The sequence below is a fragment of the Phragmites australis genome, chromosome 23, assembly GCF_958298935.1.
Source record: "Phragmites australis chromosome 23, lpPhrAust1.1, whole genome shotgun sequence".
In the NCBI taxonomy this organism is placed as follows: domain Eukaryota; kingdom Viridiplantae; phylum Streptophyta; class Magnoliopsida; order Poales; family Poaceae; genus Phragmites; species Phragmites australis.
In genome coordinates this window covers 3,530,795-3,674,973 of record NC_084943.1, presented here as the reverse complement: position 1 = coordinate 3,674,973, position 144,179 = coordinate 3,530,795, and the positions used below count along the sequence as shown (strand labels likewise).

Below are 144,179 nucleotides of genomic sequence, written 5' to 3'. Positions count from 1 at the left end.
AAGGAAGAAAACATCACCTCTAAGGCAATTCAGCGGGCAAGATGTCTATGATAAGGTTAAGAATATAATGTTGTCCTCAGCAAGTGAAAACGATCCTCCACAAGTGATGAAAATAGAATGTGGAACAAGAAATCAATTCTCTAAGAGTTTGATTATTAGAAATACTTAGAAGTTCACCACTCTATTAACCTCATGCATGTAGAGAAGAATATATGTGATAGTTTCATTGGTACAATGCCCAACATGAAGGAAAAAAAAGGATCATGAAAATGCACGTGCTAACCATGAAGAAATTGGCTTAAGGCTAGAGCTTCATGCCAAGGATATGGATAAAGGAAAATTCCTACCCGTATCTTGCATCACCCTATCAAATAAGGAGAAAAGAATTTTGCGAGTTCTTGCACGGTGTGAAAGTTCCCTCCGGTTACTCGTCTAACATTAGAAGACTTGTTTCGGTGAAAGAGCTGAAAATGGTTGGCGGCATGAAGACTAATGATTGCCATGTGATGTTAACGCAGATGATTATGGTTGGAATTAGAAACATGTTGCCAATAGGTGTTCGAGAGGTTATCATCAGCCTATGTTTTTTCTTCAATGCAATTGGTTAGAAGGTACTCGATTCAGAAGCGCTAGCCAAGCTAGAAAAAAGACACTTCAAGACTCTATGTCTTTCCGAGATGTATTTCCTACCATCCTTTTTTGATATCATGATCCCTCTCATAGCTCACCTTGTGAAGGAGATTTATTTCCTTGGCCCTGTGTTCTAGCATTAGATGTATCCATATGAGAAATTCATGGGTGTTCTCAAGTCGTACATAAGAAATCAAGCCTTGACTTTTTCAACACGCCGTCTTCATCCTTCATTTCATGCTTTGCTTGACTTCATGTGTACAGCTAGGATTACCCTTGACTCCACCTAGCTCTCCTTGATCGTCCAGCACCAAGCATGCTTTTTTTGACTTCGTTTAGATCGCTTAGTGTGACATTAATTCGTGTGTCTTGCACATCTAACATGTTTTTATGCATATTGTGGCATGTATTTTTGTTGCACTTTAATCATACTCATCATTGCATGCGTTCTTGTCTAGTGAGCGGAGAACCGGCACGTGACCCGGTGTTGATTGAAGACGACGCCCATCTCCCCGAATTTTGTGAGTGTTGTGCGGGTAGCATAAGGCAAACTCAAGAGCAGCAAGGCAAGCATCTAAGCATACTTATCCCAATACTTTGGATCTCATATCGTATAAATTGATAAATATGCCTTATGTAAGTATGCATGAGTTTGAGTCGATGTGGGAATACGGTGGGTAGAACCTATGTAGATGCATGATCTTTTCCTTCAATTGTTGTTGATCCATATCCTTGTAGCCCGAGCATAATCATGTTAATGTCTAACTTCAAATGTGATATGAGTTGCTTACTATTGCATAGGTTTACGATAGAAGTCGAGCGGTGAAATGTTTCATCGTTCTCGAGCATAGGCTTAAACCTACAAAATGATATTGATGATGAGTTGATGAGTGGTGAGCATGAGACGAGATGTGAGCAGTGTTAGGGGTATCATCTACCCTGGAGGAGGTTCCTGGGGTAGTTCGGGGAAGGTGCCCGGATACCGTAGACCGCTTTGCATTGATTAAGCATCGATCGTTGGCTGTTGTTGGCTTAAGCACTTACCGTACTCACCACATGCCAATCTAATGGTAAGGCGAGCTTAATACCTTTGTAGCTGTGACAATTTGGGCCTGAACATCGATGGTGTGAGCGGATGGGCTTGGAAGATGTATCTAGTTTACTCCGGGAGTAGTTCTAGATACCTCCGCGCTGAGTGATGCATGTATCAAATGGTTGGTGCTTATTAGGAAAGGTTGTCACGAGTACCCCCTTATGTGCACTTTAGCGGGTGGCACAAGCTGAATGGTCCTCGTGTCTGGTGGGTAGAGGAGTATCCCCTATAGGGTGTAAATACGTTTCGAAATGCCACGCTCTCGATCATGAGCATGCCTTCTATCCATATGCTGATGAGCCCATGGCTCCTTCAGATACGATCTATACTACTAATATTTCTCAAATCATACAAGGTCTAATTACAAGAGCACGCGCGCGACAATTAAACCACCAGGTGAACTCGTTCCTTATTGTTCATGCTTCCTTGGATGAATTACTATTAAATTCTTGTGATGTTTTATTGTTTAGGAACATAGGAGAAGCACCAAAACCTTACCCGGACGTCACCACTCGAAGGCCAAGTCTACTCGGACTCGAGGCTGAGCTCTAGTCGTGATCGTGGTCGTGGTCGAGTCTCAGGACAGAACGTCAGTAAAACAATCATAACTCTCTCATACGAAGTCCGTTTGAGGCAATCTTGGACATTCTGGAAAGATTACGATGAGTCCTTTCCAATGGATAAGAGATTGACCAAATATTCATTATAGTTTAGTCAGAGTCAAAGAAATAAGGTGCCACACCACCGTTTTGGACCCTGTTGGGTTTTATAATTATGTCGGGATCGGAGTCCAGGTTGTACATGCCTCTTTCTACGGCTGCACAACTATAGGTCGACCTCCTCACTTGCCCCCTATATATACACAGTAGCCGTCATAGTTTAGGATTAGGTTTAGCTTAGATTATTCTGTTTTAGATAGTTTCACCGTTTATCGGTTTGTTGAACCCCAACTCGAGTACTTCATTAGTAATTAGCAATATTCAGATTGCATCTACGTGTTCTTACTTGTGTTCTCGATTTGCTTGCAGGAAAAGCCTTCCTGGCGAGGTCAACCGTATTTTGGCACGGTTGATAACCATGGAGTAGTGGTGTAGTGGTTGCGAGGATTCTTGATCTGTTCTATTTGGAGCCTTTGGATCCTCAACGTCGAAGTTCCACCAATCAACTTATCATATTACATTTTGGAAGATCGGGCAAACACGCATCATGCGCACCATCGTAGAGTTCCGTTGTAGATTGTGGTCGGTTATGTTGGTTATAGTGGAGATGGTTTGTGTTACATTTATGTTCGTTATGGTTCCAGTTACAATTATGTACAGTTGGTCTTTGCAGGGTATAGTGGTATTGTTGTTAGTTAAGTTTAGGTGGTCACCCATGTATGTGTCAAGTTGTTTTTGCATGTAAATTTTACTTAACCATGTGGTCATTTTCTTGCTAACATAATACATGATCCTTGGAGTCTGGCTAATTATAAGTTGCCCATTATGGATTAAGTCTTGCGAGTACCTTCATACTCAGCTGCTCTACAGGTTTGCATGTGAGGAGGAGTTGGTCTTTGGCTACTTCACGCCTGCCGAGGGTGGTGGCGGGCATGAGTAGTGCATCCTACTTTGTTGGCGCGCTTTTGTGATGGAGCCTAAGAGTATGTGGTTCCATCCTGCTTTTGTTGTATAGTTTTAGTCTTCCGTTGCGTAGTTTCTTTTGCAGGTTAGGAGTTGAGCAGGTTTTAGTCTCCTCCTAACTCTCTTTTGCTGTAAATTATAATAACATGGTAAATCCTTAAGAATTTGTAATGTAATTTAATTACTTGCTTTTTCTTAAGCTGTGTTGTGATGCTATATGTTGTAAAGGCATGTGTTCCGATCCTAGAAGTAAACACGTGCCGGGACTATCGGAATGACATTCTGGTTAATCATCGAGGTTGTGACTGTGAATAATGATCCCTTTCTGGTGATTAATGAGAATACTGTTTGGACGGTTCCCCCACAGCTGGTATCAGAGCCTGGCTTAAGGAAGTAACCTAAAGATGCTTAGAACGTAGGTTAGAAAGTGTGTTTAACCCATTAAAGTAACCCACTAAATTTTCTTTTATGCCTCCTCATGATTAATATGAATGAACTTGTTGTACTATGCCCCTAAGTATAACGAATGTTTGAGTGATGCACATTTGCTTGTTTTCTCATGCATTGTGTCTTTTCCTTTTATGCATTGGATAATTATGTTGCAGTGACGCATCCCGATAGCGGTCAGTATCGAGGGCTCAACCGGTACGAGGTAGGGGCCCGGTGTGTCCCGTACGACGATGGTGTAGGAAGTGAATACATGGGCAACCACATATAGGAATGTCGCTTGTGCAGTGAGTGGCACAAGCACTGTTCACGCGAATGCATTTTCTTTTCGCGCGAAGGGTGGTTATTGATGATTTTTATGTATCCATGCTTGTGATGATTATGGGGAGAGATGCATCTGGGAAAGAAATGTGAAGATAAGGGTCGAGCATACTTTCATGTTCCATTGTTGTCTTGCACCATACCCTTGAGCATGCATTTTTCCTTGTCAAGGTCAAAGTCTAAGTTTTTGCCCAAATTCTTGCGGACTCTCCGCACTTGACAGGGCCTAGAGTTAATGCATCACTTGCTATTGTTATCCGACTAATACTACTTCGATATGTCAGAATTTGACTTTTAACTTTGTGTCTTATCGTCACCATAGGATGAGAACCCGCGGCACTTTGGAGAACTTCCCGAGGCCTCGAATGAGAGCAACCCTCCGCTGCCTCCACCGTCGAGTATGGCGGATGTGCTCATGCAAATTGAGCAGAACCGCCAGTCCCAAACAACGCTCCTCGAGACCCTTGTGCGCAACATAGCCCCTCATGGAGGAGGTGGGGTCGGGCACCACGACGACTTCACGGATTTCCTTCGAACTCAGTCACCCACCTTCTCGCGAGCTGAGGATCCCCTCGATGTCGATCACTGACTGAGGACGATCGAGCAAAAGCTCGCCCTTCTTCGATGCGAGGACCATGAGAAGGCGCTCTTCACCGCCCATCAACTCCAAGGCGCGGCGGGCGCATGGTGGTCCAACCTCTTGGCCATGAACCCCGCCAATCACAAGGTGTCTTGGGCGGAGTTCCGCCAAGCATTCCACGACTTCCATATCCCTAAGGGCCTCATGGAGATCAATAGGCGTGAGTTCATGGACCTCAGGCAAGGAGGTAGATCGGTGATGGAGTATGTGCAGGTGTTCAACTACCTTGCACAGTATGCTCAAGATGAGGTCAACACCAACGAGCAAAAGCAATACCACTTTATGGACGGCCTCAACTCCAAGATGCAAGACCTGCTGTCGGTGCACGAGTTCGCCGACTTCAATAAGCTAGTGAGAACCTTCCTCACGGTGGAGTTCAAGTTGAAGAATCACCAAGAGGAGAAGAAGAGCAAGAGGGTTCCATCGCCTTCCGTGGGTGGGAGTTCTCAACACGCTCACACGGAGAGTCAATCTCCACCATCTCACATGTCGGCCTCAACAGCTCCATAGTTGATGTGGCTGGTGTGGCACCCGTCTTTCTCCACCCATCAAGGGCAGCCTACAAGGCCCACAGTCTCGTAGGACAGTGTGACAGGTGGCACTGGTGGCACGTGCTACAACTATGGTCGTGTCGGCTACTATGCACGTGATTGCCCGTACCTGAAGCCCGAAGCCACGGTGACTGCTCCAAGGCCTCCACTGTCCACTCAACCCGCTCCACAAGCCTCCGAGGCTTTGCATGTCCCCAAGTTCACGACGGTGACAATGTGCTGATGGGTACGTTGAGTATGAGTTTCAATTCTGTCATCATTCCCACAGTTGTTCTTTTTTATTCTAGGACTTCGCACTCTTTCATAGAGACAAGTTATACTCGCCGACACGGGTTGAAAGTTAGTGCCACCCCTACACCTTATCTCATTGATGCCCCCAGAGCTAAGGTTCTTGTTAACCACTGTGTGTCCAAAGCATCAGTTATTATCAACGAGATGCCCTTTGGTGCAAATTTATTGGTAATGGACTCCAAAGGGATAGACATCATTTTGGGAATGAATTGGCTCATCAATAATGACGCGGTCCTGGATTGTGCTTAGCGAACCATCACCCTTAATGGTCTGTGAGGCGCCCAAGTCCGATTGGAGCTTAAGGGCATTGATCCTTGTGTTTATGCCCTGAAGATCATCACCACCACAGATCTCATGAATATCCCAGTGGTGTGCGAATTTCCTAATATCTTCCCAAAAGAATTGCCAGGAATGCCGCCTGACCGAGTAGTGGAATTCTCAATTGATCTTTTGCCCAGAACGGCCCCGATTTCGAAGAGGTCCTACAAGATTCCACATAATGAATTGGCAGAATTGAAGAAGCAGTTGAAGGAGTTGCTAGAGAAGGGGTTTATACATCCGAGCTCCTCACCTTGGGGATGCTCGGCACTCTTTGTGAAGAAGAAGTATGGTACCTTGCAGATTTGTGTGGATTACCGCCCGCTGAATGAGGTCACTGTCAAGAATAAGTATCTGCTTTCTAGGATCAATATTTTGTTTGTTCAGTTGATCGATGCCCGAGTTTTCTCAAAAATTGACTTGAGGCTGGGTTACTATCAAATCAAGGTCCGACCGGAGGATATTCCAAAGATGGTTTTCTCGACCCGTTATGGGTTGTATGAGTTCACCGTCATGTCATTTGGCCTGACTAATGCTCTGGCTTTCTTCATGTACTTAATGAACATTGTGTTCATGGAGGAACTTGACATTTGTTGTGGTCTTTATCGACGACATTCTTATAAACTCCAAGACTGAGGAAGAACATGCAAAGCACCTCCGTGTTGTTTTTTGCCACCTTCAAGATCACCAACTCTATGTCAAGTTTAACAAATGTGAGTACTGGCTTAAGGAAGTTGCTTTTCTAGGACATGTATTGTCTAAAGATGGTGTCACAGTTGACCCAAGAAAGGTGCTAGATGTGCTCAATTGGGTTCAACCCAAGAATGTCACCGACATCCAGAGTTTTCTCAGACTTACGGGCTATTACCGCAGGTTCATCGAGAATTTTTCCAAGATTGCTAAGCCAATGACTGAGCTGTTGAAGCAAGGAAGCGTGTTTGAGTGGTCAAGTGACAGTGAGTCAGCTTTCCAGACATTGAAGAAACTACTCCCGTTCTTGCTCTGCCTAATGTGGGCAAGAGCTTCAACGTCTATTATGATGCTTCCCGCATAGGTCTCGGATGTGTCCTTATGCAAGAGGGCAGAGTTGTGGCTTACACCTCACGTCAGTTGAAGTGTCATGAAGAGAACTATCTAACTCATGGCTTAGAGCTTGCGGCAGTTGTGCACGCTCTGAAGATCTGGCGCCATTATTTGTTGGGCAATTTGTGCCGTATTTATACGGATCACAAAATTCTTACATACATTTTCACTCAAGCCGATCTGAACATGAGACAGAGGAGATGGCTTGAGTTGATCAAAGACTATGAACTGAAAGTGCATTATCATCTCGGCAAGGCGAATGTGGTTGCTGATGCACTGAGTCAAAGGGCTCGATGCAATTGTCTCAAGGTCGAGCCCGGGAATACCACACTTTGTGATGATTTCCAATGGCTTGGACTCGAGATGGTTCTGAAGGAATTTATTGCAAATTTGGAGATCAAATCCACCCTCCTGAATGAAATCAAGGCAGCTCAGAAGAATGACAAGGGCATGACCCAAATCCGAGACAAGATGAAAGGAGGCAAGACCACGTGTTTTTCTAAAGATTACCAAAGTATTTTATGGTTTGGTAATCGGCTAGTGGTTCGAAAGGTTGAGGCATTGAAAAAGAAAATTCTGGATGAGGCTCATGATTCATTGTTATCCATCCATCCCGAGAGCACGAAGATGTACCAAGACCTCAAGCCTAGATTTTGGTGAACTCGCATGAAGCGAGAAATCGCTCGATATGTTGCTGAGTGTGATGTCTGCCGAAGGGTCAAGGCCGAGCATCTCAAGCCAGCCAGTATACTCCAGCCTTTGCCCGTCCCCTCCTGGAAGTGGGAGGAAATCGGCATGGATTTCATTACCGGGTTGCCGAGGACTTCGCAAGGCTATGACTCAACTTGTGTCATTGTGGACCAATTGACAAAGTCCGCTCATTTTCTTCCTGTCAAGATCGTGTATTCGGTCAAGTAATATGCAAAGCTTTACCTCACTAGAATTGTTTGCCTTCATGAAATTCCGAAGAAGATCATTTTTTATCAAGGCACTCGGTTCACCTCTCATTTCTGGAGGAGCATTCACGAGGCTATGGGAATCGAGCTCTTCCATAGCACCACATATCATCCTCAGACCGATGGCCAAACTGAGAGGGTGAATCAGATCCTAGAAGATATGCTCCGAGCTTGTGTGCTCACATATGGAAATAAGTGGGAGATTTGCTTACCGTTTGCAGAATTCTCATACAATAATAGTTATCAGTCAAGCATTGAGATGTCACTATTTGAAGCTCTCTATGGCCGTAGATGCCGAATGCCGTTGAATTGGTCCAAATCCAGCGAACGGACTTTTCAAGGCCTGGATTTGGTCAAAGAGGCAGAAGACCATGTTCTGACTATTTGGAAGTGTCTCCTCATGCCACAATCATGACAGAAGAGCTATGTGGATCGCTTCCGGTGAGAGCTTGAGTTCGAGATTGGAAATTTTGTGTATCTCAAGGTGCCTCCTCTTAAAGGGGTCCGACACTTTCAAGTTAGAGGGAAGCTAGCACCTCGTTATGTGGGACCATTCCAAATTGTTGCTCAACATGGGAACGTTGCATATCAATTGAACTTGCCTCCGTCCTTTTCTGCCGTTCCCAACGTCTTCCACGTCTCACAATTGAAGAAATGTCTTCGAGTCCGGACCGAAGACATTTAGGTGGCCAATCAAGAATTGCAACTGGATCTTTCTTATCATTAGTATCCAATCCGCATCCTTGATGAAACTGAACGCAAGACTAGACGTCGCTCAACTAAGTTTCTCCAGGTTCAACGGAGTAATCACTCTGAAGATGAGACGACGTGGAAACGAGAAGATCGGCTTCATGCCGATTATCCTGAGTTCTTCTCCAACCTATGAGTATTGCATTAGTTTTCATTCCCACAGTTGGTATCATGTCCACAGCTAGTATTTTCCCACAGCATGGTTCCTAGATTCGCCATACTCTTCCTCGACTCGTACCAAATCTTGGGACAAGATTCTTCTAAGGGGAGGAAGTTTGTCACGTCCCAAATCCTTAATTATACAATTAAGCATAATCTTTAATTTTTTGTAATTTTATTTCAGAACATTAATGCAATTCGTCTAAAGTCAATTGGATGAGATAAATAAATTCTGGAAAGAAAATAATGAAATTCGCAGTTAAAACTGACCCTTTCTTTAACATGTGGACCAACCACCCTAACCACCTAGAGGGGCAGTATCCACCTGGTCCCTCTCTCTCTCCCTCACTCCCCCACGCCTCCCTCTCCCTCTCCCTCTCCTGCTAGCCAAAGCAAGGAAGGAGCTCCCCCTCTCACTCTCTCAAGCATTCTCTCCCTCTCCCCAAAATCCGACCTCAAGAGAAGGATTTGAGGTATGCATGTGGTATCCACATGCTCGCAAGCTCATGAGCTACTCATCTATCCAATTCATTTTCGTTTTCATGGACGAATCGAGTTGTTCTTGAGTTCTTTAGATGTTCTTGAGTTTTTGGAGCAAATGTAGTTTTGGGCGAATTTGAGCTATGAAGTCGTGTTGCTAGGTTGATGAGTGAGTTTCAGACTCCTTGAACTATCCCTAGCATGTTTCCCTTTAGCTTGGAGAGGCTCACAAATCAAATAGACCCCAAAATCCCCTCAAAAACGACTGTTCTAGACAGCCCAGATACTCTGGGTAAAACCGGATACTCCGGGTTCAACAAGAGAAAGCCCATTGAATTGTATTAAAAAATCGTTAGGGTTTAGGGTGCAAGTTGGGTCTAGAATCATTTGAATAGGACATATACATGTTTATATAGCATAGATCTGTCATGTGAGTCGAATCGCCCAAGAGAAATTTTTGAGAATGTCTAAGTCTGCCCCACCCAGATAATCCGAGTAAGCCCGGATGTTCCACATTAAATCAAAAATGGCTAACAGAGAACCCTCTCCCGGAAGTTGGCCCAATGGCTCCGGAACCCGAATACTCCAAGTCAACCCAAATACTCCAACCTCCTGATATTTTTTTGACTTCGTTTAGATTACTTAGTGTGACATTAATTCGTGTGTCTTGCACATCTAACATATTTTTATGCATATTATGGCATGCATTGTTGCACTTCAATCATACTCATCATTGCATATGTTCTTCTCTAGTGAGCGGAGAACCGACGCGTGACCCGGTGGTGATTGAAGACGACGCCCATCTCCCCGAATTTTGCGAGAGTTGCGCGGGTAGCATAAGGTAAACTCCAGAGCAGCAAGTCAAGCATCTAAGCATACTTATCCCAATACTTTGGATATCGTATGGTATAAATTGATAAATATACCTTATGTATGTATGCATGAGTCTGAGTCAATGTCGGAATACGGTGGGTAGAACCTATGTAGATGCATGATCTTTTCCTTCAATTGTTGTTGATCCATATCCTTGTAGCCTGGGCATACTCATGTTAATGTCTAACTTAAAATGCGATACGAGTTGCTTAGTATTGCATAGGTCTACGGTTGAAGTCGAGCGGTGAAATGTTTCTTTGTTCGCGAGCATGGTCTTAATAATTACTTACACAATGATATTGATGATGAGTTGATGAGTGGTGAGCATGAGATGAGATGTGAGCGATCTTAGGGGTATCATCTGCCCTGGAGGAGGTTCTCGGGGTAGTTCAGGGAAGGAGCTCGGATACCGTAGACCGCTTTGCATCGGTTAAGCACCGATCGTTGGCCGCCGTTGGCTTAAGCACTTACCATACTCACAACATGCCGATCTAATGGTAAGGCGAGCCGAATACCTTTGTAGCTGAGATCATTGTACCTAAACATCGATAGTGTGAGCGGGTGGGCTTGGAAGAGGTATCTAGTTTGCTCCGGGAGTAATGCATGTATCAAATGGTTGGGGCTTATTGGAAAAGATTGTCACAAGTACCCCTTGTGTGTACTTTAGTGGGTGGCACAAGCCGAATAGTCCTCGTGTCGTATGGGTAAAAGAGTATCCCCTGCAGGGTGTAAAAATATTTCAAAATGCCGCACTCTCAGTTATGAGCATGCCTTCTGTCCATGCGCACCATCGTAGAGTTCTGTTGTAGATTGTGATTGGTTATGGTGGAGATGGTTCGAGTTACATTTATGTTTGTTATGGTTCCAGTTACAATTATATACCGTTGGTCTTTGCAGGGTATAGTGGTATTGTTGTTAGTTAAGTTTAGGTGCTCACACATGTACGTGTCAAGTTGCTTTTGCATATAAATTTTACTTAACCATGTGGCCGTTTTTATGCTAACATCCAAATGCATGATACTTGGAGTCGAGCTAATTATAAGTTGCTCATTATGGATTAAGTCTTGCGAGTACCTCCATACTCAGCTGCTCTACAGGTTTTGCAGGTGAGGAGTTAGTTTTTGGCTACTTCACACCTGCTAAGGTTGGTGGTGAGCATGAGTAGTGCATCCTAATCTGTTGGTGTGCTTTTGTGATGGAGCCTAAGGGCATCTGGCTCCATCCTGCTTTTGTTGTATAGTTTTAGTCTTCCGCTGCGTAGTTTCTTTTACAGGTTAGGAGTTGAGCATGTTTTAGTCTTCTCCTAACTCTCTTTTGCTGTAAATTGTAATAACTTGGTAAATCCTTAAGAATTTGTAATGTAATTTAATTACTTGTTTTTCCTTAAGCTGTGTTGTGATGCTATATGTTGTAAAGGCATGTGTTCCGATCCTGGAAGTAAACACGCGCCGGGACTACCAGAATGGTATTCTGGTTAATCATTAAGGTTGTGATTGTGAATAATGATTCTCCTAGTGATTAACTAGAATATTGTTTCGACGGTTTCCCCACACTCTGCAACAAAAGGTCTGACGCATTCTCCGGTGTTCACAAACTCAGCACCGGACTATCCGGAGTACATTATCAAACTTGGCGTCAAAAATCTTCTCTCTACAGAAAATACTCCGACACTCTCTAAGTCTATCATCGAACCATCCGGTGTGGTCAAAAACTCACACACCGGATATTCTGATGAGGTATAAATTCCTGGACTTAAAACAGTCTGCTCCAATTTCCTGGATCTGTCTGTTATAAACAAGAACACACACAAACAAGCTCATACCAACCAAAAACATTTCAAATCTAATGTTTTTATCAATGACTCATCACATACAAACCAAAGCACATTTCAACTTAATTTCTCACTTTTACATCTGCTCATGTGATCTCAAATTTAATCAACCAAATAAAAACTCAGCTCAGCATGTCCAAACAGATACAACCAACCAAACACTTTTATTTTCAACAAATATGACTTCACTCAATCTGTTTACGCTCAATCTTCGTATATAATCCACACATACAACACCTAGTACGGCCAACCAATCACAGCTGAGAGATTTCACGAGTCGACATTAGTAACTTCGGTGCCAACTTTTCAGCAGTGTGCGTGTCACCGTTCCATGCATCGGGGAATATATAGAAACTTCATTTCTCTTGCATGCACGACAACAGGACCTCGAGATTTTCAAATGAATATCTTCTGTCTTGATCACGTAATCCAGGAGAGTACGTAGAACAATCGGAAACTTTGACTGATCGATTGATTGTCTCTGAAATTTCTGGACAGTGGCGTGCGTTGCATTTCATCAATCGGAAGGCTTGCAATTTGTCAAACCGAAGGTTTGGAGTTGGAAAACATGGCAAACGAATCATTTGGCAATCACGACAACGACACATGCCGTATTACATGGAGCATAGAACCATAAGAAAAATAACTGAAGACTGGAATGCGTAGTTCTGAGGATACACAAAGTTCACATCGAATTCTAACAGAAAATTCAACTATCAAAGTGCCTTTGTCTATTAATTTTCCCATTTATTTTGCTTCATTATTGTCTTTTCGTATCTTAAAAAACTATTTTAGTATCAAGACACGCCGATCTTCTCTATTGCGATAGGAACACACAAAAATAGCAGGAAAAGTGCGTATTTCATTTGGAAAATCACTACGTGAAAAAAAACTCAAAAGTGACGAGCCATAATTATCATGGGTGAGGATGCCACATCCGTCACTCTGAACACGTCACTGATGATTAGTTATAAGTGATGGGTACAATAAAGTCATTAGTGAAGGGTCAAAACTTAATATGTCACTTATTAAGGTCATAAGTAACAGATCGTATAAGTCATAAGTGACGGGTCACAGTTATAATTTATGTTTTGGGTGTTTTTTTTTTATAGAAAAAAGTATATATTTTTTCACCCGAACCATCCCAACACATGCCTATCACCACTGGTCATGGGTCATTTCTATATTTCCATCACTTTTTCAGTCTTTGCGTCAAGCGGGAATCGAACCCGTCACCTCCCCTCGTGCGCGCGTTACCACCTCAGATATCGTGTGTTTGTGATGGATATTGGATATTTTATTTTTTTACCTTATTTGCCGAAAATCATAAGTGACGGGTCATAACCGTGACCCGTCACTTATGAAGGTTATAGGTGACGGGTCGTAATCTTGACCCGTCACTAATGATTAATTTTTTATTTTATATATATAATTTTTATTAATATTTACATATAAAATATGTATTTATATTTACATATAAAATTTGATAGGTGACTAGTTATAATTTAGCTATAAAATTGTATTCATATTTTATGAATTTCTGATTATCTCATGCAAACGATTGCAATTTGATAGGTGCTCCGGAGTGCCCCGATAAAACGGGCATAACTTTTGCATACGAACAACGTTTCAAATTTTTTTGACTCTACGGACTCCTCATCCGTTTCTCCCTCACTTCTTCGAGTTTGGTGAATTTTTCGAGGCCAAAAACGGTTTGGAAGATTGAGTTCTCGCTTTCGGAAGTTTCTGCACTATTTTTCACAATGCGGGTTTGTGTCTATAGCCACCACCCCTGATATCAAACTTGAGCAAAAATTATATATATTTCCTATTCTAATGCTGCTGAGGTGATAAAAATAAGAAAAAAATAAAAGAAAAATAAAAATATTAGTGAACTAAGTATCTATGACTATTATCATTAGTGACAGGTCACAACATGACCTGTCACTGATATCATATCATAAATAACGGGTCACAATTTAACCTGTCACTTACGAGTGCCCAAGGTGATCCGTCACTGATGACAAGTAATAACTTGCACCACTCATAAGTGATGGGTCAAGTTATGACCTATCACTTATGACCTGATATAAGTGACGGGTCATGTTACGACCCGTCACTAATTTCGTGTCTCTTTTCTCTTTTTTCACGTAGCGAATACGGTTACTTTACAAGTTAGAGAGAGAAGGGATGAGGAGTGAAAGTAGAAAGAAACCATTTGGGAACTGAGTTTTGACTCCGCAGGCCGATAGACGGTAAGCCTAGCTATGGCAATGGCGATCCTTGCCCATAGTTTGCATGCTCCATGCACTATCTTTTGCATCAGTGCGAGTAGCGATATGTTAAAATAATAACAACATTCTCTCACAAGAAAAACATAAATGATTTGAGGTTTTTTTAACCTCAGTACGTAGTATTTTATATGTCACCAAAGTTTATTTGTTGATATGCGAGTTCCTTCTCTAACCTCCATGCCTTGTACCGCGACATAGCCAGAGCAAAATGTTTCGTGTAATACCCTAGGGTCACAAGACCTGAAATGACATTTAACTACACAACATATAGCTGAAATTATAGAAAATTCAGTAACATCTCCTCTATATTTTGAGTAATACGGAAACAATAACATAGATAAACAGATTTAAGCATAGCACAATAGCATTTGAAATCATTCTAACAAGGAGTAAGAGTACTATTAAGTTCAACATCACAACAACACTATAAACTTCGAACACACAACTCTAATGACTAAAGATAATTTAATATTACAGCTCAGTGATATTAAATGACTAAAGATAATTTAATATTACAGCTCAGTGATATTAAGTGAAGACATAAAGTGCAAAACATGCTTCTAATCCCTTCCCTCCATACTAGCTTCAAAAAGACAACTTAGGGAGGAAAAATGCAAGGACAAGATTGGATAATCTCAGCAATCGAACTACTTTAACAAGCTATTTAAACCACAATGTTTAAAGCATCAATTTAAAACCTTAACAGGTATAAAAGACATTATATTATTCATCATATTTATTTTTAAGCAAGTTAAATAGTTACTTCTAAAAGATCAATAAATACATATCCATAACAAACATAACTACAACATAAGCAGAGTAAAAAAAAACTATATATCCCATATGATTATTATTGATGTATGTTTATGTTCATATCATTCCATATGTTTATGTTCATGTCATCCCATGCATAACTATATATCCCATATGTTTATGTTTTATCATTTGAAGTATATCGCGCATGACATACGCACATGATATACTTCAAATGCCAAAATATAAACCGCATAGTTCACAACCGTGAACATACATCAACATAAAAATATTTTCTAGATAATTAATATAAGCCACTTTTATCCATATATATCCATCATTCCTCCTTCATGTAAAAGTGCAGATGACATAAACATAACATACATCAATAATAAACTTACTTTGAAAGAGCAAGGCCTACCCTATTTTGTAGCCATATATTACAAGTTTAATTCTATGTAAGGCAAAAAAGATAACAACTATGCTTCTACTAACTTATCATTTAACATGCATAAGATTTCAAAAGATTATATTCCAACTAGTTATAGACATATGAAACAATCCTCCAAAAAGAATTGAATGCCCACCTACAAGACAAAGCATGTCCTCTTCCTTAAGCTTCTACATAACCGATATTATTATTCTCAAGTAAACTAACATTAGACATAAGATGAGGTTGTGCTAGAAATGACTAAATCGACCAGGCATCATCACTATTGCATATGACTCCATCAACTATTACAAAAAAATTAAGCCAAATTCACATATCCAGAGCAAGTAGGTATAATCTTCCAAATTAATAAGTTTAATCATGTGTGTTGTATTATTATAAATGAAAGTAGCAAAAATAACAAGTTAAAATTATGGCAATAAACGCCACGCTCACTTGCCTTTACTGACGATGAAGACAACACATACACGCATCGGCGTAACACCACCTGCTCAAGTGGCCATATCGGCACTACAACGTATCACATGAAATACAAATAGCAAGGAACATGGTCCTATACCCCGCAACCCGTCCAACGAACAAACCAACACTCATCACATTTGTTTGATCAGAACAATACTGCTTCTCTTTTTCATATCTATTTTTCTACTAAAGATATACTAGCGAATAAATACATTTAACAAAACTACAGAACAATACCTATAATTTCTGTAAATGTACTATATTTTAATTCTGCCATTAAGATGGCCTAATCTGCAACTGAACATAGGCTACAGAAACTGTTTGCAGATTCAGGCAGTCCAATTCACATTTTCGAATTTGCTTATCCAACCATCCAGAAATTCTAAAACTTCACCAGTACCTAGAATTTTTTATTCTCTACAACTTTGGCATAATAAATTTTCTCATAAAAGATCATTAAAATGGCCTAAAGCATGTCTGAACCTTGACTGAGTTTTCTGACAACTAAAACGGACAACCGAATTCAAAAATTCATATATGTAGTTCTCAACCAAACAAAATTATGCTCTTTATGAATCTGAAAAGAATGAGAAATCCTCTACAACTTTCTAATTATTTCAATGAGCTGTTTCAGCTTCTAAGATGTCTTAAAATAGGATAGATATATTACTGTTTAGAATTTCGATAGGCTTCTAAGATATCTTAAAATAGGATAGATCTATTATTGTCTAGAATTTTGACAGGCAATGACAACCCACATATAAAATCGTTTTCTCCATAAACACTGGTGCTCAAATCGTGATTCTTGTGCGAAAAGATAGATACAGAAGTCCTCTACAACTTCCTAATAATTTTTGAGAATTAATTAGGCCAAAAACATGACCTGATTCGACATTGAACAGACATTACCCAATCCGAGATTTCTAGAGACAAGATCAGTATAGAAAACGACGATTCCTGCAACTAAAACCCTTCTTAAACCATGATCTAAACCACAAATTGCAGTCAAACGAAAAGAGAAACAAGTTGATTCATACCTTAGGGCACCACATCAAACAAACCACCAAAAATCCCTAGCCATAATCCCCTCTTCCTCCTTTTCTTTCCTTCTTTTCCTTGCTGCCCTTCCCCTCCTCCTCCTCCTCGTCTTGGATGGATTCTAGCAGCAGCTGCAACCCTAGGGCAGGGCAGGGAGGCACCACATCACAGGGGAAAGAGGGGAGGGCAGCACAGTAGAGGAAAATGGGGTTGTGGCTAGGGTTTTGGCCGGATGGAGGGGGGAAAAGAATGGGAGGGGGCGCCTGGACCTTTGGGGAGCGGTTGGGCTAAGTGGCTCAAGCCCAGGTTAATGTTTTTTAAAAAAAAATTTACTGCTGCAATTTTGCTGCAATTACGTCTCTCTTTTTTCCGGTGAAAGCAATTCAACACTGGAAATGATAATTTCCAATTCTTTTCAAAATTTTAAAGCATTACATTTCATTACGCTAAGAATATGACAACAATCTTACGGGTGTATGTACATACACCCGTAATAGTGACCTGTGCTATTCCACATCAGCATTCAAAGTTTGGTTTTGAGCTGAAGAATGTGGCATCTCTATTTTAACATTGTGCTTTCAAAGATAAGGTTTTGCGATTAAAGGTGTTAGAATAATTAACCAGGGATACAAATTTTTACTGTTGGCTGGAAATGTTACTACAAGAATCACGAATGAACTGCCTATAGACTGGAGAAAGAGAAGTTATCCTTTTTGGCTCATCTCATTTGTTGCTATTGAACGGCCGGCCGAGTCTCAAAGACATAAAGTACCGTGCATAAGAGAAAGAAGGGTGTAGGTAGTAGGAACCAAAAGAGAATAAGAGATCCACATAGGGTACCGTGCATAAGAGAATAGACTGCAGAAGACTTTTGTAGAGATGATGACATGCATAAGTATTATGCTCAGCTTCACCTACCCTATCTGAATATCTCGAATATCTGATCACCAGCCTTCTTCTTTTTCTTTTTGTTTGAGAGGACAATCTCACTGCTACAAAATTTATTTAGCGATACATCTATATACAGATGGATCTATAAAGTTGTGTGTATAAATAGTATCACAGATGACTCTAAACTAGAACCGTCTAAAAAAATAGCAACGAGCAGTTACAACAAAGCGGGACACTACAGTATAGCTGGTTACAAACTACAGTCGTTTGTACTAATAGTACAAATGGTTCCTAATTAGAACCGTCTGAAAAAAAAATAGTATAGATGGGTCTAAACTAGAACAGTACAGATGGTTCTAAACTAGAACTATCTATAAAAAAGGAACAGTACAAATAATTCTAAACTAAAATTATATGTACTATTGACACTAATAATATAGATGGTTCTAAATTAGAGCTATCTGTATAAAAAGAACGGTACAGACAGTTCTAAACTTATAACCTTCTGTACTAATTAGTACATATGGTTCTAAGTTTAGAACCGTTTATGTTAATAGTGTCACTCATTTTAAGCATATATCTTATATAGATTATTTTTATACAATGGTCAGCAATGAACAACATATGAGACAATAAGAAATGTTCGCGCGAAGTTAGAGATTGCGGGTTCAACTCCTAGAAAATATACTCGTACGTGGTATATTTCACGTGAAAAATTGTGTGACTTACGACCGCACCTATATAATAATATAAGGTGCTGATGTGGATAGGAAAATAATGAGTTGCCTGTATATCTGATTTGTACAAATAATTCAAAAAATCGTTCTACAAATTTAATTTGTACACATTATTTTTTTACTAGTGTCAAACGAAACCTTATAGGAGAGTTGCATGCTCAAGTGACTTTGTAGGTACATGAAAAGATGAAACCTTCGTACGTAGAAGAGCATGCAAAATATACTGCGCCTTGGAGGGGTTCGGTCTTCTAGAAGAGTTGCATGCTCAAGCTTAAGGACCCGTTGTTTCAGTTGGGATTTAAAAAACAGGTTATAGACTGTAGGTTATAAAAAATTGGATCGTAAAAAATTGAATTGTGAAAAGTTTTTAGATTGTAGGTTTAAAAAATTTTATAGACAGTTTAGTAAAATAGACTTTCATAATCTATGAAAAACTGAGATAAACTAGTTTCTCAGATTCCCACAATCCAACTAACGAATTATAAAAAAACTATAAGTTTCAGCTTTAAATTGTAATAACTGAAAGTCATAATTCGAAGCTAAAATAAACACGTCTAACTGACTTGCATTCGCTTTCCAACGTTTTTCACCCCTGCTCCAATGCAAACTCTTTTACAACGAAGTAGGAAACTTTTTTCGATGATATGCACTGATCAGGACAAAGCTTAACTGCTGCGAACTCGGGAACGCATGCAAGGATCAAGGAAGTTGATTTCAAGGGTAAATAGATGACAATCTCAACTTAATAATCAATTGGCAACGTACTACTCCGAATGGGGGCAGAAAATTGATACATCACCTAACGCAAAAAGCTTACGGTTACCTAATACTAGTTGAATATGTATGCTTTTGTTTAGGGAATAATGTTGGCACCCGCACAGATGCAACCCTAGCTATGTACTTAGTGCATGTGGCTATATACTAGTGCATGCGGTCCTATCATCGATGATTTGTTGGGTGTTCTAGAAGGCCTACCTACCTCCGTGCATATAATATAGTTTTGGGTATGAGTGGACAACGTCCATTTCGCAAACATAGCCTTGGACCATTGGAGGACTTCTCTTATCAAATGTTCCAGAGATGATCTCTAGATTTGCACTAGTGGGGAACCAAGGGTCAGCGGCCTCGTGTGCAGGAGAGACGGTTGGGCACGGTGACAGCAACACCGGCGAGGAGCGGTGACGCTGAAGGGGGTAAGGGCAGGATGGGGAGGCAGAGCAATAGGAGTTCCTGCACCGCGCGCTCGCGATGTTTCCACATGGTAGAAGGTGGCAGGAGTCGAGCCCTTTTCGTGCGGTAGAGGAAGGATGGCATAGTAGAGGAAGTGGTGGAGGAGTGGGGCATGCGGACAGAGAGGCAGAGAGACGAAGCGTCTAGAGAGGCTTCGAATTAGTGTTGGCGCATCCCAACTGTTTGTAACACATCCAACGGCATGAGTAAAATAAGTTGATATGGACGCGCTACCTGGTAGCAAACGCGATGCTGTTTAGGTTGTAAGGGATGTGACACAAAAACATGTTTTAATTTTGCCCTGGGGGCCAAGTTCCTATAACATGTGGCTTTAATATTCTTTTTTCCCAGCAATAATTTGGGCTCGATCTTAACTCCTTGATCATACAAAGTGATATGGATTTAACATTGACAACATGCGTTTTATATGTTACTAATATATACCCGCTCTAGTCACCCAAAAACTGTCATTTTGGACGTAGATCGAAACCGTTCCAAAAATACAACTTTTGACAGTCACTACTATTGAATGTATCAATTAAACATAGCAAAACTATATCATGAAACTATTTTTTTTGACAAATCAATTCATACTATTTTCAAATGTTCGGCCTTGATGATATTAAAAAAAGATATGAATGGCTAAATTTTGTAAAGATTGACTACACAGAACTGAAACATAGCTTTTTTTATGGGAGGGACACTACCACAAAAACACCGAAAGTAGATTGCGTGTTACAGACGGTTTTTTAGAACTTATCACTAACAAAGTACCTAGAGACAGTTGCTAAAACAGATATATCTGTAAAATGACCAGCTATCTCAGTATGCCAAATGTCACTTATGGTTTTTGATAGAACTCGTCTGTAATAAAACACCGACAAACATTAAGAAAAATCGTCTATGATGTGTCATAAAACACAGACAGACATTAAAAAATCATATGTGATGTATCATAAAACACAGACTAAATATTTTATAAATTTCCAAATAGCATCAAATAAAGAGAATTGTTATATAAAAATTGTAGTTCTCAACGAGATCTACAACTTTGCAGTTTATAATATTTTCATTTAAAGTCATTTAGATGTCCAAATAATTGTGCAAAGCTTCAAAAAAAAGGTAAAAAAAGATAAAATATCCTCTTGTTACCAGCAATAATATATACGTGAGATAGTAAGAAAGCTAAGTACGAGACCGGAGGTTGTAAGTTCGATAGCCACAAACTACAATCACGTGTATTTCGTGCGAAAAAATCACATGAAATGTGTGATAGCATGGCATGTGTCATGTTACTAATGACGACTTGGCCTGGGTACGAAAATATGTTTTTATTTCTCCTACGTCCAAAATCCTATTTTTCTAAAAATAGTATCACATACGAACATTAGAAAAATAGTATGTGATGGATCATAAGACACAAACATACATTAACAAAAACCATCTATGCATAGCTATATCTATAAACAGAGTGTTACCCATATGTAACATGCTCGGTATCACATACATTTTTGCACAGACGGAAACCAAATCCGTTTGTGATAGGGTATAACAACAGTCTGTGATAGCCCGTTCTGAGGTATTGGGAGAAGAAACTAATTAAAAGTGATCACCTGGGAAGAAATTATGACCATATTCCTTTTGGATTTATCCATTTATATGTCTAAGTACCATTTTTTGCCTTCGCACATTAGCATATATACATACATACATGTATATGTATATATGTATATATATGTATACACACACACACATATATATATATATATATATATATTGCAACCCCTGCTATTTGATTTTTAGACTATTAATTCACTCATTGGAAAATGAATATGCATCTCTTCTGAATCGAAAACTAGATAAACTTTAAAAGGGTGTAGATTGCACGAACTATATATAGTCGGTCCAAAATTCAAGGCAGTGCGGCAATAAAAATATGCTCATAAACTAGAAGTGTTTACAAATAACACTTTTTTTAATAGCTCTGTGTCTGTGAGAATATATAATTCTTGTTCGCATTGTTCCCCAAACAATAAAAATTAAATAAATTTCAGTTGAAAAGAATTGACATTGACAATTGCTTGCATGCATGTCAGTTGCTTGCAACCATCGGCATGGATGCATGCATTTACGCTACCTTGTTTTGGGGATGAGCTAAGAAGAACTCACTCTTACAAAAATGATTTTTTCAGGGTTAGATTCCAGTCGGATTTTTGGAACCAGCTGAAATAAAACTATTACAGTTAATTCCGTAGCTCAGACAAATTGAAAATGGCCAACAAGCCAAAAATCGATTGTAATACAGTCTATTATAGTCGATTCATGTTGCAAACCGACTGAAGTTATACAAAACTGCAGTCGGTTTGTTAGTGAAACTGACTGTAATACTTCGGTTAATTCCGTCGGTTTGAGAGAAAAACCAACTAAAGTAAAAGAAAAATTCCAGATGGTTTTTTAACCAACTGTAACAGCTGTTGATTTTTTACCGTCTCTTACGTGCAGTCTATTCTGAAACCGAATGTAGAAAAAAAATTGAACTGACTGTGATGAATCATATTTTTCCTTACCAGAATCTCCACGTTTACATTGCATTGTACATTACATTGCACAGATCAGTGTGATCCCACGCATTTATATAACAAAAGAATGCTGCACCTCTAAGAGAGATATTTGTGCATGTATCATAGGGTGGTTAAAACTGGTCTAGAAATAGTATTTTTCCCTGAGGATGCTCATCACTACTTACATAAATATTTGTACATATGGCTCAAAAACATGCTAGACGTTTTTTCAAACTATAAGTACCAAAGAGTATATACAAATTAGATTTACATTGTAAAGATAGTTTTTAAATCGTTCGTACAAATCATTAGTACAGACGATTTCAGACTAGAACTATTTGTACGAATCAAATAGCACAAATGGCTTTAGTTAAGAGCCATCTGTAATAAATTAATAGCACATATGAGTCCAATTTAGAGCCATCTGTGCTATTGATTCGTACATACGACTCCAGTTTAGAGTCATCTTTATGTTCATTTGTATAGATGATTCTATGGGTAGAACCATCCATACTAATCATTTATTAGTATTGAATACATTATTGAATTTATCCAAACATCATTCAAACATCCAGCACAGACTCACTATCAAGCACATACATACACAACATATCAAAATCTTCATTCAAACATCATAAGCAATCCAACACAAACTCATTCATACATACACTAAGTCATTGAACAGATCAAAGTCGTTGAAAACAAGATCAAAGTCACTAAGTCTTCAACAAAACTAAGTCATACAAACTTCACGAATTCAATTCTGTTGGATCCTTGACTGCTCCCACCATCCACGCTTCTACCACCTTATATGGAGGCTTCACAACGCACTTAACCTCTAGATTTGTCATTTTCTCCAACAAAAAAATTAGCATATGAGAATATGTCACAATGTCATAAACACATGCAGAGAAGAATTAGAGCGTGGACTTTGTAAGTGACTTATGTATATAATTCACATTATATGATCTTGTATGTTGAAATTATATGGCTAATTTCTCTCTTTCGTAGAATGGAGATCCACACATGCAGATAAGAATTAGATAATAAAGTAGGATTTATCGATCCTGAGCTTGTCAATAAGGAACTTGTAAAGATGAATCCATACTTCACCAAGGACTACTTATTGAAGTATCCACTTCACCGCTAACACAAGACCTTCGTACTCTTATCCTACAGCTTTGATTACGTGTTGGTGTGCTAGCGTTATGCTTTTATGGGCAACTTGATTCTAGTACTAATTTACTATGGTGTGACATATTTCTGCAAATTTCATTAGATCCTCCTTGTTATCCACCTAGACTTGAGCAAGATTATTGTCTTGGACTCACAAAAGAGAAATAAGGAGACTTACCAAGACCTCATCAACATGCTAAACGGGTAAACTCGATCATTTAATCTTCACATTGATTGCATCTAAGTTTAATTGGTATTTCTATTCACATACATGGCGTACACAAGATATTACAAGAAGAGTGTTGTCTAATTTCCATACCGGAAGTAGTATGATGTAAAACTATCTTTCTAGCACCCAGGAAATATTCATATATTGCATTTTCTACTAAATAAAAAGGTTCAATTTATTCCACTGATGAATCCTTTACTCTTAAAGTGTATGAGGCAGTCGGCCAGCAACAATCTCTACGGGTTCTATGTTCTCACTTTCATGCACACATTCAGCAGAGACGGAGACGCTGTCATGTTTAATGATGCATCTCCGTCATGTTTAATGATGTTGAGGTATGAAATTACATATCGATGCCTTCTTTTAAATTTCTAGACGTGTTCAAGGACTAATTCTTTCGATTATTCAAACGTAACACTTCAAACAATGCATAAGTGCAATACTCCATGTGGAAATACATGCCATTCAAGAACAGATTGCCGGTTCTTTATCAAACATGTTATCAACCCAAACGATGAATTTTCATGAACCGATTGTGCCGTCAACGCGTGAGAGACTTTCAAATGACACCATACCTTCTAGTAGAGAGTATGCGATAAGGAAGAAGTCTACCAGGAGATTTGACAACGTATATATGTTCAAATGACACCATATTTTTCAATTCAACGTGCTACCCCATTTCGGAGAGGACGTCGACCTAGGTTTCATGGAAGACACAGACGAACCTCCCTATGTACGCCATGATCATAATGAAGGGTAAATTAAGCCAGATTATGTACCTTTATTTGAATAGTAATGAAGGACATGAATTATTATGTATTAATGAAGGACATGAATTACTATATACTAATAAATGTATTTTTATTATTGATTTACATTAATATGTGTCTCATTGTATGCATGTATTGAGAGAGGAGAGAGAGATGGAGGAGAGAGAGGAGAGAGAGGAGAGGCAAAACACTGCCGGCTCAACCACTAGCTAGCAGTGATGCCCTGAACATCACTACCGGCTAAAGCCTTAAGCCAGCAGTGATACCACGGGTATCACTGCCAGCAGTAATACCCAAGGTATCACTACCGGCTAAAGCTTTGAGCCGGCAGTAATAACCTTCTTCACTATCGGTTCCTTGGGCTCGTAGTGATAGTCGAGAACTACCACTGTTTGTTGTTCACTGCTGACTCTAAAACTGGTAGTAAAGGGTATTTTGAAGCCGATGGTGATAGCACTTTCTGTAGTAATGAGACATGCCCTAGACCAGATGCACGCCGGCCAGCAAATGTGTCGACGGACCGTGACCCAAAAAAAAATGAAGGGACGATTTGGCCAAGCCTGTATAGAATTATACATAGCACTAAATTCAATAAAGAAGCCACTATGATGGAATATATAATTATGAAGAGATTTGTATTATTCACATTTGGGTTAAGAAAAGGATTATATTAGACTAATTGTGTGATAAAGTACCTAAATAAAAATACCTAAACATAATAGTAGACCATGGAGACTAATGCTAATTAAAGCCCTATGCTTAGCCTTGAACTGTAAACCCCTGACGTCCAATATAGACAGAAGGTTGCTAACAAGTGAACGTTCACACGCACTATTTTCTTTTCTTTGAACTAGGTTCCAAATTCTTTTTTAGTCTTGCTAGGGTTTTTTAAATTGTTGAATTAGATTTAAAAAAATTTGAACTAGGTTTCCGAAAATTGTTGCCATATTTTACTCTTTAAAAAAATTTGAACTTGGTTTAAAAGTTATTGGCCGATTTTCGAAAATGTTGATGAAGAACTAGAGCCTCCTATAGATATATAGAGCTTGCAGTGCAATATGAAAGTGGGGCCGCGGACCATTTTGCCCTCGACTACCCTTCGCTCCTGCCGGCAGGCACCGTTCCGTTGTAACAAATAGAAGTGTAAATTTATTAACCTAAGGATACCTACCGTTTTTCTTAGTTCAACTAATAACACTTTTTAAAAAATTGCTTAATTTAAAAAAATAATATTATTAGTTGAACTAAAGAGAGGCGATAAGTACGTCAATTAATTTGCACCTTTATTGACAAGCACAGTAAAAAAACTAGCCCCGAACCTAATTAACGTCATTAATTAACTTTGGATTATGCGTCTGATCCACGAATTGACTTAGAACCTGTCAGTGCTGTCTGACAAAGTTTTCTAAAATATATTCTATTATTAATATTACAATAACTAAATACCCGGTTGGAAAATTTATAGAACCTTTATTTATGGTTTTGATTTTTTGAGAAAAAGTTCCCAGGTGATTTTTTTGGAGAAGTTTTTTTCCCAGGTGATTTTTCTAAAATTTTCCAGGTTCTTTGAGACTTGAGAGGTATCCTAACCTTCTGGGCTTAATTGATAGCATTTTTCGAAAGATCGTGGGCTCCCAGATAGTTACTATTGTATAATGGGCCGGCCATCAAATAAGCCTCGCAATTTTTTTGCAATTTTGCTAACAACCCCTCCGATAGTTGCTCATTTATACATACCCCCGTCCACCTCGCCACGCCACGCCACGCCACCACGGGCCTCCGACGAACCCTTCCACGGCCTGCGCCTCCATCGCATCGCCCCTCTCCCAAGCACGGGGAACGTGGTGACCTCCGGCGCCGCCAGCGGCGTCGCCGGACACATAGGTAAGGTGAGGGCCGCCGCCAGCCTCTCCCGCCGGTCGCCGCCGCCGCCCCAAGAGATGTCGGGTTCCTCCTCCAGGGCGCCCACGCCTGGGGACGCCTTCGACCCGTTCGACGTCGACGCCGACCCGCCGCCGCGGCCTGAGCTCACCCCCGAGCAGATCAGGCTATGCAGGGACGCCCTCGCGCACTTCGAGGGGATGAGCAAGCGGGCGCGTGACTTGTCCCAAGAGTTCAGAAGCCTCTCGGTATGAATGACTATTCGTGCGATTCTGTTTGGTTCTGCTTGCGTGATTGTTCTGAAATTTGTGCCGGACATGGAGACTCCGCGCCGTCTGGGCAATAATTTAGCGGACTAATCGGCGATTACCCATTGAATTATTTGCGCTAATCCCGCAATTTCGTCTGTTCTCGCTCCGTTTTCTTTAGTCGTTGCGTGTTTTCTCGGTAGAATATGTCAGGTTTATGCTGTGTGTTCAATGATTCGGTGTGGTCCTTTGTGCTAATGCATGTAACTGTGCAGTTCCGTTACATTGTTAATATCATTCTCCAGTGACAGCGGCTTTGACAAAACTACTGCAATGTAATAGGAATAGCATACGTGCAGTTCAAATATACGTTTGGATGTGCTTTTTCCTTGCATTACATGATTTATGTATCGGTTTCCATAGCGATGCATTGCTTTGAAGCCAAGCATTGGTGCTGGATTGCTTTCGAGTGAAGCATTGGGGGTCTGGTGTGATGATATCATATATATGGGAGATGAGGGGAAATAAAATTGCGCACTGGCACTGTTTGAGAGAAAGATATATCATCTTGTTTTCTTGAAACCAAATAAGTACAATGTCTACACTCTACATTACAAGGTTCAAATTATGGAATACTTTAAAATAAGATTAGGTTTTAGGGAAAGATTGACTTGAGAATGTTTGGCTGTTAACTATAGAATATTACGAACTGTCAGGCTTTAGCTTCATGATTTTTAAAATTTATTATTGCTACCATACTGTGATGTAAGGGTTTGAATATTGTTGTACGGGTCATCTACTACAAACAGATTTAATCATATCATGTAGGCAAGTAATTTGATATAGATAATCACTAATCAGTAACCTTGTAGTTGGGAAAATACCTGAAACGAACATTTGTGACCATGGCAATGTGGCCAGTTCACCATATCATCACCTACATGATTTTCTGTACCGGCTGTTATTTACTCTGTCCACTTAAGAGAGCTTGGGTTTTTGGTGTTCTGTACAAGTGCATTAAAATCTATATTGGCTGCTAATAATTGGTACTAACTGGACTGCCTGTTAATGATGCAACTCAATGTAATAGGAACTCATTCAATTGATATATTTTGCCAACTCAATTAGGACATGTGCTGATGGACAATGTAAATCCCTCCTTTTAAGAAATTATCTTACATGAGATTGCAGTCTATCCATATAAAATTATATTACTAGTTGGGGTAGGATGTCTGTATGAGTGGCTGGGTGTTTTTGTTGGCTCGCTAAGCCTATCACAACCCTCCTCCTTTATCCGGGCTTGGGACTGCCTGTAGTGAAACAACAGAGGCAGAATTATGGCGGTTTATGTATACTTGATGATAATTTGACTCTTCGAAGTAGACATCTAGTAAAAATATCTTATAATAAATGCATCTATAAGGTGCTATCAAATGTTTTTTAGCTATCATCATAGTAACGCTTTTCAGAGCTTTTTATTCCTCATATCATTTTTTCAGGTCATGGGAACAATGCACCAGGAGCTGAGGTCTAGTGTCACTGTGGCTCACTATGGTGCTAATAGGGGCAAAAACCGCTATATTGATATCTTACCATGTGAGGAATTCCATTTTTTTTTAATTGTGGTGATTATTATGGGTGTGCATCTAGCAAGATCCCCTCGAACTCGAAGCATTGTGAATTTGATTGACTCCTTTCTTGTCCTTAGTTGATGATACCAGGGTACGGTTGAGAACCAGTCTGACTTCAAACAATGATTACATCAATGCAAGCTTTATAAAGGTAGAATTGTATATCCTTTTTTTTACATATTTCTGTTCGTATTGCCTTTCTGAATCATGTTTTGGATAATTCAAGAATAGCTTAAGATGGTATTTTAAACTTGCAGGCTACCGATGACAATAGAGTTGCAACATTTATTTCCACTCAAGGTCCATTAGTCAATACATTTGAGGATTTTTGGCAAATGGTCTGTGAAAATCAGTGCCCTGCGATTGTCATGGTCACTCAGTTCGACTGTGTTAAGGTGCTTTCTTACATTAGAAGATCTCCAAAACTTCCATTTAATTGGGCGGATGAACAAATAAAATCTGTCATGCTGGCATCTTGCATGTATGATCTTGCATACTTATATGAACCAGGGAGGCAGTACAATATGAATAGCCATTTTATTTTTGATAAAATGCTTGTTGCGGATTTCACGTCATAATCCCCCTTTTATCAATTTTAAAATTTTCGTGTGAAAGAATATGCCATAAGTTCTTGGAAGGAGAAATGGGAAGTCGATCCGTGACACGATCATGCAAGTAATCAAAGAACATGATCCCACTTACTAAGGATATTTCTAGAGATGCAAAAATGACCAAAAAATCTCAATGGCATTTTTTTTAATCTTCTCTAATACTCCCTTTGTGGTTTTTCATTTTAAGAAAAAAGCAAACTTATCTAAATTGAATGTTCTTGTGTCACACATCGTGGCAGTGTCTCTGTGAATGTATTCGGAGAACAATAGGTACTGATGTTTCACTTCCAACTGTATGAAGTTGCATATGTTTTCTCTTTGCTATATATACACTTTGAAGCACAAGCATTTCATCTGATAGATGCCTGCTAAAGAAATTATGTTTAAAATAATGGCAGTGTGATGAGTATCTTCCTTTGCGCAATGGGCGAGGAGCGTATGGAAAATATAATGTTAAGATTAGGAAAACCAGAAGGGACAACCATCAATTATGGTTGCGTGATGTGGAAGTGCAATGCAGTGAGGTAAAGAAGTTTGAAAGACATTCATGGATGCATTGTTTCATTGTTCCTCTTAAATTTTTCCCACTAAAGATTTTTTTAGTTAAAAAATGCATGCATGGATGTCACTTTCGTACTTCCGTATATACATAGGTTTGTACTGTCTATTTTCGTCCACTCAACAACATGCAACACTTATTTAAAAACTTAATGTGCCTTTTGAGACTATGATCATGTTAGGTTATGTTGTATTAGATATCCTAAGTCATATGTGGCATCATTTCTTATTATTTTCTAATTTTCTTTCCTATTGAACCATGATAATTTAGAATATTAGTCTCAGGTGCTGGTAAAGGTCCCAGTTATTTATGAATTTCCCTTTCCATTGTTTAGTGAGGATTTAAATGTTTAAATTTTGGTGGTAATGAAGATCTCAAGTGTGTCACATTGACAAAATGGACGAAGTCATCATCTATCTCATTTACTCAATGGTCAAATTAACAAAATCTCAATTGCTTATTATCCCTGTACATCTATAAGTATTTTATAATTAAAGCTATTCTGAACGCTACATTTGGTACTGTAGTCAGGCAAGGTTCATTCGGTACTCCATATAGAATATCCTGATTGGCCCGATCATGGAGTGCCAACCAATACTGATGCTGTAAGACAAATCTGGAAACGAGTGCATCACATTCCAAGAGAACATCCTATAGTTGCACATTGCAGGTTTGTTTCAACTTGATGCCATGTCACCCTGTGCATGCTTTTTGCTCTCTTAACACTGTTTTGGTATCTTTCTGCAGTGCAGGTATTGGAAGAACTGGTACTTACATCACCATCCATACTACAATTGAGAGAATTCTTCTTGGCGACAAAAGCTGTTATAGTCTTGTAGAGACTGTCAAAAAATTTAGATCCCAACGAATTGGAATGGTCCAAACTGAGGTGGGATCTACTTTACCTTTTTCTAACTCCTACTACCTGCTCCAGCCACAAGATACCCCCAAGGCCCAAGTCCAGCAAAATTTGAGCACATCAGACTTGGCCTTCCTAGCAAATGTTTCTCAGATTACAAAATAATTATTAGTATTTAGAAGGAGCTTTTTTTGTTACAGTTCAAGTGATGCTCTATAATTTCAAGGTAAATGTATACATTGGGGTAGTTTTAATACTACCTCTGTTTCACAATATTTGTCCGGCACAAATACCTAGGAGGCACAAAAGTTTAGTAACTTTTTATGGAATTGTATCATTCTTGCCCTCATAACATAGGCATACTATCAGTCTACCTAATGGGTACAAATTTGATGCAAGTTTATTAAATATTACTGAAAAATATGCCGCCTAGGTGTGAGGATCGGACAAGTATTGTGAAACAGAGCGAGTATGCAATCATCGTCATCTTACACATGGAGTCTTTGGATTCGAAGATTGTGATATGGAGTAATTGGCAATATGAAATTATAGGAAAAGACATTACAGGATAAATTTGTATATCGGTGTCATCCCTTTTGATTATATGAGTAGGTGATAACTGCTGCAATCGGGAGTGTAACATAATGTTTTGCTTAGCTTGTTACAGAATTAAGTTTTGCTTTGTAATTCCAATACACAGCTCCAATCGGTCATTGTGTCCGATACTAGTAGTAGTCTTATCCTCATTGCATGAATGATGTAGTGTTTTGTTTATGTCTACAAACTATTTAGATATTCTAATGGCATATCTTCTACTTTTCAGCAACAATACAAGTTCTGCTATCGGGTGATTGCTGATGAGCTGAAACATCTGCTAAAATCGAGCCATTGAGGTAGGTTGCATGATGTATTTGGCAATATCATTGCACAAGCATATAATGTGTATATGATTTTGAGGCTTATACATGCATATTTATTCATAAATCTCATTTTTGTTCTTTCCCTGTAGGAACAACCCAAGTGCTGTCTGTTTGTCATCCTTTGGTCTCGAATGTCGGATTTTTGCATTTGCCATTTCTGCATTGGACCAAATTATGTGAAGCTTGTCACCTTTGTTGGGTGCCCACTTCTTGCAAATGGATTGATTGCAACAAGATCATAATGGCACCTCCATTTTGCTATGATCTCCAATATTTTTGTTATTACCGCTCGTTGTATAAAAAGAATTAGAGAAAGTGTGGAAGTTTTGGCAGCTCAGTGCATTTAATGACACTGCACGAATTATTTTTCCACCTGCCGTAACAGAACTGCGTACCTGATTCGTATGTTGGACGATCCAGATGCATTGTTGATCCTACCGACTTAACTAAGTTACCCTAGCTATCTCAAGTTCCATTGAATTAAAAAAAGAATAAAATACATCGGTGGTTCTCAAACTTGTTCGAGGGTCACTTAGGTGCATGAATTATCAAAATGCAATGTCAAGCCCTTAAGTGGTTTATCGGAGGTCTAAACATGTAAAGGGGTTGAAACTTGAAAATCATACCTATCTAATATAGTGTTTTTAAAGTGTTTTGATGATATTTGGTATGTTGTTCTTAGTGTTTGTTTTGTGCTGTTTGTCGGTAGTTCTGCGGTTAGTTGATAGCGTTCCGGAATTATTAAGGGATTTTAAGACTAAGGTTTCATCAATATTGAGCAACGTTAGGTAAAAGATAAGTGCTTTTGATCATCTTGAATTTATGTTTTAAATGTTTTATTTTACAAAATTGTATGCAATATCTATCAACTTGATGGGTAGTCATCTATGTTAGAGTTCACTTAGTTCTTCCTTTACATTCCTTGAAGCTTAAGTGGTAGTTGATATGAGTCTCTTGAGTAAAATTGTTTAGTCATGTTTTTGGGATATTGGGAAGTGTCATATACATATTTAATGGATATATGCAATGATGATGATGAACTTGTTTTAGTAACATGAAACCCTAGGATTTGGGTAAGGAGTTGGTTTGATAATGGTGATTCATGTGGTGGACTTGTGGATATGTTCCCAAAAAAGGTGTTAGGTTTTGTTGGTTATTTTCCTGTTAGATTGTCTTTGCCCAAGTGACATATATAAGGATCGGTTCGTGGAGCGACAATCCAAGAATTATCGTACCAACCACGATATTGATATAGGTAAGGCTTAGCATATTGTTTAGACATCTGACTAGTATTCGTTGGAGTACTAGGACCTAATCAATGGACAATGCTTCGTAGTGATTTTCTAGCGGAACACCACCAGCGTGTGTTAAGTATGTCATGAACACGGCAACATGAAAATCAAGATTCACGGGTAAAGTTGGACAACCTATGCAGAGTGTAAAACTGTTATAACAGACGTGCTCATGGTTATGGGAGATTTGGATCCTCATATGATTAGTTGGTCATGGTAATGGTTTGGCTATAGGTTGGTGATATGAGTGATGGTTGGATGGTTACGGTTTGTAATGTGGTTAGCCTTAGGTAATGTCTGGTTGTTGGGTTATACTCCCTCTAGTTGTAAATATAAGTCGTTTTAGCCTCTTCAACTATTCTCTAAATATAAGTCATTCTCGAATTTTTATGCATTTTTTTCTCTTTTGTTCCCGTCTTGCCCTTATTTAATAAATACTACCACTCTCACAAATGAATGAGTTATCTTTTCCAATGCAGAATAAATGAAGAACAATAAGGTCATTTGATCTACTTTCTTAATCCTCGTGCACAAGTCTAAAATAACCTACATTTGCAATCGGATGGAGTATTCACTTAATAACTGCTTAATATTTTTGAATTATATTACTGTTTTCTTTACTCGCACTTACGCAAATATACCATGTGTTAGTCTATTCTTATTATAAGCCTATATATCATGATCTTTTTCACACTTGCTGAGCATATCATGTGCTCACACTCTCACACTTGCTATTTTTTCTATGTCATGTAACATGCATTGTGCTACTCAGTAAGTGAAGATGTTGAAGACTATCAAGACGAGATTATGACGTTCTAGGCACGTGACCCCCGGTCGGTTGCCTGCGGTGTTGTTGGGCACCAGTGCTTCTGTTCTGCTGCAAATATCTACATAGAAGATAATATATATCAATTGTTGTAAGAGTTTAATATTTATTCTATAAAAGTATTACTTTTATTACTTCACATATGACGTCCTTATGTGTGTTGAACATCCTGGGCATACATAAGCCGCATCTGATTTTGTCCGTTAAAACCGGATGTGACATCGGTGGCGCTAAAGGGGGAGAACTTTGAGGAGAAGGCAGAGGACCTTATGGTGATGAAACCCTAATCCTAACTTTTTGAAAGCTAGATGAGGATGAAGACTCACCATAAACCAAAGCGTCAACCAACCATAAGGTCGCGTCTCTTCAGCAGACTCATGCAGACAAAGAGGCGACATCTCATTGCATTCAATACCCGAAGTATTTTCTTGATGTATGCGGGACAGTTGGAATAGTACCCTAGAGAGGATAGAGCATTACTTCACCGTACTCATGCCATCCCAAAGCGACATAATGATCCCTTGAAGATAGACTACTAATAAGAGCAGCCCTCAATTTAGGAACACTCTTATTACGTGAGTCTATATAAGAATTAGGGTTTTTGACTCTTGATCTCTGAAACCCTCGCTCTTGAGATCTTACATCAGGAGAGGGCAGATAAGGTTTTTGGGAAGTGCTTCGCATGACTACTCAAGTTCTTCACTACGACTCATCTTCCTAATCACTTGTGCGCCGCCTACTATCATCATCAGCAAATCCAGCGTGTCATCAGCAAGATCGATCGTGCCGTCAACATGGTGCAACCTATATCCTCAATAGTCTTCACAATGTAGGATCAGTACGTAAAAACTATGTCACTCGTACTTTATTTCTTGCGATATCTAATTTTGAGTATAGTAAATCTAAGCATATGTAATGCTATCATACATATATCTATATTATGCTCTGATGATATGGACATGTTAGTTTATCAGTTTACGCTCATAAATTATTCATGGATTAAATTAAACCTAAAAGTGTCTTATTTTTTGACATTCCAAAAACCTTATTGTAGACATTTTGGTTTATCAATGGCTAGATTTGTCGATGCACTGAGGCCAAACAAGTTTTCTGATGTATACTTTAAGAGATGGTAAGTCAATATCACTATGTGGCTAATGGATATGAATGTCTACTGGGTGGCTAATGGCAAGCCGGAAGGAACTCTTACTGCTGAGCAGGAAAAGGCATTCACGGATACCAATACACTATTTGCAGGATGCATTCTTAGCGTTCTTGGTGACCGTCTTTGTGATGTGTACATACATATACAAAGCGCGAAAGAGCTGTGAGATACACTGAATGCTAAATTTGGTGCATCAAATATAGGAAGTGAACTGTATATTATGGAGCAGTATCATGATTACAAGATGGTTGAAAACCGCTCTATAGTCGAGCAGAGTCATGAGGTTTAGTGCATCACGAAGGACCTCAAACTCCTCAAGATTAATGTACACGACAAGTTTGTGGCTGGAGGTATTATTGCCAAGTTATCTCCTTCGTAGAGAAACTTTGTCACTGCTCTAAAGCACAAGAGACAAGTTTGTTGAGAGTTTGATCGTAAGGGAAGAAAGGTTTCACAAAAGCATAACTCAAAGACTGCCAATATGGTGACCATTGGCGAAGCTGGAAACGGAGTTGCAGAGTATGGTAATTTACCTTTAGTGTTTTCAGTGTTTCATACTACTAATTGATGGATTGATACAAGGACCGATGTTCATGTGTGTGCTGATATTTCAATGTTCTCTTCTTATCATGTCACTCAAGGTTCTTCCATCCTAATGGAGAAGGAGTCACATGCTTCTGTTCATGGTGTTGGCACAGTAGACCTGAAGTTTACTTCAGAAAAGATCGTGCAACTGAAGAACATGCAGCATGTCCCTACAATAAACAAGAATCTATGTTAGCGGCTCCCTTCTCTATAGAGATTGGTTTAAGGTAATGTTTGAGTCAAATAAAGTAGTAGTGTCAAAGAATGGATAATTTATTGGTAAAGGCTATAAGTGCGGAGGCTTGTTCTGTTTTTCTCTTTCTGATTTCAGCAATAAGTCTGTGAACCATATTTGTGACAATGTTAATGATGATGTTAGTGTTTCACATTCGCGGTTATGTCATTTAAATTTTGGTTCTATGTCTCGACTTTCTAGCATGAGTATAATTCCAAATTTTTCTATGGTCAAAGGTTCTAAGTGTCATAATTGTGTGCAATCAAAATAACTTTGTAAGCCTCACAAGGCAACCGAGAAGAGAAATTTGACACCTTTAAAATTCATACATTGAGATCTGTGTGAAATGAATGGTGCATTAATAAAGGGTGGAAAAAAGTACTTCATGAAGTTAATTGATGATGTGACTAGATTTTGCTATGTATACTTGTTGAAAATGAAAGATGAGGCTCTAGATCACTTTAAAATCTATAAAACAGAAGTTGAGAATCAACTAGAGAGAAAGATCAAAAGAATTAGGTTGGATTGGTAGAGAGTATTTCTCTAGTGACTTCGATTTATTCTGCGAGAAACCTGAGATTATTCATGAGATGATATCTCCATATTCACTCCAATCAAACGGGGTTGCCGAAAAGAAGAACCGCACACTAACTGACTTGCATAATGTCATGTTAGATACTACAGGATTATCTAAGGCATGGTGAGATAGGCCCTGTTGACTTCATGTCATGTCCTGAATAGAGTTCCTCTCAAGGATAAGGAGAAAACCCTATATAAAGAATGGGAAAGGAGAAGACCATTACTTTTTTATTTACGCACTTGAGGATGCTTGAGGAAAGTCAATGTACCAATTATTAAAAAGTGCAAGCTCGGACCTAAAATAGTGGATTGTATCTTTCTGGGATATGCTCATCAAAGCATTGCTTTTTTATTTTTAGTGGTTAAATATGAGGTATCTGACATGCATGTTGATACAATGATGAAGTCTCATGATGCAACATTTTTCGAGTATATATTTCCTATGAAAGATTTACATAGCATGTCTATACTATCTTATGAGATAATTCTTGAACCCACTCCACTTCATAAGACTATTGAACAAACACATGAGCAAGATCTTGAGGAGGATGGCAGTGATGCTCCTAGGAGGAGTAAGAAACAAAGGACTGCAAAGTTGTTTGGTGATGATTTCACTGTGTATCTTGTGGATGATACTCCTAAGTCTATTTCAGAAGCGTTTTGCATCTCCTGATGTAGACTACTGGAAGGAGGCAGTCCGTAGTGAAATGGATTTGATCCTTGCAAACGGGACTTGGGAGGTCACAGAATGACCATATGGTTGCAAGCTTGTGGGTTGCAAGTGGGTGTTCAAGAAGAAGCTTAGGCTTGATGGTACTATTAAAAAGTATAAGGCTCGGCTTGTGGCCAAGGGTTATACCCAAAAGGAAGGCGAAGACTTCTTTGACACTTATTCACTTGTTGCGAGATTGACTACTATCTGAATGCTACTTTCCTTGGCTTCCTCACATGGTCTTATCGTTTATCAGGTGGACGTTAAGATAACTTTTCTTAATAGAGAGTTGGACGAGGAAATTTATATGGATCAACCTGATGGGTTTGAAGTAAAATATCAAGAAGGCATGGTGTGTAAGATGTTATAGTCCTTGTATGGTCTTAAATAATCTCCTAAGGAATGGCATGAAAAGTTCGACAGAAATTTAATATCTGTAGGCTTTTCGATCAATGAGGCAGATAAATATGTGTACTATCGCCATGGTGGGGGTGAGAGAGTTATATTGTGTCTGTATATTGATGATATACTAATATTTGAGACCAATCCTCACATGGTTAATGAGGTCAAGTATTTCTTGTCTCAAAGATTTGATTTGAAAGATCTGGGTGAAGCTGATATAATTTTAAACATCAAGCTAATCAAAAAAGAGAATGAGATTACTCGTACACAATCTTATTATGTTGAGAAGTTCTTGAGCCACTTTGGCTACCATGACAACAAGCCTTCTTTAACACCTTATGACCTCAGTGTGATACTTCGAAGGAATAAGAAAAGTGGAATGGACCAACTAAGATACTCTCAGATTATTGGATCATTCATGTACTTAGCTGGTGCTAAAAGGCCTGACATCTCATTTGCTATGAGCAAATTGTGTCGGTTTACTATGGAAGCAGAACTCGCTGCGTTAGATACAGCTACTGTTGAGGTGGAATGGTTGCATGAGTTGTTGATAGACTTGTCTATAGTTGAGAAAATAGTACCAGCTATCTTTATGAACTGTGATAAACAGACAGTTATTAACAAAGTAAACAGTTCTAAGAATAATGACAAGTCCACAAGGCACATAAAGAGACGATTGAAGTATGTTAGAAAATTGAGAAACTCCAAGTGATAACTTTAGATTATATCCAAACAACTAAGAAACTGGTAGATCCCTTCACAAAGATATTATCACAGAATTTGATAGAGAATACATCGAGGGAGATGGGTATGAGATCCATGTGAGTTATACCATAGTGGTAACCCAGCCTATGTGATCAGAAATCCCGTGAATTAGGACCTGAGAAGAACAAACTATTGGTCTAACTGAAGGAGAGTACTTTACAACCTACTCCAGTGAAGATGCAATACTTTAAGAGGTTTGGAAGGCAGGTTGGTTATTATCTTAATGTGTTCTGATGGCTTTAATAAGCAAATATGTTGTCCTGTAGAGCATTCTTGAAAGAACACACCTATATGAGCTCGATTGTTGGTCGTGGTCTGTGAGACTTGAGTAATCTCTATTAAGCTCAAGAAGAGACCAAGGAGTATAACTTATATGCTCTATCCGCGGGGTAGCCTACAGGTAGTCAAGTATCAGTTATGACCACTGGTAAAACTTGTTTGCACAAAACTTGCAATTCAAGGTGTAGTCCATTGTTTAAGTTGTGGATGAGTGTAGTTTGATGTTCTAGGTGCATATTCAACTTAATAGTCTCCACTGAAACACTGGTATACAAAACAACAATGGGAAACAGACAAATCTATATGGGACTTTGAGATCTGGTGGAAGATTGTTAGAATTATAGGGGCTCATATAATTTTAATAATTCTCAATAAATCTCATAGACCCATATTATGGAGAGGCAGCCTATGATGAGATCCATTTTCTATTAATACTATATTGCTAATAGAGGTGGAGGTTGGGGGCTTTTCTCCCTATATATTTCTAAGAATCCCACCTCATTGAAGGGAGAAGATAAACTACTAATGAGAGCAACCCTCAATTTAGGAATACTCATATTACATGAGTCTATATAAGAATTAGAGTTTTAGCCTCTTCCTCTCGATGATGCCCTGCCACTGTAGTCTACTTTATCCCGGCATCGGCGTGCACCGGCAACCAGGAGATCAGGTCTCTGAAACTCTCACTCTTGAGATCTTGCATCGGGAGAGGGTGAATAAGGTTTTTGGGAAGCGCTCCGTGCGACTGCTTAAGTTCTTCACCACGGCTCGTCTTTCTGATCACTTGGGTGCTACCCGCTGTCATCGTCAACAAATCTAGCGCATCATTAGTAGGATCGATCGTGCCGTCAACACGATGCAACCTACATCCTCAGCAATCTTCACAGCGCATGATCAGTACGTAAAAACTATGTCACTCGTACTTTATTTCCTTAGATCCCTAATTTCAAGTATAGTACATATGTAATGCTATCATATATATATCTAAATTATGCTATGATGATATGAACATATTAGTTTATCATTTTACACTAATGATAATCTATAAATTAATATAAATCTAAAAGTGACTTATTTTCCAACAAGACCTGCCTCAGTACTGTACTGACCTCTTGACTACCGCTTACCGCTAAAGCTGTCCAAGTGGACTGTGCCTACTGGACCGGCCCGAGGCGCGGTATTATAGGCATGGTCTAAGCACCGTATGCCATGAGCTTAGCCGGGCCGAACCGACATAGCACGATGCGACAGGCCGTGCCTGGGCCGAGCACCTGGCACGCCGAGTTGGCACGGCATGGCCCGACTAGCACGGGCACGGCCCACCTCGCCCCTCCCTGGTCGCCTCCTGACCACCCCGCCCCGGCCTCTCCACCACCGCCCACCCTACCCTGGCCACCCTTCCAGCCGCTCCCCGCCATGCCTGGTCGCGTCGACTCCCGGCCGCTCCGCCCCGACCACTCTGCCCGCCCCAGCCCCGCCGCCACCCGGCCCTGCCGCCCCACCTTCGCCCCGCCCCGGATACCCCCGCCACCACCCATCACCATCACTCCCGCATCCGCCCCGCCCTGGACGCCTTCGCCGCCCTTCCCCACCCAGCCGGCCCGTCGTGCCACAACCGTGCCCGAGTCGACCCGACACAACACGATCGGCCACGGACCGTGCCTTTGCTTAGTTGGGCCATGCCTAGTCAAACCTGTGCTGGGCCAACCCGACAGACCCATTTGAACAGGTCTACTTACCGCCAATCTAACACCATTTACACGGTGTGCATGCATGTGTTAAATACCACGTCATCAAGGAGCTAACGATTACGTGTCATGCATCATCATTCCCTTCAAAGCGACAGGAGAACTCGATCTCATCATGTCTGCGCGTGTATGGGACAGAAATTAAAGCGTGCAAGAGGAACATAATGATCATTATTCTTCTTTTTTAAGCAAATTCTGCTCCGCATATTTAAAAATGGGACATTGTTTTAGTATATTTTTTCCATGTAGGCAAATAATAATTATTATTATAAAAGGAAGAAGAGGAGGAGCTAGCATCCTGCTTTCATGCATTCTAACGACGTCAAGGCGAAAGGAAACTAAAAGGGATCGGACTATCGGAGCGATCGACATTATGCTCATCGTGCACGAAAAGGCAGAGTCAACAACCACTAGTGTGTGTACGTTAGACACTGTATTTTCCCGCGCGTGCTGCACTTGCTGCCTCCGGTCAAAATAGTCGCTTTGGCACGTTCAAGTATAATGTCTTACTCGCTTGACTTATTACGGCATCAGTCATCACCATGTCATCACCGTGTAACCATTATCACTGGAGCTAGTTTTCATAGTAAGATTTTGTTTGCCAGACCTTCAACTCTATAATTCATGTTAGATCTAAAATTTATAAGTTAAAATAAATAAATTTATGCTTTTATTTTTAGTATAAAACACAAACAATATTACTTACTCAAACATAGTTTATCACTAGCTTCGGCTCAAGAATTTCTAGAGCTACTTGCTAAACAGGTCCTAACATGAAGGGTAAAGCAGAATAATCCAAAGATATATCTGTTGTATGTCAGGGCCCATATTGTCCGCTAATTATGGGCCAGCTACTTAGGACATCAGTGTTATTATTCATAGGTCCTGTTCTTGGAGCCTCTCGCAGCTCTAGCTACCACACCCACTAGCCGCAAAAGTTAAAAGCTTAGAGGACCTATTACTCCCACAATCTGCTAATTTCACAAGCCCATTTTATACAAGAAAATAAGCTAGAAGTTGTAGCTAGAAGATGTTCCTTTTTTCCAAATAGTGAGGGGTGAGGTTTGTGGATTGCCACAGCTGTTTCTCGTACCAGCCAGCTAAATTTTCTAACAAGAACCTTCTGGTGATTAACCTCAGGCTCCTCCAAATCCTTCCAGCAAGGCCATAGGAGACCTAGCTAGAACCCCTCACATGACCTGGCTTTATATATCCTAGTGACACATTTTTACTCGAAAACGCCAAAGAGCTGTGCATTCATTAAAGGATAGAGATTTAGTTTTACAACGGCATGACGGGTCACAAATTATAATTTGCCGGGAAAATTAAACGATCAACCTAGGCACTTGGCCTACAGATTAGATATAAGTTTTGAACAGGCAGATAAGATATCAAGTTGAGGATCGACGACGATGCATAGATGGGTAATGGTGATTAGCTAATGGCAAAAGGCACCGGGCCATCTAGTTTTCACTTAAAATGTTGGCCGGGCCATCATTTTTCTTTCTGCTAACAATAATTTTTGTGACGGAAAAAAGGTACAAACAATCACAGGGATTGTCTGTTTGTTGAGATCTGTAATAATTAACCTCAGATTTGTTGGCCTCGCGTTCCTTGATCAACATATACCTTGTAATCCAGCAGGCCGATGCAAGATCAATGGGAGAAAACAGTGTGCATGAACTTGATGGGCCGGATTCAAACACCAACTTAATCTCCATTAAAAGTCTCTAGTTGTAAGTTTTTTAATCTGGATTGAAGGTTCCAAAAGCTGAAAGCTTTTGAGTCTCTATTCAAACTAGAAGATTATTGTTGGCACAACCCCGCCTCTGATCCCGATTGGTTTATGGTCGATTCCTCCATCGTCAATTGGATTTACACCGCTATCTCGAAAGAAATTCGCAACTTGGTGATGAAGCCCAACAGCACTTCCTTCTACGTTTGACGCTTCATTGAAACCTTGTTTCGTGACAACAAGCTCACCTGTGTGGTGTACATTGAAGCAGAGTTTTGGAGCTTGTACCAGGGTGACATGATGATCATGCAGTACTGCTCCAAGCTCAAGACTCTTGCCGATGCAATGAGGGACATCTGCCAACCTGTACACGAGGAGAATCAGGTGCTAAATCTCCTCCGCACATAAATCCGAAGTTTCACCATGTTATCCCAATTATCACGGTGAAAGATCCACTTCCTCCGGTGCTGTGTTCGTTCCACTCTCCTTCTTGAAGAACTTCAAAAGGCTCAATTTGAAAAGCAAGTTGCCGCACAAGCTCTTTTTACCCGTTGCTCGCCCTCCCTATCTAATGTTCAAGATCTGACAAATGCTTCCAACGGACAGCGTCCTCGCCAAAAGAAGAAGTCTGGGTGGTTCACCAATGGTGGTTCTTCCTCCACCATTGGCACCACTCGGACTCCTTCCACTCCACCCGTGCCATGGACATACAACTTCAACCCCGGGACCGGAATGGTGCAGGCATGGTCCATGCCATGGCGCCCTGCCCCCCAAGTGCCAGCGTCCTTGGCCCAGGCCTGGTGTTCCCTCTAGTCAACAGACTTTAACTGCAACCACTATGTCGCCTGCCCCGACGCCTATGGCTCCACCCTCCTGGGATCACACGGGTCTCCTTCACGTTCTACAGAATGCTGGTGTCACAACCACCAACCCTGTCGATGGCTCCATTGATTTGTTCCTCGACATTGGTGCATCGTTGCATTTTGCATCCAACTCTGGTATCCTTCACAACTTTCATCCCTCTCCTACTTCCATCATCTTCGTCAATGGCACTATTCTTCCTGTGTCCTTTTCTGGTGATTCTCCCATTCCCATATTGCACTCTCCTCTTCATCTTCACATTGTTCATTTTTTTCCCAATCTGGTTAAAAAAATTGTATGTTCATGCTTTAACTCGAGATAATCCCATTACCGTTGAATTTGACTGAGCTAGTTTATCTATCAAGGATGTGTCAACTCAGAAGGTGATCCTCTGATGTAACAACTCTCATGATATTTACCCACAATGCCTAGATCAGCACTCCTACTTGGCCTCCTCCACGGCTTCCAATGATCTTTGGCATCATCGCCTAGGACACACTGGGCATGGATCCTCACTACAGGACCATGATCAGTTTCCCTTTTCCTGTAATTAGTCATCCTCTCATGTATGTCGTGCTTTTTCAAATTGGTAAACATGCAAGAATGCCCTTTTCATATTCCACTTTAGTTAGTTATTTTCCATTTCAGCTCATTCATGCCGATGTTTGGACCTCTCCAATTGTAAGCTACTCTGGTTGTCAGTACTATCTGGTTCTCTTGGATGATTACACCCATTACACTTGGACATTCGCCTTTGTGGTGCAAGTCTGATGCCCTGCACATTTTTCTCGCCTTTCATGCTTATGCTCTTAAGCAATTTTAGCAACCAATTCTTTCTCTGCATACTAACAATGGCAAAGAATTTAATAATGCTACCCTCCATGCCTTTCTCTCTCAACATAGCATCACCCTTTGTCTATCTTGCCCGTACACTTCTCAGCAGAACGGATCTTGTGTACCCTCAATGATTGTGTTCACTCACTGTTGTTCCATGCATGCATGTTGTTGCAATTTTGGGCTGAGGCTCTTGCCACTGCGGCATATCTTATCAATCGTCAACCTTGTACAACAACTCAATCCAAAACTCCTCATGCATTGCTTTTTGACCACCCTCCCTCTTATGATCATCTCAAAGTGTTCGGTTGCCTCTGCTACCCCAATATGGCTGCTCAATCACCTCATAAGTTGTATCCCTGCTCAATCCCTTGTGTTTTCTTGGGATACCCTGTGGAACACAAAGGATATCATTGCTATAATCCCCTCACCCGTCGAGTAATTACCTCACGCCATGTTCGCTTTGTCGAAGGTTGTTTTCTCTATCACGATCCTAACAACGTAACAGGAACACAACTGCATCTTCAGACCAATCTGCATCCCTTGATGAGCCTCCACCACTGCTCCAGCCACCACCCTCAATCGATGCCTCCCTCAGCGCACCACGTCGATGTCGCCCTACTCCTGCTCCATCAGCAACTTGCCCAGCTTCCCCACCTGCTACAGATGCTCCAAGCATTCCACCTCCATTGTCATCCGTCTAACAACAACAGCTAGTGGGTGAAGCCAACATTAGTCGCTCCCCTTCCCCCCATCTGGTGCATCATCTGAGCCCTCCACCTCCACAAATGTCTGCTCGCAGTCGCCATCCACTATATCACCCAACGATTGCATCACACAACCATATATGTCTGTGTCAGCTACAGTTCACCAATGGTCAGGCGTGGACATGTTGGCATCTATAAACCCAATCCCAAGTTCGCCAATTCCGCAACTACAATCTCCGTCACTACACAGCAACCATCTTCGATTCCTTCTTCTATTCACGTCGCTTTCTGTGATCCTTACTGGCATGTCGCTATGTAAGAGGAGTTCAATGCCTTACAGGCCAATGGCACATGGTGTCTCATCCCTCGTCCTCGCAACGCCAATGTGGTTTTGGGCAAATGGGTCTTCTGGCACAAAACTAAGCCCGAAGGAACCCTTGATCGCTACAAGGCTAGATGGGTCATTCATGGGTTCTCTCAGCGCCCTGGTGTGGACTTTGGTGACACATTTAGTTCGATCATTAAGCCGGCCACAATTCAGACGATCCTGGCGATCATTGCTTCCCGTCGGTGCCCGGCAATCCAACTTGACATCTCTAATGCCTTTCTTCACAGCCACTTGGATAAGCAAATCCTTTGAAGAAGTCAACCAGATTTGCTAATCCACATCGACCTAACAACGTCTATCTGTTCTCCCATTCTCTGCATGGCTTGAAGGAGACACCTAGGGTCTATTACAACATACTCGCCACGTTTCTCTTGTCAATTGGCTTCAAATCCTCCCGATCGGATGCATCTTTGTTTATCCTCCAGTGTGGCGAGCACACGACATATCTGCTACTCTACGTTGGTGACATGATTGTCTCTGTGTCCTCTGATGCGTTTCTCCAAGGCCTCGTCACCACTCTACAGTTTGAGTTTACTGTCAAGCACATGGGTGATATGCATTATTTCCTTGGCATTCAGGTCACTCGATCCAACAAGGGCTTCTTTCTGTCGCAGTCGTGCTATGCTGATGACCTTCTTGATCGTGCCGGGATGAGCAATTGCAAGCCAATCACCACTCCGCTCTACACAAAGTCGAAAGTCTCGAGCACTGATGGCACCATACTTTCTGATCTGTCCCACTACCGAAGCCTCCCCGGTGCACTGCAGTACTTGACCATGACTCATCCAAATTTGAGTCATGTTGTGTAGCAAGCTTGCCTTCATATGCATGATCCTCGCGACTGCCATCTCGCCCTCGTCAAATGGATTCTTCGCTACATCTACAGCACCACATCTCTCGGGCTTCACATCTTTGGCAACACAAGCTTGGACATCACCGTATACTCCGATGCGGATTGGGCCGGTTGCCCAGACACTCATCGCTCAACCTCGGGGTTCTGTATCTTCCTCGGCAGATCTTTGGTCTCCTGGTCATCCAAATGACTGCCAACGATCTCCCGTTCAAATGCCGAGGCCGAGTACCGAGCCATAGCTAATGCAGTGGCTGAGTGTGTTTGGCTCCGGCAGTTGCTCGGTGAACTCAACTGCAAGCTCAACATGGCAATGATTGTCTACTACGACAATATCTCCGTGGTCTACATGAGTGCTAATCCGGTTCATTACAAGCGCACTAAACACATCGAGCTAGATATACATTATTTCCACGAGAAGGTAGCTCTCGGTGATGTTCGAGTCTTGCACGTTCCCACAACAACTTGCCGATGTCATGACCAAGCGTCTACTGTCAAAGACGTTCACTGAGCTCAAGTCCAACCTCTGCATCGCCTCAGGAGATGCTGCGTCTGCGGGTGGTGTTGGCACGACTCGTTCTCCGCCTAGACATAAGGGCCTCCTCCTCAACGTTCACCGTCAGCCTGGGTGCCCGATTCTTCTGGGCACATCCATGCGTGGTAGGACTATGCTAGAGAGTCTTCAGGCGTCAGTTCAGGTTCTGTTAGCTTGTGTATAGCCACGCTGGTTAGCTCATGTACAGCTTGTGTAAATCTCTATATAAACCAAACACCTGCACATGATTCAGCAGGGTTTGCAATTCCATCGTCTCGCAATTATGTCACTTGAAATTCGAAGGATCTGGGTCCCAATCTCCCTATCCAAACTGCAGGATAGACTCACGGTTGGTTTTCTATCCCAGAAACTGATATCGCCGCAGTAAATTCCATTCCTGCTCATATCACTAACATCACTCTTAACCAGTCAGCAAGTAGGGAAGCATGGTTCTTGGACACTTCTACACTTTCAATAGTATTTCAACATGGGCACTGGTCGACCGTGCATGTGCATGTGGGAAGGAGAAGACGGGCACATGGACACACGAACCCTTTGTGCAGGACGGACCCAATCGGTCGACCTGTCGTCCCTTGACCACTTGCGATAGATCGTGCTCGTAAAGCTTTCAACGAAGATAGATATATAGATATATACCTTGAGGAGCTGTCACGAGCATGCACCCGTACAAGGCCGGGGAACATGGCAGCACCGGTCATCATCATGCTGTCCAGTTCAGTAGCAAATTAACAACGTACACTCACGCATGATTATGTTGTGCAGTACATGAGAGAGTGAGAGCAACATCATGGTACAGTACACATCAATTTGCTGAGTAATGTGTGACATGTATGTAGCACCGATTATAAGTGGCCGGTAGGGACAGCATTATTACATTCTTTTCTACAATGCCAGCTCGTGTTAACTTGTGCATGCATGTTGGCCTTGGTCATGAGGTTCGGTGCTAGTTTAAGGAGCAGCCAGCCCACCCTCACCAATGGAAGGCATACAATGTGGTAGATAGCACACCAACTTCATAAACATGTCGATCGATCTCCCCACGAATTACTAACAAACTAGACTGTGCAAATAAATCTCAAGATGAGCTAGCAAACATTACTCGCAGTAGTAGTATCGCTCTCAGTGATCCTTGCAAAATACATGTAGCTAGGTCGATCACTCATCAAGCACACAACTCAAATTAGAGAAACACACTCAAAGAAAGGAAACTTAGATCGATAACGACACCAGTCATAGTTTCTTGGCTTCATCGTTGCCTCCGTCGAAGCAACGGCAGATGTTGTTCGTCGTAGCACCTCGCTCGTCTGATCAGTAAGAGAACACTGCTCGATCAGACGATCGAGGTGATCCAAACAACTATGAACTTGGCGCCAACTTAACGCCTCCAATGGCGGCAGAGGAATAAACGATCCATTTTAGTTCTTCTATATGTACACAACTTAATAAGATTTCCTCAAATTAACACAACTGTTACTTATCTTCGGGCAGCCCGGCCCAGCCTGGGATGTGCGCCGACGGGCCGGCGACCGGCAAGGAAGGCACCGCCCGCAACGTCCATGGCGCTCTTGCACCCGTACAGGTCGAGGAAGCCGACGAACCCGCCGCCAGTGAGCCACCACCGGCGCTCGGCGCGACCGGACACTGTAGCTGGCTTTGGTGCCAACCAGAGCCTGTCCGCGACGTCGGTATCGGCGCCGTGTGCTGTGCCGTCGTCGTCTCTGGTGCACTCGGCGAAAGCGGCGACGAAGGGGTCGCTGTTGGCGCCGCGATGGGAGGATGCAGAAGGGACGCTGACGTTGGCGCGCCGGCGGCGAGGGGGCGGCCGGAGCGGCGGCGGGAGCGGGAGGGGCGCGTCGTCTTCGGGGGAGGCGAGGCCACCGCGGAACGAGTTCTTGGGGACGCCTGGGTGGCGCTCCCACGAGAAGGGGACGACGATGGAGGTGCTGGCGCGCGGGGACGGGGCGGGCGACGGCGACGGGGAGGAGAACGAGGCGGTGGAGACGGAGGAAGAGGAGGACGACGAAGAGGAGGCGGACGTGCGGTGGCGCCCTCGGCGTGGGGCGGCGGGCGGCGACGGCAGCGAGAGCGGCGGAGGCGGCAGCGGCAGCGGCAGGGGCTGCGCTGCTTGGGTCTGAGACGCTCGCATGGCGTGGTAGGGGAGAGAGATCGGGACAGTGAAGAAGTGAGAGCGTTTTGCTGTCGTTTTGGGCGGAGAGTTGGAGATCAGTTGTGTGCGGATAAATACAGTTGAGGATTTGCAAAAAGGCCCTTAAGTATATGGGTCTTTTTAGGTTTACATACATCACGTGGCTAGAAATTTTTACAATTATTCTATTTGTACCAAGGTGCGTGCTCCAATTCACCTCCATTGTCGTCCCCGCCGAAAATCCGATATGAGATTTTGTTTCTAATTACGGTTAACACCAATGAGTTAGTGTTTACAGTTCACAGTAATCTCTGACTACAGAAAAAGAGGAGGACGATAAGGACGACATTGTGCAGGGAGCACGGGAATAGCGTTGGTAAGAGTGTCTCGTCCCTTCACAGATGATCAATATTGTGCACATGAGCTTTGCATTCATTTTACTTGAACTGAACATCGTTGCTTTCCTGCGCGCAAATTGAATGGGCATTGTATGGTGGGTCAGTTTTGGGGCGGGAGGCTGGGAGAGACCACTTATGAGCATGTTTGGATCTTGAAGGCAATCGCTTCTTGAGGAGGAGGAGGAAGAGGTGATTTTTAAAAAAAAAAAATTAATCTCTTTATTTATAGATGGACTATTGAAATCGAGGGTAGACGTGGACCAGGCATTTTAGGCGTGTTTGCTTTTTTTTACTAGGGTAGGTTAGCAAGATAGAGTTATACAAGAAGAGGTAAACTGTATGAAGCAACATTGCCAGAGGTGAAGAGCTAGCTTAGCTCGTTTATAGGGCAAGGGGCAAGGAAATCCTTGTCAGATTGGGCTAGTCTGCTGAATAATAGACCTAGCATTACAGACTCGATTCTATCAAAGATATGTTTTTGTTGTTAAAATATAAGTGAATTGTTTATATTTTTTTATGAGTTTACATGTTTAGATGTAACTGCTTAGTGCACATAACTTACTATTGTATCGGAGCTAAATATTTTGAGTTTGAGTCATAACGAACGCAATTAAATAAAAATTATAACCGACTCATATTTCTATGTTTTAGACTCAATTAAATAAAAATTATAACCGACTCATATTTCTATGTTTTAGACTCAATTAAATAAAAATGTAAGAAAACCTCTACGTAAGAATTTTTGGTACAATTAATCAATATATGCAGCTCAATCCTCGTTGGCCGGTTAGGCGGCATATCCGACAAAGGATCGAAGCATGCCCGTGTGAACTCACCATCGATCTTTCGCTAGTGCGTTGCCGTTGCCACCCACAGCCGCACCAGCAGCACCTGCTGCTGCCATCGGCTGCATGCACGTAGGCCGGGGTGGCTGGCGTGGCGGTTGCTCTTCGTCGCCTTTGCACGCACGTCTCCTTGCGCTCTTCGTCGTCCGTTGTTGGTTTACCCTTACGCTGTTTAAATTACACACGCAGCTCTCTGCCAAATGAAATTACTGTACACGCCCCGCCTTGTTGAGTATAAAGATAAAAAAAATATGCACCTTTCTGCTTTACCGGAGCTAACTGAGTAACAGTTAGAATATAGTAGGTGGTTACAAAGGTGAAGCTAGGTTGGTATGGCCCGGAGTTTGGTCGTCAGTGTGGACGTTACGTGGCTTGGCTGGTAAGATTGCATGTTCAGAATTGCAGCTCCTTTTCCTGCGGGGAGAATTGACTATGGGCTGTTTGGTTCTTGCCTGAAGAAGCTAAGTTAAAATTTAGTTATACTTAGAAAATTTAATTTCTGTTTGGTTCAAGACCAAATTTAGCTACGTCCTGAAAATTTTGACTAGCTAAATTTTTTCTATAACAAAGCTAGATAAGATTTTGACGGTAAAAATAGTTGCCCTGATTTTTAGCCAGCCAAAATTTTGGCTTAGTCTCAAACTAAACACTATTTGGTATGAACAAATTTTGATATAAGCCTATTTTGACATGGCCAAATTTTAGCTTGCTTCTTAGCCCCTATATGCCCTAAAGTTGACAAGTCTTTGATAAAATTTTCAAAGTTGATAAACATTTGATTATATGCCCAAAGTTGATTGTATAGTTTGATTATATCTCTACAGGGTCTCTTTTACAAATGGGGAGTAAATAACCCTATAAGTAGACAAGTTTACCCTTCACAAACAAATATCCACTACGTGAAAAACAGATAAAGAAGACACAAACAAATATCCACTACGTGAAAAACAGATAAAGGGAAATAAATAACTAGGACCCGTCACTAAAGAATCTTTAGTGACCTGTCACTTATGTAGCTTCGGGTCAGGATCGTACTATGACCCGTCGCTAATGATAGGTTATCAATGATGGGTCATAAAATTACTCATTACTTATGATATTAGTGACGGATCGTAACTACACCTGTCACTAATGCATAACACATTAGTGATGGGTCTCCCTGGCTAGTCATTAGTGACAAGTCATGTTATGACCCGTCACTTATGACCGGGCGTTAGTGACGAGTCTCCCTAGGCTAGTCATAAGTAATAGGTGATGTTACAACCCATCACTGATGACAAGTCATAAGTGACGTGTATTGTAATGATCCGTCACTGATGACTCAGCTCTGATATTAGAGCTGGCCAGCTACTGCGTGCCCAGTAGTTACAAAGCACAACCTTGGTGCCAACTTCTGGCCATTTTCTTTGATTCCGCTAGAGACTCTCTGATATCTTGTTGATTTAAAGTTTGAATTATTGCTAGATCTTTGAAGGTTTGTATCTCCCCCTTTCCTCCTCTAACCCCTATTTAGTATATTTTTGTGCTTTGAGTTGTAATCAACTATTTTGTATCTTTATCCAAAATCTTAGTACAAGTGATTTGTATTAATGTTAGATTTGATACTAGGTTTGCCTAATCTACCGTGAGATGCCATAGATCTAGTGTAATTGTATGGAATTTTTAATCGCATGCTTATCACACAATTAAGATAATTGTTAATGAAGAATGAATATTTTTACATTATAGATGGCGGACAGAAGTTGGATGTACCTTAAGACCTGAACTTGTCCGGAGTACCTGAGTGGGGTGAAGTATTTCAGGAGTGCTGCCTTGGCGGATATGAAAGATCAGGGTAAAACGGCAATATATTGTCCATGTCACAGTTACAGGAATGATAAGAAGTTTTCGAAACCAGACAATGTGCATGCACACTTGGTCATGTGTGGGATTTAAAGAGAATTATATATGTTAAAACAAACATGGCGACAAAGGCCTTAACGAAGGAGAGATGGCTCGAGGCTACTATGCTGACAGTGTGGATCAAGAACTTACACTTGGTGATATGGATCACGATCTTAAGGACGAGGACATTAGGTTTTAATGATAATGATCTCGTGGATTTTGTGTAGAATGTGGACCAGATGGTGTGGGATGTCGAGCAGCACAATGAGTATAACAATGGTGAGTTTGCTAAATTCTAGGAATTTGTGCAAGATTCCAAGGCGCCTCTTTATCCTAACTATAAGAAGAAGTACACGTGGCTATTTGGGGACCTAAAGCTTCTATAGCTGAAGGCAACCCATATTTGGACTGATAAGAGTTTTGAAGCATTGGGACATGCTATGGGACATGTTACTGGAGGGGAACTTGGTGCCTGAGGACGTCTATGACGTGAAGAAGATAATTTGCCCTTTAGAACTGGAAATAGAAAAAATACATGCATGTAAGTAGGATTATATCTTGTTTCATGGAGAATATGCAGAGCTAGATCCATGCCTCGTTTGTGGAACCCATCAATATAAGCATAGAAATAACGGTGGTAACGGGGATGGAGGCAAGAAAAGTAAAGGGTCTATTAGGAATGTGGTGTGGTATTTTCCTGTAAGTCCTCGTCTGAAGTGATTGTTTGCCAACAGAAAAAAAACCCCAACTAGTGCGTTGGCATAAGAAGGGTCGTAAGAACGACATAATGATACGGCACCTGGTGGATTCCGCTCAGTGGTGAAACATTGATTCCATATTTGGTTGGCTCGCTAAAGAATTGAGAAATATTAGGTTTGCTATGAGCACAGATGGCATGAATCCATTCGGTAATATGAGTACCTCACATAGCACATGTCATGTTGTATTGTCAATCTACAACCTTCCAGCTTGGTATTGTAAAAAGCAGAAATACATTATGATGCCGATCTTGATATTAGGATCGAAACAACCTGGTAATGATATTGATGTGTATCTCAGGCCTTTAGTTGATGATCTTAAGAAACTCTGGTCGAAAGGCATCGAGGTTTGGGATCGATATAAGCAAGAGTACTTTACCTTGCATGCCATGCTATTCGTCATCATCCATGATCTGCCAGTACTTCATAACTTGTTAAGTTAGAGTAAAAGAAAAGGTGAAGCATACTCCTATTGCTTAAACACATACAGTTTGAGGTGGAACAACTCAATAAAAATAGTGTACATGTAACATTGACGTTTCCTTCTAAGAAGCACCCTTATCAAAACATGACAAACAGTTTGATGGCAAAAGGTAGAAAGCATTACCTCCAAGTCATTTCCGTAGGGAAGATGTCTACAATCAGATTAAGAATATCAATGTTGTCCTTGGCAATCGAAAATGATCCTCCAAGGATGATGAACAAAAAGGAATGTGAAACAAGAAATTAATACTATTCAAGCTAGAGCATTAGGAAAAATTAGATATTTGTTACTTTATCGACAACATGCATATAAAGAAGAATATCTGTAAGAGTCTGATCGGTATATTGCTCCAAATGAAGCAAAAAGGAACGGATCATGAGAACGCACAAGTTGACCTTGAAGAAACAGGCTTAAGGTTAGAGCTTCATGCACATTATATGGACAAAGGAAAACACCTACCCCCAGCAGCTATCATTCTCTCCAAGAAGGAGAAAAAGAATTCTATGAGTTCTTGCACGGTGTGAAAGTTCTCTCTGGTTACTCACCCAACATCGCAAGACTTGTTTCGGTGAAAGACCTAAAAATAAATTTCACCATGATGAAGTCACATGATTGCCATGTGATGATGACCTCACTGCTTACGGTAGCTATTAAGAACATCCTCCCAATTAAGGTTCGTGAGGCTATCCTGAGTCTGTGCTTTTTCTTCAATGGAATTGAACAAAAGTTGCTCAATCCAGACTCGTTGGAGGAGCTAGAAAAAAGACACTTTGAGACTCCATGGATTCTTGAGGTGTATTTCCTACCATCCTTTTTCGATATCATGATCCATCTCATTGTTCAACTTATGAAGGAGATACACTACCTTGGCCCCGTGTTCCTGCATCATATGTTTTCATATGCGAGATTTATGTGCGTTCTCAAGTCATATGTAAGGAATCGAGATTTTCTTGAGGGATGCATTATGCAGGATTACACAACAGATGAGGCATCGGAGTGGTCTGTTGATTACATTGACCCAAATAACCTAATTGGCGTGCCTAAGTCTCTCCATGAGGGAAGGCTCGCAGGTGTAGGGGTTCTAGGAAAGATGGCAATAACTCCTGATTCGAAGGCATACAACCAAGCTCATTTCCTCGTACTACAACAAATGAGTGAAGTGCGCCCATATATTGATGAGCACAAGCATATGCTACTTAAAGAGAATCTAGGGCAGACCGAAGCTTGGGTTGCAAGGCAATATATGCAAAGGTTCACCATTTGGTTCCTAGATCGAATCAAACAATCGAGTACTCATATAAGTGCTCTAATAAAAAACTGGCGTCAGACCCTATCTACACAATTATGACATATCAAGGGTACGATATAAACATATACACATTTTACACAGTTGCCCAAGATGAAAAGAGCATATGCCAGAACAGTGGTATCCGTATGGATTCACTAGGATTGACAACAACATACAGAGGGACACAAACTATGGTCAAATAGAGGAGATCTAGGACCTGAACTAGTTGGGATTCAAGGTAGCCCTGTTTTGGTGCCATTGGGTACAGGGGACAAAGGGCATCACTAATGATAAGTATGGATTCACTAGCGTTGATCTCAAACATGTCGAATACAAGTTTGAACCCTTCGTACTCGCTAAAGATGTTTGCCAAGTCTTTTATGTGACTGACACAACAAAGAAGAAATGTCATGTGATCTCGCTGGTAAATAACGCATCGTCGGAGTTGCAAACGTCGTTAATGAGGAGGAGTTTAATCAATTTGATGAAATCCTCCCTATTGCTACTACAATTGTGCCAAACCTTTCGCCCATTGAGAAACCTTCATACCTACGCTCCGACCGTAACGAAGGGGTCCATATCAAGAAAACACAAAAACATTGAATTTAAATTTGAGTGTCAAATTTGTAATATTAATATCAAATTTGAATTTTAGGTTTCAAGTTATTTGAATTTATAATATACTAATGTCAAATTTGAATTTGTATATATTAAATTTGTAATACTAAAGTCAAGTTTGTAATATTAATGTTAAATTTGTAATATTAATGTCAAATTTGTATTTTAGGTTTCAAGTTATTTGAATTTTAGTTCAGCAAAAAAAAATTCTCTTCACCGGATGGTTCGACGCTCTCTTTTTCCTCCTCAGTGGATCATCCGGCGCTCAGATCTCTAGCAGCTCTCTTTGATCTCTTGAAAATCATTCGACGAGTTCAATTTTATCATCACCGGATTATCCGGTGTTCAGAACTCCATGGTCTGCTCAAATTGGTCTGGCATGGCATGTTTGCAATGGATCATTCAGCGTTCAATCATCGGTGACGGGTGATACTCTTTATCCATCACATATGACTTGTTATAAATGACAGGTGATAGGCTTCACCCGTCACCTATAACTATTATATAGGCTGAGTCTCAACCCTCTTCCGTGTCATTTTGCCTAAGTCCTAGTCCTAACCTGCGCCACTGCCTCCAGCCTCCTCGTCCCCGAGCCACCTCCGAGCACCAGGCTACCGGCCTCTACCCTACCTACCACCCCCACGCAGCCAGCCTACACCCTCCACCGCATCGAGCCACCACATCGAGGAGCAAGACGATCGCCGCAAGACTCCTCGTCCTCGAGCATCAGGCCGCCGGCCTCTGCCCTCCTCTCCGCCCTCCCATGCCGTCATAGATTGGAGCTACAAGAGGATGTCGCCAAAAGGAGCTCTGTCAACCGCCATTCACACTGTCCATCAAGGAGAGGTGAGCCGTCTACCATCTTCTTCCTCTCCGTGGTTGGCAACCACCCCTAAGCTCCACCCATCACCCTCATCTCCCTCTCTAGTCTACCTCGATCCCAGCAGCATTCTCCTTGAGCTCCAACACCACAAGGTGAGGCTCGTCGTCCATCCCCATTCCCCCTCTCCCTTATAATTCTAGGAAAAATACTTGTTCACGTGAACCACAGATTAACCTTCTTTTACTTGCAATCTTTGTATAAGCTAATTAATTTGGATGACTCCTACATAGCGTGGCTATTAGAGCAAGATTTAAAAGAGTGAACCCTATATTTAACCAAACCGAGCCAGGACTAAAGACAATAGAAAGAGTTTTGATTAGGATTGGATGTAAAGGAAACCAGATATGATACTATTATAATCTGATTTGTGCATAATAGCTTGTGGGGAAAGTATGGTTCAGTTAATCCTATTTGACATAACTATTGTTGCTTATGCATTTATTTGCAAAAAATGAATTTAGAACTATGATTATGGAATATGAACTAATTCACTGGGATTATGTTGCATTCCTGAATGTAATAAACTATCTCGCCATTTCAATCATGAGGATGCTCTATATTTCAAGGACTTAAAAATGATGGGTATGAATCTGTGAGAATATTGTTGATTGTAGTTAAAGTATGCATATATGGGAATCCATTTAGCCAGATTGTTTATAAATTCTCAGTTTTTTCTAAGCAGACAATAATCTAATGGTCGATTAAGTACCATAGGAAAGAAGAGGATATGTACCCCTAAGAAACCACAAGCACAGAGGATACTCAAACTAGAGGGTGCCCCGACACAAGATGGAGCGAATGCAAGCAGGATGTCAGATAGGAGCCCAAGCCCACACCCGTTGTCCTCCGACAGCAGTGAAAGTGAGCGCTCGTGGCACAACCCGAGCCTTGTTCTGTGCAAGAGAAGAGCCAACATCGGGCAAGTATCCCCGATTATGATCCCATCAAATAGGTATTGAGATAAGTCAATGCAATCATTGTTGGCATGCTTGGCTCAAGCGAGCAAGCAACATTCCATCCCATCTCCGTTGCGTGCCCCATCTTCTATGTTTTGTTTACGTTTTGGTGCTATCACTTTGTTCCAATTTGAATGATTCCTATTCTATTGCACTCTTGGCATCATTTACTCCTTATCTACTAATTTGCATAACATCCTATTCTAGCTATATCATTCTCTTCTCTCTCTCTCTCTCTCTCTCTCTCTCTCTCTCTCTCTCTATATATATATATATATATATATATATATATATATATATATGTCTACCAACGCATCTTAGACAACATCCTCTGACCCATCACATGGCTGTGAGGAAGCTCACTCTCCAAGTCAGACATCTGGTAGTGGTGCATGAGCCCGAAAGCCAAGGACACAAACATAGTGGCTGACGGACAAGATTACCATCACAGGAATTAATGCGGACAACCTGCCTACAAATGAAAAGACATTGAATAAATTCCAGAGGGTCGTAGGGCTCATTGCTCGGGAGAGGATACCAATAACGACTAAGTTTAATGACCTTAATGACAAAGTAAAGAGGGACTTGTTCAATAATATCATCAAAGAGTATCTGGAGTACCCTGAAAACATGAGTGAGCATCAAATGAATGTCGCGGTCAATGCAGTAATAAAAGTGACCGCAAAACTTCACCAAAATTTTAAAAACAAGCTTGTTAATCAGTACTTGGCTAAAGGGGTGGTGGCGCCCTTCAAGAGCTACAAGCACTTGAAAGCGGAATATTGGGAAGCTTTTGTGTATATGAAGAACTCAGAGTAGTTCAAAAAGGAGAATGAGGAGAAGAAGCAGCTTCGAGCTAGGAACAAGCACAACCACATGACCGGGCCAACTGGGTATGTGGGAAAAAGGGCGAAATGGCAGGCAGAGGATGAAAGTTAGCCAATTAAGGCCACGAGAATCCTTGGTTGTAATTCTTAGGACAATCGTAGTCATATTTGCGTGCAAGGGTGAGCTGTCCGAAAGTGGAGAAATCACATTTAGAAACAGCAAAACCCAGTTAATTACAGAAAAAGTAAAAAACGATTGGTGAGGTGTAGTGGAAAGCGGGAGATTCTCATTTCTGGAATGGCCTTATGAAGGTCAAAGACCAGTTTTTGTGCTTCGGAACATTTCATTTGAAAAGTGGGACCCAAATACGCTTTTGGGAAGATAGATGGTTAGGAACATCCATGCTAAAAGAACAATATACATCTCTCTATTACATAGTGCATAAAAAATATGCAACGGTAGCGGATGTTCTTCAGACCAAACCCTTGAATGTATCCTTTCGAAGGACACTAAGGGGGATAGACTAACTAAACAACATGAATTAGTTGCTAAAGTTGCATTAGTACAACTTAATCATCAAATTGAATCATACAAGTGGACATTGCATAAAAGTGGCATGTTTTGTATTCAATCTGCGTATAAAACTCTCATTAATGTGGATTTTATGCATACTAACAAATTTATATGGAAACTTAAACTAACTCCCACTAAAAATAAAAATATTATGGTATCTGCACAAAGGAGTTAGCTAAATGCACAAAGGAAATATAGTCAACGATGCTGTTTTTTAAGTAATAATGAGATGATCTAGCACCTATTTTTTGATTGCCAATTTTCTAAATTTATATGGAGGACAATACACATTGCATATGATTTGGCACCACCAAAGTCTGTAGCACACTTGTTCGAGAGCTGACTATAGAACTTCATCTTAACTATGAGATTACAAATCTTAGTTGGGGCAAGTGCACTTTGTTGGGCCATATGATTGAGTAGAAATGATATTGTGTTTGGTAAGAAAAAACCTAACTCCTATATACATGTTATCTTCAGAGCACCCACTAGGAACGATACGGGTCTCGTCAACTTCAGAAGGAGCAAGCAAGGGAAGCGATGAAAGTGGCATGTCTCACCTTGGAAATGACTATTATGTAGATCTTCATCAAGCATGGGTGGATGTCTACTAATAGGCTCTGTGCTTAAGTTTGACTGTCACCAAGTTTACTTTTAAAAATTTGTGCTATTTGTTGGTCCCTTATCCACAACTATGGCTGGACTTTGTAATAATGTATGGTTGGGTGCATAACTTATGCAGAGGCTGGAATAAAGACATTCCTTTTTCTAAAAAATATAATTTGGAGGGATTATAGCACATGCATAATTGTCCGAGAGATGCGTAGATCAAAGGTAACATGCAAAACAATATATATAACTAATAAGGTGGCCCATGCAATTCCAAGGCTAACATGATTTTAAACCATATTAATTATACTTAACCAACAAATTATGTGTCCTTAATACTTCATTCATAGTAAGAATTCATCAAGCATATATAAACTATAAATGGCCCTTTTCCTTGGTAATAAGTGGTTAAGTGCCCATTTAGGCTATCAAATAAGTGTTTTTTTCTATCATGAATATTCCCATGACGATGGCTACTTATTACTTATCATCTAACATTGAAAATTATGTTTAGTTGCACACAAATACATAAGAGATTATCCATCTGACCAACTAAAGGGTGTTTTTAAGGAAAACCTTACTTTATCTACAACTAGAAACCTTTTGTTTCAAGCTATGTTTCTATTTCTTCTGTTTGAGTGAATTCAAAACAGAATAATACTTTTTATTCATGTGAATCTCATATATTAACAAGCAGATTTTGAGAATGAACTGCATAATCTAAAGAATCAGAATTTGTTTTTCACAGGATTCTCTAGGAAACGGATTGTGCAGAAGCACAGGCTGTGCCAAATAGTTGCATTCATGTCAACCATCACTCAACTCTACCCATCCGTGATTTCCTTGCACCACCTGCTGCTTTGCCTAGATTAGTGTCAATGGCCATGCATTCATGTCTACAACATCAGGGATCACTTCTGCGTCCATGCAACATTATCGAGTCTTTTTGACCCTTCTGCAAGGGTCCGCCATTATCAAGTCGATTCAAATGATCAATGTCACCGCCTTGCGCTCTCGCTTCTCCATCTCTACATCTGGGGCTATGCTTCCACTTCTACACCTTATTGACTCATGTTCTTGCTTGCTCTGCACATGTCTCCACGTCATTTCTTATGTTCGCATGGATTTGTGCAGCATGCATGCATGCCGATCTGATGTTCCTTTTTTATGAAGATCCTCGACATTAAAATGTCTGACATATCTTTTCTTATCTGCTTGATTTTTCATTCTTTGTTGTGCTCTCACTAGGTGTTGATGTAATAGCTGAACCATCAATTCCCTTTCCTTTAACCAGTCTTGTAAATCAGGAATTTGACAAGATTCTACTTTGTCAATACCTAAATGTCTAGGCTCATGACCATAAAGCACTTCAAATAGAGTTTTGCCTAAGGATGAGTGATAACTAGTATTGTACCAAAATTTAGCCAATTGTAACCACTTCACCCATTTAGTTGGACAAGCATGAACAAAACATCTGAGATAAGTTTCTAAACATTGGTTCACCCTTTCGGTTTGACCATTGGTTTGAGGGTGATAAGAAGTGCTCATACACAATTCAGTACCAGTAAGTTTAAACAACTCTTGCCAAAACAAACTAGTGAATATCTTATTCCTATCTGACACAATAGCTCTAGGTAATCCATGCAGTTTGAATATATTGTACATGAATACTGTTGCCACTTGAAAAGAAGTGGAAGGATGTGCAAAAGGTATGGAGTGAGAATACCTCAAAAACATGTCGATCACCACCAAAATGAAATCAAATTTGGATGCTTTGGGGAGTCCTTCTATGAAATCTATTGCCACAGTCCTATTCTTGTACTTGATCAATCCTTCCTTTAGTGTCAAATGGCCTACTTCTCCTTTGATAGATAATTTAGTCAATAGCTTCTCGATTTGTTCATCTTGATGATACTTAGAACTTATTTCTTCTAACCAAACTAGTTATGAGACTGATATGAGATTTATTTCCATCATATCTCCATGAGAGAATCTAGATAGGGCATCTACTACCTTATTTTCAAATCCTTTCTTATATGATATTTTGTATTGAAGTCCCAACAATTTTGTGAGAGCCTTGTGTTGCCATGGTGTAGTCAATTTTTGCTCCTCCAAATGTATCAAACTCTTTTGATCAGTCTTGATGAAAAACTCAGCTTGTTGAAGATAAGACTTCTAGTGATCAATTGACAATATAATGGCCAAATATTCCTTTTCATAAGTATAATAAACAATGAGTTTTTTTGCCTTAAGGCTTTGCTTACAAAGGCAATTGGATGACCATCCTACTTCAACACTGCTCCAATACAAGATTTTGAAGCATCAGGTTCAATGGTAAAAGGTTTGTTAAAGTTAGGCATGGATAAAATAGGTGCACTGATCAAAGCTTGTTTGAGTGCCTGAAAGGCTTCATCAGTTTCTAATATCCACACAAATATAGTACCCTTTTTAACAGATTAGTGAGGGCCTTACTGATCTGCCCTAAACTTCTCATAAATTTTCTATAATAGCCCACCATCCCCAAAAAGCTTTTAACATCCTTCAAAGTGGTAGGTTGTGGCCATTCCTTTATGATTGAAACTTTGATGGGGTCTGTGGCAACTCCTTTTGCACTGATAATATGACCAAGGTATTTCAATTCAGATTGAGCAAAGCAACATTTGGATAATCTAATCTTCAGATTTTTTTTTCCTCTAGTGTGACAAATACTTGCTGAAGATGCTTCAAGTGATCATCCCAGGACTTGCTATATACCAATATATCATCTATAAGCACAACTACATATTTGCTCAATAAATTAGCCAACACTAAGTTCATGACTCCCTGGAAAGTAGCTGGAGCACCAGTTAGGCCATATGGCATCACACTTTGTACTCAAAATGACCATTATGTGTTTGGAAGGCTATATTGAATTCCTCCCCTTCTACCATTCTAATTTTATGATATCCAGCCCTTAAGTCCGGGAAAGTGAACCAGCAAGCACCACCCAATTCATCTAACAACTCATCTATCATTGGTAGTAGGTACTTGTTTTTAATGGGCAATGCATTCAACATTCTATAATCTACACACATCCTCCACTCTGTAGTCTTTTTCTTAACTAGCAACACTAGGGATGCAGAAGGACTTGAGCTCATCTAGATCATGCCATTTCTTAATAATTTTGTCACTTGCTTCTCAATTTCATCCTTTTGTGTAGGATTGTATCTATATGGTCTAATCTTGAAAGGTCGAGCTCCTAGCACTAAGGGTATAGTGTAATTAGATGTCCTTTGTGGTGGTAGGCCAGTTGGTTCTTCAGTCAGTCTTGAAAACCTTTGAATCAACTACTGTATTTTATAAGGCCATTCTTGATTACTCTTGATAGATGATGTCATGTGGTTCAACCGAATCAAGTGTACTAAAATATCTGCCTTCTGGATGGCTTTCAACTGAGCCTTGTTGATTGATGCCCCCATGTGGAAAGAAGGTTTAAATCCCTAAAGAGTAATGGTAGCATTCTTATATACGAAGGACATCCATTTATCTACCCAGTCTGTATAGGACTATGACACTCTAACCAGTCTATGCCCAAAATTATATCATAGTAGTTGAGAGGTAATATCTTGAAGTTGATACTGAAGGTATATCCTCTTATGCCCCACTGTTGATTAGCTAACTCATGTGTGCAAAGTAGCAGACCTCCATCTACCACCTTCACCTTCATAGGATTTTTCAACTTTGTCCAACCTGGGAATTGCATTGCTAGTTGTTCACTTACAAAGCAGTGAGAACTACATGAATCCACTAACATTATGACTTCACATTGTCCCATGTAGCCTTGCATTCTCACTATTCTGACCCCTTCAGTGCCATTGACAACCTGTTGTGAAATGGCCATTAACTCTTCTTGATCTTGTTCAGTTGCTATCACAGAATAATCTGAATTTTCTATATTTTCTGGCAATAGCTGCCATACTTCCTCCACCACATTCAAAGGAACAAATAGAGCAAATTTGTGGCCCAAGCCCCACTTCTCCCCATACTTGAAACATAATCCTTTTGCCCTTCTATAAGCTCTAAGATTAGATAGCTTGTCTTCATTTTGGAAATTTCTGACTGAATTTCCCCTAGTAAAAGCTTTCTTCTTCTTCAGTTTTAGTATTAGCTACATTAGCTTTCAATGTGGTGGTTGGAACAGTCAAAGATCTCACTGAATTTTTCATTCCAAACATATTATCCTGTTTCTTGTTATCTCTTCTGGGTGATTCTTGCAGCACCTCTTCCTGCAATAGAGCCAAGGAGCTAGCAGAGCCCAAGTCCACAAGTCTATGAATCAACACTACAGCTTTGATATCCCCTCTTAACCCATCTATAAATGGATTGGTTATCACATACCTACTGATAGATGGATCATGAGCTAGCAACAGATGTACTAAATCATGAAACCATTCTATATAATCCACCACAGTGCTAATTTGATTGATATGAAAAATTGTCTAATTAATTGATTTCCTTGATTCCTTTCAAACCTATTTCTCAAGAATAAGCATAACTCTGCCCAACTGAACTGAGACATTCTAGATTCAGTTGATTGCAACCAAAAAGCTATTGATCCAATAAAATACACCGTGGCTAGTCTAACCCATAAATTTGGTGGAACCTCGTACAGATCAAAAAAAGGCTTCATATCATTTCATCCACATCTTAGGACTAGTGCCACCAAACTGTGGAAAATTGAGTTGAGGAAGATCAGCCATCAAATTAAATTTAGGCCTATTGTGCTTTGGATTGGTGAATCTCCTATTTTGTAAGGGATGGAAGCATAAGCATTAGGATGCATCACACATGTGATTGGAGGCGGTGTTATGATGGTGTTCACCCCAAACCATACCCCTGATGCTGCTGTGCAGGGTGGTGGCCCGTTGGCCTGAACATCGCCTCTATCGTGGAAGTCTCAGGTGAGCGGTGGCCGACGTCCTTGGTGGAAGATCTGCCTCCGCGTTGTAAGATGACGGTAGATTCACTTCTCCCACCTACTTGGCGATGGATCAAGGCTTCACGATGAATTGCTCCATCTGCATCCTCAGATCCACCAAGCTGGTCAGTAGATCCAACAGACCGGTCTCCACTTGCGGCTTCCATTGCTCAAATTCACCTTTGGTAATCTTCAATTCTTCGACTGCCGCCCTCACATCTGAGAGCGCTATTGATTCTATGCGATGCTGGCGTTCGTCTCCCTCAGCATCATGACCAACTCTGCATGTTGTTCATTGGCCTTCATCTTGATCGAATTCCGTGGTTGTGATTCGCCAGGATTAACCGCTATGGTACCAATTGTTAGCTACAAAGAACGAATTCGTGTGAGAATCTCAGTTCCAGAGCCACGGCGGAGAGCAGTGCTTGTGTTGTCATTTCTATATTACAGCATCATGTCTATTCTTCATTGTTCACCGACCGACAACCGTAACAGTCTTTTTACAGCAACGTTCTCCTTTCCTCAGCAATACACTCCGTTACATGGGCCAGCCCGCTATCGTCTCACCCACTCAGGCCTAGCTACTGCTACTCTCGAATTTTCCTTCCGCAAGCACACCACTCTTTCCCGCCTTTCTTCTCCTCCATCGCCTTCAGTTGAATCCTCCTCCTGCTTCGGAGCTGATACAGCAGCACCAGCTACTGGGCTGGTGATAGATGAGTATCACGGTGTGTGCCTGTCACCCACGCCCATTGCCGTCGTGCTCTGGTTTCCCAACATATAGGGGGTGGTCAGCGCTCAACCCAACCACGGGACGGACTGGACGTCTCTCCCTCCGGACGTCACCAGCGACATTGGCAAAAGGCAGAAAGCAATACGTGCATGCGTGCCCCATGCATGGACATGCATTTGTTTTTTCTTTGCTCAAGTATTTTATCAGACATTAGAATATTGAGGAATGTGTATAAAATCTATCAAATTAATGCATGCATAAGTCAATCACGTGCAAGGCCAAAGGACCCGCATGCACTTTTCAGGGTCAACGACGCAGCAGCCTCCGCAGACAGTGCAACAGAACTTGACAGCCTCGAAGACGGCATGGCAGTTATCTAAGCAGCCTCCAGGGATGGCACGGCGAAACCGACAGCTATGAAAAATAAGTAAGACGCTAAGAACTGGCACTGAAATATCAGTGCCGGTTCGAGCCATAAATCGACACTAATGTGTCCGGACTCGAATTTAGTCTCCAATACAATTTTGGCTCACGTCGTCGGCTCATGTCCTCACGTCCAGAGCCTTATCTCTTCCTCGTGAGTCACGTCCACGAGTGCCAGAGGCTTAACATTCCCCTCCTCTCTCCCTCAAATTGTCCATTTCCTCCCTCAAATCCCTCCCAAATCCGAACGGATTAGCCGATTTTCAAGCCCATTGGCGACTTTCGTGGATGAAGGGCTCCGACCATGGTCGCAGTAGGTCGATCTTGGGGCCGTGTGACCTCATGGCCTCCGAGCTCCATCGATCAGTGTCCGATGAGTACGTGCGGAGGGCAGTGAAGCTGTTGCGATTGTAGATGATGAGCACGCGGAAGAAGAAAGTGGTCATGGGGTTGAGCACACAGAGCTTGAGGCCGTCGGCATGCCCGTCACGTCAGAGCTTGAGGACGACGTGGCCGTTATGAGATGCAACCAGGCAGAAGTACTCCAACAGTCAGCCATGGTCATCGCTCGTGGATGAAGGGCTCCAGAAGCGGAGGAGCCTAGCACCCGCAGCCATGGGGACAAAGCACAGCTTCCCAGCTGCCGAGTTACTGAAGGAGGATCGCTTCCTCTTTCGGGGAGCAGTCACCCTATCATCCTCCTGGTGGAAGAGGCAGAGGAGGGCACGACCTCGTGTGAGCTGGGGAGGCAAGGCGCTGGTGAGGACGGCGACCTCCTTGGCGCGACGCGGCGGAGCGACGGTGGCAGTGGCGGCGGCGGAGCGACGGGGGCAATGGCGGCGGGGGAGCGGCGGAGTCGGCTCGGATGCACGCTCCCGCTGCCAATTTTCTTTTTTTTTTATTCTCTGGAAATGGTAACTGTGCCAGGTGGTGAACTAACACTGATACTAAAAAGTACCGAGTAAAGAGTATCGGTTGAAAAACCGACAGTGAATCCGTTTTTCAATTGGCATTGATGTGTTAATTTGTAGCAGTGGACAGCCTTTAATTCTCGATCCACGCTGCAAATAACTTGGTGACCTCTATATGTCCTTGTGATTGCCATGTACGTTGAATCAAAGCCATGCACAACCTCAAGTTCGGAGCCGACACGCATGCAAGCAAGGAAACGTGTGAACTCCAATTTTGATTTGCCGACTGAGAGACAGAAAGAGATGGCTTTCTAAAAGATGTGTTCGATAAGATTTCCTTTTAGATGGATGTGTAAGCCTTTTCCTACCATATTAGACATGAACTATATTAAATTAGAGTTGTATTGATTTAAACACTATTGCCACGTATATCAAATCAATCTCGACCGTTATAATCTAAACCAATAATGAGTAACGGTGGAGATATTTCTCTTTTTCTACTGATTAACGTGGTAAGTTTATATGTCTTGAGGATGAAAAAGGTGACTCGACAGAAGATATAAACTCGCAACTGATGTCAACTGTCCGATCGGCATAACAACCCATCTCGCTGCTCATCGGTGTATAATGGCCCACAAAAGTTCGATTTGCATCATTGTATGTTAAGCCACAATCCCTTGATTGAATTCTTGTGATCGTACGCAGTACTAACATCCAGGCTGGGGAACACACCATATTAGGGCACGTACTAACAACCAGAATCAGCAATTAAATAAAAGGTGTGCCGTGTAGTGTGTAACGACGTAGTAGCAAATTATGCCAGCCCCACCTTAACAAATTTTTCGTACTGGGCCAGCTTTTTCCTCTCTATAATATGCATCTAACTCTTTTTTAGAGACAATATTATTCATCTAACTAACACCTCCTTTTTGAACTGTCCTATATATGCGTGTGTAGTCGACCACATGATCGCATCATGCACTCATGCACGCACAGGGTTTCTTCCGATCTATAATGGATTATGTATTCCCCCTCTCTCTCTACTTGTTCCTAAGTTGCACTTTCTTTCATGCAGCTGCACCAAACCAAACCAAAAAACAAACATTTTCAAAGTGACAAACATATACATACTATATATACTTGCTAAGTGTTTATATGTTACAACAAAAATATAAACATTAGACTTAGTAACAACAAGCACAAGCTGAGTATAAAGATATAAATAATATCATGGAAGTGCCGCCGAACAAATATGTCAGGAGCGATAATGTAGTTTGATTTTAAATTTGATCTGACAAAAGAGGGGAATATTATCCACTAATTTTCCTCCTAATTTATTTATTTATTTTTATTAGTAAAATAGATTTTATATCTGTAGCTAGTAACAAGATGTTGAGACTAAGAGTAGATGGCAAATGTGGGTAAATTATTTAAACTTTAGCAGGTTTTATTAGATAAGAATATAATAGAGGTAAGAGGTGACGTGATAACCGACTCGTATTTTACACAGTAGATATATATGTCATGTAAAATTGATTATATTTGGCCGAGCTCTTATCGCCATTTAATAAAACCTAAAGAAATACTTGTGCTTGTAATAAGTTCATTGAGTGGATCTTGAATTCTCGGTCTGCTGCATTTCTATCGGTTGGCGTGTCCAAATTGTGGACATTATCCAACGATCCGGCCGCCAAACCAGCAATGGAAGCTTAAGACTTTATGTCGCATCTCATCAAAAAAATCTTAATTGTAGTTGCCGTTGGCAAATTAAATGCAAGCTTTTAAATTAGGCCTTATTTCTTTCAACTCGTAGATTGCGGATTACGATTATAATCTGCAAGCTAAAATAAATAAGTAGATTGTATAATTCAGCTTTTAACAATCTAGTATTTAAAATATAATAATTTATCCATCTGTCTTCCATTAATTTATTCAAATTATGCAATCCGGTTTTTACAATTCAACATCTTATAACCCACAATCTACAAGCTATGTTTTATAATTTCCTGTTGAAACAAATAGCAGCAGGTATATACAATTTTGTCTGATCAATCTACTGATCAATAAATGTCAAAGCGTTTATGAGAAGTAAATCATTATAAAGAGATCGAGTTTCAGCTGAAAAAGCTTCAAAGATTACATCCCATATATATATATATATATATAGTTTACTTTGCACCTAATCGTATTGTAGTTTACTGTTACGTCACCGTTCAGTTACAACTCAAATAATTGTAAGTTATAATTCATTAGGTAGACCAGTTACAATCGTACATCTCAAAATACATAATTACAACACGAGAAGCTAACGAGTTACATTTTAGATTGTACTACGATTACAATCGTGTTTCTTAGGTTGTATATCATTAGACAAGAAATTCGTTAGCAGTTACATTCATTCATAATGCAATTATAACTAAAAAAATTATTTACATCTAAGTTATAACTCTCTGTTCAATGAATTATGACTCTACTATTTTTATATTATAACTGAGGATGATATAATAGTAACTAAAATTAAATATAGACACATAATATATATATATATATATACAGTATATATATATTCTGTGGTAGGTTAACCTCCGCTGTGTACGTGCATATATGGGGTCTGGAGATCGATGCCGAGATATGCGGCCACATATAAAGTGATTAATGGCCTTGTGGTTTCGCTAATGCATGCTTATTAGGAGTGAAGGCAAAAATAACACACGCCTATCACTAAGTAGAAAAATAATGTATAAAGATAATCTATATAAGATATAGACTCAAAACGAGTATATATATGATTCTAAACTTTGAACTATATGTATTAATAGTACATACGATTCTAATTTAGAATTATTTGTACTGTTCCTTTTTTATATACAGTTCTAATTTGAAACCGTATGTACTATTACTGTTAATAGTACAAATAGTTCTAATTTAAAATTTTCTGTAAAAATGAAACAGTACAGACGGTTCTAGACTAAAATATCTGTATTATTAGTACAGACGGTAGTAGTTTGTAACCGTCTATACTATAGCGTCCCGTTTTGTTGCAATTGTTTGTTGCTATTTTCTCAGACGGTTTTAGTTTGGAGCCGTCTATAGTATCCTTTGTACAAATAGTCCTATAAATCCGTCTGTACAGGGATATCCCACTAAATAGATTCTATAGTAATATATATGTATATATGTATGCAATGAACAACCACAACATGGTCCATCGATTAGTCCTACATGCATATAGAGGATAATTGACCTCCCATTGTTCCGATCCTACACGCGATACACGTACGTACGGGTGGTATATAATCCGTACGTACGGGTGGTATATAATCAGTTGGGACGTCGTCGACGAGCGTACCTAGCTACGACATCGATATATATCTCACAACTGTATACCAGTTATATCGTCAGTTGATGGCCAGCGAGTTGAGTGCTGCTGAAGCCTGAAGGCGATTAGCTATGCAGTGTACGACTGAATGCTGAACTGCTTGACAAACAAAATAGACACTTATTTTGTGGGCATGAACCACTGCCTTAATCTCTACAGGAATCGACTAGCCGTACGTATATTATTATGAAATAAGAGCATAAACATAGTCAAATGGGCCATTCGGGTCGGCTCGGTACGGCCCGAATGACCCATCTACTGTAGTGGCCGTGCCGTGCCGGTCCGCGTGCCTCTCCCTCGACCTACGGCACGGTTCGTCGTTGTGACCGTGCCATGCCAGGTCGGTTCGGGCAAGATTTCGGTCCGGCGGCCCGGTCGACCCGACGAGCTGAAATAGATAAAAATATATATATAATATATAGAAAAAATATATATATAATAGATAAAAATAGCTACAAAATTAAAAATATATATAAAAAATAGAAAATAATCGGGTATTTGCGTGCCGGGCCGTGCCGTGCCGGCCCGTCGTGCTGCGCGCTCGGCCCAGGTACGACCTGTGGCCTCGTGCCGTGCCGGCCCGACCCATCTCGACTCGGGCCGTGCCGTGACTGGACCGTGCCTACGGTGTCGTACCTCAGACCGATCTAATAGACACGACCTATTTAGACGTCTTTATAAGAGCACACATATATTTACAGGAATAAGTTGCATCACTGAAAGTACGACAGAGATCATAAATTAAGGCCCAACAGATGAATCGGGTGCCTGCAATTTCATTATCTGTAGTTTAGTACTTTAGTAGTTTAGATATATACTACCTTTTATCTGTGCTTCATGTAAATTAATATATCCCACAGGTTGCCCTCGTCGATCACTACTGGCTATCATCGTTAGTTCATTGCAATGATGCTGCTGTAGCCTATCGGTGCTGCTGCTTGCTGAAGTACTAGTAGCTAGCCTTGCTTATCAAGTTTGGTGTCGGAACTCCATCAGGTTGGATCCATGTACCATTCAGCCGAAAGCTCGTTTCATTCATTCCAGAATGCATGTGGAAGTGGAACGAACGATCCATCGCGATCGTATCGGGGATCACTACCGGCTATCATCATTAGTTCATAACTTCGAGCTACCAATTAATTATTGAGATCTTATAAATCCGACAGTGATACTTATCTCTATCGGTTCTTATTAAAAACACATAGTAATATATTATTACTAAGTAAAAAATTGATAATAAAATTAGTTATAAATCGGTAGTAATCCTATTTTCTGTAGAAGTGGATAGGTTTAGTTGGAGCGTCCAATTGCCTGATCATCCATGATCCATCGAGACGCAGGGGGAGTCGAATCAGGAAATGCCACGGTGCACCTAGCAACAGCAAGCAGTCCACACACGAACCCATCAGGAAACAATGTCTGCCTCCCTCGCCGTCGGCCGGACCACCGCACCCAGCCACACGCGCGGTCACACCGGACCGGCGTCGCCGTCATCGATCATCATATGGTTTGTTTAGGATTTGTTTGTTTAGGTTTCTATTTTTAATTTTTTTTTTAAAGTTATGTTTTTTATTTGTCTGAAACGCTGTTTTTAAAATAGATTAGTGTTTTCTACAATAAATTTTTAACTCCTCGGTATATAGAGTTTCAGAAAAAATATCTTTCAGCAAGTTTCTCAGTTTTAATATATTTTCTTGTAAGTAAGTTTTTAGCTTTTTTAGAAACTACTTCTTCGTAATCTTATTTATTCTGATTTCTAACAGTAGTAGAAGAAAAAAAAAACAAGACTTTAATCTCTTCCCTGATCTAGCTTCACCCATCTAGCTTCACCTCCCAACTGGTACGGCGCTACTCACGTTGTTGGACTGCTGAGGGTGAATAATTAGGCGGTGTACGTAAGCTGGACTTTCAATTGACACAAATTTAGTGTGTATATAACGTCCATAAGTAGTGATCAAGGGAATCTATCAAATGATCTCAACACTACAGCATCCTATCTAGTTCTACTCTAGCCATATCATCAAGAACCACTATAATAGAAACAGTCATTCGAGCCGGGTTATCATCAGTGCTAACTAAGATAAAACTAATATTAATAAAGTATCAATATTGATTCATAATTTATCATGCTCGATCAACGATTGAGCAAGAGTGAACCGGCACTGATACTCAATATCAGTGCCAGACAAACCGGTATGGATACTTCAATACCGATTGGTAATAATGAGATGGCACTGATACTTAGTATTAGTACCGGTCCGTATTACGGACTGGCACTAATAAATGTGCAGTATATAAAAATTATCTTCTTCTCCCCCAAGCACGAACAGAACAGAGAGAGGCTCTGTTTTGCTTGGCTCCCACCATTTGTGTCCAACCTTGCATTTGGAGACTTCAAAATTTGGAGGAATCTATGTGTCCAAGGTGCTTCAAGGTTAATAAGATGATATATATTTTATTTTTATTTAGATTTATTTACTAGATTGCTCTAGGTTTGAAAGTATGTGATTGCTCCATGGTGATGAATTTTGGGAGGACCTAGAACTCTAATTGAGCTCTAATTGAGTAAAAATTACAATTTTCTCATTGTAGGGCACTTAGAGATGATCTAGTTTTCATTTATGGCTAGATTTGTTTGCTCGATTGCTCTAGATTTGAAAGTATATAATTATCCTATGGTTATCTAGATCTCTAATTTTCTAGTAGTGATTTAAAAAAATGTTAAAATCATCTCTAAATAGATTAAAACCTAGCTCTAATTTTCTAGTAGCGAAATAGTAAAAAATATTAAAATCACCTCTAAATAGATCAATAAAATATTGTGTTGTATGGATGACATATCCACCCACTAATCACAAGCGGACGTAGCAGTATTTAGAAGGTGGATCCTCCAACCCGAACAAGTGCTGAAAGTAATGGGCATCTAACATAGAGCAATCAAGATGGGAGGTAATTCAATAAATTAGATGTGCATTTTGAAATATTGCATGATTATTAGTTCAATGGTTTTAAATTATTGCTAAAATATAATGTAATCATATATTTGTAGATGGACCGGGCATGAATGTACAAGTCTGGTTGTCGCGGTCCAGAGTTCTTTCATGGCATGGATGCTTTTTTTAGGGTTGCCGCGGCATACATGTAGCCCAAAAATAAGCGTGATGATCACTATATATATTGTCCATACGTTAATTGCAAGAATGAGAAGCAGTTCTCATGCATAGAGTAGATCCGTGCACACTTATTTCATAGGGTTTCAAGCCTGACTATATCCGTTGGACTAAGCACGATGAACATGAGGAGGTTGTGCATGAAGAGGAGCCCACGGTCGAGGAAGATGGTAGCAACGATATAACGGCTAACAAAGATATCGATATGTCAGCGTTCAAAGATACTTTTGCCGACAATGATGATGATGACCTAGACGAAATGTTACGTAATGTGGAGGGAGACTTTACCAGTGATAGGCAACACGAAAAGTTTCAGCACATGATAGAGGACTATAAAGCATCGGTGTTCTCATGCTGTAAGAAAGATACAAGCTGCATATTATGCTGATATTGCTGCAAATGAAGTCTAGCAATGGTTGGTCTGATAAGGGCTTTAACGAGTTGTTACAATTCTTGAGGGACTTGCTTCCAGAGGGCAACGAGTTACCTAAAAACACGTATCATGCTAAGCAAATTATCTACCCGTTGGGGTTGAAAGTAGAGAAAATATATGCATGTTGAAACTACTACATGTTGTATCGCAACGGGGACGCAGACTTGGAAGTGTGTCACGTTTGTGATGCATCACAGTACAAGCACAACGTTAACGATATTGATAGCGATAACGTAGGAGAGAAGAGTAAGGATAAAAGACCCCCCCCCCCCCGCTAAGATAGCTTGGTATTTCCCTATAATCTCCCATCTGAAGCGATTGTTTACCAACAAAGCGAGTGCTGAGTTGATGCGATGGCACGCTGAAGGGCGCAAGAAAGATGGAATGTTTAGACACCATGCTGATTGAATGCAATGGAGGAACTTCAATACAAAATGCAAGAAACTCAAAGCTGAAGTAAGGAATATAAAGTTCGAGTTTATTACGGATGGGATGAATCCTTTCGGTAATATGAGCAATAGTCATAGCACTTGGCCCGTGACTATCTATATCTACAACCTTTCATCTTTGTTGTGTATGAAGTGGAAGTTCTTTATGATACCTCTGCTAATCAGTGGACTGATTCAACCAGGCAATGATATCGATGTGTATCTCTAACTATTGCTTGAAGATCTCCTTGTACTATGGAAAGATGGCGTACGGGTGTGAGATAAATACAAACACGAGCATTTCACCCTACATGCAATGTTGTTCGTAACGATCCAAGATTGACTTTCTCTTGCTAACCTATCAGGACAGACTTTAAAATGCTACAATAGATGTGTATGGTGCTTGGTTGAAATAGGAGGGTTGTGGCTAAAGAACTATAAGTTTCAACACCTGGATCACCCATACCGCATGAATAAAAGAGCTTTTGCCGGAACAGTGGAGACTCTTCGAACTCTGAAGGTTCACACTAGGGAACATGTATATAAGATGGTAAAAAATCTTAGAGTTGTCCTTAGAAAGCGAAAATGCAGTACAAAATTACCAGCTGGAAACTCACTTCTATGTTTAAAAAAAGATCAATTTTTTAGCACCTACCTTATTGGAAGCACTTGATGGTCCGACACGCAATCGAGGTCATGCATATAGAGAAGAACTTGTTTGACAGCTTGATTAGTACTTTACTAGACATACCTGGCAAAATAAAAGATACACTCAATGAACGGTTAGACCTAAAAGATATGAAGCTAAGGAAAATTCTGCATCCTAAAATCCTACGCAACACTACTATAAAAAGGTAGATCAGTGCCGATTGAAAAATAACTTCATTGTCGGTTATTCAACCAGCACTCTTTACTCGGCACCGATAGTCTATCAGTGCCGGGTCTAGAATCAGCACTGAAAGTTCTTTTCAGTGCCGGCTCATGCCTCCAACTGGCGCTGAAAAGGTTGCTTGAGCAAAAAACATAAACACATCTATTGCTCCAACTGTTGCTCCTACCGACTCGTGCCTCCAACTGTTGCTCCTGCCGCCAGCCACCACCGCCACATGCACAAATCGAATCATCTCATCATACAAACACATCTCGAATATCAACGTCCTTTGAGGTCCAGACTTTTGGTAGGTGGTTCTTTATGTGTTCAGAGCTTGACGACGATTTCATGGTACGTCTCTCTCTTTGCCTTCGTCCACACATCCCAATTATAACTTGAGTATATCACTTCTAAATCTGAGTATATTATCCTAAGCCTTGTCATTTTCAGGAATGGATCGATCTTGTCAGGTCACCAAACTGTGTGGACTACATCAGAGAGGCTGAAACAAAATGTGCGTACAAGTTTAGGATAGAGGAAGCACAGCTGCGGCAGGAGGCATGTCACGAGCACCAAAAGGAACATCAATGTCAAGAAAACAAGCAACATGCCAAGGAACTTTAGATACGTGAGGAACATCGTCTCTGATAGGACATTCTAAGGAGGCAGGAGGCCGAGCTTCAAAGGCATGAGGAACACCTACAAAGGTGTAAAGCACTCCTGCGCCGACAAGAAGAGCCTGAGCATGAAGTGGCACATCAACAAAGGGGGAGACATCCCCGGTCCATACAGTAGAAGCATTTCCTATCCGGATCAATGTAATATTAACGTCAACTTTGTGTTACCCACACACATCCAACTGGAAAAATAAAATTGATGGCTTCGACTAGAACCGGTCATATTAGTAAATATGTACTCTACTTTCAGACCTAGCCTTTTTAGAATTAGCCTTCTCATCAATATCATCTTTAGACCTAGCCTTTTCAAAAGTTACCTTTTCCAAACCTAGACTTTTCAGAAGTAGCCTTTTGAGCTATAGATTTTTCAGACGTAGCCTTTTCAAATATAGACTTTTCAGAAATAGGCTTTTTAGAAGTAGGCTTTTAAAAAGTAACATTTTCAAATATAGGCTTTTTAGAAGTAGCCTTTTCAAAAGTAGACTTTTTAGAACTAGCATTTTCAGTTGATATGACTACACCTTACTACAGAATCAACTGCTTTTCAGGGCCAATTACCGTAGACTTAGCCCATGCACTAACACGACTTCATTATATAAATAGGTGATCTCTTGCCCACATGTAGAACCAAACCACTAGCCTCAAACTCTACAACTCTGACAAAAATGGCGTCCAATAATTTTTCCAAGAAATACATGCCGGGTATTACGCCTAAAGGGGTCGAAGTGCCCATATGGTCGAGTGGAGACATTTGTAGGGTGATGAAGTCATCTCAGTTCTCCTACACCTATGGAAGGAGGTTCTTCATGTGCCGCAACTACGAGTACGATCCACCCTAAGGAAGCACCAATGTTATCTCCTAACACCCAGTAATAACTTCTTGCCAAACTACTTCAAAAACAACTAAGATTTACCATTTAATATTTTGGTCTTCATTGCAGTCGCCGTCATCACTATGTGACTTCTTACAGTGGGTGGATACTAAGCAGTCAGAAGCAGATGTGTTCCTTCTTCACACTAAGCACAGTGTCGCTTGGAGATGCTTCCATGAGATGTAAGTCGACGAGAGGAGAGAGGCTACGCACAAGCACATTCAGGAGGAGCAGCAAATGATGGAGGAGGAGCATAACCGTATGATGGCTGAAGCCCGTGAGGCAGAGAGGGAGAGGAAGCGTGAGAGGGTACATCCGGCACGTGAGGTAGGACCGGAAGCGGCGAGGAAGGGAAAGTCCCCACGTTGCATTTAGTAGATCAGATGTTGTAATCTTGTTGTTTACATTCCCTAAAGTATATTGGGTTTAGACGCGGTACTTGTTTAGGTTACAATGATCGTCTAACCGTATATGCCAACGTCCGTGTATATCGCATTTCCTATTAAAATTACCGTGTTCAACTTTTTATTTTCGTCAAATCAAGGTATCTAAATATCGTACAAACATCTAATGGCACTGGATGATTACACAACAAAAAAAAATTGCACACACAATGGCCTATTATGTCACAAATTAAATTAATTCAGCCAAAATCAAGGTGTCACCGGTTCATTGGGTGACATCTTGCTGTCGTCTGTTCAAAGGGGAGTCAAAGGTGTCGCTCGTTCATCGAACGACAATAAGATCTCATCCGGTGAATGGGCTAACACGTGTCACTCTCTCAATTTTTATTTGTCTGATAGGCAAGGCCCACTAGGTATTACCCGTTCATCGAGCGAGATCTTGCTCTCGCCTTAACTCTCATCCGATGAACGAACGACGATAACCTATTATTACAATTTTTAAAACAACAGTATAATTTTACAAATTTTAGATAAAATAAATATATATAAAAAAATTCCCGGAGGAGCAGGGTACAGAAACATCATGTAACCCCGGCAGGCCTCCACAGGGCCCAATCACGTGGGCGTGCGACGGCATGCTTTTGCTTAGGAATTTTTTTATTTTTCATTTTTTAATTAAAAAATTGTAAAAATATACATCCGTTTTGAAAAACTATACATCCACTACTTCTATCACGTGTCGCATTTCCCACGGACATAGTAGTTTAAATATATGATTTTTCAATACAGACATATATTTTTTAAAAAAAATATTTAAGAAATATAAAAATAAAAATAAATCTTTGCTTTGTCCCCGGAATCAGAGCGCCTACGAGGAACCAGTCCATCGGTCTCCAAATAAAAAAAACAAAAAAACAAGACGACCAATAAAAATGAAAACTGGTCCGGTAATTCGAGAGCCGGAGATGATTTGAACCGGAACCTCAGCGTAGTCTCTTTCTTTGCTTCACTCTACCTTTTTTTTTTTCACAAATCTGGGATGTAAAACTTTTATCAAATCAATGACAACGTTCAGGCCAGGTGGAGCCTACCGTAGAGTTCCTCCAAAAAAAAGCATGTTTTCTTCATGTGATGACACGATTTAAGAGACGCACGCACGTGTCTTTCTAAATTGTTTTTTAATCTATTTTGGTGTTTGCTACGTTTATCAATACTTAACTTTTTAATTAAATTTCCGCGTAGCGACGGAGACAACTTTAGTAGATCGCAGACGAATGAGATCATCTTGAATTTGCTCCTCGGACATGTACACAAGCAAAATACTGCCTTCGTTTTTACATACTTGTCCATTTCGGCTTTCTTGCTCAAGCTTTGCCAGCAATATTGTTTAAGATATTTCAGATTGGAAAGAGTGTTGATAGATTTATCAATGGTACTTTAGCAATGTAATATACTTGTAATCTCTGTATAAACAAAATAAAGTCAAAATTAACGAGTACTAGAAGCGGAGGAAGTGGGGAAATAGAGGAAGGAGCTACTAACTTGTTCCCGCAGATTTCTTTGTAAGCTCGTACTAATGCTACAGAACACTGTACAGTACTGGTGCCATACAGTGGTGCCCATATATACTACTCCTCTGTTAAAAAAATATAAGACACGTTTTGTTTCGAAAATTTCGCGCTTCGTAAGTTTTGATCGACAATCAATCAATTTATATACATATTTAGTATATAAAATTTGTTTTAATAAATATGTATTTTAAAGTACTTTTAATATAATATTAATTTTATAGCAATTGATTATATATTATAAGAGATATTAACGATCAAAGTTTAATTTGATGGTTTTTTAAAAACAAAATGTGTCTTATATTTTTTATCAAAGGAAGTTATATCTAAAAATTAGAGATAATTTCTTAAATTCCATTAAAAAATTAAAATTATCGATTTATAAAAAAAAAATTATCCCTCATACACCATTACTTGAAACTTTTCTCTTAGTCTCATCTCTTATGTCTCATTAGAATTAATTCTGTTATGTCACATTATTTCAAGTAGTGGTACGTAAGGCACGATAACTTTTTAGTTACAGATTGAAGATTTTGATAAATTTTGATGGCATACAGGAATTGTATAAAGAAATATCGTCAGGACATTGTGCGATAAAATCGAAGTGGCGTGCCCAGCTCTGACCCTCTCCGAGAAGCAAGTGAAAGACGGTGACGCATCAAAAGGCGGGAGGAGGCCACTAGAGAGAGGGGGCGACAAGAATCAGGGCCCAAGTTTTTCGCACAAGCCAACACCCCGAAGAAAGAGGAATCTTTGATATACAATTCCGGCTGCTGAAGTAGAACCGAGACGAGGCGAGGCAAGGCAAGAACGAGCAAGGCCGAGGCGGGTTCTTGCTTGCCTCCAACGAGCGGCCCGAGCTGGCCTTCTCCGGCCAGGATGGGCGGCGGAGTGCGGCCAACGACGTCGTGGCGACCGGTGGTCGCGGCGGCGTTGGCTGTGTGCGCGCTCCCGGTGGTACTGACGCTGGCCGCCCTCTGCCTGCCGCTCCTCTGCTGCGCCGTGGCCGCCGTGCGGTTCCGGCGGGTGAGGAGGAGAAGGATGCGCGGGTGCTGCGGTGCTACCGGAGGATGGCGGGCGGAGACGATCGACGCCGGCGATCGGCTGCGACTGCTGCACAAGTACCTCGAGGACCAGATGGAGCTCGTCGCGGCCGACGACGCAGGGGAGCTCCTTGATCCCGCAAAACCGTGGAGGGAAAAGAAATGATTTTTTGCGTTTTTTGGGGGCAATTTGTAGCATACAAATGTGATAGGAGTTGCGACATGGCTGGCAGAGAAATTGCTTGCGCCTGGTGAAGCATCAAAAGTTAGCTAGACCCAGCAAGAACAGGGGAAGAAGCACATGAGTTTGAAACTTCCTCTGTTAATGACTTAACCTCAGCAGTTCTTTCAATTAAAGTTATAATTTGACAACTTGATTTCAAGGGACCCATTGTTTGCTATGTTGTACAATATTTCATTATTTTTATTCATTGATCGTTGCTGATGGTTTAGGGACCAGGAGACAGATAAATTACCAAGGTAGCAAAAGAGACAACTTGGGTAGACAGTATCCGTATGACCGTATCAGATCATCTTGTATTTGTTCACCGGACGTGTGCACAAGCGGAAATAAAAAAAAAGTCCGGAGGGGAGGAGCTATGGCCACGCCCAACAGATTCCTCTTGCGGATGAAATTATCGTTGTGAAGGGATTTTAGTTCCCTTTAACGTTTCAACGGTTTTTCTTCACGGTTCCCTTCACGATCGGATTTTCTTTTCACGATCGGATTTTCTTTTCACTTCATGATTCCCAAAAATTATTAAAATAAGAGAAAATAAAAAAAAATAGAACAAAGAAAAAGAATAAAATGAAAAAAATATGATTGAGAATGATCTTACCAATTATATTCAGATTTTCATATGAGCTAGTGCAGAGCGCATGACAGTGGTGCGTATATAATATCAAGGAAATATCTGCGAGACGGGGGTACAAAATCGAAGTGGCGTGCCCATCTCATCTCTGACCGACCCTCTCCTCTCTAAGAAGCAAGAGAGGGATCAGATCACAGAGGTCACACGGTGACGCGTGAAAAGGCGGGACAATTAAAGGGCACCAGCGAGCGAGAGAGTCAAGAATCAGATGGGCCCCAAGCCCTTCAGCAGAAGCAACGCCCGGAAGAGAAACCTTTGCCGCCACTCGAGCTCGAACCAAGCCGGGAGCAAGCAAGGCCACGTCACGAGCGGTTCTTGCTTGCAAGCATCGGCTGCCGTTCGTCGATCAGTGCCGGCGCCGGCGCCGGCGCGAGCTAGCCTACTGCCTTCCGTGATGGGCGGCGGCGGCGGGCGGCCGACGACGACATGGAGGGAGGTGGCCGCGGCAGCGGTGGTGATGTGGTTGCTCCCGGTGGTCCTGACGCTGGCGGTCTTCTGGCTGCCGCTGCTCTGCTGCGCCGTGGCCGCCGTCCGGTTCCGGCGCGTGAGGTCGAGGAGGTTGCTGCGAGGGTGCTGCGGAGGTGGAGGAGGTTGGCGGGCGGAGACGGTCGACGCCGGCGATCGGCTGCGGCTGCTGCACCAGTACCTCGAGGACCAGATGGAGCTCGTCGGAGCCGACGACGCAGGGGCGCTCCTTGATCCAGCAAAACCGCAGTGAAAGAAATATCCTTTTCAATTTCTGTTGCAATTTGTAGCACGTAAATGTGTAGTAGCAGACTAGCAGTTGCCAGATGCTGAGATGCCAGCCAGAGAATTTGCTTGTGCCTGGTGAAGTATCAAGAGCTAAACCTCTTTTCTTTTTTTTCACCAACAAAACAGGGAAAGCAATGCAATTTCGTCTTCTGTTGTTGACTTGCAGTTCGTTCTGCTAATCATGCTACTTGTTCACTGTGACCGGCTAATCAGCAAGTGATATGGTAGTGAAAGAGTGAGAAACTAGTTCCCTCCGTTCAAAAAGAAAATGCATAAACGTTTTTTATTTTTTACCGTCTTCAATGTGCAATTTTAATCGTTATTTTCTATTAGGATATAGGTATAATATCTAATAAAAATATAATATTATGAAAGTATTTTTCAAGTTAAATCTATATATATATATGTGATTTTTATATTTTCAAACTATATTTTGAAATCTATTGGTAGTTAAAGTTTTAAAAGTTTGATCAGATCTTAATTAAAATGACAAGTATTTATGGTCGAAGAGAGTATTAGCTGCTAGAGATGGAAGCAATGAGATATGGGCTTGAACCAATCTTTTTTTTTTGTTGATGCTTAAGTTTAAGATGCATCTTGGGTTGCAACATTGCACTGTACTGTATCTTATGTTACAGTATTTGGATTGGAACATGGAGTGCAAGCGTGCAACATGTGCCTCCTCTCAGTCTCAGCTTCCATTCCATGCCATGCAGCCAGAGCTGACGACTCCCGATCAATGGGATACAGAGGGTTAAGGATGGGCATACGGTTAATACGGTTAACTCAGTTCGGTTTTTAGGTTTATAAAAAAAATCAATTTTTGAAAACTAGAAACGGACGTATCCTAAGAAATATAAGGTAGTGTTTGATTCGTGGGACGGGGTGGGACGGAGCGGTTCCATCCTTTTTTTAGTTGTTTGGTTAGAGTTTAGTAGGATGAGATGGTTCTGAATTAGAGAATATTCTTTAAAGATTCAGGATGGATCCGTTCCAAAAAAAAAAGCTGAACGCAGCTATCTCACTTGGGACAGGTCACTAACAGTGGGCCCGAAATCTAAAATAGACTCGTTCCATCCCACCCACCAAACAAACATCTAATTTTGGATCATCTCATTTTATCCCTAAATACATGAATAGAATCATCCCATCTCACTTCACTCTCCAACCAAACACTACTAAGAAAACCAACATAATTAACCTATTTATTATGGTTTGGTTATTTCAGATTTTGGTTTTTTAACTGAAAAATTCAAACGGAAGAGGGAGGGTTCACCGTGTAAGTGAGAAGTGAGAGAGATCACATGGACGAGAGGTAGGGACATGGGGACAGTGTGCTAGGTGCTATGATGACTACAAAGTAGGAGTTAAAAAATATACAACTACTTTCTTCGATTACAAATATAGATCGTTTTAGACTTATGCACAAGGATTAAGAAAAGTAGATCAAATGTCCTTGTTACTCCTTATTTATTCTGTATTAGAAAAGATAACTTATTTATTTATAAGAGTGATAGTATTTGTTAAATAAGGGTAAAAAGGGAGAAAAATTACATAGAAATTTGAGAATAATTTATATTTAGAGAATAGTTGAGAAGGCTAAAACGATCTACATTTGCAATCAGAGGGAGTATTAAGTTAGACTTCAGGGCTCCAGAGAGCAACTTCAAGTCGAGGTACGGGCAGGGTGGGCGTCGTGGTTTCGTAATCACGGCAGGTGGCAATATATTCCCCGGTCAAAGATGTGCGATCGGCTAGCACGATCCCTCCGGTGTAAAGGAAATCAAGTCCTAGAACACGCACCGTGGATTCACGCAAATTTCCACCTAAGTATTTCCCTGTCCGTTTCCATTCTTATTTATTTTTATCGTATCTTTAACAGTTTCTTTTCAAAAGATTCGTAAAGAAAAATAAAAGAATCATAAGATGATGAAAATAAGATAAAAATCCCTTCGTAACAGGAACTGCGAAGAGAAATCGTTAAAATATTAAAAAAATGAGATTATCTTTGTAAAACAAATGAAAACCGTGAAGTGATTTAGTTAAAGATGTCCTAAGATTTTAAAAAAATATATGGGTAGTATGGATCTCAAAAAATAATACCCGTACATTTGTCGCAAAAAGTACATCGGTAACGTTACACTTTAAGACTACTTCGCTAGCCTACTTTAACAAAAATTTAGTAGCCAAAGTGGCAGCTTACCAGTTTTGAAAAGGTCAAAATGCCGGAGAAAATACGGTGAAGTCAGGATTTTCCGCAACAGTGCTCGCTGTGCCGCGCGGTATCTGTCTCTATCAGTCCTTATCACGCTGTGATCTGCTGCAAAATGGTTAGTTGGACGGTGAGGAGTGTGGAGGAATGCAGGGGCGCCACGCATGGATCCCCGACCCACCGGCCACCGGTGATGGATGGCGAGAGGATCAGGATCTCCCAGTGTAGTGTCGCGTCACATCAGGATTCAACGTAGCGGTACTTGCCAACCACCGTGTGAAAACCGTGTGAAACATGAGCGTCTCCAACGGTGCCAGTTTCAGGCATCGATGCCAACCATTGCAACAGCCGGTGCTTCACCCACAAAAGCTAGCACCGAAGCCTCTATATGCACCATGCCTGGTCAATGAAATATTCACCATGCCCGTGCAGTGAGAGTAGCAGAAGAAGCAGGGCTTGAAAATTCATTTAAAACAGCTCGGTATTTGTGATATTCGGCTAATTCAGATCGTACCGTATTGTGAATCCGACCAAATTTTGAATTTAAACTGAAAAAATTCAAAAAATCATAAAAAGTTCTAAGAATACTAGAGAAAATTCTAAGACCTTCTATGAAGAAAAATTTAAAAATAATATCGTTTGCATCATATTTTATGGAGAGAAAATTTTAAAAAAGAAAAATAAATGAGCTATATGAATAGGATGATTTGGCCATCACGTTAGGAAAATCTTAACATGCAAATATATATTTTTTATGTAGAACGTATCTTAAGAGGATATTTAATTGGTTTTACTTCATTTAGAGTTTTATTAATTTCTGTATGATTTTTACAAAGTTCACAAGAATAAAGTGAATATACTAAGAAAAAACAATGTAAATAACTTTTTTATGTCTACCATTATTTTTCCTACATGAAGAATAGTATAAGTAAACTAATAAAAGTGGTTTTACTAATTTTGGAGGTGTGATGGATGAGTTATGAACTAATCTAGTTGCAACATATTTACACAATCATGCATGTTACAATAACTATTTCATGAGTTCATGTATTTTTAAAATACAAAGGATCATGTGAGAAGACTAATAAAATTGGTTTCATAATTTTTGGATTAGCAAAAAATTAACTATGCATTTAACTAAGTTTAACAAATATATTTTCTCACAGAAAATATTCAACTTTTTACGAGTATAAATACTTTTATCATGTAGATCATGTTACAAGAAAATCAACCAAATTTGTTTCACTTGATTTGAAGCTCAGATGAATTAGTTATTGTTCCATTTTTTAGTTTTTTTGTTGAACTTCACTGCAATTCGAGAAATGCGCTCAGTAAATCGAGAAAACCGAACAATTTTCGAAGAATTCGTTAAGATGTGTTCAATGCGGAAAATTCAGAAAATGCAGTCAATTTTCTATGTAATTTGATCGGTTTTTGGTTGAATTTGAATAGTTACCAAATGGTCAATTCAGTCGAATTCTCACCGAATTTTACAAATTTGACTCAGTGAATTTGGCCGAATTCTCACCAAATTTTGTGCAATTTTTTTGATATTCACGAATTTTGAAAATTCGATGGGTCCTGATTTTGACTATAAAATGAATTTGTAAACCTTGAGAAGAAGTGGTTGCGGAGAGAGACAGCTTGAATTAATATGTGGTGGGGATCATTTAAAGAAGAGGAGGTGATGCTTGCACGCTGCAACCTAAATGATAAAGGATGAGAAATGTCCATCCATTTTTTTAGACGTTTGGTTGAAAAATAGATAAATATAGTTATCCATATTTAAGGATATTCTTTACATAGACTGAGCCAGTTTTTTTTTGGCGGGATGAGACCATCCACCTTGTATAATTGTGATCATTAATAAAATAATTAGCGATAATTAATATGTTGTATTGCTAATTAGTATTTATCACTGTAAGATTATGGTTGATAAATGTTAGTGTGTTGATTAGTATCCTATTGTTGTGTCGATTAGAGTGCTATTACTGTTTTGTTATTAATTAGTAATTACTATGATAAAATTACTATTGATAAGTGTTAGTGCATGTTGATTGGTGTATGGTTAACTTTTTTTTTGAAATTAAGAGATGTAATTTAGTTAATTATTCTCATCCCATCTGTTTTTTTTTTTCCTCCAATCAAATATAAAATTGGATCATTCTATCCATCTAACCAAACATATAACTTAGATGATCACATCCCTAAAATCATGGATAACTATAACCTATCTAACCTCGTCCTACAAACCAAACGCAGCCTAAAACGCAAATCGATGTGTTTCAAGCTTCGGCAATGATGATGCTTTCCACTGTAGCTGGCCTAGGCACGGCACGGCATGGCAGCTAACGGGCTAGGTCGGCACGACACGGCGGCTTGGGCCATGCCTGGCCCGGAGCCACGACACGACCCGTTTAACTGTTTTTATTTTTTAATATCTTATATAATTTGTTTAGATCTAATACTATATAGAATATGTGCTGCAATGATAGTGTGTTTGACTCACAAGCAGAAGGTCGTGGGTTCAATTCCGGGTGAAAGCAAGTTTTATGATTTTTTCTAATTTTCTGCGGGCTGACGGGCTAAAAAAGATAATCGGGCCAACCGTACCGCAGGCCGACACAACACGGTCTGATCTTAAATGGGTCATACCTGGATTGGAGTCGCGGCACGTGGGTTGGCACGGCACGGCCCGTTTAGCTAACGAGCCTAAATGGGTCGTGCCTAAACATGACATACCTCAATGGGCCCGTGTCATGCCGTATCGTGCCATGTCGGGCCGCCCATTTGGCCACCTCTAGGCGCCACAGTAGACCATGTGCTCAAATTTGACCAGTCACTGCTCAATCCATTACCTTCTCGGAGACCAAGAGCTCGCAAATCATCTTGTCAAAAACGTGCACCTGCATGCTCGAAGATCACCTATGAAATGATCGAATGGCCCAAGAGGGGGTGAATTGGGCACTAATTAAAAATACTTCTACCAAAAATAAAAACAAGTAACAACCTTATCCTAGATGAAATTTAATCCAACTACGTGAATAAACTAGAGCAAGGCAACAAAACAAGCAAGCAAAGACACTAAGCAAATTATGAAATTAAAGCTTGCAAGAATATAAATGCTCGAAATAAATACGGGAAAGTAGAAAGATGGATAAGATGACACTAATTTTTTCTCGAGGTATCAAGGAGTTGGTACTCTCCTCTAGTTTTTGTTGGAGCATCTACCAAGGATATCGCTCCCCTTGAGTCACCAAGACTCGAGTGCTCCCTCATGATTGCCACTTCTCCATCTCCAAATTGCTGGGTATCAAATCAAGTACATCGCACTTCCTAGTGCTCCCACAAGAACTCCAAGAGCTCACCGAGACCACTCAAATCACCTAAGACCGGTTAGATATTGCCAACCACCAAGAGTAACAAGACAATAGCTTCACTTAACCAAGATCAAGTCTAAACTACACTCAGATGCACACTTGTTACTCTCAAAGAACTAATGATATCCTTAATCTTCTAATTAGGGACTTTGTAAATCACTTAAGTGCTCTCTCTTGCTTCTTGATGACACACACAATATATAGGCTCCTTTGGGTTGCAAGAGTCGAAGTGAGACCGAGTGAGGGGGTATTTATATGCTAGAGGTTCAAATCTAGCTGTTGCCCAACTACTCCATTTTTCTGTGAACGTCGGAAGATCCTGCGTACACTGACGTACACACACCGGAGCATCCGGTATGTATCCTTTTCAAACACTCACAACTGCCAACTATCAATTAGCCATTAAGCCTATTAAACACTCCAACGAAGCCTTCGGGCACATGCCGGATCATCCGGCATGTAGAACCACGACATCCAGACTTTGAAATTCTTCTCTGCAAGAAATACTTCGGCGTATACTCCGGTGTACATGCTGGACCATCCGGCGTGCATAATCTTCAAACACCTCGCTGAAATCCTCTCTGCAAAAATGCTCCGGTGTAGCTTTCTTTACACATCGGAACATCCGGCGTGGACTTCAACTTTTTTGTGCTACATCACCACACAAAAATACTCCGATGTTAATGAGTCTTGGATCGTCAAACCATCTAGTGTACTTAAGATCTTTTTTCCTTGATCCAAGAAATACTCTGGCGTGTTCATCAAATATTAACAATCTATCTAGACCCTTTCCTACAATACCAATGTGCAATCATGGCCATAGCAACAATAACAAAAGCAGCATATACCCTCTTTCTTTTCTTCCTTCTCTTCCTCCTTATCTCCTCCTCGCTTCTATTATTACAAACCAATTCTACATACTCATCTGACATCTCGAACACATGCATATAGCTTGAATAAGAAATAATATACATAACAAGTGCATATGTAGAAAAATAAAGAAGGGGAAGGGAGGGGAATGCATCAAATATTAGATCTGCTACATGATCTAGGGAGATAAAACTTTGTGAATATTAGGCCTGATCTGATTAGAGAAGCTGATTGTAGCCAACAGTCTAGCTACTATTACCAAATATGCAAAAAAGGAAAGAATATTGGTTGATGCCTTGCTACTATTGTTGAATATGGAAAAAGAAAAGGGGAAAAACTACTAGTTGATGCCTTGCTACTATTATTGAATAAATTTGTCCTTAATTCAATTCCCAAGCTAGGTGATGCAAAACCTCTGGTCGGCTAACCAGTTAACCATAATCCACAAAGTTGGTGTTAACATTGATGCATTGATGTACGAAGAAGAGACTAATTAACTCCCATTGCATGCTTATACTATCTAACTCCCATTGCATGCTTATACTATCAATCCGCAAAGTGGGTATATACACGAATTAGTTTAGTAAAAGAAAAAATACACATTGCATTTGCTAGCAGACAACAATGATAATCTAGTACTATCTCATCCAAAAAAACTATCTAGATGAATATATACAATGATGAATAATGAGTGAGCAGCTCTTGGACAGGAGCAAGTTTTTCGTGAAGGGCAAACCAAAAATATCTGGAAAGTAGGATTTTTGTCTATACCTCAAGTTGTTGATCGAGACATTTGAGTATAGCCACACATGAACTGAGAACATCCATACACAAATTAGCAAGTATTTACAAAGCAACACACATGATTCCCCATGAAGACTACGAATCGATCTAGGGTCAGATGATTTGATCTAGGGCATTTAATCTAGGGTGTGTCCATGGGACAATACGTGGGTGTGGCATGTGGAGGTGTACAGAGCAGAGGTGGGAGATGGAGAGGCCACAAGCTATTGATTTGTTAGGGCTACCGTCACTATAGTGTTGTATGAGGGGTGAGAGGGAGTGGAGGATGTGGTGGTGGTACATGTGGCAACATGGTTGAGTTTGACAACAGTGGGGAACGTCCAGTGGTAGCAAGCACCTAACGATAGCTAGGAAGATGTGATGTGAAACTTGGGATAGGGAGTCAAGGAAAAGATGAGTTGATTGAGGAGGCAGTGGAATGTGGCTTTTCAGTTTTTACTCAAGGAATCAGGTATAAGTCTTCATGTCATATCTGAAATGGGCTTGAATCTCACTTTCAAAATCCATTGTATATCCAAACAGGCTAGCCCAAGAATCTTATTTCAATTCAACCCAAATCGAGGAATCCAAATGGGCCCAAAGAAAAAAAAAAGTAGTAGAAGAATTGTAATATCCGTTGCTTGGTGGGGGGGGGGGGGGAGCTGAATCAACAGTCAATAGTCCAGCTGCTCAAGGAGCAACAAGCAAAATTTATTGTTATAAAAGAAATGTATTGTACTTCCAATATATCAAAATTTGAAAAGCGATGCTTCTTCAATAGATTAAGGATTTGTTTGGCAAAATTGTTAGACTAGTTTCTATAGTAAAATTAGTGAGAGCTATATCAAATAGTAATTTATAATTTTTAGCTCTTAGAATGATTCAGTAATAGTAATTCTCGTGAAAGTAATTTATTAAATGAACTGATGTTAGGATCTGAAAAAATCAACTTTCACCGATTCATTTTCTCCATAGTGTACTTAAAAAATCAATTCTAGCTGTATAATCACTTTTCACAGAGAGTCACTTTTCTAAATAATATATATCCGAAAAAACTCTACCAAATAAGCCCTAGTATATGCACAAAACATTAAACACCACCAAACCTGCAACGTCAATTTCACTGCTCCAGCATCTGAGAATTCACTCCCAGGTTGTATACATGTGACAGCTCAAAATGATGGTTCCCATTTCAGTTTATCCACGCACAAAACATACATATATGCCAACATAATCAGATATTTGGACAAGTTACATATGTTCATGTACACATGAAAACAGCGCGACAGGATGAATCGACGAATAACTGACAGGTCTGGCTGCATTTAGAGTTAAAACAAACAAGTTCAGAAGACCCCGAAGAATAACTGACAGCTCTGGCGGCATTTAGAGGAAAAATAAGAAAGTTCAGAAGACCCCATAAAAAGATTAACAATGGCACACAGAAAAAGGAAATATAAAGGTTCATAATATAAAAATCCATTCAATACATAATATAGTACGATAGATCAGAGGCAATTCCGTCCTTTTGCCATTAAGGAGTGATATCCTTTTGTTTTTGACACTGGGCGCAACTAAATTTTGTTTCTGCTACTTGCATTGAGCCACTGACAAGCAGGTCCCAGCGGCAAAAGCAAATTTTCATCATTTCTTAATAGCAAAAGCAGAATTTGTCCATTCTCGGTGTTACAGCCGCATGGACGAGCAGCCGTAAGATTAAGCAAAAGGAGGATGACTTAAACAGTTCAGATCCTAGTAAATGCTAGTAAACCTAATAACCTAATCTAATTATTTGTGACTTCACGGTTCTAAGTTCAGTGTGGCATCTGCCTTGGCCTCGATGTCCTTCTTGCTCCTGATCACGCATCTCCTCTTTCCTTCCTCATCCAAGTAGCCCAGGTCTTCAACAACCGCGATATGTGCATACAGCAATTCTTCGAGATTGTCAAGCAGAGCAGCCTTCTTACCTTTATCACCTCCCATCTGCTGGAATTCTTCCTTACCGTGGTTTCTGGTGGAGAAATGGTCTTGAATCCTCATTGCTTCCTGAAATCCAGATATTGTAGGCTGGAACTTCACCAGGAATACGCTCTGATTGGCTGGTCTTCCGTAGCTAACCTTAGCCTTTTCTTGTGCTATCCCGATATCTGGATAGAGGGAAATGTAAACAACTTTAAAAAGTAAAACACCACAAACAAAAATAGCACAACGATACTTTTAAGAACTAAACACTATTTTCTGTCAAAATTTTGTATGCTAAGTAGACCAAAAAAAACATTAATTTTGCTCCAAAAAATACTAGATTCACACGGGAACAGAAGAATATGCCTGCACTAATGCACTGTATCAATTGATTGCATCAAGCCAGGTTAAGAAAATATAGCAAAAACATAAGTAATGCACAGATGTAGCCACAATCCTACTTTGTATACCTATAGGGAAAAACATAAACACAACAAGTGCACAGATGTAGCCACAATCCTAAGTTGCATACCCATAGGAACAAACAAAATATAACAAGAGCACAGATAAGTTCTTTGGAGGCTCAATGAAAACTAACCTGTCAGTACACCTTCAATTTCTTCAATGGACATGATCTTTGCTTCAGCATCCTTTGCCTTGTTCGCAATTGAGCTGTTGTGTATCACAACAACTGGGGGCCACAACATGAGATCTCCATTCATTGCATTTACTTCCTCAGCTGAAATGGAGTGATGGGCTTTCGATGTGTCTGGAGCAACATGCCAATTCCACCCCATCAGAAGACAGAGTGCTTTGTGAAACCCCAAATGTTTTGTCTTCAAACCCACTTTGCATGTATCATAAGCATGTGATAATAAGGCATCGACGTCTGGAAACTTTCTTGCGATACTGTTATAGAAAGTAAACAGAAAACACATAAACGAAGCATTCCTTCATGTTATAGGTTCGATGGAAATGTTGGGTCAATCAAATTATGCAGATAAAAGAAATTATGTTTCAACAATCCTTCCGAATGCATTATGATCAATGACGGAATTGAAACAATTCAAAAGGGTGTGGTACTTTAGCCAGCAATATTCCTGACCAAAATCATGTGGAAGAGAAAGAGCTAATCGCAATTTAGATCATTGGAAGATAAGGGTTTTGTAAGCAAATTATTCCCCCAGTAAATGCTTAGATAAACCAGAAACATCAAGCAATGCTTCAGGATCATAACCAAACTGAATCTATACTGCACTAACTCAAGAAAATGACGAAATGCACAACTGCTGCTTCACGCAAAAACATTTGGACTGATGCTTGAAACTTAAATTAGATCAAAATTAACATGACATATGACATTCTAAGAAATAAAAGATGAGCGATATCTGGTTTGGAAAAGAAAAATAATCAAATTCAAAACATACTTAGTAACCAGAAGTAGTTTTTTGTAAAAAAATTGAAATACAATACACCTTTTATTTAATCCTAGACTAGAAAGATACAATTATAATTGACACATCTTTTATTTAATAAAATATCTAGTCCATCCGAACAAAGAAACAAGTATCTAAACGTAGATCAGATAGAATAGCTAATATGCTTATATGCACCTTAAAAAAGAAAGAAGAAGTACTAAGTCACTTCTTTCTTTCTTTTTTTCTTTTTTTGAGACGTACTAAGTTACTAGTTGTGAAACAATTGGTACCAAAAAATACTTGATTTGAATAAAGAAAAGGTGGTCAACACAGAATTTCCGATTTAATAAGGAGATTAAAAAGGCCATGAACACTGGTGGTTATGATAATCCTAAGGCCACAGGCATGAAAGAAAGAATAATCTATATGGTGCTGATCAGTAGTACACTAGTATTGATATTGTAGTAAAACAAAACATGATTTCAAGAATTCCAAATGCAAAAGTAGAATCCATTGTCAACTTACCAGGGCGGAAAGAGCAAAAGGTGAGATACTTAGATAAACAACAGCAGAAAACCCTACTTTAAAGATTAAACACAACCCCATTGGTTTAACCTACAGCCTCTAGCAGGAAGCATATAATATATGCCATACAGCCCCTGCACATGTTAATGAAAGAAGCCATAAAGGTTAGTACTACAAACACATTGCCAAACTAGCACATGTTGCCTGCCATGCGTTGGTCCAGGTTATCCATGGCGAAACAGCAGTTTTGCAATGTGTGCACCTGACCTCACAGGATGCAATCTTGGCTGATACCCAAACATTAGCAACCAGAAGTTCTGACTCCCAACTAGCTCTAACCTGGCAATAGTATTCTGAAGCTAATGTCTCATCAACAGAACAATGCTGTTACTTTACTTTCTTCCAGCCATATTGTCCAAATACATCTGCAAAACTGCAATGCGTAGTATCCAAAGAAGCTGCATCACCATCGGATCTTGCTGACAGGAAAGAATGCCAGTTCACATCATAGACCAATGCTGGAATGCTCAAAGCTTTCTGTACCAATGTTTCAATGCTGAACCCTATAAATAGCGCCAGCATGCTTTAGAGATGTGCCTCTGGAGTCTGGAGTGAACATTGAACCAATAATGGTTGTCATAGTCAAGTACATCCACATGATGTTTCCTCATAATCCTCATCACGTGCACTCAATCCTATCAGACTGTTTCATCCTAATAATAGCATATATATACGAAATAGCACGCCCTAAATAAAATAAATAGGTTACTTTAGCAGGGGAAGTGAGCTCTAAAGCTCCTCTAGAACCTTCCATCAATTGCCTAGAGCGAGCTACTAATATAATTCACCTATATGTTAACCTAGACTATAGGGCCAATATATCATATCTACTGTAGTAAGGTATGTTAAACGTGCCTACACAAAATATCATTTTTTGTTGGATTCCTCCATTTTGAGTCACCAAATCAGTAAGTAGGCAACTTCTAACGAAATTATAGGAGGAACTGTTTAGCTCGTAGAGTGTTAGTGCGGACAAAGAAAGACAAACCTGCCACAGACACAGCAAGACAAAGATCCTTTTGACGCCTCTCGGTATTTCTTCTGCATGGCTGGGCTCTCATTTAATACCTTTGCATACTTAAGGAAGGCTTCATGAACTTGCTTACTGAACTCTTCTGAACCTTCTGGTGGATCTTTCTGCATAGGAAGATCCTCATACTCTGGAACATCTTCATGCTTCACTTCAGAACCATTAGGATCACCTTGTAGCAACTTTGAAAATTTATTTGGCCTAATAAATTCATTTCTCTCTGATGTATATCCACCATGGAATTGATGAGGAGCAGTTCTCAGCCTCTTTTTTGCACTCTTGATCAATCCTCCTCTTCCTCTTCCATGCATGGAAGGTCCCCCAAATTGTGAGTGGGCAATGGGCCTGGATAACCTCTGAGAGATATGTTTGTATTTTGGATGCCCATAGGCCAAGATGTTAGAGTGAGGATGGTTTCCCTGATCAGCATCAGTCCATTCCCCATTGGTTTCATGTGGCAAAGCAAGCCTTGAGAAAACATTGCGACTAGTTGGCATATCACATCTTGCATCGTATTCATCCTCATCATCAACCATATCATAACTTCTTGACATTCTTGGAGGGGATAGGATATCATCACCGTAATGCTCCCGTCCTGTAAACCCATCATTTGCTTGATACATATCTATCTCATATGCAGGACTCCTGTATCTTTTTCTAGATACCATGGGGGAAACTTCTTGATCACTTAAGTCCTCAAATGAAGCAAACTCATGCTGACGAGCTGGTCGCCTTGCAATTCCAATAGTCTCGGTTCCAGGGGAGTGGGAGTAGTCATCATTACAACCCCTTGCTGGTGGGTACTGTACAGAAGCATCGCCGTCATAAGAATGCTGAACATAGTGCTCCGTGTCATGACGCATGGCTTGAAAGCTATCCTCATCCTCTTCCATCCTATGGGATAGCCTCAGATGGTGGTTAATCCTTTCATCCTTCAGGCCTCTCAAAGATGCTGAACCTGATATGTGCCTTGAATTCTGTGAGACATTCCCACACAAGTTCTCTGATGCAACATATTTGTCATTTATTGGACCTCTTGTAACATATTCATGTGCATCATACTCCATGCATTCAGCTCTTGATGCCTGCTTAGAGTGTGCCTGCCTCGTAATTTCCAGTAATAACTCGTCACCATGACCACTACCACGCTCTAATGAACTTCCTGATAACCTATGAGCATGATCACTCCCATGCCCTAATGAGTCATGAAATGGTCTGCCAAGGCCATCCATGATGTATCCATTGCTTGGCCCATAGCCAGGTTCACTGAGCATCCCGTATGGCTGGTCCTTAGCGAGCAAGGCTGAGGAAGAATCACCAATCAGCTTCAGCTGTGTACATGGCACCAGGTTAGACTCCAGTATACCCCTACTAGAGTAAAGCCTCTCTGTTTCTCTGTTCCTCCCAACAGGGACGTCACCAGCAGAGTAAAGCCTATCGGTTACACCATCTTTCTCGACAACCACATCCCTACCACCAGTGTAAAGCCTCTCAATTTCTCTACTCCTCTCAACATATGGATCACGCAAATGGTCACGGTACTTAAACTCACCATCGTCACGCAGCAATCGTTCGCTACCAGTACCAAAACCATCACCAGCCTTCATGGCAGACCCCCCTGTCAAGAACCTAGTCTCTGTCGGCGGCACCGAGGGGTACAGTAGTGGCGGTGACAACACAGCCCTTGGTGGTGGCGAACTCTGGTTGTGCGGCGGCGACCTGCAGTCCTGGTACAACGCACTAGTCCTTCCCACTTCCGTCGCTCTGATCCTGAGCGTCACACCCTCGTCCCCAAACAACTCGCTTTCCTTGTCCAAGCTCCGGCGACCGGGGCCGCCTCCAAAGTGGTTGCTGTGCTTGCGAAGGCTCTGGTCGCTGGGGCCTCCAAAGTAGTCGCTTTCCTTCTTCCCCCCGCGCAGGGACGGCCGGCCCAGGTCGGACGGGTGGTCGGGGAGCATGTAGGCTGGCGGTGCGTCGTAGCTCCCGCTTGGGCGGCTGTCGCCGCGGCCAGCGCGGTCGTAGCGGTCGCGCTCCTCGCGATAGGGCGCCCTTCCGTAGTCCCTGGGCCCGCGGGGTGAGAAGTGGCGGTCGCCGGCGTAGTCCCTGCGCCTGCGGGGCGAGACGTGACGGTCGCTACCGTGGTCCCTGGGCCCTCGGCCGGGCAGGTCGCCGGTTTCGTCGTACTCCATGCGCCCGCGGCGGGGCGACACGTAGGGGTCGCGGTCGTCTTCTCCGCCCCTGGGGCGGCGCGCGCGTCGGTCCGGAGGAGACGGGCTGCGGCGGGGGCGGTAGTCGCGCCTATCCCGGGAGGCGGCGCCGTACAGATGGGCGTCCCTGCGACCGTACCCTCCTCCTCCTCCTCGTCCGCCTCCTCTTCCTCCTCCCCTGCCTCCGCCTCCGCCTCCACGTCGCATGGCGCCGGTTAGGGCGTGGCTGCCAGAGAGGGGGGATCGCTACTGTGGTGGCGACTGACTGACTGGGTGGGTGGGTATGGGGGGATCGAGAGGGCTTCAGATCCAGACCCCCTACTCAGACTCCCAGATGCGTCGAGGCGGCGGCGGCGGCGGTGATCGTCGTGGTGGCAGTGATGGATTGGGAGGCGAAGGGCGGCGGTTGGGTTCGGGTGCGACGGCGAGGAAAGTGGGGATCGAGGTGGGCTCGTGGGCGGTCGGCTAGGAAGCGGTTGTAACGTAGTCGCTGACATTTGGGCCTACTTACTCGTATGTCAACAATCATACCACGATACGATTACATTAAAAGATCTTCTGTCTATATTACGCTAGTGATTTAGATATGAACAGTTCAACAGCTAAAGTTAATCCTAAAATAGAAGTGTTTTTTTTGAAAAGGGAGAGGGAAAAGAAAGTTAACAAGAGAAAAGAAAAGGCAGGGGACCCGATCAAAACAATAAAAGAAAATTAGGGACAGTAAAAGAAAAGAAGAAACGTAGTTAGAGGTGAAAAATAGAAGAGAGAGAGAACTGTACTTGGAGGTGAAAAAAAAGTACATGAATGTAAATTTGTAGAGCAAGTTGGCACACGAAACATTGCGAACTAGTAGCGAACCGAGCATGCTCGCACTTGATCTTTTAATCTAAGTTTAATTAGATATTCATCGACTCTCATAGAATATTTTCTAGATTTTCTAAAAAAAACATTCTATCTAGGCTTCAAAGTGCAGGTAGATTTAGGCTTGTCGGACTAAGATGGGATCCGGCCGGAAGCAATTCCCTTTCCTTGCTTATGTTTCAGATTTTCCATCCAATAATTATTCCTTTATATTTTAGTTTATACCAAACTCGTGATAAAGAGAGCATAGTGTGAGTATAATCTGGTTTCTTCATAGAATTCTAGATCTTATTGAATTCATAATGGAGCAAACATGAAGTGAATGTAGTTTGGTTTCTCAATCCAAATGTATTATGTACCTGAAAGGATTGGTGGGGATCGAGAAGAAGAACATCAAGGATTCGGGAAGAATCTGAAGTATTACATACATTTGGTTTTTCAATCCAAATGTATTACATACCGGAGAGGATTGGGAAGAACTGAGAAGTTTAGACTGGGTTCAGAGAGAGTTCGACTTGGGGAAAGAGAAGTTCGGTTTGCAATAGCATGTCCGACTCGCTCAGCACAACCAACTCAAATACAACGCACACTGGGTCGGTTCGCTCACTTGACCCACTCCGAGTCCGGGTACAGAGTACTGGGCTTCCTGGTGCGGACTTCGTCACTCCGGCCTAGACACTCGTTCCCGTCGTTGCCTTCCTTGGCACCTTCTTCTGCCTTTCCGCCTTCAACTGCTTCAGGGACTCCCGTGAGTGCGCCGGTGACATCCCCTTCCTTCGATGATGGCTTGTCCCCAAGCCGCTGAATGTGGGAATCGATGACGTAACTCTGCTTCATCTTCCCAGGTTGCGAGCGTCAGTGCCATACCTATCCATTGAACGAGCACTTGCTTCACCACTTTGTTCCCCCTTGCGGTAGAGGTGGTGTTGCAGGATGTGTTCCGGCTCCGTGCACCCATCTTCCTGGTCATCATCGATTGCCGATAGCAGCCCTTGCGTCGTCGCTTATGGGGGCATGCCGCACTTCAGTTGGGAGATGTGGACAACATGATGGATCTTGCTCATCAGCGAAAGCTTGAGCTTATAGGCGATTACTCCCACCCTCAATTTTACCTCAAACGGGACAAAATAACAGAAAGAGAGTTTGTGATTAGCCCTATCTGCAATGGACGATTGTGCATATGCTTGAAGCTTGAGGAAGACTCAATCCCCTTCTGTGAATGATTGCTCAGTGCGCCGCTTATTCGCCTGGTGTTTCATTCGCTACTTTGCTCGCTCCAGGTGTTGTTGGATCAGATTAATCTTGAGTTGGTGTTCCTTCAGCCAAACCGGCAGCTTAGGCACCCTACAAGCAACTGAATCGTCAAAGCCAAAGTGTCTCGATGGATGTCCATAGAGCGCTTCAAGGGAGAACAACCAAGCATAGAATGAGGGGAAGTGTTGTACCAGTACTCAGCGGAAGACAACCAGGTAGACCACCGGCGTGGGCAAGTGTGGACAAAGGACATGAGAGACCCTTCTAGGCACTAATTGGTTCTTTCCGTCTGACTGTCCATTTGAGGGTGGTACAAAGAGCTCATACACAAAGTGGTGTTGGCCAATCGAAATAGCTCTTTCCATAGCATACTGGTGAACAACCTATCTCAGTCAGAAATCAGCCAAATGCATACCATGGAGTTTGTATATCTGATGCAGGTAAACTTGAGCTATCTACAGAGCTAAGAAAGGATGCGCCAAAGCCATGAAATGCACATATTTGGTGAGTTTATTGATCAGTACCAATATGTAGTTCATACATGAGGATCTCGACAACCCCTCGATGAAGTCTAAGGACACCACCTGCCAGGCTCCCTTCGAGACGGGCAAGGGCTGCAGCAGGTCGAGGTACCAGACACGTTCAATCTTGGATTGCAGGCGCAGTTGACCACGAATTGGCGAATAGCTTGTTCCATACCAGCCCAAGCAAAAAGCTTTTGAATCCGAGAGCATAAGTTACCTCGAAACCCGAGTGCCCACCAATCGCCCGAGAATGCAATGCTTCCATGATGTTTATCTGCATTGTCGGATTGTGTTCCGACCCACACATGCCCTCGATATCGGAGAATACCAGCTTTTAACTAAAAATGGCGATCAACAGCTTCATTAACACTCACTTTCATCAGAATTCGATGAGTGTTTGGGTCTTTAGCTTAGCCCGCGGCTATTTCTCCCAACCATGCCAGCACGATAGTAGAAATTATGTAATGCTCTGTTATCGGATGGTTGGGGCAGCGAGATAAGGCATCAATAGCCTTATTGTCGGTTCCACTTTTGTGTGCCACCTTGTACTGAAGCTCGACCAATTTGGACATAACTTTCTGCTGCTAGGGGATGCCAAGTGTTGATAATCCAGATGCATAAGACTGCACTGATCGGTGCGAATGGTGAACTCTCCGCTTTGCAGGTACTGTCGACAATGATCTACCACCATTAGAATCGCCAGACTTTCCTTCTCATACGTGGACAATTGTTGATTCCACGGTCCAAGAGCCTTGCTCAATAACACCAATGGATGTCCATCTTGTAGGAGTACAACCCCGATCCCTTTATCCGAAGCATCGATCTCGATTACAAGCAGTTTTGAGAAGTCTGGCAATGTGAGCACTAGTGCTGATACAAGTGCTTCCTTCAAAGTTTGAAATGCATCCTCCCGCTCCGGTGACCAAACAAAAGTCGTCTATTTCTGAAGCAATTCAGTAAGAGGACGACTGATTAATCCAAATTGCGCACAAACTTGCAATAATAGCGAGTGATACCCAAGAATCCACGCACTTCCTTAACATTTTGAGGCACTGGCCAATTGAGTACCACCAGTATATTGCGCTCATTTGTGCCCACTCCTTGAGCAGACATCACATGGCCTGGATAGGTGAGTTGATCTCGAGCAAAAGCACATTTGGAGCGCTTAATCTTCAGACCGTGTTCCGTGATAATTTGTAATACCTGGCACAGTAGCCGAACATGTTCTCCCAAGGCTCCACTGTATACCAGTATGTCATCAATGAAGACAAGAACTCCCTTCTAAAGTAGTGGCACTGTCAAGCTCATCGAGCAATTCATCAATCACTGGCAGCGGAAAGTGGTTTTTCATGGTGATGGAGTTCAGCCATCGGTAGTCCACACAGAACCGCCACGACCCATCTTTCTATTGCACCAGGAGAACGGGAGACGTGAACGTGCTATTGCTCAATTGGATGACACCTTGCTTCAACATCTCCGCTACCTGATGCTCTATCTCATCTTTTTGAGCCAGACTGTAATGATATGATCACAAGTTCACCGGAGTTGCTCGAGGCACCAATGGAATAGTATGATCAAATAGCCATTGAGGTGGTAGACCTTCAAGCTCTCTGAATAATTCCCTGAATTCCTTCAGAAGATTGACAATATGGACATGTAACTGTTCATAATTGGGTTCTGACTCCAAACTGCAGAGCTGAACCACTCGGGCGACCATCTCCCAACGCATAAGACTATGCAATTGACTGGCCATGATCAAATTATAGGTGTGCTGGTTGCAGATATCCCCACGCATTGAAACCCATTGCCCTTGGTATTGAAATGTCAGGATCTTATGCTTCCAACGCATTGTCATGGGGTTGTGAAGCTCCAACCAATCCATCCCTAAAACCACGTCATAGCATCCAAGAGGAAATACATTCAAATCCATGCAGAAAGATATGCCTTGCACCCACCATTCGCAATTGAGCATTTCCAGTTTCACAATTGAGCAAACCCCCGTTTGCTATTCTGATGGCTACTGGTGAAATGGCCCTTCTGATGCCTAACAGATTTCTTGCGAATCCTTCACTGACAAAACTAGCCAGAGCTCCCAGAATCCACTAGCATCAAGACTTCCTTCTTCCCCGCATGTGAATGGTTCAGGGCACTTCTTTCTAGCTGATTACAGCCACTAAAATTGGCATCAAGTCATTCTCGCCTAGTTGGGACTGTTCACCATCCAAGAAATTCCTGATGTCTTCTTGCCCACCGAGGAATTCTAGCATTTCTTCAACCACATGTAACTAAATTGTGGCTGCGCAACGGTGATCCCTGGATAGCTTCTCTCCACACTTCATACAAAGTCCTTGTGCACGACGGTGAGCTCGAAGAGCAGCAAGTCAATCTTCCGTGGGTGCAGCTCTTGCGGCTTCAACTCCCCGGCAGTCGTTCGATTGAACTGCCATGTGTTGCCGCTGCTGATTGGGAGGTGGTGGCGGTAGAGGGAGGCCCGCCCTCATACCGGACCTTGCCGAAGCAGCATCAACACACCTACTCCGTGAGCCTTCGATCACCTCTTCCTGCAAACAAGCAAGCGACATGGTAGTATCCAAATCTAAAGGGTGGTGCAAAACAGCAAGAGCTCGGATTTTATCCTTAAGCCTATCCACGAATTGGGTAACAAAAAACTAAGGCTCCCATGATGGATGATGAGCCATCAAATTATGCATCAGATTGCTGATTTTCTCAGCATACTGCGACACACTCCCAATTGCCGCGGATGGAAAAACTGGCGAATCACACTTTGGAACTCCCCCTTCCAAACTTCTCACACACTCTATGCACAAACTCATCACAACTTGTCTACTGAATCATGGGATTGGCCTACAACCAGCGAGCAGCATTGCCTCCTATATGCACGGTTGCTATACTCACCCATGGATCATCATGCACCCTAAACACCCGAAAATACACTCCACACTTAAATTTACTAGGCTCGTGGATTATCCCCATCGAATTGGGGGAAATCCATTCACGGTAGTAAATTCTTGTGCTGACCACCCCAATTCCGACCTAATCCACCCCCCTTGTAGTCAGAACATCGAACAAATCGAGGAGTAACTAGGGGGAATTTCTCCAAATTACTAAGCCCTGGTTACCCATTTCATCAACGTGGCCATCGGGCCTAAGCGCGTGCTCCGCTCTTGCATGAAGTTGATCGCTACCCTTCTTCTTTGCAGCTTGTTATACAGTTGGAGACTTGGCAACATCTGTTGGAGACTTGGCAATCAACGGAGGTAGATCCATCGACTGCACCATGAGCATCGGGTTCCTCGTGATCTACTCGACCTGAGTGCGCAGAACGCCGAGATCCTCCTGGACACCATCCATGGTGGCATCCACCTTCGGCTTCCATCCCACTAGTTTCATCATCGAGTCCAATATGGTCATGTTCGACTCTTGCAACGCCGTCAGAGCCTTGGTGATCTTTGTCAATGCTTGTCCATCTCCACCTCCTTTTGTTGCACTCAAGTATGGTACTATGGTTTCTTGAGGTACTCAGGCGGATCTAGTGCATCGTGGCCGAGGAAGGAGGGCTCTAATACCGGCTATTACGTACCTAAGAGGATTGGTGGGGATTGAGAAGAAGAAGAACAAGGATTCAGGAAGAACAAAGAAGTTTAGGCTGGGTCAGAGAGAGTTTGACTTGGGGAAGAAGAAGTCCAATTTACAATAGCGTGCCCGACTCGCTCAGCACAGCCAGCTCAAATACGATGCACACTGGGCCGGATCGCTCACTTGGCCCACTCCGAGTTCGGGTACATAGTATTGGGCTTCCTGGTGCGGACTTCATCACTCCGGCCCAGACGCCCGTTCCCGCCGTTGCATTCCTTGGCTTCTTACGCCTTCCCGCCTTCAGCTGCTTTAGGGACTTCCGTGAGTGCACCGTGACAAAATTTTACTTCATTGAAACTTTTTTATTTCAATTCAATAATGGAAAATACATATTCATTAGCCGGAGAACTCTTATTTCAATACGAATTCACCTTTCTCGGTTTTAAATCAGTAAGGGTATGCGGCAAAGTACCACTAATACCTTTGACACTACAGCGCTAACAGATAATGCAACTGAGTAAGTATTCAATGTAAATTTGTACATCTATAATACTTTATTGTTATTCTTATTTAAGCATACTATGCTCCTTCTACATGATGTTCCATGGCTCTTGGATTCAACCGTTTGATAGATGGTACATGTATTGAGTGCATTGGAAAAATAGGGAGCGTCAAGGCTTTAGTTGACATTTTTTTAAAAAAAAAGCTACAACCAATACTTTCTATTCATCCAATTATAATCCAACCGTCCATAGGGCTTGTGCACAGTTCATCTTCTACCTCTTGATCCAATCTTGTCACTGGATCCATGTCCGCCGCGCTAATCACTTTGTTTTCGTTGCCCCTGCCGCTCACGTGCCACCCATGGTGTCAGCACCATCAACGCTCGCCACACCACTATTACCGTCATCCACCACCACCCTGGGCATCCCTCTTAAGTCTGGGGCACCTCTAACCTTGCAGTTCCAGTCGACTGTTTGAAATACACAATTTTTGCAGTTCCAGTCGACTGTTCACTTGCAAATGTGGGGAAAATATGGGATCTTAACTCGCAGTCCAACGGGCGAGGGCACGTGCTGTACCAATGTTCCAAGGTTCTAACTTCAAATCTGGAACAATTCATTCCTTTCTTAAAGTGTCAGGTAGCTTATAATCCATATTGGAAAGAAAACTTCATATGCTCGCATCATACATTCGATGAACAGGTAAAATTAGTTGTTTTGTACATCGCATGACCACATCACACGTAGATTTGGAACAAAAAAACATGCTCAAAATACAACTATTTTTTTGAACCAAGTATGAGAATGCGATGAGAAGATACACAAGGGTACAAAGTATTCTTAAAATAACACGATTCATAATTTACAGGCCTTCTAGAAATTAATAGAGCCTAAGAAAGAAATAACCACTCACTCTACCAGCTAAATGGCATCATTGTCCTCCCATCATTTGCTGGCTCATTGAATCATATGAAACACAGACAGTAAATTTTACAATTTTATCTTGGATTATAGTATCTGTACATGTGCATATTCCTTTATTCTTTGCGCCACACAAATGGCAACACTGGCATTGCTGTTACCTCGGGAATATCTGCCAACAGATTCACGCTTCCATCACCTGCAGCCTCCTTTTGCGAGTCCCACTCCATTAATCACAGATTTCACGTTGTTAGTAAGATACATGACCACTGATGATCAGGGTAAGCAGAGGAAAATGCCCACAGGAAACATCCTCTCAATTTGTCATGTGACAAGAACAGATGACGGTTTCTTGAAGCTGGAGCCACTTGCTTTATCCAAAGATGCGATCACCCTATCCTTTGAAACAGTGTTGCCTGAAACGAACTCTGAAGAATTTAACTGTTAATTGTTTTCACTCTGGTCTGGTCTGACCCAGATTTTGATGAGTCCCTCACGGCAGATGGTGAGAATTGATTCATTCGTGAACACCAGACCAGAGAGTGGATCGGCATGTACTCGGTTGGAAACAAGGGGTGAGAGCTTCGGCACATCTTGCATTCTTGGAGAAGGTTGGAGAATACCTGCTGGAGGGCATGCATTGTCCCAATGGGCAGAAGGGCTCCCACTGCTAAATGTTGGCGAGCAACTTGAAGGATGACGTAGCGGGACAACAATCTCATCCAGTGCAAGGTCCCACAGAAGCAGTTGGGTGTCCTAACAGTATGTAACAGTCAAAATCTATGCCAGCGATAGATCATGTTGAGTAAGCAAAACGCCAAATTACTGCCAAATTTATCTAATATCTATAACAAATTTTCATGTTCAAAATAAAAATATGACAAAGAAAAATAACCTTGAACACTTAAGTTTACTAGCGTATAAGCAGCTCCTTGAAAGCATGCTCACCAGCTTAATGACTTTAAACACTCATAACAGTGAACTGCAGGAACATGCCCACAGCTATTAAAATCAGGTCTCCCAAGAATCCAGCAAGAAAGGAAGAAATAGAACGAGGTCTTTCAATTATCAGGTATCCGTATAAAACAATATTCCAGGTATCACTAGCCTCTGTACATTTATTTGCAGCTAGAAGTTTAGAAATCAAGCATGCATTACACAGGTACTGCTTACCACACGACTTCAACATATAATATGTGTTTTTAAAGTTTAAAACTATAGTTCCAGCTAGACATACTTCCCATACCTGACCAACAGAACCAAAGCGATAGACATTTTCTCCTGTTCCATCAGAACTTGGTGGGGACCAATATGAATCAAAAGCAACTCCACTAACCTGCAAACAGAAAAATAGACTTGCCCTCAACTTACAAGTTTTTTATGAGGGACATCGACAGAATTCATGGCAGGTTAAACTATTACCCAGGAATTATGCCCTTCGCCCCATGCAACTATCTTTCTGTCATCCATGCTCCATACCTGCACAAGATCATCTTCACCACCTGTTAATAGATATTTGCCATCCGAGCTGTAAAAACAGATCACATTAAATTAGATCAGAAGCTGCAATACTCATTTGTGTACTGTACACTCATAGTTCACAAGTCCATATAAAAGAGAAACTCAGATGAAAATCAAGAGATCAGAAACCTATAAGAATAGTACAGAAAGGCATCATAGGTCAACCAGATTCTACCTTTAAAACGAAGTTATTTCAAATGGTACCAAGTTAAAGAACGAAGACCTTGCTAGAAAAAGAACACATAGGATAACCTTTATGTAATTACACCAAAGACAGTTAAATAGAGATCCAAAAACTGAATGCATGGTTACGCAAAAAGACAAAAGTCTCCTACATGCACAAGTGGCCTATGGCAGATTGGAGTCAACCAATAAACTATTCGATGTTTCAGCAGCAACAGTTTTCAACATGAAAGAGTTGAGGCTGAGGGGGAGCACTCAGCGGAGGGGTCACCAAGCAGAACAGGAATAACTGGCAAGTACCAAAACAGACCAAATAAGCGGAAAGAATCAAAGAACACTAACATCACTTTTGCATACTAGTCAATACAGGCTGGTTTTAGACTAAAAGTAACAAAGAGCAACATGATTCAAGAACATCTCAGAATAAAGAGGTCCAAGAATTAATATGGCTAAGAAAACCAAAGGGAACCAAAGAGTATGGACATATAAGTGATAGAATTGAAATAACATGGCAAATGCATACATAAGGATAGAACGTTGCGCCATTCAAAAATTACATGCCATTTGTGCCTACCTCCACGTGCAGCACAGCAGAGCGCCATAATAGCTTCTCCCCCCAAATATTAGTTGTTCCTTTGAAAAATCAAAAACTCTCAAATAACCTACATATTGTTGGCTAATGTCAGTTCAATAAGATACGAAAGATAAAACTGGTGTAACATATGATGAGTAAAAAAACTATCAAGTCGTCTAAGGTAAAGCAAGTACCATCTCTCCCAACAGTCGCCAAGTACGCGCCATCTGGTGAAAAGGAAATGGCATTGATCGAACCTTGACAGATATGCCATCTAGCAATCGGGTTGCTCTGTAATGTTGTTGGTGACAAATAACCCCAGTTAATTATGGCATCCAATTATCAAGGATAAACATGATCTGAACTGTTCTAATCAAATGTTATGAGGAAGGAGTTCTTTTAAGGCATTTTAAGAAAAATTATAGAATTGCTTCCCAAGATTCATTGTATATGGTGCACTCAGCTTCTCTAGGATGACTGTCAGTGCCTCAATGGAGGCTGTGCCAGTGATGTTCTTGTCGCAAAAGAAGTTCTGCATCTAATGATTTTTTTTTAAAAAAAAACTACTCTACAAGAAACATTACGCTGGTGGTAGGCAGTACAAGTGCATATTATTGGAGCCAGTAACATAATACCTAAACCAAACACTGAAATGCACGTAAATCAATCAATAAAAAAATTAATGGTTAAAGGACTATTTTAGCATTCTTGATCAGCCCCTTTAGCATTTGTAATCTGCACCAGGAACCATCTTAAATTTTGTGCTCTGTTAAACACTTGGGATTCGTGTGATTGACACTTAAATGATAGGAAAATGTTATGGAAGTGACCACTATTTAGCAACTTACAGTGCAATTTGCATGCTGTAAGTAAGAGGACGAGTAAGAGCGTTCATTGCTCGAAGGTCATTTTCAAGATAAAATGCTGCACTGCAGAATAGCTAAATAGTTGGCCAGCTCACAAATTCATGCCAAGAGAGAACAAAAGAGTACTAGTACAATGTTACCTCGTATTAAGCATCTAGCTTTACCAAAGTAATGCAGTTTAGGCAAGCAGAAATGGAAGCACCTAAAATACCTTACTCGACTTAGCATGAGAAACCGTGAATTGGGATTGATCCTTCAGAGCTGGAAACGTACAATCTGTGCTCCCATCCTTGTTCTAAGTACAAAGAAATGTAGACCAGCACCTCAGAAAACAACCAAAAGAAAAACAGAGTAATAATCATTAACAAATTTTATGACAAGCAGCTGCTCACTTTATCATACACATACAGATTTCCATCAGAATGGCTAACAACAAAAATGCCTTCACGCTCTGGCACCCATGCAATAGATGTGCACCGGCTGCAAAATATTAATGTCCAAAGTTATTTGAAGAACTAAGTTAAATGAACAAAGTAAGATAGGCGTCTGCATCGAGCACAAGTTTTGCTTATATTGCAGCAATGCTAAAGTTAAGATCAAAGCATGAAAATAAAGCTCATGAAAAGACACACAGTTCCAGAGAAGCCAGTAAAAAATTATCTACTTCACTCTCTCTTTTATTTCACTTTCACTTGTATACACTTTTAAGGATCAAAAGCATGCAAGCAGATACCATTTGACACCACATGACGAGCACACAAAGAATTAGATTGTTCTTTCATCTATGAAGTATGACAATTTTAGGTGACAAAAGCAAGCATTAGATTCAAAGCATTGCTGAAGCATGTATTTATGCCAATGCTTGGAGTAGAAAGCTCATGGTGTTTAAAAGAATAGAATTCTTGTAGAATCCTATTGAGGGCAAGAACTTGCTAGCTGCTAAATTTTACCTTCTATATTTCAACTTTAAGCCAAGTGATTACATTTAAGAAAGTGATGGGTTATTGTTTCCATATGATTCGACATGTACCTCAGAACCTGTGCTACCTCGATAAATTGCAAGATAGTGAAATAAACAAACAAACAATCTAAATATTTATAGACAATGTCGATGCAAATCAGACTAGACCAAATAACGTCAAAATATCATATATGGCGGTTGATTGAAAATTAAAACATACCTTCCATTGGGCGTTACATCTTTATCACCCTTATTATAGTGTTGGGCCGCAACAGGCTTCCTTCCAGGATCTTGTAACTGTTGCCTCAGCGACATCGAATAGACTGCATGATGGACACACATAAAAGGTCTCAACTTTATACATAGCCCACCTTGATGCACTAAGCGATACAAGCTAACAACTCCACTAACCATCCCCGGATCCCATCCCGATGATCAGGTCATGCCCTTCTTTGGCTTCTGAGTTGAATGCATGGCACAATGGGTTCGAGTTGCTGAAATGGATGGACTTTATTGGATCCTAGTGCAAGTAACCAGCTGATCAGAAAAGAGCAAGACAACAAAAACTATGTCTAGCTTGCGTCCAATAGAAGAACTGAAGACCTTGTCCTGGGAATTGAGATCACTGATGAATAGCGTATCGGCTGCATTGAAGATGATGTATGTACCCTTGCCATCATAATTTGCCACCCCTTGTGGTCCACCAAGGCCTGTAGATGTACCAAGGCCACCTCCTATACGGCTGCTTCCAGAAACAGCCCGGCTTACTCCATTGCTTCCAGCAAAGATATGTGCCCTGCTACCATTCCCAGTGCCCAGCAGCCTTGCTGCCGCAGATCGCATCCCACTGCTGGAGCTCGGTGTTGACGGCATGGAGCCCTGGCCAGCAGGCTTCTCCTTCAGGTACGCCACTGTCAACTGTGGTGATCAAAACCAATCATCACTATCAATTTATTTTCAGAACCAAAAAAATAAGTCACATGGACCCGACCAATACACGAGCTTCTCATCCAAATCATAAAAGCCCTCAATTTACGAAAGCATAAAAAAATAAACCACCCTAAGTTATCCATACTGCTTCTTCACTAAATAATTAGCTTGAACTAACACTAGAACCAAGCAAAATTCCAACTTTACCGATGAAGAATCCTACAAAACTAACAGCTAAACTAAATTGCCTAATAAGCAAGCTAACGCAGACGCGAATCCTAATCTGGAGCAACACGGTATTTACCTAAAATTTGCTCTATGCACGTCCTGAACCCAATCGAAATCCCATTAGCACCACAAATCCTCCGAAATCATAAACTAGAATGACCCAAGTTTCTATCGGCAATCCACTGAGATCCACCTAGACCCCCTAGCAGCAACGGCGGCGGCGGCATCAATACCTGCGAGACGGTCTTTCCCCCGTGGCTGTAATGCAGCAAGGCGGAGTGCGTCTTCTCGTACTGCAACTTGTACCTCCCCTCGGGCGTCTTGAAGTAGGTCTTGAGCCCCGCCGCGGCGCCGCCCCCCGCACCCGCACCCGCACCCGGAGCAGCCGGCGCCCCCGCCATGCCGGGCGCCACGGCCGCCCGCTTACTCTCACCCACCCGGCGATCGGCTCCCGCAACGCAGCGCTACCAGACTACCACCGCTCGTTCATACGGCCGCCGCAGTGGCCCGTGGGGAGGGGAGTCGCGGAGGCGGAGAAGGATCTAGGCGGCGAGGAGGAGGCGAGGACCGGTGGCTGGTTGGCTCGATCTGGGAGAAGAGCCCTAGACGACGGAGACGAAGAAAAGAAATGTGGCTCGGTGTAATTTGGAGGCGGAAAAATAATTATAAAAAAGGGGCGATATTATTTTTTCACTAAAATCTCTCTAATTTGAAAATTAGCAACTCCTATTATTTTTTCCGCTAAAAATCAAAGAAAAACAGAAGGGCCCAGTCCGTCAGCCGTTTACCGCCGGCGGAGTCGTTCCATGACGTCACTACTCGTCATTCCTCGCCCCACTCCGCCGCTCCCACTTCCCTAGACTTCGACGGCGGCGCGCGCTCGCCGGCCGGGAGGTGGGGCGGCGAGCTCGTCGACGGCCTCTCCTAAGCCGCCGCGTCACGCGGCCTGGTGCGGAGGCCGCGTGTCCGCCTCCGGCGGCCCTCGCTCGTTCGCGGCGTGCCGGGAGGTGCGCGTGGCGATGTCGGCGTACAAGGTACCGGATTGAGCTGTATTACTGCAAATTCTAGTGTGGTACTATCGATCGCTCGGAGCCATCCTTGCATTCTGCGGGACCGCTGCTAGTTATGTGGGGGAGGATTTCGCAGAATCGAGGGCTGAACGGCGAATCATCTTCATGCGGCCAGTGTCCCAAATATTGTCTTGTGGTGTCTGCATCCGTACGCATCGTTCAGAAAATGTCTCTGATTTTAGGAGAGACCGTCTTCTTGTTTATGGTTGAATCTGTAACTGGATGAAGTTAGAGGTTGTATGACGTTCAGTAGATTCCCCATGTTCGTGGTAATTCAGGAATTGCTTTGTTCTGGTAGCTTTAGATGAACACTTGGTCGACTGTGTACACTTCCCCAGCGGCAATTTACCAGTATAATGACATGTAGAAATGCAGTTGGGTAGTATGACCAATAGCGAGCGCTATCCTACGATAATGTAATTTTGTGATCCTGAAAGACTATTCTGAAGATATTATAGGAATCATAAGGTCACTGATACTGAGGGTAGTGATTGGTTCAGTGCAAGAGTAGTAGTGGTATTCGGATGTTCTGTCTACTTTGAAGACATGTGGGAACTTAGTTGGCACATAGGGTTCCATGAATTGCTTGTTGCTTCTAAGGATAGGATAGGCAGTAATAACTGAATCTTCATGAAATTTACTGCTTGTCTGGTGATGGAGTTCAGCTATTGCTAGTCTAGTGAACTTGGTGCGTTTAAACCCTAAAAAAGGTGGCACGTACCATGGTTATTCCATTGGAAAATTTGAGCCAAGCCATGCTTTTTTCGTGCCCACGATTAACAAAAGCTAAAATCACATTGTAACTTGCATGGCAGCAGTTCAATCAAGCTATTTAATTCTTCAGGAACGTCCATATTGCGGCTAAGCACATGTAGAAGCAGAGTAGTAGTGTACTGCATGTGAACTGCACAAACAGAAAGACTATGCATCGGAATGAAGTTTGCACTACTCAAACATGCTTTCAGAGAGAGAGAGAATGTTTTGACCGTCAGCTGTGCTCTTAGACGTCATGGTACCTGGGTTGCACTTGTGCTCTTTCGAGCAGGAACACTATATTAGTATGGTTGTTTTCATTCAGCGTAGGTTCGAAATCTGTGTCTCTGAGCATACTTTTTATGGTTCCATCAACAATATAAATTGGATTTGAATGTAACACTATTGTTAAAGATAAACTTTGTCATGAAATAGAGCATAGATAGGATGCTGCCTGCTGCAGTTTCCTTACAAACACTTCAGAAAACCAGTTTCACTCTCGTTTTCCATATTGTCGGAACTTATTCCTCCTGTTGTCCCGTTTTAGTAATCAAAATTGGCTGGTGCATTTGTAACCACCAGATGGATGCTAATCATAGCAAACTTGGAACCCCCTACAGTTCTGTGGCAGATGCAATGGGCAAAAAATATTCTGAATGGACTTCTAAAGATTTTGTAAGGACTATCAACAGTATAAATGTGCTTGGAATAAATAAAAGACACTCACTGTGTTATCAATATTATCACACTACCGCTGGCTAGAACCAGACAACCAAAGCATTTGGCATAACGCATGCACTATATTCTGGTTTTGATTTGGTGCCAGATTGATTATGCTGGGGAGGAAGCAATACGTAGGAGTGCTAACAGAGTAACCAGAACTGGAAAGGAACAAAAAGGTGTTATCGGATTAAGAATCAATGTATGCTGTAAGCAGCGACCGTAGACAGTTATGCGGATACAGTAGTTCATGTGCTTCTTTCTTATCTTGCATCGCTTTCTTTCAATATGCAAAAATGCATCTTAAAACCTGGAGATGTACTGAAACTGTTGTGTTCCTTCTGTAGGATCCCCTTCAACAAAGTGTAACTGAACGAGATCATGCAAACATGATTCTCATATTCACAAATGATAAGGCAAAAACACTAATTGAAACCAGAACTAGGGTGCATTGCGAGTTATTTTGCAGTGACAGCCATAAAAGGTCACACTCACAGAGCTTTTCATGACAAGCCAACGCCCCTTCCAAGCTTGCTGGCTTTTCTGGAGTATATTGGGGTGGCATACTCGTATGAATGTAGGTTTCTACTACCCTGCAGTATGGTGAATGCTTTTTATGCTGAGATATTATTTTCATGAAAATGCTCTCCTTTTGCGAATGTGGTATCTGTGGGTTCACAATTGGTGGGTCGTCTTTTATGCAGGTGTGTTGTTAGGAAGCCTTGGTTTGATTGCTTCATCAGAATGGCATTCCTTTTTGTCATAGCCACTTGGCCAGGTCAACTGTAGTGTTCACCAATCTCATGTGGAATACTGACTATCAAGTGCTCCGATCTTCTCCTACTGCATGTACACTTAGATTAATGATTCTATGTTTCAGCATTCTTCTACTGCATGTACACTTAAGTCTATTACTTATTTGAATAATAGTGAGAAACATTGCACTAAAGATATCCATGTGAAAGCAGCCTACAAGATGCTGCATCTTTGCCCAAGCTTTAACAATTTTGGTTACAAAGCTGGCTATTAATCATTTCAACCAGAGATACATGTTATTTCTAATAGGGTTTATTTTATGCCCTGCAACAAACATGGGCCTGTTAGAGAAGGTTGAAGATATTGATAGGTTGAATCGGGCAGGACTTAACCTAACGATCTAACATAAGAATCTGAGTGCATACAAAAATGGACAAAAACAACTTCTGGGTAATCTATATTTGCTTCAGGTAAATCAGATTTCAAATCTTTCACCAATAGTTTCATATATGAATTGCAACGAGTCATCATGGTTAATTCTATCAATTGGGAGCACTACCACGCGAATGAGGATTTACACCTACATGCTAGAAGGAAAGGAAACATCCATTAAAATGAAAATGGAGCCTGGGGCTGGAAAACTATGTAAACAAAGGGACGCTACAGAATTCAAACAGGTCATGGGAGACTAAAATCAAGTCAAAACGTCACATACATTGCTCAAACTATGACATCATACAATTGCAAAAAACACGTTTATTTGCTACAACTGCAGAAGATATCCAACTACAGCACAAGGACATAAGCTTAATCCCGACACTCCCAATACCCTAAAAAACCTATCATTGAGTGTGTTGCTACGACCGGAGGTCGTCACCGCCACCAGGACAATCCTGGTATTCGCCCTCGACGTTGCGTCATCAACACCAATGACATGAGGCTACATCAACCCGTACCGATCCCTATCGATGTTCTTCCCTGGGCAACCGAGATCAACCGATGACATCACCTAATCAAGGTTAAGTCCACCTAATTCCACATTATGATTAAGTGTACATTTATACTTCTATACTCCTATAAAATGTACGAATTGTAACATATCCAATCGATCTTCATCGTTCACCTGAGTTAAACGGTCACCACACAAAGTTAGATCCCATTCTACCTTTTAAAAATATATTTAATCTCTCAATATTTACCTTCTATACCTAGATGTTTAATAATTGTCTTTCATATATTTCAAAAATACATTCAATCTTCTATTATTTATCTTTCATACATAGACGTCCAATATTGGCCTTTCATATATTCACCGTCGAGTTTCTCCAAAGGGTGTGCTACCTCCCCACTTCTCTTACAGCGCCGGGTTTCTTCAGATGATGTGTCGCCTCCTGCACTTTGCCTACTTCGTTTGCTACGGATGCCAACTCTGGACGATACATTCTTCTCTTTTCTCCTAGAATTACATAATTATGTTGTGAATTTCGCGAATACAAATCTCTCTTTTATTATACTATATTCGTTTACTTCTGGAGATATGTGTTTGCTTATCTCATAATGTACAGATAATGGATGCAACTTGGTGGTTGATGGCGAGATGATCGGGGCTAAACGTGGAGCTCAATGTTGGACGATCGAGGAGGTCGGGCAGAGTCAAGAATGATCCTAGCAGTACACATGGAGGTCGAGCAAGACATGGTATGAAGGATGATGAAGGCGATGTGTTGAGGAAGTCAAGCGAATAGGATGCTGGTGCAAGTGACAAGGCGGCCCGAGGGATTAGGAGCGGGAGAGACTTGCTAACGGTCAAGATCGCAAGACATAATATACGCGTAGACATCAGAGCTCTTGCTTGAGGCAAAGCAAGTGGCGGCTAGTCATGCTTTAAAAAGCGTGCTAAAGTTTCGCAGTTTGGCCACAAAACTGTGGGCGGATTGGAGGGTCAAGTGGCATCATCGCGAAGCTTGCATCGAGATGAACTAAGTCATGAAGAAGCCGTGAACGTTCGATGGACGGAGCGAAATATGAACCAAAATGCCTAGGTGGTAGGTACGAGTGCATTACCAGTGAGGGGTGAAAGGATCTAATGGCCCTAGAGGGGATGAATATGGCACTAATCAAAAACTAAACCAACTACCGAATTCTAGAACAAAGAGAAACCTTAGCCTAGAATGAATAAAAGCAACTAGATAACCTAGCAAGCTAGAATGATAAGCACAAACATGCAAGCATATATAACATAAGTGAAGTGCAGAATTGAGACTTGTATGAAAGAAATGCTAGAAGCAAAATGCAGAATATAACAAGAGTAGGGAAAGTGGATACTGAGTTTTTCACGAGGTATCGAAGAGTTCGCACTCTTCACTAATCCTCGTTGGAGCATCCACACAAAGATGTCACTCCCCCTTTAGTCACAAAGACTCAAGTGCTCACTAGTGATTGCCACTTCTCTATCTCCGAATTGGCGGGCATCAAACCAAGTACACGAGCTTCCCAAGGCTCCCACAAGACCTCCAAGAGCTCAACGAGAACACATCCAATCTTCACGACCGGGTAGGTGTTGCCAACCACCAAAATTAACAAGCTAACTAGTTCATTTGATCCCTATCAAGCCTAAACAGCAGCTAGATTCACACTCGCTACTTTTGAAGGACTAATGGAGTCCTTAATCTTCAATTAAGAACTTGCAAATCACCTCAAGTACTCTCCCTTGCCTCTAGATGATACACACTGTGTATGAATGCTTCTAGGTTGCAAGAGAGATGAATGAAATCAAGTGAGGAGGTATATATAGGCTAGAGGTCCAAATCTAGCCGTTGCCCAACCACTCACTTTGTCTGTGAACACCGGATGGTCCGATGCACACGCCTTTATTAACACTGGACAATCCAGTGAGTTTACTTTTTCACACGCTGGTCTGACAGTTGTCAGTAGCCATTGCAAAATGTTCCAGTGTTCCTCCACATAGCATCACCAGACAATCTGGTGAGTTATAATATATTTCCTCTAAAAATACCAAGATTATGTTAAATAGTCCGGTGATAACTCCTTCAAGTCACCGGACAATCCGGTCAGTTTAACTCAGATCACCGGACAATCCGGTGCATGTAACTTCAAATTTCTCTGAAAAATGACTCTTCTGCTAAATGCTCTGGTGCAAAATTCCTCCCATCACTGGACAATCCAGTGAGGTCATTTGAAATCTTCACAGAGAGAAAAAATAGTCCAGTGAGTTTAATCCTTCTTGCACCGAACAATCCGGTGAGAACAAACTTTCTTGAACTCGTCCAATTCAATTGACTTTGAGTTCTAACTTCTCACCCATGGGCTTCTTTGAGCTACTTAGTGCTAACATTTCGCAAATGTGCATCCAACTATATCTAGACTCAACTAGGTCAAGCTATAATACTTAGCCCCCCTTTAGTACGGTCAAAAGACAAAAAAAGACCTATGTCTACTCTAATTGTCCTTCATCACCTTGTGGCGCTTAGAACTAGAAGATTCTTAATCTTGACGCAAAAGTCCTTTGATCGACCAATAGAATTCAATGAGGGACCAAGAAAATCTATTCAATTATTGTGAACTAAAAGTTTGACTCCCTTCAAAACATACGCATTAGTCACAATGATACGGTTGTCATTAATCAACGAAACACTTACCACTTACATAGGAGCTTAGATGCTATAATCTATTTACCCCTTTTTTGTGATTGATGACAACACAAATAGGAATGAGGAAATGAATATGAAGACCACCCTATCATACTAGACATTAAACGGCATATAACAATTAAGTAAGAGAAAGCTTAACACTAGAACAACCTATCATACTAGTAGAATAAGAATTAAAACAGAGCACGAAAGGAAACACACTGCGATGACAAGCGAAACACATCGATTAAGAATCAAATATCTTGTCATTACATCAAAATCCATGAAGATTCAACACTCCAACCCTATACTACCCAAGCTCCCCAAGTCACTGTGATCACTTTGGAGCTTGATCCACCAAGGCAAAGGTCTTTGCATCCTCGTACACGCTTCTTGTCGCCGCTCCACACCAAGTTGGAGGGTCAAAAAGTTTACCGATAAGTCACCAAGACTCCAAGGTGCATGCGTACCAAGAAGTACACTGTTGGATCACTCCTTGATCCATTCTCTAGGCATCAATCACCTAGCAACACACTCTCTAGGCCTAAGAACTAATCACTCTTTAATATTATGCTTAATTACCTTGGATGATCACTTTAAGCATTTTGGTGGCTTGGATGTCTTCTCAAATGTATATGAACTTCTCTAAACTCTAGCACATTCAAATGACTGAGTGGAGGGGTATTTATAGCTTCAAACTCGCGTACTAGCCGTTAACACAACGGCTCTGAAAATTTGTTAACATCGGATGATCCGACGAAAATAATAGTACTAACACCGAATCATCTGGTGAGTACACTCTCACAAACTAGCCGTTAGAACCCCACTCAAGCCTTTGTAAACACCAGACATTCCGGTGTATACTCTATCTTTATCACCGGACTTTCCGGTGAGTATACCTTAGCCATCCGAACCAACATCTTCTCTGTGCTAATTGCTCTAGTGTATTCTCCAGTGCACATCACTTCATCACCGGACCATCTGGTGTGTTATCCTCAGCCAGCCGAGCCAATGCAACCCTCTCTGAAAAATATGCTCCATTGTACACATCTTTAGACCACCGGACCTTCCGGTAAGATCACTGTATTCTCCCATTTGTCAACAATGCTCCAGTGCTTTCCTCCGATGTGTTCAAATCAATCACCAGACTATCCGACAGGATCTTCTATTTCTTCTTCGTCTTTGCACTGTTCATTTTCCGGTGTATTATCCGGTGCACTTCTCTTCATCACCGGACCTTCCGGTGTGTTGGCCTTCGATTTCAACAGCTACAACCTTCTCTGGTGAAAATGCTCCGGTGTGTCTCCTCCTCTAAGCACCAGACCATCTGGTGAGGTCAAATGCCTCTGGACATAATGCTCTGTTGTGTTCAACCATGTGAACACTGGACCATCCGGTGAAATCATTTATCCTGAGACTTTTCCAATTCAACCAAACTTTTTCCCAGCTTCGGTGGCTTCTTCATGTATTGCATCCATGAGACCTAGGGATGTCAATGGGGAATTCCCTGTCAGGGAATGGCTCCTCATCCCCATCCCCGCACGAAGGAAAATTCTCCGTCCCCATCCCCGTCCCCGCGCAAGGAATGGAGACCCGACGGGGAACCCGTCCCCACCCACCTGGGCCGAGGCAGCCCACTTGGCCGAGGCCACCCACTGGGTCAACCCGCACCATGCCATGGTGCCAAGCTGTGCCTGGCTAGGCTGCGCGCTAGCGCCCGCCTGGGCCGCGCATCTAGCTCCCGCCTAGGCCGGTCGCGCACGCCTGGGCCACCACCGTTGGGCCGAAACGGGTCCCCGTGGGGAAACAGGGACGGGGAATGCTTCCCCATACCTGTCCCCGCTAGACCCGATGGGGATATGATTTGTACCATTTATATCCCCGCGGGTGACGAAATCTCCCCATCCCCATCCTCTAATAAGGGAATTCCCCGTGGGGAATCGGGGATCGAGTCCCCATTGACATCCCTGATGAGACCTACTAACATTTATTCTTGACAAACATGTTAGTCCTATTGATTATATTATCATTAATCACCAAAATCACAATCATAGCCTAATAGAGTCATTTTCGCTACATGCTCCACCCTTGATAATGCATCAGCTGCCTTGTTATCCTTCTCTTTCTTGTATTCCACAACATAGTCCAGCTACAACAATTTAAGCATCAACTTATCTTGTAACCCTTCAATTAGTTTCTGCTTAGTTATAAATTTCAATCTTTGATGATCAGTTCTGATAACCAACCTGGCCGTCATAAGGTAATGTCTCCATCTCTTGATAGCTTCCAATATAGCTAATGCTTCCTTGTCATATGTAGATAGAGCCTGACCCTTGACACCCAAGGTCTTACTGTAGAATGTAATTGGCTGACCATGTTGCATTAAAAATAGCAAAAATTCCTATTCCACTAGCATCAGTCTCAATGGTAAGTCTAGCAAGATGAGGCCAGGGCAGCAATCAGCTTGAGCTTAATTTCTTCAAATGCTTTGGTTTGCTTAGGTCCCCAACAAAAGGCATTCTTTTTTAACATATCATGTAATGGTCGACAAATCACTCCATAATTTTTGATAAACCTTCTATAATACTCTGCCAACCCTAAAAAATTTCTAAGTTGTGATATATCTTTAGGTGTTGGCCTTTACTTCTTCAGCCTTAGTTATATTAGTTGACAACCCTCTCTCATCAATGATGTGCCCAAGGTACTCCACCTGTGATACTGCAAAAACACACTTGCTCCTTTTTGCCTTCAACTGATTGTCCTTCAACAGTTGGAGTACTACTTCCAAATGTTCCTTATGTTCATCCAAGAACTTGCTATGAACTAGTATATCATCAAAGAATATTAACATAAATTTCCTGAGATATCTAGCAAAGACTGAATTCATCATTGCTTGGAAGGTTGTTGGGGGCATTTGTGAGACCAAAAGGCATGGCCATAAATTCAAAGTGACCAAAATGTGTCCTAAATGTAGTCTTTTGTATATCTCCTTCATTCATGAGAATTTGATGGAAACCAGACCTAAGGTTAAGCTTTGAGAAATATTTTGCCCCACACAACTCATCAAAAAGATCATCAATAACTAGTATTGGGAACCTATTTTTGATTGTCATATCATTCAATTGTCTATAATCCACACAAAACCTCCATGCTTCGTCCTTTTTCCTAGCTAAAATGGATGGTGATGAATATGGGCTCTCACTTGGCCTAATTATCCCTTGTTCCAACATCTGTCCTACTAACTTTTCAACTTCATCCTTTTGATAGTGAGGTACTCTATAAGGTCTAATATTAGGAGGGATGCTACTAAGTTTAAGTTGAATTGAATGCACACAATTTCTTTGAGTGGTAAACTAGTGGGCTCAGAAAACACCTCTGGATACCTTTCTAGTAATGCTGCAATTCCCTCTTCCATTGTCATTCCTTGCGGTTGATCAGTAGATACACATTTGAGATACATGATATACCCCAACACTCCTTTAGACATTAATCTGCTGAATTGTTGATCTTCCATCACATAACACCTCTCATCAGCAGTGCAATCAGCAAAAGAAACTTGTCTCGCACCATCTTTGTTTATAGTTAGCACTCTTTCATGTAGATATATCTAAATGGAACAGTGGATGAGTATCCAGTCATAGCCCAATATGAGGTCATAGCTCCCTAGCTCCAGTAATTGGAATGGGTTTACAAACTTCTCTCCATATATCTGGTAAGGGCATTGCTAAATATAACCCTCATATTGTAACTCACCCCCACCAGCTACTTTAACAAGCTATAACTTGTCTTGTTGGATATCACATCTAGCCTTGCAAGCAAAATTCCCATCCATAAAGCTATGAGTGCTACCACTATCAACAAGTGCAATAGCTCTCCTTCCTTTAACCGCTACTGATAGACATAGAGTAGATATCGTTCTTGTACCCAATACTGCTTGCTTAGAAATTTGCATGAGGGTAGGAGTTGGCTGGTGGTCCTCAGCATCAACATGTAATTGTTCATCCTGCTCTTCATCAGGCTGATGTTTAGAATCAGGCTCTAAGGTAATTGCATGAGTAAAACTCTGATAGAACTTGCACTTCTGCTTGTGTTTAGGGGCCCAAGGTGTTGCACATTTCCAACATGTACCAAGTTCCGTAGGTTTCACCACAACATTTGGCAGCTTATCCGGTTTAGGCATCACTTCTAGTTTTGGAAGAGTACTGACAACAGCAGAAGGTTTCTGGAAATTGTTGGTAGGGAACATGTTCTTTCTAGTAGGGTGTGTAAATAAAGTGGTCAGCTTTCTACTCATGACAGCCTTCTCCAAGTCCTTGGCTATCACATATGCCTCTCCTAATGTTTGTGGCTTGTGAGGTTTCAGATAGTGTTTTATCTGTTCCTTCAATCCTTTTACAAAGCATCCGATGTAGTAATCCTCCCGCAAACTAGGATGTAAACGCTGCATTCCAGCCATGTGTTCTTCATACTTGTGTGATGTACACCAAGATACTACTGTCTTTCACCAATGAGTGAAAGCTTCCACGACATCGTACATACTATGCTTAGCAAATTAATTACACACCAAGGTACATAATTGGAACCATCACATCTGGCGTGAGGACACCCTCAAACTGGTCCATTAGAACTCGGCTTGACTCAAACAATGTAGTGTAGCCATAAAAACCCACATGTCTTGTGGTACTGCTGCCAGATCAAAGTATTTCTCACATTAATGCATCCATCCAACAGGATTATCTCCATTGAAGGTAGGAAAATCGAGCTTGGGTTTGGATATGGATAGGTTAAATGCATTCTCAATGTGCTTGTTCTGGCCAAGGTTGTACCGTGGTTCATAATGCCTAGCATGGGGTGGTATGTGTCGGTGTATCAGGAACCAGGGATCCCTAAATTCCGAGGTCAGGCCAGCCATCCGCCACATGGCGTCATCCCGCGAGGTCTCTCCTGTAGGATGAGAAAAGATAAAGTCCCGAGAGAAGGTACTCGGGGGCCACAGTCAGTGGTCCCCGAGCACCCCAGTTCCCCGATGATCCACGGAGTCTAAGTATCGGGAATAAAGTGCTCGGGGAGGTGTCCGCTCACCCCCGAGCACCCTAGTACCCCGACAATCAAAAGAGCCAAGTTCCGAGAGAGAGTGCTCGGGGCTACGTGCAGCAGCTCCCGAGCGCTCGGTTCCCCGAAGATCCGCACAAGAGTGCTCGGGAGAGAGTGCTTGGGGCTGCACGTGGCAGCCCCCGAGCACTCGGTTCCCTGAAGATTCGTGCAAGAATGCTCGGGAGAGGGTGCTCGGGGAGGCGAATGGTACCCCCGGGCACCCGGTACCCCGAGGACAAGGATATGCGTGCTCGGGAGAGAGTGCTCGGGGACGTGAACAGTACCCCCGAGCACTCGGTGCCCCGACGACCCAGAAAGGCCCTCGAGGGGCCCGTCGATGAGGTGTCAATCAGTCAGAGGTCCGAGGCCGTATTTAATAAGCGTGCGTGGCCTGACACCTCCAACTGCTCCCGCCGCAGCGTCAGTTCCTGCCATGTTTTGGTAGAGAGGCGTGGGGTTATTAATTGCACGGGTCCCGTCCTGTGTCATCCGGATTGTCTTGGGATAACATCGCGAGGATCAAGGCATTCCGTCTGCCGCACTGCTGTGGCAGAGGAACAAGACAGGGCGGGCACGCCGGGTTGCTCTGCGACTGCCCGGTGGACCCTCTCCACGGCGCCCGTTGCTAGGGCGTTTATGGTGATAGGTGACCGGGCGTGCGACGCATTTTTCACCCCCGGTCACTTCACCCAGAAGAAATGATGACGCCTTTTCCAGTCATGGTGTCTTGGAACTTGTGCCCCCTCCTTCCCGTTCGGGGCATGTCTCGGCCGGCGGATACTTAAAATAGCGGGCAACTCAGAAGCAAAAGGAGCGAAACACGAAGGCTCTCAGAGAAGATCAACAACGGCGTAAGAACACCAACCACACAACGAACCAGACCAACGAAGAGAGACACTGTGAGCAAGGCTGAGCACAGTTCCAGCCGAAGAACAAGGAGCCTCAAGCTCTTAGTTAGACCAACATTCTTGTAACCAGCAACATCCTTGAAGGACTTCCTCAGGATAGTTATAGCATCCATACAGGAGTAGGGTATTACGCCCCCGTACGGTCCGAACCTATCTAAATTTCGATGCATTTACTTCTCCTTGCACTAGGTCGATCCCCCCACCACCGGCCGTTGCATTCATTCCCATTTATTTTTCCGACGAACTTATTCAGGATTATCCCCCGGCCGAATCTCTAAAAAGGGGTCTCTCGGGATCCCTGCGACAGGAGTTAATCCTTCGACAGTATGTAAGTAGGGTGACTAGTAGCTCGGATCGATTGGTGTCCCTGCTTATGGAACGATCTACTAGGGCTTATGTCAGCGTCAAGAAATTGTGTACCAGGCTTAACTGGAAGGTCGACATACACATGCCCAAATGTTGTATTCAAATGGGGTCCTACAGATTCATCAGTGTCCAATTTGCCATCAACCTGAAACTTTTCACCATTCTCTACCCTGAAGGCTTTGCTTGATTGCTTCTCCACTTCATCACCCCCAACTTTGGCCACCTCAACTGCAAGAGCTGAAGATGGCATAGGATCACTTGCCCCTTCCACAGATCTCATCAGTTCGAATATGACTCCCTATAGCGAACTAATATGTTCTTGCACAAGACACAGTTGCAAACCAAAATCCCCCATTGTAGTTTTGAGTGCAATTACCTCTTCTTGAATGTTCTTGGCGAATCCTTGACTTGACCTATCCAAATCTTTTGGACCATTGACGACCGTGGCAGATGCAGCTGCCGCTGCAACCGCCGTCGCTACCGCCTTTGTGTTGCGAGTCATTCATCCGGCGAAGCAGATCGGTTTAGAATTACTCCCTCCCCTTCAGGATCTGCTCCAAGCGTCTATCGCCGCCTAGATTGGAGATCGACTCCAAGATTTTACGTACAGATATACTACACAACCTTCACTAGAATCCAATTCACCTTTGGCACCACCGCGAGCTCCAAATCCATCTCGATTCTAAGGATTTTACTCACAGACAGCCGCTGAGAAACCTTCACTGAGATCAATTTTGCCGCTAATTTGTCCAAGGATCGTTCAAAATCTGATACCAATTTTCACTCACGCAAGAATCAGAAGGAATCTGGATACAGCTCGGAGACCAGAAGAGGGAGTTCGCAAGAAAAACAAAGAATAGGCGTCAAGGGACGCCGTGCAGACACGCGTGCTTGCTTTGTTTCTGCTGCTGGCTACTCTACTAAGCTCCAAAGGTTGGCTCTAGCGCTCTGCTCCCTTGTGTTCTACACTGCTACTTATGTGCTATACGTGTTTATGTTCTAAGTTTTGAATAGTGAAATTAGTAACAAATTTGAGAATGTCTTGATTGCTTTGCCATTTTCATTCGCAGCTACATAATTCAAATCGTTAGGATGATTATTGATTAATGAATTTGAGGATAATGAAAGAATGAAGTTGAATTTCTGAAAGGTATGCCCCAAATCTTGCATTCTCACTTGAAAATATGGTCGGAAAGATGTCATATATAGCTATGTTTTTTTTCATATATACACGAATGGTTGCTGGTACAGTACAAAACTGTATGGATGATTTAAGTGCTTAATTATTGGCCCTAGTCTTGCCGAGAATATAGCTCCGCCACCGGAAATACCCTGTCATACCGTAGAAGTACATGGTGAAGTTGGTAAGATCATCGTGAATACAGATGATCATATATATGAGTTCACTCACACCTAGCATCGATCGTCCTCTCCTGGCTACATATAGCTGCTCCAAGATAAGTTCTCACCCATGCATGCATATGTAGGAGTACTCCGTTATGGAATTTCCACGCGCGCGCGCCAGTAAATTACTGGCTCTTGTCAACCGAAGAGGCCTGCCGAAGAGTGCCGCCTTTTTGCATGCATGCAGCATAGGAAAGGTCGGAGTCCTATATATATATATATATATATATATATATATATATATATATATATATATATATATATATATACCTACACAATAGAACTATTCTACATATAAAATATAGAATAGTTATTTTATATCCTAACCTAGCCCATCCTGTCACATTAGCCCTCCAGCCTAGCCCACCAGCGAGCAACTAGGGCGTGCTATGTGGCACGCACAGCCGTGCCTGCGCGTCATTGTGCGTCACGTGACGCACTAGCTGTGCTCGCACGTCATTGTGCGTCACGTGGCATGTTAGCCGTGCTCACGCCCAACTACCCCGCGCCACGTAACACGGCAGTCACGCTCATGTTTACGCATGTCATGTGTCCTCATCGCGCGCATCCTCATCTGTGCCCAACTATTAACCACTAGTGGCATGATCAACTACTAAGAACTACTTAAAAAAACTACTAACACTACTAAATCAAACTTCTGATATTACTAGCAACTAACAACTACTGATATAAAATATTGAACAAAATTTACTATGACTTAGAACAACTGAACAACTACTGACGCTACTTAAATATAAATTACTGACACTATTAAACAAGCTACTGATACTACTAATAACTACTAACAATTATTGATATTACTGAACAAACTACAGACTAAAAACTATTGACACTGAACGAACTAATGATACTATTAACATAAACTATTAATTCTATTGAATAATTTTTCTATGACTTAAAACTACTAAACAACTAAACTATTATACATTACTAAACTATTAAATTATTAAAAACTATTGAACTGATAAATTATTGATAGTACTGAGCAACTATAAAGCTGCTTCCAAACTACTAAACACAGAACACTGTTAGCCTACGAACTACACGACAGGTCGGACATGCGGGCCGCGAGAACACATGGCAGGCTGCGAGGACACGTTAGCGAGTTGGACCGTGCTGTGTTGGGCAGAGATGTAAAATAGTTATTCTACACGTGTGTGTATATATATATATATATATATATATATATAGGAAAACTAGTATGTACTCCTGGGTGTATGTACTCCCACCTCTCATATACCACTTTTACACATGAGTTATACTTCTTTATCACTTTAAATATACTTCATTAGTAATTATAAGATACTACAATACAAATCCTACGAAAATTTTTATAAAATTTCATGATTTTTATCTTAATTTGCGTATATACTTCTTTTATGTATAAAAAAGAGTATATAGCAAAAATGAAAGGCTAACATTGAATTTTTTTTCATACAACTCATATTGGAGTATCTTAGAATTAGTATTAGAGTATACTAAAAATGATAAAAGAGTATAAAGTGTTTGTTTAGGTGGTATATTGCATGTGGGAGTACATACTCCTAGGAGTATAGAATAGGTTATATATATATATATAAAAGGCTGGTTGATTGATTCATCATCGGGTGTAAAGCCTGCGAGCCCTGGCCCCGATGGACGGAAGGCCGGCCCGTTGATGGACTGCTGACTTGCATCGCATACGTTACCTGGGCGTGCTAATAGCTCCTGGACCAACCATGCACGCACGGGTCAGTCATTGCATGCAGCGTGCACGCAAGGCTTCCAGAGGCGAGCCGGGTCCGTCCCTCCCTCCCTTCGCGTCATCAGGAGGTAGATCAGAGCATGGGGTCCCTGCTCAAGTCAAGTGCGGCCAATCATCTTGGGAGATCAGAGCTAGCATTGGATGGATCACGCCCACGCTCGCTGTGCTTCTGAAGCCTTTCTACTCCACTGGGACAGTCTCCTCTCCTCTTGTTGTGCCAGGAAGTAGTGAGGCAGTGCATATAAATCAAATTTATATAGATGGATTTTAAATCGTATGTAGAAATAGATTTTGAACCGTCTGTAAAAAAAAATTGTTAGCAATCTGTACTGTAACAATATTATATATGGCTCTTCGAGCCACAGTCGTCTATGATATAGTAATATTACAAACGACTTTACTAACAAGACGTCTATACTATAATATAATATAGATGGCTTGTAGTTATGAGCCATATATAATATTGTTACAGTACAGATTGCTAACAATTTTTCAAGTTTTCATTAAAATCTAACGATTTTTTTTTTTGAAAATTGTGGGCCTCTTTCTCCAAAGGCTGTGCACTGTTTTTCACTCGATCGGCACTTTCCTGTTTCGATATGGAGGTAGGGGATGATGTACTATTCTAATATTATAGACGGCTTCATATTTTGAGCCATCTGTACTAAAGTGTCCCACCTCCCCTCGATCATTTCCTCAGACGATTTGTATTTAGAGCTGTCTGTATTAATTTTACGGACGGCTTGTGTTTAGAGCCGTCTGTATTAATTTTACGGACGGCTTGTATTTAGAGCCATCTGTAATAAAATGAATACCATAGAGGACTCTAAATACGAGTCATCTATAATAATAGTACAGACGGTTCTTGTGTTGGAACTGTTTGTGATATTCGTTTTATTATAGACAGCTCTATCTCTATTAAGATTATAGACGGTTCTTAATGGGAACCGTCTATACTAAAAGCATCCCATTATTTTCAAAGGCGTCTCGTCATTATCACAGACATCATCATTATCATAGACGATTCTTATTTAGAGCTGTCTGTGATAATCTTGCACGGATGGCTCCACAGTAATCATCTGGACATGAGCTTCTCACTAAATTATTTCTATAGTAATATGTATTATAGTACATTTCTATCTAAAATGCTTCCTCAGTCCAACATGTCGTTCCTAGCGCTCACCATTCTTTAATTTGCTAGTCCAAGAAGGGAGATATGTTTGTATCTAGGGCTAGTTACAATCAGCTCGACTCGTTTAATATAACAAGTAGAAAAACCAGTTCGGCTCGGTTTATTTGGCTCGTGAGCAGATCATTACTCTTTTTTTTAAGAGATTAGCTCGTTACTAGGATGAAAAGAATATAAACATCTACTTAAAAAAAACATCAATAAAATTATACAACAATAGCAATGATATCTACAAGTATAGTACTTTTTTTGCATGTTTTAATCAAAGACATAATTGTTGTAAGCTGAATCTTTTCTCGCGAGTTGACTCGTTATCTCAACGAGCTAAAACTCAGCTCGACTTGTTAGATTTTAGAACGAGTCAAGCTGAAACAGACACAAGCTGAACTAGCTTGCAAGTTTAAGCTTTTCATTCAACCCTATTTGTTTCTCACTTGGTTAAAAAGTTATGTTGAAAAGAGGAGGAGGTTGCACGTATCTTACGTAGTTAACCTTGATAAGGTTAATATGTTCTCTTTGGTTAATTCAATTTCTCTTCACCTTCGATCCTACATGGCACACTCATGTAAGATACAAGTGACAAAGAGGTCACGTATTGTGATTCCTGGCTTACACCAGTGGATCCAGTGCTTCGCAGCCAATGAAAATTCCTCTAAGCCTCCGAACATTTTTTTTTTTTTTTTGGTTATGGATGAGAAAAAGGAAGGAGAGAAGCAAGAGAAACATGAGGAAGAGAAAAGAAAGAGTGGTGAATGACTTCTATCTGCCACTGCCGGCTTTCTAGCTTGTGTAACTTGCTTAACAAGGAAAATCGAACAGATTAGTTTACCAGCAAGGCTAATAAGAGGAATTTTGACTCTGACTGGCTGACTTGAACTACGGGGAAAAAAACTTGAGGAACTTGGCGGTAAATTAAGCTCAGCAAGCAGCAGACGGTTGCACTTGCACATGTAGACATGTAGTACGTGCGCGCGAGTGCTGCATCGCACTGAACTGTACTGCTACCCTGCACGGTAAAAATAAAGTACTCTCCTACAAAAGTGGCAGTGAAGACTTCGTGCAGTGGTAAAAGAAGTGGACGAACTGCTGAGGCTTGCATGCAGGCCAGGGTCACAGTACATCTGAGATGTTCATCTGGGAAATGGACAGATGGAGTATTAAAATTTCGCTGAAATTTCCCGAGTTTCGAAGAAGGACAAAATATTTAATTCTAAAATTTCTTTTACTGATATGCGAGGCTCCTATAATAAAGAATAAAAAATGATCAAAATTTGAATAACAAATTTTGATCTTTTATTGATAAATAAAAAATTGCAAAACGAAATTAAAATTCCTGTAAACGAAATTGAAATCCCTTGCAGCGATTGCAGCGGATCCTGGTCGCGCATTCGTGCAGTTTTTTTTTACCACCGTCCCTTTCACCTACCCCGCCTCACTGCGACTACGAGCAATCATGCACAGCGACCGGATCGATCACGTGCCGATACGGCGCAGGGCCGGGTGATCCGGCCGCATGCACCGGTGGTGGCGAGCGTGCAATCTTTTCTTTTTTTACTGCGGAGGGTGGAGAATGACAGAGGATGTTTGGGCGAGAAGGTAGATCCACAGGTGCAGGCAAAAGTTTACCAAGATTGACCACACGGTGGGCGCCACGGAAGATCCAGATCGAGCCGGAGTACGGAGTAAACTGTAAAAGATGGGCGATAAGGTTGACGACGACTACGCCGGACTCCGACCCAGCCGTTCTAGACGACTCAACAAGCGTGTTTGGTACTCCGGACAAGAGTTGCAGAGCTTTATCGTATATATAAGTTTATATTTATTTTAAAAAGTGTTTATATAATGTATCTGTTTGGATAAGTTAAATAATTTTTTTATTAATTGAAACTGTGATCGTTAATAGATTGTAATTGATTACTTGTATGAATATGATTTTCTAATATTAACAAGTGAGTCTATCTGTATAGGTGTCTGACCAGAATACAGAGTGAAGCTCTCGAAACAAGATGAGATAGTATATTTACGTTCGTCAGACTAAATTATAACAGTAAATACAAATAATTAATTTTTTTTTTCAGAATTCTAAAACAGAAAGAGTAGTTGTGGGGGAGACAAACAAACCCCAAAAGTGCTTGCTGTGCTGTATACTAGTACCTTCGTACGACGACAGTGTGCAAGTGTTTTTTTTCTTCTCTGTTCTTGGTCCCACAAGGTTCCCTTGTGTTATTATTCTTTAATGCGAGCTGGTGGGCCAGGCTGGAGTTGACTGGCAGGACACCCTTTCCCGCCCATCCCGCTCTGGCTCTTGATTGATTTATTAATTATTATTTGCCTCCTCGCCATTTTGATAGAAATATTCCACAGCTAGTATTTTATAATTCTGCCATGTTATGAGCAGGTAAAAGACATTCTGTGTGATCACTTTTCTTTAATCATATTGCATCATGTATAGATACTCGCAAACTGGCAGTGCACACGTAGTTATGTGTTCTTACTTTTTCAACTATCTTCTTCTGGCTGTAAAAAGAATAAAAGGTTAGTCATATTCTGCTGCTGTGTTATGGAGTATATACGACCAGTATCCCATCTCATTGGATTAGTTTTCTGACAGATACTATAAACTTGATAAACGATGGTTCACGGTGACAGACTCAAAATAAAAATAATCGAGTGTCTCGAGCTGACTGATTATGAATCTAGATGTCCTAATTATTAGATTAAAGATATTACATGAGTTGCTACCTATAATAGATTATTTAAAAATGAAAATTTAGTCGGTATCTTATGCACCTGTAGTCACAGTATGGATCGACCCCGGTGGTACATGAATCCATATTTTCAGTAATAAAACTGTTGATCTAGCTAGAAAATGAGAGGCTGTATATCTGTACAATATACAGTCAGTCATACAAGAGGAAGCCAAAGGGAAAAAGGAGAATGCCCTCATGGTTGGTGCTGATAGGGGATGATGAGCTGTGAGCAGCATTAGATGCTCCCTGGTCTGACACACCCCACCTGCAGTGTCTTCAATTCCCTCCGCTCCGCTCCACTACACTCAATCATGCACAAAAGTCGCTCCCATCTACTTGTTCAGCACTGATTGGTTGGTCATACTCTACAGTCTATACTTTCAGCTCTCATCTAACTAGAAGTAAATTTTGCAGAAGTCAGTGTAAAAAAATACTCGTGAGATCTTATCTATATTATTTATTTTGTGATCTAATAATTGAACTAAAGAGGAAAGAGGTGGAGAAAACACATACCATTATAGCAGAGATGATCTTTTGTAGGATCGGATCATGTAAATTTGTTTCCCATCTAACTCACCTTTACATGATATGATTTGATTCGATTCGATTGAATTCAATTTCATCTCACCAGTGAAGTATTTCACAAAGTTGTAACAAAACCACTTCGTTCCAAACCTCAAGTTTTTTTTTCTTTCAAAAATGAGACTTTTCGGAAACAAAGATAAAAAAAATAGCATCAACAGCTAATACCAAGTTACCAAAGGCACCAAACGAATGCCAGAGAGCACCATGTGGAAAACATGCCAAACTGTCAATCAACAGCTTCCTTTTTGTCAGGGTAAAATCAACAGCTTTCTGATCACTACTGTTTAAATCTTTGCAATTAGCATGCTAATGTGCAAAGGATTTCGTAATTAGCATGCTAATGCTAGGATAGGATTTCATAATTTGGGAGGGCGCATCACATGTGGGGCTTTCTTCAGAGGCTTTTGGCTGTGCCTGCGCAAAAGAGGGTGGCCGCTCGATCTCGCCTCACATCTCTTTGGAGTTCATCATTCCGAGGCCCCACGGGTGGCCGCTCTTCCCTCCAAAACAAATTCAAAAGGACCCTGCGAAAAGAAAGGAAAACAGAAAAAAGTTGCCGCCAAAGCCGTGGCAGGAATTCCAGGTTTCTGAAATGGATTGCAGGTTCATGAGTGTTTTTTTCTGATTACGATGGGATTTAGAGTTAGGCAGCTTGGCTGACATGGTTCATGCCTTCATGGCATTATTTTTATTAGGAAGGATGGGGGAGGAATCACATGAAAAATTGAATTTGAAGAGGTAAGTTAAACAGAATCATAACGAAGACTCGGGTTCAGTTTTTAATACTGTAGGTTGGTATATATATAACCTTGTAATTTCTACAAGTGTTTTGCATCCTTCTCTTAAATCTTGTAATTTCTATAAGTGTTTTACATCTTTCTCTTAAATAGATGATGACATAACTTACATAAAAAAGATTTCGGTAATTATACTTATGCCTAGTGTGTTAATATATTGTATTCATGATATTTTTAACAAACATACGTCTTTTTAAGATACCATAACAAATGATTTCTTATATTGGTTTTGCACAAACCACACATTTACTCCCAATATTCAAACGCAACATTACTTTGAGAAACAAAAACTCGAAATCTGCCACGGATCAATCAACTCAGCAGAAGTGGAATGTGAAACGAAAGCAAACACCACCCAATCTCCTCTAGGGTTTATAGAACTGCAGAAAAGCTACCATAAACAATAACCAAAGAGAGCGAGCAGCAACCCCACCCGGCCACCCTTCCCTGTCTCTCTCTCTCTCCCCCACCCTCCGCTCCTCCCCCTCTCCTCCCAACCCCACCCCCGCGCAGCCTTCCCCCACCGTGCGTGCCCGGCACGTGCTCCCTCCTCCACCCTATCTCCGGCCGCCGCCAGACCGCGAGACGCGACCTCCGGACGCGAAAGGCGCGGCCTTTCCATTTGGGTTTGTTCTTGTAAAGGAAGGTTCTTTGGTCTTTCCGGGAGGTGTTCGGCGCGGAGGGGGGCATGGACCACGGCGGCGGAGGCGGGGGAGGGGGTGGCGCGCCGTCGAGCAGCAACAGCGGTGGGGCGAGCGCTGGTGGCACGAGCGGTGCCCGTGGCGGCGCGGGGGGCGACCACCACCCGCAACACCCGTTCTACTACGCCGGCACGGCGGCGTCCAACTCCGTGCCGCAGCAGCAGCCGTCGCCGTTCGCGGGCGCGCTCGCCATCACCCCTGTCCCCGCCGACCAAGCCCAGCCGTCGTCGGCTGCTGGCGACAAGAAGGCGCTCGTGCCGGCAGCCCCCGCGGCGGGGACCGTGGCGAAGCGGCCGTCCAAGGACCGGCACACGAAGGTGGATGGCCGTGGCAGGCGGATTCGGATGCCGGCGCTGTGCGCGGCGCGGGTGTTCCAGCTGACGCGGGAGCTCGGCCACAAGTCTGACGGCGAGACCATCGAATGGCTGCTGCAGCAGGCGGAGCCAGCTATCCTCGCGGCCACTGGCACCGGTACCATCCCGGCCAACTACTCATCCCTCAACATCTCCATCCGCTCCGGTGCTGCCGCCGCCGCCGCCGCCAACCCCGCCCGCGCCGCGCAGTTCCCGGCGCTCGCGCTCCACCCGCACCACCATCAGCCGGTTCCCACGCAGCACGACATGTCCGCCATGATGGGGTACCACCACCACCTCCTCCCGCCGCAGCAGGAGCAGCCGCAGGACCCTTCCTTCATGAGGAAGCGGTACAGGGAGGACCTGTTCAAGGAGGACGATGACCGCCAAGATCCGAACGCGCCCAAGGCCCGCGAGCAACAGGCGACGCCGCAGCCGCCGCCGTCTACCGCAATGTGGGCCGTGGCCCCGAACATCGCGGCGCCCGCCGGCGGGTTCTGGATGCTGCCCGTTTCCGCGAGCTCAGCCGCCGCGGCCCGACCGGCTGAGCAGCCCATGTGGTCCTTCAGCGGCGGCGGCGGGAGCGGCACCGTGCAGGCGCCACTGCAGTTCATGTCCAGGGCCGGCTACCCCGGCAGCGGCGGCGGCGAGGGCATGTCGGACACCAACCTGGGCATGCTCGCCGCGCTCAATGCGTACAACCGCGGCGGCAGCGAGGACCAGCAGCAGCACCAGCAGCCCGAGGTGGACCAGCAGCGCGACGGCGACGAGGACGAGGACGGCGACGACAGCGGGGAAGCGAACCATGGCAACAACAGCTCACAGTAAGGTCGCAAGAACATGATGAACTATGAGATCGCCACCATGATCGCATCGTGCTGGTAGCATCCACTAGGTGTTGAACGTGAGAATTTTGCTGTCTCCTGGGGAGGATCGCTTTGAGCTGTCACTGGATTGGGTTAGGAGGATTTGATGGAGGAAAGGGTGGAATCAATCATTGGAGGATCACTAGTGTTTGTGCAAGCAAGCATAGCAACTGAAGCAAGCCAAGCCAAGCCGATGCAAGAGCAACACTCCTTGCTAGTTTGATTAGCCTTGTTATTTTTTGCATTTACTTCTGTTTTTTTTGGATTGTTCTATGAGTGATTGCGTTGTTGAGATGGGTGTGATGATGATTAGTGGCTCCAAATTAGGAGGGCCAAGGACAGGGGTTTGAGAGGTATCTGTATATACAGCTGATCATCTTGATTTTTGCTTCATTGTTAATTCTAGTTTTTTTAGGTAATTAGTTCTAGTTTTTCCTCGCGAAAAGAATGTCAACTTCATTGTTACCATGATCTTTTGTAGGACACAATGTGTTGTTTTATTCTGGTGTTTTCTGTGCCCATGTCTTGTGCTGATACGTTGCTGGGTCTGTTGCAATCATCTTGTGGTTTTATCATTGGTACGCTCTCATGTTCCCTACTATACCTGTATGGTGAAGTCCGTGTGAATCCAATTCTAGTTTTTCCTCGTGAAAAGAATGTTAATTCTACCTGTTATCTTCATCGTACCATGATCCTTTTTTGAACACAATGTGTTGTTTTGCTGCGATTTTCCCTGTGCTGATATGCTGCTGGTTTTGTTGCGATGGAGCCTGTGGTTATATAATTTGGTATGCACTCGTGCACTCTACTATTCCACCTGTATTGTGAAGCCAGTGTGAAGTGTGAAGCTGCTGCTAGATTTCAGTTTGCAACATTCACTCATCATAGTGGTGCCACTTGCCAGAGTCTGGGGATCCGACGGGGCCGGCTTTGAGTTCGGAGCGAGGCTCCACGTTCCGGGTCATACCATTCCCCTGGTTCTTATTTTTTTATTTTTTTATTTTCAATAGCTTCTATTTAAAAGATTTGTGAAAGAAAAGTAGAAAGAATCCTATTTTAGAAGGAATAATTTTTAAAATCTCTTCATGACGAGAACTATGAATAAACTGTTAGAATACTGAAGAGAACGAGAATACTTTTATGAAGAGATTTTAGATCACGAAGGAAACAAAAATTAACTGGGATAGTCTTAGGGCGCCCCGTCCGTTGCAATCCCTAGAGAAGTGTGAAACAGCGCACTCTGAACTGCGTGGTGTCGAGCTCAGCAGCATATCACTGAGGATAATCCGGTGCTGGTGGATGGACGAAAAATGTCAGGCAGGGAGAGCGACGGGTTTGATGATTGATTAACAAAAATGAAGGCGTCGTTATCTCGAACGGGTGGTGAAACAAGTTGGGGATTACCCCTTTAATAATTGCCCGCCGCGTCAGCGCTCGCAGTGACAGCGCGCTCTTGCGGCGGCGTGAATCTCGGTGCACGTCCGACGGTGCTCGCCGGCGTGTTGGACCAGATATTTGTTCCTCCGGCTCCGGCGTGCGTCACTTAACAACGCTCCGGTTTTACTAGTTAAGTATTAGTATTATAAGAGCACGTATAATGGGTGCTTAGAGAGAGGTTTATAAGAAAAAATCGGATATTTTCTCAACTATACCAACACCGAGGGCAATATACTTATTTAAATACTTCTGTTTATATTATTGCTAACAAAATAGTTAATTATGTTTATATATCTATAATCATTGTTTGTATTTAAAATTATAATTTTTATGTAAGCATTTAACACTCTCTTTATTTAAGTATTTAGTTATAAGCATCTAGTATATTCATACCGCTTGTTTATAATCACACTGTCGACAGCAGCCAACTGCTTATCACTGCAAGAAAACGAACACACAGACACACAAGACGACGATGTCTCTTTCATGCTATTATATATCAGAAATGGATTGTTTTTTCTCTGCTTTTAGATGGATGTGAAGGTAGACAAAGAAATACATTATCCATTCTACTATTTGAGCATGTAGGCATCGCTGATAGCAGCAAACGGGCGCCGAGAAAGTGACGGCCGCATAGGATATTTCTCACAAAAAACCCCCACTATACTGGTATTGCTGCTATAGCTTAGGCCCTATGGGATATTGGGATGTCGAGTGGGTAGCAAATTGGCTCATCGCTTTAGGCCTCGCTCGGAATGTAGAAATTTCACAAGAATTTAACGGGGTCGCAGGTACTTATAGAATTCCGTCCGGCAACAGCCTGCTGAACTAGCGCCCGATATGCTTGTAGTTTGTTGTATATGCTAACAAACTCTATACCAATTCTTGTAATCGGTGTATAAATACACCTGAGAACATCAATGAGAATTACTCCGAAAATTCTCCTGAATCTACTTAAACTCCTGATCCACCGGCGATCTCATCTATTTTTCACAGCCATGGCTGATAACAACCATCAACCGCCGCCACCGCCGCTGCTCTTGTCACCGCAAATCCGAGACCTTCTGCTTCCACCATTTTCACCCTCAATGTGTGCATGCACATTCTTTTTACCTTGTCTCTCCATCCACCCAATTACTCTCACTGACGCGAGCTTTTCTTGTGCCTCATCGGAACCTCCAACACATTGATGGCACAACAGCTCCCAACGCCGACGATCCTACTCTTGCTACCTGGACAACCACTAATTACTTAGTGCTCTCCCTCATCTACTCATCCATCTCTGAGGAAATTCTTGGTGTCGTTCTAACACTGGGCACCACTGCTCATGCGATCTGGCACAACATTGAGGGCTTGTTCATAGACAACAAACCCTCTCGAGCCCTATAACTAGGGGCTGAGTTTCGCAACCTGGCTTAGGGTGATATGGATGTCCTTACATACTCCTAGTGTCTCAAATCGTATGCCGATGCTCTCACTGACATCGACCAACCAGTCATCGATCCAATTCTCGTCTCACTCTTCTTCGAGGGCTCACTGAGAACAACCATCTGATGCGCGTTTACCTGATCTTCTAAAGGTAATATGATAAGTCGATTGGTGGAGTTTCGACGTTGATGATCCAAAGGCTCTAACCAAGACAGATCGACAACCCTTGCAGCCACTACACTACTACTCTGTGGTTATCAACTGTGCCAAGACACGGTTGACCTCGCCAAGAAGGCTTTTCCTGCAAACGAATTGAGAACACAAGCAAGAATAGGTAGATGCAATCTGAATATTGCTAATTACCAATGAAGTGCTCGAGTATGGGTTCCACAAACCAAACAAGCGACGAAACTGTATAAAATAGAATAATCTAAGCAAAACCCAAGACTAAACTATGACGGCTGCTGTGTATAGATATGGCTACTATTAAGCTCATATCCATTGGAAATAACTCGTCGTAAGCTTTCCAGAATGTCCAAGATTGCCTAAAACGGACTTCGTATGAGAGAGTTATGACCGTTTTACTCACATGCTGTCCTGCGACTCGACCACGACCACGACTTCGACCATGACCACAACTAGAGCTCAGCCTCGAGTCTGAGTAGGCTTAGCCTTCGAGGGGTGACATCCGTGTAAGGTTGTGGTGCTTCTCCCACGTTCATAAGCAATAAAACATCAAAAGAATTTAGTAGGAACCATCCAAGGAAGCATGAACAGCGAGAAACGAGTTCACCTGGTGGTCTAATTGTTGTATACGTGCTCTTGTAATTGGACTTTGTATGATTTGAGAATTATTGGCAGTATTGATGTACCCGAAGGACCCATGGGCTCATCATCCTCCTCCTCTTGAATTGGAGTCGCCATCGACTCAAGCTCTTCTTCTTCTCCCAAGTAGGGCTTCAGATCTGAAATGTTAAATGTGAGATTAACCCCAAATCTACAGGTATGTCCAATTTGTATGCATTGTCATTGATTTTCTTAATTATATTAAATGGTGCATCAGCTCTAGACGTCAATTTTGACTTTCTTAGTTCTGGAAACCTATCCTTCCTCAAATGCAACCAAACTAAATCACCCGGTTCAAATTTTATTTCTTTCCTACCTTTACTTCCAGCAATCTTATACTTTTCAGTCATGCTCTCTATATTCTTTTTAGTGGTTTCATACAACTTAAGAATAAATTCAGCCTATTTCTTAGCATCTAAATTAAGTCTTTCAAAAATAGCCAAATGTAGTAAATCAATAGGAGCACGGGGATTAAATTCATACACTACATGGAACGGACTTACCTTGTTGGTAAAGTATACCGACCTATTGTAAGCCAATTCAATATGTTGTAAACACTCTTCCTAAATCCTCAAATTATTCTCTAGAACTGCCCGTAACATGTTCGATAATGTACGGTTGACAACCTCTATTTGACCATCGGTTTGAGGATAACACGTAGTAGAAAACAGCAGTTTCGTCCCTAATTTATTCCAAAGTGATCTCTAAAAATGACTCAAAAACTTTATGTCACGAACCAAGATGATAGTATTAGGCACTCCATGTAGTCGAACGATTTTTCTGAAAAATAAATCAGCTATATTTGTAGCATCATCGTTCTTATAGTAAGGTATAAAATATACCATTTTAGAAAAATGATCCACAATTACAAATATGCTATCCCCCCTCTTTGTCCTAGGCAATCCTAAAACAAAATCCATGAAAATATCCTCCCAAAGTGCACTAGGAACAGAAAGAGATATGTAAAGACCATGTGGATTTAAGCGACACTTAGCTTTATTGCAAGTGGTGCAACGTGACACGTAGCGCTCGACGTCACGTCTCATCTTTGACCAAAAGAAATGAGCGATCAGCACATCTTCAGTCTTCTTTGCTCTAAAATGTGTCATCAATCTTCCTCCATGCGCCTCTTGCAATAAAAAAGACAAATATAGCTAACTAGAATGCATAGCTTGTTAGCACGATAGAGCAATCCATCATTCAGCACATATTTATTCCATATTTTCCCTTCTTTGTAATGTTTAAGCACTTCTTTAAAGTCTAAATTAGCAACATATAATTCTTTAATGGTCTCTAAACCAAAAATCTTATGATCCATTTGAGATAACATGGTATATCACTTAGAAAGCGCATTAGCAATCACATTGTCCTTTCCCTTCTTATGATTTATGACATATGGAAAAGACTCAATAAATTTTACCTATTTAGCATATCGTTTATTCAGTTTAGCTTGACTTCTAATATGTTTTGACGATTCATGATCATAATGTATGTGAAAGGACAATGATGTCGCCTAGAGGGGGGTGAATAGGCATTTTTGCAAAAATTCATCCCCTTTTACCGTTGGCCTAAACTTGCAGCGATATATAAACTAATAGATTTTTCACAAGTGAAAAACCTAAATATGTTAGGTTCAACTAGTGCATAAACACCCTAAATAAGTGTGAAAGTTACAATCCTAGGGTGACAAGACTTACTCTAATCTAGCGAGAGATATGCAATAAAACTTAAATTGAAAAAGGCTGAAAACACTGTTCACACACACCTGAAATCACTGTTTATCCAGAGTATCCGAGGTAGTCCGGATACTCCGGGTTGTACAGGTCCGGATTCTGTACGGAACTGAGCCCGAAACTGAATATAAAGGATGGGTAGAGAGTTCTAGCTCAAACCAAGTGATGTCGTGTATTTCCGGAGATGATCCTAAGTAGATTCACGGAGAACCTACACTCAAATACACACAAATAAGTAGATCGAGCAATATGCACAAAGATTGAGTAAGAACTCAAAAGTAGAGGAACAAAAAAGGAGACACAAAATTTATTTCCCGAAGTTCGGATTCACCACCATGAATCCTACGTCTCCGTTGAGGAAGCTCCAAACAGCCGGACCTCTTTTAACCGCTTTCCTCGATCAACTAGCTTTATCTCTTCCCTTTCGAAGGCAAGATCGATCTTCACAAACTTTCCCGCGGCTAACCACACGCGCGGGAGCTCACCGGGCAACACCTAGCCGGCTAAGAGGCTTCACCTCCAAGAGTAACAAACGCAATCAGACTTCTTACCGATAAAATCAAGTGCTCAAGATTGGATTTGGCTCACTTGCACTCAATCTTCTAATCTCTCAGCCTAACTCACTTTTCTTCTCAAATCACACACTAGAATGAAGTGGGAGAGGTTCTTTTGGCTCTAGAAATATGTTCTTTTGTGCCCCTTGCAGCAGCTCCAAAGGATAGGGGTGAGGGGATATAAATAGCCCACTTCAAAAAATTAGCCGTTACTCAACTTTTCTGGTCTTACCCGGAGTCTCCGGGGTACACCGGAGTATCCGGATCAACTAAAACAGCCCAAACCGAGACTCTTTGGCGGAGTCTCAACCGGAGACTCCGGACAGTTCGGAGTATCCGGGTTCAGCACAACTAACATCTGAAAAATGGCGATAACTTTTGATCCCGGAGTCCAATTTCGACGATTTTGGACTCTATGGAAAGCGTATTCAGAGGGCTACACATCCCAACTGAATTCATGACCTAAAACATATAGTATCAAATTAGGAATACTCTGAAACTCAATTTGGACACTTCCACACTTTCCACTCCGGATTTCTAAAAAGAACTCTCACTATGGGTTTAGTTATAAACTCTTGAGCACTGAGACACGACAATTAGCTCACGTTGCATCCCTCTTAATAGTGCGGCATACCTATAATCAAATTCAAAGATAAGACTCGTTTGAACCACTTTGAGCATTTGAAAACTTTCAAGTACCGCTTCTTTCTTTCAAAACTTGAGGGTTGTTAACTTCTATATATTCTTCGTATGATTGATGTGAATCATCCATAGCTTCCCATGGCCTTGCACGGTCCATCGGCGAAAAGCCTTCACTTGCTCTTCACCATCGCCTTGGTCTTTCGGCGCCAAGCCATTTGCTTGCCCTTCACCACGGATAGTCCATCGCAGCCGAGTCTTGCTTGCCCTTCATCGTCTTGCCATAGAAAACCACTTTGTATTCGACATCTTCAAGGAATTCATTTTATCAAATATAGAGTCCACTCTTGTTCTTCACTCTTGGCATATATGATTTCAATTCAACTTATGCTTTCTTATAGATCATAACCCCAACTCACTCTCAAGCACAAAGCACATGGGTTACTCTATAAAACATAAATGACAATATTTATACCTTAAGTTACTTGATCTCCACAAGTAACTTATTAGCCTTCATGCATATTATCAATCTTCATATACAACATAACCCCACTCATTCTTAAACACATAGCACACGGGTTAGTCCATAAAAATATATTAACAAGTCATACATTTAGTTACTTGATCTCCACAAGCAACTTAGCCTTCAAGCTTATTGCTAATCTTATTGAGCTTCTTCTTCTTCTTATGAGCATCACTAAAAACTCAATGACTTTTGATGCAATTCTTTGAACTCATGGCATTTCTCAAAGAATCCATACTTCATCATTTATGCATCTCCTATGGAATAACCTAATAGCAATTCTCAATATGATTGTTAGTCCATAGGCATTGTCATCACTTACTCGAGCATCACTTAGAGCTCATTCATCTTGATGCATTTTCATTCTCCCATTCACCTAGAGCTCATGCATATCTCTCATCCATGCATCATCTATGGAACAACCTACTAACAAACTCAACACCATTGTTAGTCCATAGGTATTATCATTAATTACCAAAACCACACATAGGGGCTATATGCACTTTCAGTATGACAAATTCTTTGGGCCATAAATAATGTTGCCAAGTTTCAAGCACATGAACTAAAGCATACAACTCTTTATCATAAATGGAATAATTCAGATTTGACCCACTTAATTTCTCGCTGAAATAAGCAACAGGTATACCTTCTTGAATTAGCACACATCCAATTCCAATCACACCAGCATCAAATTCTAGTTCAAAGGTCTTACCAAAATCAGGGAGTTGGAGCAATAGAGCATATGTGAGTTTCTCTTTCAACAACTTGAATGCTTTTTCTTGTGCAGGTCTCCATTTGAAAATTACTTCTTTCTTTGTCAACTCATTTAATGGGGCAGCAATGGTGCCGAAATCCCGTAGAAATCGTCGATAGAAACCCGCAAGAATATGAAAGCTTCTTACTTGTGTAACAGTCTCAGGAGTTGGCCAACTCTTTATGGCTTTGATTTTTGTTTCATCCACCTCTATTTCATGTGGAGTAATAATATAGCTAAGAAAAGAGACTTGATCCGTGCAAAAGGTGCACTTTTTGAGGTTACCAAACAAACGTGCATCTTTTAAACCGTTAAAAATAACACGTAAGTGATCAAAGTGTAGTTCATATGACTTGCTATAAATCAAGATGTTATCAAAGTAAACTACCACAAATCTCTCAATGAAAGCACGTAAAACTTCGTTCATCAATCACAAGAAAGTACTAGGTGCATTAGTTAATCCAAAAGACATTACTAAACACTCATACAAACCAAACTTAGTTTTAAATGCAGTTTTCCATTCATCTCCAAGTTTCATTCTAATATGGCGGTATCCACTTCACAAATCAATTTTAGTGAAAATTATAGAACCATTAAACTCATCAAGCATATCATCTAACCTAGAGATAGGGTGACGATATCTTATAATAATATTATTGATAGCTCTACAATCAACACACATACGCTAACTACCGTCTTTCTTAGGAACCAAAAGCATGGGAACAACACAAGGGCTAAGACTTTCTCGCACATACCCGCGGTCCAAATGTTTTGGACTTGTCGCTAAATTTTCTTAGTCTCTTTCGGGTTGGTCCTATATGCAGCATGGTTTGGTAAAGTTGCTCCCGTAATCAAATTAATTTGATGCTCAATCCCTCGGATATGTGGTAATCCCGGGGGTACCTCAGCTGGAAATACATCCACAAACTCCTGCAAAAGGTTGGCAACAGCAAGAGACAAAGAGCTAGATATATTCTCGAGTGAAACTAAAGCATCTTTGCATATCAAAGCATAGCATGACAGCTCATTATCATAAATTTCAGTAAGATCAGATTTAGTAGCAAGCATAACACACTCTTTTAGTCTAGTTCCATCAAATTTAGAAGTTGTTGTTGCTTTCTCCTTTTTGGGTGGAAAAACTTTTTACACTACTTACTGATTTTTATATTCATTCTCAAACTATTTTCAGCTATCTCTTGTTCACATTTCATAATTTCAGCAGGGGTTAAAGGTAGAAAAGTTATTTTCTTTTCTTTATGCATAAGGGTATACTTATTACTTCTGCTATGATGTGTTGCATCAGTATCAAACTCCCATGGTTGTCCAAACAAAAGTAAACATGCTTGCATGGGTACTACATCGAAATCAACACAATTATGGTATGAACCAATAGAAAAATGCACCCTAGCTGTTTGCATTACCTTCACCTTACCACTGTTATTGAACCATTGAATATGATAAGGGTGAGGATGGTTTCTTGTCGATAAGGTAAACTTCTTGATCATATCTGAACTTACCAAGTTGTTGCAGCTTACTTCATCAATAATGACTCGAACACGATAATCCTTGACATTGAGAAATATCTGAAACAAATTGTGGTGTTGTAGCTGTTCCACTTGCTCCATTTGAGTGTTTAACACTCGCTGCACAATGAGTGTCCTATAAATCTCCGTAGCAGCTGCACTCAATTCTTCCTCATTGTTGATATCCATCTCATGTTCATCCTCATCATCTGTATGGTTAGCTGCAAGTGCATATTCATCCTCAATATCACTAGCATTTACATACCCACCATCTTCTGTTGCAATGTACGCTCGCTGACTTGGGCCATCTTTCATGACATGGCCCATTCTCTTGCATCGTTGCATACAATCCCGGTCGATCGGCTTGTAGAAACAACCGAAGAAGAGCTCTTGGCTGGACCCTGCACACTTACGGATTTACTTACCTCGGGAGCGTGTGATGGTGTCGAAGGTACTGTTGAACGCGCCCTACTCGAAAAGGGAGCAATAGACTGTGTAGCTGAATGTGGGGGTGTTTTGACTTGTCTCCGCGTCGATTTTGATGTAATCGAGCTTCCAAAATTGTTTCTTGGCCTTTGTTGTCGTCCCTACAATTCTTTTTCTACCAGACATGCAAGTTAGAATAATCTAGGAACATTATTGTATTCTTTGTAATCAACTATGTCCTGAATGTTTATCCTACACTACAATCACAACGCAACATACTAATTTGTAGCTCCTGATAATATTCTTCTACGGATCTATCACCTTGGTTTAAGCGCTGCAATTTCTTACATAAATCACATTTAAAAGAGGGTGAAACAAATCTGTTACGCATAGCAACCTTTAAAGCATTCCATGTGGTAGACGCTAATCCATCGATGCATACTCTATTCCACCAGATAATTGCAAATTCTTTAAATTCACTAGTTGTTTGCCTAACTCTATACACTTCAGGAACTAAATAAGCATTGAACTTTTGTTCAACCGTTATCCCCCAATCTACTTACTTTCCAGCATCATAAAAACCCGCAAAAGATGGTATGATAACCTTAGCAAATGAATCATCATTAACACGTAGGTTAAGTTGCTGAAAATTATTACCACTCATACCTTGACGGTTGAAGTTTAATCAGTTCTGTTGTCGCGCATCAAAGGCATCTTGTTCTTGCATTAAAATTTCATCATCTGCGATGAAATCCTCTTGCTCATGGGCTGCGCCATGAGGATCCACACACCGATGGTTTGGTGACTAATTAACCACTTGATCAAAACTTGTATTGAGCATGAAAATACTATCATTAAGTCGTTGTAATATAGTGTTTGTCTCTGTAAACTTCTTATCGATGTCATCATTAATAGCTTATCGATGATCATCCAACAACATTGTGAGTTCTTCCATCAAAACACACTCATGTGCATCCGATGCTTCTCCTGCCATGGTTAGTCAAAGATAGAAAACCATGAAAGAAAAATTGTCCCTATCGTCTACTAGGTGGTAGAGGTGTGACTCTCAAGCGTCTTACCACACTCTTACAAGTGTTCTTCCCAATCACCGCAGTTGGCACAACCGGTGGCTAGTTTGTGATACCTTATCGGGTGCGAGTGAGGTAGTTGCAAGGGGAGAAACCGTTCTGATCGAGAGAAGGTGCAGCTTGGACAGGCAATATTTAGTAGCAAGAAATAGCAATAATTGAAATCAGATTAGCAAAGCTGAATAAAGGTCCACAGTACACGTCACAGTTGTTGGCCCGAACACGTTCCTAGAACTAGCTCAAGTAAGCCGATAACTATAACAGACACAAGCACAATAGAACAAAATTCGCAGTGCAAACTGAATCTTTTTTTTAATTCTCTTTTTTTGCACTCTTTGCTTCTTCTTTTTTACACTCTTTGCTTCTTGCTTGCTTTTCTTTTCTTTTCTTTTCTTTGCGAATGTGACACAAACTCAAAAACTCTTCTACTGTCTTTTCTAAGATCAGTGAGGTATGTAGGTCACAAACTTTTTCGGAGAACAGGGGTATAAAGGTAATAAAAATATATTCTCTCTCTGAACTTTGGCTACCTCTATTTCGACTATGGATTGCTACTCGAACTTTATCGGACAATGTTTGATATGAAGGGTGTATGGGGGTGTCCGAGAGCAGCCAGAAACAGATATACTCGACTGGATTGTGGAGGCAAAATCGAATGGATAGTCGAATCCGAAAGGATGGTCGAATCCAACTAGTGGTCGAATCCGAAGAGGTGGTCGAAAATGACTGGTGATCGAACCCGAGCAGATGGTCGACTCGACAAGTGGTCGAACTCGAGTAGATGGTTAAAGCGACTAGTGGTCGAACACGAGTTGATGGTCGACTCGACTAGTGGTCAATATCGAGTAGATGGTTAAAGCGACTAGTGGTTGAACACGACTTGATGGTTGACTCCACTAGTGGTCGAACTCGAGTAGATGGTTAACTGGTCGAACACGAGTTGATGGTCGATTCGACTAGAGACACAATTTCAGCTATAGCAAACAAGGCCAGGCTGGGATACCCAACGACTATAACAGCGAAGACTCGACACTAGAAACTAGAACACGATGACCAAGACCAGTAACAAAGATACCAACGATAGACTCAAACTCAACAACGCAAAAACTAAAAAAAAAATTTGCGAAAAGCTCAAAGTGGTTTGGACAGCGGAAGAGCTAAAATATAAATCTTTTCATGAGGTAATTTTCTGGACTCTAGGTAATGGAACTCGACAAAACAAAAAGGGGATAACTAAGATTAACTAACGGGCAAACAAGACTCTGATACCACTTCAGCGTGCCTCACCGCCCAAACAGCGGAAAGAAATTCTATAGAATCAGATCCTTTAAAAAATCTCATCTCCCAACACAATACATTCCCTCATCTTTCTCTCTCCTGCACGTACAGTCGTTAGATTAGATGAATGACAGTATAGATCAGAGTCTCATAGAGATCTTTATATGAAAGATCTTATAAAATTTACTTCCAACGTACCGCGAGCATCGGCGAGGATGCGGTGCTGATGGACTCACGAGGTCAGGAGGTGTCCATCGCCGAGGATGGGCAGGTTACACTGCAGCGCGGCCTCGTCGTCGTGGAGGAGCACGCTAAACTGATCCTTGGCATTGAGGCTGTGCAGTCAGGTGATACTGCCGAGAGCAGCACTAATGTTGACAAGAAGATCAGTTTACCAGTCAGGTGTGCCCTGAGAAGCGAAGGTTATTTTCACATTGGGTCCTCTAGCCTGCAAATGATGGTCGCCTGGTCACGTCTGCCTTAGATGATTTATGGCACTGGTACTGTGACGTCACATAACTTAGTAATGACTTCGTGAAGCTATGACCTGATAAGCTAGTGGTGTGTCATTCGGATGTATTAAGCTATTATATATGTACTATTTGATATTGTGTCACTTTGCATGTACCGTTTCATGACTTATATGTAATGTACTTGTGAACTGATATGAGCATGGTGCTTGGTAGTGCTTTTGTTTTTCAGTAGTGGTCATGCTGACTTGTGCATGCAGATTTGCCTAAACTTCAATGCCTGATGAGAGAAAGATCCATTCATTGTGTCTTCTCAAATGAGTTACATCTTTATTTATATATAGACAGGTACACAACTACAGATGTTTAAACTAGGAACATACCTGATGTGTGCACATCTAGTTGGAATCGTGATATTATTTTTGTAATTTAGAGTTTATTTGGTGTTAATTTGATATTGTTTTTGTTTGTTGATAGAATCCACGATTAGTTAACAATATTTTGGATCTGTTTGAGGGATTTCAAGATCAAGATTTCGACAACACTGAACAACATTGGGTAAAAAACAAGTGTATTTCTTGATCATCTTGACCTATATTTTTAAATTATTTTGTTTTACAAAAATTGCATGCAAGATCTATCAACTTGATGGGTAGTCACCTATGCTAGGTTTGCCCTAGTTTTTCCTTTATCATTTCTTGAAGTCCAAGTGATTTATGGTTAGGTATCTTTCATGGGTAGTAGTGCTTAGCCA

At 41.5% G+C, this 144,179-nt stretch overlaps 7 protein-coding genes and 1 long non-coding RNA gene across 8 annotated transcripts; 5 read left to right on the top strand and 3 right to left on the bottom strand.

Annotated features, from left to right (window-relative positions):
• The first annotated feature begins 26,383 nt into the window (after nucleotides 1-26,383).
• Nucleotides 26,384-31,718, top strand: LOC133906480 (protein-tyrosine-phosphatase PTP1-like). Its single transcript, XM_062348405.1, has 9 exons — nucleotides 26,384-26,766; nucleotides 28,266-28,362; nucleotides 28,475-28,548; nucleotides 28,655-28,792; nucleotides 29,407-29,532; nucleotides 30,095-30,237; nucleotides 30,315-30,456; nucleotides 31,250-31,319; nucleotides 31,436-31,718. Exons 1-8 carry the CDS (start codon nucleotides 26,578-26,580, stop codon nucleotides 31,316-31,318), a joined length of 978 nt encoding a protein of 325 aa, XP_062204389.1. The 5' UTR covers nucleotides 26,384-26,577; the 3' UTR covers nucleotide 31,319; nucleotides 31,436-31,718.
• A 14,919-nt stretch (nucleotides 31,719-46,637) lies between these two features.
• Nucleotides 46,638-48,066, bottom strand: LOC133906473 (formin-like protein 14). The gene has a single exon (XM_062348398.1). The coding sequence runs from the start codon at nucleotides 48,009-48,011 to the stop codon at nucleotides 47,340-47,342; it is 672 nt and encodes a 223-aa protein (XP_062204382.1). The 5' UTR covers nucleotides 48,012-48,066; the 3' UTR covers nucleotides 46,638-47,339.
• Nucleotides 48,067-77,551: 29,485 nt separating this feature from the next.
• On the top strand, nucleotides 77,552-78,377 carry LOC133906382 (uncharacterized). Its single transcript, XM_062348266.1, has one exon. The coding sequence runs from the start codon at nucleotides 77,841-77,843 to the stop codon at nucleotides 78,168-78,170; it is 330 nt and encodes a 109-aa protein (XP_062204250.1). The 5' UTR covers nucleotides 77,552-77,840; the 3' UTR covers nucleotides 78,171-78,377.
• A 484-nt stretch (nucleotides 78,378-78,861) lies between these two features.
• On the top strand, nucleotides 78,862-79,808 carry LOC133906355 (uncharacterized). Its single transcript, XM_062348228.1, has one exon. The coding sequence runs from the start codon at nucleotides 79,085-79,087 to the stop codon at nucleotides 79,592-79,594; it is 510 nt and encodes a 169-aa protein (XP_062204212.1). The 5' UTR covers nucleotides 78,862-79,084; the 3' UTR covers nucleotides 79,595-79,808.
• An 8,513-nt stretch (nucleotides 79,809-88,321) lies between these two features.
• LOC133905828 (uncharacterized) lies at nucleotides 88,322-94,571 on the bottom strand. The gene is made up of 3 exons (XM_062347602.1): nucleotides 91,828-94,571; nucleotides 89,435-89,745; nucleotides 88,322-89,021 (listed from the first exon to the last, which is right to left on the bottom strand). The coding sequence occupies exons 1-3, from the start codon at nucleotides 94,281-94,283 to the stop codon at nucleotides 88,675-88,677; spliced, it is 3,114 nt and encodes a 1,037-aa protein (XP_062203586.1). The 5' UTR covers nucleotides 94,284-94,571; the 3' UTR covers nucleotides 88,322-88,674.
• Nucleotides 94,572-101,633: 7,062 nt separating this feature from the next.
• Nucleotides 101,634-107,651, bottom strand: LOC133906102 (uncharacterized). Its single transcript, XM_062347888.1, has 11 exons — nucleotides 107,233-107,651; nucleotides 106,445-106,759; nucleotides 106,253-106,361; nucleotides 106,062-106,164; nucleotides 105,273-105,360; nucleotides 105,092-105,175; nucleotides 104,209-104,305; nucleotides 104,015-104,102; nucleotides 103,159-103,264; nucleotides 102,983-103,072; nucleotides 101,634-102,492 (listed from the first exon to the last, which is right to left on the bottom strand). Exons 1-11 carry the CDS (start codon nucleotides 107,398-107,400, stop codon nucleotides 102,181-102,183), a joined length of 1,560 nt encoding a protein of 519 aa, XP_062203872.1. The 5' UTR covers nucleotides 107,401-107,651; the 3' UTR covers nucleotides 101,634-102,180.
• A 141-nt stretch (nucleotides 107,652-107,792) lies between these two features.
• On the top strand, nucleotides 107,793-110,547 carry LOC133906103 (uncharacterized). The gene is made up of 3 exons (XR_009907734.1): nucleotides 107,793-108,033; nucleotides 109,890-110,119; nucleotides 110,247-110,547. It is a non-coding gene; the product is annotated as an uncharacterized LOC133906103 (long non-coding RNA).
• Nucleotides 110,548-129,240: 18,693 nt separating this feature from the next.
• LOC133906758 (transcription factor PCF3-like) lies at nucleotides 129,241-131,298 on the top strand. The gene has a single exon (XM_062348757.1). It carries the CDS (start codon nucleotides 129,495-129,497, stop codon nucleotides 130,686-130,688), a length of 1,194 nt encoding a protein of 397 aa, XP_062204741.1. The 5' UTR covers nucleotides 129,241-129,494; the 3' UTR covers nucleotides 130,689-131,298.
• The last annotated feature ends 12,881 nt before the right edge of the window (nucleotides 131,299-144,179 follow it).

What these genes read in the sequence shown, in the direction of transcription:
- LOC133906473 (XM_062348398.1), bottom strand. Translation starts at nt 48,011, where the DNA reads ATGCGAGCGTCTCAGACCCAAGCAGCGCAGCCCCTGCCGCTGCCGCTG.
- LOC133906758 (XM_062348757.1), top strand. Translation starts at nt 129,495, where the DNA reads ATGGACCACGGCGGCGGAGGCGGGGGAGGGGGTGGCGCGCCGTCGAGC.
- LOC133906102 (XM_062347888.1), bottom strand. Translation starts at nt 107,400, where the DNA reads ATGGCGGGGGCGCCGGCTGCTCCGGGTGCGGGTGCGGGTGCGGGGGGC. An exon ending in CTCATGCTAAGTCGAGTAAG is followed by an intron (nt 104,306 to 105,091) that starts GTATTTTAGGTG and finishes ACAACATTACAG; the next exon opens with AGCAACCCGATTGCTAGATG. An exon ending in GCTTTGGTTCTGTTGGTCAG is followed by an intron (nt 102,493 to 102,982) that starts GTATGGGAAGTA and finishes ACATACTGTTAG; the next exon opens with GACACCCAACTGCTTCTGTG.
- LOC133906480 (XM_062348405.1), top strand. Translation starts at nt 26,578, where the DNA reads ATGTCGGGTTCCTCCTCCAGGGCGCCCACGCCTGGGGACGCCTTCGAC. An exon ending in AAGAGTTCAGAAGCCTCTCG is followed by an intron (nt 26,767 to 28,265) that starts GTATGAATGACT and finishes TCATTTTTTCAG; the next exon opens with GTCATGGGAACAATGCACCA. An exon ending in TGGAAGTGCAATGCAGTGAG is followed by an intron (nt 29,533 to 30,094) that starts GTAAAGAAGTTT and finishes TTGGTACTGTAG; the next exon opens with TCAGGCAAGGTTCATTCGGT.
- LOC133906355 (XM_062348228.1), top strand. Translation starts at nt 79,085, where the DNA reads ATGGGCCCCAAGCCCTTCAGCAGAAGCAACGCCCGGAAGAGAAACCTT.
- LOC133906382 (XM_062348266.1), top strand. Translation starts at nt 77,841, where the DNA reads ATGGGCGGCGGAGTGCGGCCAACGACGTCGTGGCGACCGGTGGTCGCG.
- LOC133905828 (XM_062347602.1), bottom strand. Translation starts at nt 94,283, where the DNA reads ATGCGACGTGGAGGCGGAGGCGGAGGCAGGGGAGGAGGAAGAGGAGGC. An exon ending in TCTTGCTGTGTCTGTGGCAG is followed by an intron (nt 89,746 to 91,827) that starts GTTTGTCTTTCT and finishes TTTCTATAACAG; the next exon opens with TATCGCAAGAAAGTTTCCAG. An exon ending in AATTGAAGGTGTACTGACAG is followed by an intron (nt 89,022 to 89,434) that starts GTTAGTTTTCAT and finishes CCCTCTATCCAG; the next exon opens with ATATCGGGATAGCACAAGAA.